We start from the raw sequence: 144179 nt of genomic DNA on the forward strand, positions 1-144179 counted from the left end.
GAGCTTCTTTAATTGTCCAAAGACAGGTATAGATTCCCAGAAAGGTAACAGAAGGTGCCTGCCTTATTTCTGATTCCTTTGCTTTTCCCTCCATAACCCCCCCTTCTGTTGGAAAATTTCAAAACTGCGAAGTGATAGAGGTTTGTAGTGGATGATTTTAAGAATTTTAGCGTACTTGTAAACCAGCAGAAGACTGAACTGGTCTCAGTTGACACCTTCATTAAAAATAAAATCGAGCACTTCCTCTAAAATTTGGCGTAGAACTTTCATTCAGAATGAACAAAATTTGGCTAGATTTAAGCAATTAAAAAGAGGTCCAGAAAACCAAACTTGATTGTAGCTGGCACATTCAGCTTTGAATATGTATTTATAGATTTCTGTATATGCATGCTAAATGCACATACAGGAAATGTATATGCATATAAATGCATATACAGGAAAAGAAAATGGGGATAATACAAAGAGTTTGCTGGATATGGACTGGCAAAAATAGGTGCTTACAGAGAGAGTTAAAATAACATGAAGAAGAGGGATAAAAGAATGGTATTCCAGCTAACAGGATTGCAAAAAAATACCTGCAAGAATGACTGTTGATGAAAGAAAAAGAATAGAGGAAGCAGCTTAGTTCTGTTCTCTTGATAGTAGAAAACAACAAATGGTATTTATTATGGAATATAGAATCATTATAATTGCAGTTAGAATCAGACTTGAGCTGAAAGAAATTGGTGAAAGGTAAGGTTAAAAAAAAGTGGAATTCATACAGAAACGAAAAAAGCAATTGAACTCGGCTGGAAATCTATGTATAAGCCAGTTAGATTTCTTTCAGAATACAGTGAAATGGAAGCAGTGCAGATCTGTAATTCTGCCTCACCTTTACATCCTGTATCTTCTTTATTGCTAATTGAGCGTGGAATAAGAAATGCTACAGAATTTGGCATTTGCTGAAGCATGAACTCCAGTGTGTTAGGAAGGTCATGAAAAAAAATTGCAGCTGTGAAAAGAGAAACAGAAAGTAAGATTTCAGCAGTTGCTCTTTCTAACATTTCTATTAAAGCAGGCAGTTGGCTCTGGGATGAAACTGAGTCCACTCCTTTGAGCCCAGGAGCAATTGCATTTTGTAAGACTCCAACTTTCTTATGAGCATTTAGAAGGGTATGTATTTTTGTTTGTTGTGTTTTTAAAATCTTTGCATCTCAGAATAGATTTTTGGTTTGCTGTGAACGTATATGTAAGGTGGCTGTTTTAATGTGGGAGATGTATATGTCTGTGTGTGTGAACTTACTTAAAAAACCAACCAAACATGCAAAATCCTAACAGCTATTTCTAATATTAACCATTAGAAATTAACGTGTAAATAGAAAAATTGTGAATAGGCTCGAGAAGTTTGCTTAAGAGAGCATCCTTGCAGGTTTATGGTCATCTACATCTTAAATGGCTGTTATGAAAGAGATGAAGGCTTATAGTCTCACGTTTTTCTTAACTGACTTTTTCCTGTTTTACCACTGTGCAAGTTTCTCTGTTGGCACTGTCAGTATTTTCAAACTTGGAAGGCATCGGAGGACTAGGCTGTGCAGTTGTGGGCTGTGTTACTGCCCAGGTCTTATGTCTAGCCCAATAAACTTTCCCAGAGCATTGTTATCATTTAAAAATATCTTGTTACAATGAGTTCTCTTTAATACAAAAGGTACCAATGGAATTTGCAGCACAGTACTGTTTCCTTTAGACTGTTCACTGTGCCTGCGTTAGGATGCTTGGAAGGGTTTGTGCCATTAACGCTTACCTGCTGCTCCAGGCGAGGGTCCTTGGGCTGTGGGAAGAATTCCCGGTCCTTGGCAGGGCGGACAGGCGTGCAGGACCTTGGCACAGGGAGCTCAGTAACAACACACAGTTGTCTGCTTGTTAGGGAGTAGTGTCTGTTTTCACCTAACCCTTTGCGAAATTGCTGAAGAGGTGAAAATTTGTTTTCTTTCTAACCGCAGTCGCTCATTATCACCAAAACAGTCACCCCGTAGCCCTCCTTGATGTACTCGGGAAGCTTAGGAAAAAAAAAAAAAAGACAGACTCTATTTTGGGGGTAATGTTGTTTTGGTTTGGTTTTTAATCCTGAAATTACTCCCTTTCGTGGCATGTATTTTGAGGTTTTTATTAAGATCAGGCAATTTGGTTTCAAATTGCGAACTGCTGTAAATATTTATGCTGGAAAATGTAAAGGAGACTTCCTAGAGCTACGCGTTTTCAAAGAGCTAGTTATACCAGTATGTATTTCCTAGACTTGTTCATTCTTTGGTATGTTGGACTCCTGTAGTAAGCATTTTAGCTCAATAATGGCTTATGAGATTATGGAGAGAGAAACTCAGGCTCTTACCCAGTTGGAGAAGTAAGATTTTCCTTGCTATGTTAAAGCAGGCGAATAAACTGGACTTTACATTTCCAAATTAGATGAGTTGGGCGAAGTGCAGGCTTTCCCTTACTTGTTTAAATGTATCATAACTCAGAATATTTACATTAAGAAGGGGGGGAGCACCCCCTACGGCAGATGTTTGGAGCCCTGGGTGATGTGTTTGTGGGGGAAGTGGGGAAGCAGAGGCAGTGCTGTTTGTTTTTATACAAAAACTTTTTAAATGTCCTGCAAGCTTCTCTCAGAAAGAGGCTGCTTGGAGAATACGCTGATTTAGCAATTCCTGTATGACCTTTGGTGGCAGGCTGAAGAAGAAGTGTCTTTGTGACGATCCACAGGTTGTGAAACGTAGAAGGAAAATTTTCGTTAAGGCAAAGCTGAAGAAGTCTGTGACCTTGAAAATTTCATCTTAAGATTTTGTTGATACTCGTATAATTGAATCCGGTTAATGCAGTACAGTGGTTTTAGCATCTTTGATAGCCAGCAAAAGCAGCGAGTGGGGAATGCATGTTCATCTGTTAAATACCCTGTGAACTTTTTTTCCCCTGAATTCCCCAGTGTTTAGAAGGTAAGTTCCCACCAAGTCCCCTTCGTAAATCCTGGGGCAGACCTCCCGGGCTGAAATGGCAGAAGGTTTGGAAGGAGCTGCGGGGAGGAAAAGTGGCGGTTCAGCAGGAGCCTGTGGTGCAGCGTCGCTACAAAACAACCCTGTGTGTGTTCCTAGTTACCTATGAAATATGTGGCTTATGCCCTGCCAGCCGTGGTAGTCATGGAATATCCAGAGCACACCGCATGATTTCCTCTGATTTTTGGCTTAATTTCGGGGAGTGGGAAGAAGGGTAAGTTAATGTTGAACCGTATTGTTTTTAACCACTGAGCTCTCCTAAGTCAGATGGGAGATTGGACACTTGTTCTTTCCCGAAAGGTTGCAATGCAGACACAATACGGAGCCAGGAAAGAGTTTAGAAATGGCATTTAAACTGTAATTTCTGTGGTGGTTTTGCTATTCTGTTTCTTATAAGGAATCTCTAGCTGCTCTGCTTTTTGAAGAGGAATGCATGTCTCTTGCACAGTAGATGTACAGATTTTTACCTTTCTCCCCACTTCAGGATTTCCTACAGAAAGAAGTATTTCTGTCCCAGATCTGTGAAGGAAACACAGTGGTGTATGTATTAATGGTGTTTGAAACATTGTACTCTAATTTTTGTTAGCAAAATACATAATGTTCAAAAACGTTCCTGTAATTCTCAGTTGTCAAGAGGCAGAGCTAAGTATGTATACTGTAATAGTTTAATGCCTTGAATCTTAAAAGGGAATTGCCTTCTTCAGTGTAAGGGCAATGCTTTTGTGGCTAAGAGGCAGTTTAGCAACTATGAAAATGCAAAACTTTATTTCAGGGATGGTTTAATAATTTTCAAACAAATCTTTGTGTAGCATACACAGAGGGCTTGCTGAATTTGTCTCAAGTATTGCATGCATTTGTTAGGGGGCTGGGATAGTACCCTTTCTCGTGATAACCCTTTGTGGAACATTTAATTATATATTCCCCTGGTGTTTTTTTCTTTCCTTTAAACAAAATATATTTCTGTGCCAGTCAAATTTTACATTTATTTTAGAACACTGTGTGGCTATATTATGTCCGGGTCAGTACGTTTCAAAATAGTGTTTTCTTTACATGCTTTTTCCTTTTTCTCTTTAAATTCTAGAATATAACCTGAAAGAGTGACGTAGCTTCTGGAGACACTGGAGGAATTGCTGCTCTGGTACAGGATGATATTACTTCTGACTCCTTAAATGCAGTTTGTCTTAAGTACCTCTTCAGGGCGGTTTGGTACGGGGGTTGCTGTAGAACCTGGCTGCTCACAGACAAGGAACCCGTTGCCGCAGTGGTAGAAGGACAGAGCCAGTTTTTGTTGTCTGGCTGCTAACCCTGGTGAAGTGGTCAATCTTCTCTCTCTCAGGCTCATTAATTAGGCTAGTCGTTAGGCTTGCTCAGAAGCCCTGCAGTCTTAACAGTTTCTGTTTTTCTGAAGCTTTCAGTTCTCTTGCATATGCAAGAGGACTGTCAAGGGAAACTCTGAAGTTCCCTGATGGAGCAGGTTGGGATACCCTGCTTGGGGCCTCTGCCGGAGGGATCCCGGATCCCAGAGTGAGTGGGCACCACAGGCAGATCGGGGCACGTTCCAGAGCTCGTGGGAAGTTCTCACAGGCATCCAGGCGGGATATGGCCCTGGCACAAAACAGGATTTAATTATTAATGTTTTTCCAGTATCTTATGGCTGGCATCTATCACACCTTTTCAAAAATAAATGAATAGCACACTCCTCTTAAAGACTATAATTTTAACTATTTTTGTTCATAACTTCCCCCCCCAGCCCCATGGTGTTTCTGTAAGTATTTTTTTTCCTCCTCTGTGCTTTTTTTCTTCTCTCATTCTTTTTTTCCAGGCTGACTGCTGGTTCTCGCTATCGGTGGCTATTGCTTCTCTACTGTTGTGCCTGCTAATGTGAATACAACCAAAAGTCTAGTGGGCATCAAGGAAACAGGCAAATCCATAGTGTTGTCTTATTCCTCCCTGATTTTTCCTCCTGTTCTTAAGCCTCACAAACCTTTCATATTGGTAACATCTTACATGCTTCAGTTTGCTCCCTGAACAAAGCTGCAGGCATAAAGACATTTCTGCTGAAGTGACCTTGAGTTTGCGTGACGAGGCCTTAAAAAATACGGTTAACAAAGTAGGTTCCTCAGGAATAACATCTTTGCGTGCTTTGAGAAAGCAGAACAAGAAATCTTCTGTAGAGAAGCATGTTGTATTAAGAATCAAGGTTCAGAGGGTTGCAAAATGTGGTATCTGTCTGTAACATGCTCAGGGACTATTGCCAAGTAATGGTTTTTCAGTATATCTGAAACCCCAATTATTTTAGGCAGTATTTCAACAAACAGTGTCTCCAAGATGAAGGAACAAGTGTGTGAGTGGTTGCATTTTTCACAGGTCTGTGTAAACACATTTAGGACTGTTTGCAAGTGTAAAAAATGAGTTAATATTGAAATATTTTTTCCAACTTTTACAGTAATTTTTTGTACTTTTTTCCTTCTTTTTTGTTTTTGGTAGACGTTCTTGATTTCCCCATCCTGTAGGCAATCCACGTTCTAGCAGCTTTTGTTTTGAATGCACAGTATCCATGCTTCAGTAAAACACTGACCAGATTTGCACAGTAGATCTCTCCTGTTTACCATCTTGGACTGTCAAAGGGGACTTCAGCAGAGAAAGGGCAGGGTGTGATGTGATAAGCAGGCTGGCGTACCCCACACACCTCGCAGCATCCTTTCCTCTGCCTCTTTGTAGCATCGAGGGTAAAAGATAGAACCTGTTGAGATCTTTTCTCATGGACCTTAGTATGTTGTCTGTGGTCAGACATTAAAAGCTTACAAATGGAGCTTGTGAATTTCTGATTTTCATTTTGGCTGGGAAATCACAAGTTGCACAGCATGGCCAGTGGCAGTCTTAGCTCACTGATGTTGGCCTTCTGTAGTTGGATGTATTAATTATAAAGAGCTATTTAAAAATACTTAGAAACAGGGAGGAATCTGAATGTTAATGTCTTATTGGTGGAAAATAATGGCCTGAAAAGGATTTAGTGGTCAGTGTTTTCCAGAGCTGAAAGTTTCTGGTTAACCATGTATTTCTGCAAGGGTGTACAGAAATTTGAAATGCCTTAAAAGGGCAGGAGGGAGGAAAAAGGGCAGAGGAGACAAAGCCTGTTTTTAAGCTAACAGAAAGGGTTAACGTATATGGACAATTATGTACTGGTTACCTGCAAGTTAATTTCAGTCCTGCATTTCTAGTAAACACTGACGTAAAACATGTCTCTTGAGCCAATGTTATAACTAATCAGCTTTTTCTCCGAGAGGCTTTAAAAACACAGTTTTGGCAACAGTAACTAAGACGGTATTTTACAGAAGAACCCACAGTAAATGGAAAGAAAACTGGTAATCAGTTTTGATTAACGGATCTGCATTCTGTTATTTAAATGTTTACATCCTGATTAGCATGTATGCTGCATTTAAATATGCAATTTTACTTTAGCAAAATTTGAAGCATGGAGAATGGAGATAATCTTTCAGATGCTAACGGCTGGGGATGGGAGGTGAAAAATGTGCAGGAGATGTGCCCACCTCCCTCGGCCTTCTAAAGCGATACCTATGTGGCTGGTATTTTTCACTTAGCTGTGGGATTGTGGAGTTTCTTAATCAGATACAAGTGAAGGAAAAGGTTTGTGTGTGGTTGGTTTTATTTTGTTTTGGTTTTTTTGCAAATTCTGCTTAGTCTACAACAGGCTTAAATTAAGTTTTAACTGAAGTGTTAAGGCTTTTGTTCATGAACTAACCGTCTCCTGTTCCTCATTTTGTTAAAGACAAGGGAAGTTGAGCATGTACAAAAGTTTTTGAGATTTTACTGGATTATTTTAAGAATTGCCAATTTCAGATAGCATGGGATCAAATGATCTGCGCTTCCATTGTGGTATTTGCTTCATGTATGTGTGCAGAATAGTTGCTATTTCATAATGTTCATAATGTGGTTTTTTTTTTCCCATGTAAAAGCAGTGATTCTGATAACAGTTGTTAGGTACCAGAATATAGTGGTTTGCTTTGCCGACTCACTTCTGCTGCAAAGTTGAGACTTCTGGCCAGAAGAGCCATGTACATCTTTCTGGGTTGCAGATCCTGGCTTTGTGAAAAACTGACTGATTCAACAGAAAGGTTGGCCTGCCACGTAAGCACACCATAAAAAATGAGCATCTGACAGCTCTGTGGCTTCAAGTGGTGGATCTGACACAGGCATATGGAAAATTCATGCAACGGGGATACTGTATCAAAACAATTTCTGTAGAGAGGCAAAACCGAATCCTTTCCCTCCCTTCCTCCCTCCGTTGCTTTCCCGTGGCTCTCGGTTTTTACATTGTTTGCTTCTCACCTTTTGCCGTTTAAATGATTCCTCTTTAGAAATCAACATCTTACACGAGGATTTCACAGTTCCTCAAAGAATTTTCAGGTAGAGCAAACAAACTTTGGAGGGGAATATTCACATGGGGATAACATCAGGAAGGTGGGGTGCTTTTGAAAAGCCCCGGCTCGTCTTCCACTTACTGTGACTGTCCTAAAAGAGAGACTATATACTGTGCTCATCTGTTGGAAAGAGGATTCCTGTGTAGAATAATTTGTCTCTCGTTCTTCCAAAGGACGCTCAATTTTCTTTCTGTGCCCTCTGATGACACAAACCTTTCCCCCCCCTCTGCCCAGTATATTTTTCTTGTATTAGTTTTGCTGTCCTCTGCAAGGTTTTGTTTTATTCTTCTACCTAGGCCTGTAGAGCAAAGACTTCTGTGTACACAGAAGGGCTTCTGTTGTTGTTGTTGTTGTTGAACTGGCAGAGGTTTTGAGAATTGTGGAGGGATGGAAAGTAAACACAGGCAAGCAACAAATAAAACAATCGCCTTTCTCTCATAGCAAACTGGTCTATAACTGCTCTCATGGATTTACTTTGTTTTGCATTCTCTTTTTTTTTTTTCCTTCCCTCCTGCTTCAAATGTTTTTAAAACTGTTAGTCATAAGCAGTACCAAACCCAAGTAATTCACAATACCCAAACTACTCGGTGCTCTGTGGTTTTGTTATTGCACTGATGTCAGGGTACCATTTGTGCAGCCTGCTTTCTTCTCTCTCTGATAGAAGAAAAATGAAGAGAATAGCTGGAGCTGACTTAGGCATTCATCCTGTCACTTTTTTCTGTCCTCCTTGACATGGTCCAAAATCAAAACAGTTCAATGGTAACATTTTTCACCAACTGTCATCGGGGCTTCCTTATTTTTTGTTGCACTTCTTTCAACAGACTTTTCAAAATAAGGTATTATGGTGCAACTACCGAAAAGTCAAGAGGCAGAGTCACAGGAGGATTAAGAGACAGCTTAGAGGAGGTGTGTAGGCACCTCTCCTCTCCACCAATGCCTGAGGAGTTCTTGTGCCCAAAGCCCTTGCTGGATCAGGCCCTGGAAAGGTTGTTGAGGGTCATGCTGCGGGATGAAGTAAGGTCTTTCCTGGCTGCCCTGGCAAGCAGTGGTCGCCACTGACCCAGAGTTTTCCAACAGAACCCTTCCCTAAAATTTTTTGAGCTGTGTGGCTGTCTTCACAAGACTCCCCCCAGCAAGTATTTGTGCCAGGAGGACACAACTCTGAATAGCATCACCAGTTCCAGGAACTGCCCAGTCTGCCCTTCCCTCTTACGAGTTTCATCTGAGGGAAGCTCTCTGTGGTGAATGAATTATTGAAATGAAGCGCCTGAAGATACAGGTAGACTTTTGTTCATCCTGAGAAGTAATTAACAGCTGGATGTCTCACCGCTGAGAATTAATTCCCTTCAGTACTGGCCAATTCCTCCACCGTGTCTCTGCAACTGCATTGGTATGTCTTTGGTTCAGCTGGGCTGTTGCGGTGGATATGGCAGATCCGTGTCTTCAGCGAGCCTGCGCAGCGGACTGGGGCTCAGAGTCTTAATTTCTGAAGCACTAGCCTAGCAGGTTCAGGAGAGCCTGGCCCCAGTTATGTACGGGCTGTGGGTTTCTGATCTGGCTGCAGCCTCTGTGAAGCAGCTGACTTCACGCCTGGGGAACCGCACTAACCTGGGAGCCGCAAAACACGAATCACAGGGATTAGAGCCTCATGGCAAGGTAAAGAGAATAGACTTCGGGCTGTCTAAAGGCTGGAAAAGTCATTCTCCATCACTGTTGCCATCTCTGTGCCTGGCAGTGCTGAGGAACTTGGCGTGACGCTGCGTGGTGGAAGTCGACGTGGGTTTATCCTTTGCGTGTGCCCGCATGAGAAAAGTGCGTTTGGTAAACAAATTCTAAAAGGCTTGGTTTGTTCCTTCTGCTTCATATGTAAATCCCAACGTGGGAACTGCATGTATGCTTACTTGGCATTTTCGAGTTGTAGAAGGCTAATGGTGCTGCAGCCTGGGTGCGTGAAGCCATTTTGTGTTGTGTGGGTGACCAGGTGTGTGCAAACCATCCAGGAGCCTGCGGACGGGTGGAGGAAGGGGCTGTCTCTCTCCTGGCGCCTTAGTCCTTCGCTCCCCTGGTAAAACTCTACCCGATACACACGCTGCTTTGCTTATTTTAGTGCTCGTATAAGCTATGCTAAATAACCATTGTAATAACGATGTGGACTTTCAAATAAAAAGTCCACTGGGAAAAAAGCTGATTTTTTTTTTTTTTCCAGAGATGAATCTAATCTCCCCACCCGTTTTCTCTCTTCAGAAACTGGAGCTCAGGAGTTGCTGCTGAGATGCTCTTCCAAGTCCCGGTGGTTTCTTCATCCCTTTCCTAGTAACTGTGCTCCGTTGGTGGTGAGGAAGTACAGCAGTGCTCCCAAGCTCGGCGTATACAAAATCCTCCATGCAGTCACAAAAAAAAAGTATTAGTTTGCAGTTAGGTGGATAAATATATTCCCCAAGGAAAACTTTGTCCGTACCTGTCTGTAACTGCTACTAATGTTGGAGCATGCAGCTGAGAGGTAGAAGGGGGGGTAAATATTCTGGCTGAGTCATCTTTCCTTCTTTCTGATTTTTCCTTTCCAGTCATACTTAATACCCATGGAAATATTTTTTCTTGCAGGTTATTTTATTTGTTTTTATTTTTCCCCTCAGAAAAATTATATACAGATTATATAAATTATATACAGAGTGCCTTACCTTAAAAACTAGATTAAAAGAACGTATTTGTGCATCTAAGACAAGAGCTGCGAATTAGCAGATTTTTGGCTTTTCATTCAATATTTATTCATTTTATGTCTATTCCTGTCCTGTATTGAGCTGAGGCCTTTGCTTTGCAGAAAAAGAGAAGCACGTACTCATGTCAAGAGCATAATTCCCGGTTATTTTCAGCAGGTGCTTAAACACATTTGTAAATTTGAGCTTATAGCTGAGCAATTCACCCTCTACTCCCTGTATGTAAATTTGTATCAGAGGACACAATGAGGGGTTTGAGTGTATAAATGATACCTTTTTTTTTTTTTTTTTCAGTGTGGAATTCCCATGGAATTCCCAGAGGACACAATGAGGGGTTTGAGTGTATAAATGATACCTTTTTTTTTTTTTTTTTCAGTGTGGAATTCCCATTGAGAGGCCAGGCCTAAAAATACCAAATGTTTCCACAAACAACTCCTGTGCGCTGTGTGTTGAGTAATGCAGCTACAACCAAGGAGAGCGCTTCTGCTCACTATTTCCCAACTGGATGCAGGAATCCAAACTGAGCTAGTTTATATATAGTTTTTATTACTGGTCATACGCTCTTACCAGAAATCCAGATGTACTTGAATCATGCAGCAGATTAATGACACAAAATGACTGTGGCTGCAGGATGAAGGTTTCTTTTGTATACCATAGAGGATACGGTAACTTCCAGTTAATGACTTCAAAATAAATTACAGAATGCAAATGAGCAAGTTAAGGCATGTAAACAAAAGTTGTCAGACTTCTTTTCAAGGTAACCGTGTGAATTACGTGCTATTGGAATGTGTGAGTTAATTTAAAGAAATAATTTTGTATCAGTGCTGTCCTTTGGCAATGGAGTATTTCAGTAAACATTAAAAAAACCCCAAAAAACCCAACCTCAAAACATTCTCAGTAAATAAAAGGGAAATTCAAAAGGGAGAGGCTGAAGGGAGTAGAGGAACTTTTCAGGGCAGGCAACAATCCTGCTAAAAGAGAAGAAAATCTTGTATAAGGGAACATGAAGTGCTTCGTTTTAGGAATGTTTCAACATAACAGAAATTTGAGTGGCTGCTAGTTTGAAATATGAAGTTCAGCATTAAATTTAGTAAGCTTATGAGTTGAGGTATTTCTCAGTGTTCATATCCAGTAGCCGTATAGGCATGTTTATACACCATCAAAAAACTTATTTTTTCTTTTTCTTCTTGCTGCCATAGTGTACTTTCCTTGGGAAAAATGCTGGTCCAGTGATTGTGGAGTTTCTTGTCAAAGTATGCACTTTCCAAATTAAATCCCTGCAGCAGCAGGCAAGCGGCGTAGGGAACCTGTTTGTCATGGCTGCGTCCACCAGCTACGCATCTTCTTGTTGCTCAGGGTGGCAGAGGCAGGTCTTTTCACTCACCCGGGCCATTTACTCGTTTGTTTGGCAAAGAAATTGATTGGAGTGATGCTGTCACTGGACTGGTTTCACCAGTGTCTTTATTTCTATCAGAATGGTTTCAAGTATGGTATATAATGGGAAGCAGCGTGGGAGAGCTCAGTAGCCCTTGTGGAGTTGCGGAGTTTTTATCTCCATTTTTGAGACAGTTGAGACCACCGCGGAAAGTGACGGAGTGACCCCTGCAGACCCATCAGCGCTGCCCAGTGGCACTCAAGGCAGTAACTGTGGCTCCGAGTCCACTCAGGTCTGATACCTCTGCTCTAACAAACCCAGTTTAAAACCAGCATCGGGCGCTACTCACACCAGCAGCTGTTGTAGCCCAACACGTGACCGTGAGTAGCCGTATTTTTCACTCTGTGTATTTACGGTCTAAGCTGTAAATAATGCTTGAACTCTTTCGAAGTGTATTTCCAGCTAATTTTTGGTGACGTCTTTAGATCATTGTCATAGACTGGGATGGGCTTGTGTGTGTTTCTGCTGTGTTGTGAAGCTTTCACACAGCGACCTATTGCTCACCTCAACTTCTGCAGAAATCCACTTCCCAGAAAAGGGTGGTGTTTGCACCAAATTCTCTGCTTCCTTTGTAAACACAGAAGAAGGGAAATGTTTTTTCCTGTTAGTGACTGGTCAAATTTGTATTTCTGCTTGCATGAGGATATATCCCAAATTTACAGAGAGGGATTTGTGTCAGGTTCCTGTTAACCTGAGAACTCTTGGTGGTTTTTTTGTTGCTGGCAGTAGAATTACATTCACTGCTTCTCCTATTTTGAATCTAATTTCTAAACATTATGGGAACTGTACCGTAATCATCTCCATGAAATGTCAGATTGCCATTTATAAGAGATGTTTTTGGGGTTTTTTTGGGTTGTTTGCTTAACCGGTGGCTCATCTAGGCTGAGGATGAGTGGGGCTGGAGGCACTGGTGGCAATGTTGGGTATGGTCAGGTACCCTTTAGCCTTTAATCATTGTGGTAATTAAAACTCTTCTCTTTAATCCTGATAAAACTTACTGGAAATGGTCAGATGTTTGTGCACACGAGCATTATATTTTTTTACAAAGGTAATAAGGATGCTGATGGGTATTTCTGTGTTCTTAAAGCAAGCGTATTATTGATACAGCAGTGTTTCCTCTTGGGACATCAGAATCAAGTTTGGTTTATGTTATTTCTGTACGCATACCAGTCCTTCTAGGCTTGTAATATTCTCTGGAATTCCCAGAGTTTTCTGCAAACAGCTTTATTATTAGATGTGTGCTTTCTGAAGTCTCCACTTAGCTTATCTTCAATATCATGATGATATTGAGGTCACACCTAGCAGCCAGACAGCCCAGGTCATGTCTACGTGGGAAAAAAGAGAGGTGGACAGGGAACAGGGGCAGAACAAGGGGTTTTGGAGGAATCGGGACTGTATAATAATTTACTTGCCTGTATGGGAAATGTCTACATCTAGTTATAAATGAAACTTTCTTAGATCTTTCTACAAACTTGATTTTTTTTTTATTTTTTTTTTCCTTGTATTTGCCTGAAATAAACATAGTGGAGAGAGATATGACATTACCAGAGACCGTGGGGCAGATTCTCATAGGAGTACAGATTATGCTGTTCCGGAAAAGATTATTTTCTAGATTACTGAAATACTTGAACAGCAGCGCTGAAAATATGTAGAAGAAAAGGTAAGAACAAGGATAGACGGTTGATGCAAAAAACACCCAACAAAATTGGATCCAGATGGAGGAAGTGGGATCTACGTTCTTGAGCTTTGGAAAGGCTCTCCCATGTTTATCCCTGTTTCCCATTATTTTCAGCACATGTGAGGAACTCTATGCTACATTTATGTATTGGAGCTGAGAGTAAGAAAGTAGTAGTGAGCCTGTTGTCGGCATGTTGTGATTTCTTTAAATTACAGCATCGTCGCTGTGCTGTGTTGCCACAGAGGACAGAATATAGTCTTTGTCCCTACTCGACGTTCGCGGAACCAAGCATGATGCATGCAGTTGGCAAAGACTTTGACAACAGAGTGCCCATTCATTGCTGCAGAGTAGTTTGTTTTAGCTGTGTTACAAAAGCCATTTGTGGTATAACTCAGGACATTGCACAGAATAATATTGGGCATGGACATCCATCTGTTGTACGAGATACCAAGAAGGGAAAAAAGATACCTTATTGCAGTGGGTTGCTGGGGTAGGCCTTCAAAAGCTGAAGTATTACGACCCACTCCCTTAGCGACATCATATGGCAAGTGCTAGAAACAGTAATAATAAAAGCTGCAAGAGATGTTCTACTTGCACAGGAATATTCAGTTTTACCCTTTATGAACCTAAAGCTAACTTAGGTCTTTTGTGAGTTATACACAATGGGCTGGTAAGAGAAAGCTTTTTCTGAAAATACTACATGAGTCACCAACCTGATGGTGTAATGGTGATGTTTTAGTGGGGCCGTAGGAACTGTAATGCAGGTAGAGATTGTTGTTATTGAGCTCTGAAAAGTTACTGCCATTAGGTATTGTGTTTCCTGAACGTAAATCCACCTGCCTTTTGTAATTAACCATCTGCCCAAGAGCATGCAAAACATTATAGAGTAGAATGTTTTTGCTTGCAACGGAAAGAAGGAAAAAGAGCAGCTGAAATACATCAGAAGTTGGCGAGACTGAAAATATTGCCTTGCCACCCTGACTGTTTCTGACGAAGAAGTGTAAAACTTTCTTCAGTTCAGATGATGGGTCTCTGCATTTTGTTCTGGAGAACTTAAAAAAAAAAAAAAAAAGTGAAAGCAGGCATTTCCCAGAGTCATGGTTTGCCTTTGCCTTTGTTTTGTCTGCCCTTTGCCAGGGCCTGCTTGGCAAAACGTCTTGCTTGTTCTTGGCATTTGATACCACTACTCCTCAGTGTGACCTTGCAAAGCGACTAGAGATGCTGGAGAAACTTCAAGCAAAAGCTGGTTCTATTTCAGCCAGGCGGTGGGATATATTCTTGATTACTGAGTTAGCACAAACAGAAAATGTAAAGCGTGACAACAAAGTACAGACTCAGAGGCTGTTGTTGTATACTCTGTTCAACCTGTTTCTCTGGGATTTTGTCCAAGGTGGTTTATAGCTACAGAAATCTGAGGATCTAGCTCTGCTCTTTGCTTTTATAGTGCTCCCTTTCTAGGGGGGAGCCTGTGCTTAGAATCAGGGGAAGTGAATTTCGGATCATGTTTCTGTTGATTTTTTTTTTTTTTTAAGCTCCTTTTTTTCTGTTTTCTTGTCTTTAGTTATGTGGCAACCAAGATGTCGGTTGTATCATATTCTTTAAACTTACTTTGGGAACCAATCTTGCTGATGAGGAACAGCCTTAAAATACCTGTATTTTACCTCTTAATAGTTCAGTTACATCATGTACTAAAAGAGTTTTATTGAATCATGTAGCACTTTGTCTTCTACAGCTATAACACTTTATTACGATTATGTATGACATTAACATGCACTGTTAGTTTTAGTTAAGAGACTAAACCTGATGTATTAAATCGATAACGGACCTGGCCTTGGGGGGTGATATTTCTAAATTGTCTTCAACTACTAGCCTGGTCTACAGTTAGTCACTTTTTGTGGCTCTGGCCCAAATTCATCATCACAGTGGTGAATTATTGAAAGCGCTTTGAGAATCTATTGTAACTATGGCTTTTGTTATTCATAAATATATATGGGTGGGAAATGCTGCTAAAAATGATAGGTCGTTTTTCATGGCTCTGGGGGCTTCATTCAATTGGCTGTAATGTTGAAAATACCCAGTTGAATCAGTTTATGAGAAGGCAGCATTCATTCCTTGTATGTATAACAAAGTCTTCTGTAGTGTCGTGGTTTGGGCCATGCAAAAAAGAAAACGGGTACTTTTTTTGCATTTGGAAACTAATTTGAATCTAAAGGAGGCAAAAGTGTAAAATTCAGGGAATGTTCTATGGACATACTTATTCTGGGACAAACAAAAAAGTGCTGTGTGTCTGTTCAGCTTTACCCATTTTTTGAAATAGAATACTTAAGCGAGAATAGCTACTGGCTGTGCGTAGTTAGGCTTTGAGTGTACGAAATTTGTGTGTGTCTTATTTGGGTTCCTAAGGAGGCATTACTCAAGTATTATTTAAGTATCAGATTTCAGGCTGAATATTTTCAGCCTGCCTGTTTTGCAAGCACCTCAAATTACTGTAACTGAGAGAAAGGAAAAAAAGTGTAGTTTGTGCTTTTGATAACAATATGTATGTAATCAACACCTCCTGGTTAATGAATTAGTTGGCTGTTTCTTTCATACGGCAAAAGGAGGGAAAACTGCTGGGATAATCAGCAAGTATTGGCAGAGGGATTCAGCAACATATATATCAGTTAATATTTCCTTTAAATAGTTTTCAAGTAGACTAGAACAAAATTTTGAGTATGTCCCCCCACGTGTCTAATTATTTTCCAGAAGCTGAGGCAAGTTAAATATTATAAACTGTATTCAATTACTTTCTTAAACATTGAGGAAGCACACTGAATGGGTTTATTTCCCTTTTACAACACAATCACAGTCTGCAGAATGAACTCTCAATTTTGATTTTAAAAAATTGAACATGTTTGAAGGCTTTTTTTACCCAAAGAGTTCTTCTGTAATGTCAATATAATATAAATATTTTTTTTTTATTAAATAGTGATAAGAATATGTTATTTCTACAGATACGTGTTGCGGTTGCAAGATAGTGAATACTTTGGGCCCAACCGTGTGTGCAGAAGTCCTGTTACAATTTAGAGTCCGTTGCTCAGAGGCCATACAGAATTTAGATATTAAGAGGTAGATGCGTCAGCAGAGAATAAATTTATCTTTGGTGATGGCTACTAAACTTGTGCCCTCAATTGACTCTGTTACGTTCCAGCACCCAGACTTGTCTTTAAACTTGAAACTGGACTGGAAAACGAGCCAAAGGGGGCACGGGGCCATTCCCTGAGCAGCAAAGAGAGGACAGCGTGTGGTTTGGCCGAGTGATGATGGCCAAAAAGTGATGGCTGCCACTTCTGCACAGCAAGAGGTGGAGCAGTTTTGGGAGGAAAAGCAGTGTACAAAAAGTTGTGATTGAAGGGAGGTTGTGCTGCTGGCCGGGGTCTGGTGGTTGACTCCTCAGCCCCACGGTGTTCTTCACCGCAAGTCTCCTTGTGCATAATACAATTATTTTTGCTTGTGTTCTGCAACACAGGAGAGGGAAAAGGGACCCAGAGAGCACCTAGGATGGGCTGGACTTTAGTACTTGGGGGGAGGGAGGGGGCAGCAGCAGCTTGCAGGGGATGTTTGATGTGAGCTTCTTGTTACCCATGTTTAAATACATGCGCTTGATGATGGCAAGGATTTAGAGGGGCTTTTCTGTTTGGTTTGAGGTTTGGTAGTTTTTTTTCCCCCAGAACCAACAGTACATTTTTGTTTAAAAAAAACCCCAAGTCTGTAAGCTTAAGCTGTGATTCTTTCATCTTGGCTGTAACAAAACCAAAGAGAAAGCCCACAAGCCAGACGGCTACGTTGGAGCGGGTGTGTTTTTCCCAATTCGGAAGCCTCATTGAGAGCATAGTGTCTTTGGAGAGTTTGCTACTTGCTGTAGGTGAACGCGAGGTACAGATTCCTGGTTCAGTGGTGGTAGCTGGCTCCGGGGAGCGGAGGCTCCCTGCCGACAGCTGGGCTTTTCCGGAGCCGGGGTGTCCCCTCGGGAGGCGATACCTGGCCGAGGAGGGAGCCTGGCTTCATCAAGTGCAGGAGGCTTTGGCGGCTGTGGCGTTTGGGAGGATCCAAGACCTCTGTGCTGTTCTGACGTGTGAAGGTAGTTTAAGTAATTTCAGGTTTACTGTGGGGTAAACCTGCCCCGCTTTCTGTTGGGTGGTAGAGACCAGTTCTTGGTGCATTCTGGTGAGTTGGTGTTACCACTTTTACTTCTCTCCTTTTTATTGGAAACCCAGTGCTAACTTATTTATTATTTTCTGTTTACCAACCATAGTTTCCTTCTGTGAGAGGTATAGTAGCAATGTAGTGAATTATATCGGTATTTTTATCAAATGTCCAGTAAAAATCATTTTCTGGAAGCACTCAGAATTGTGGGCATGTGCTTTGCAAACATCATTTTCTAGTACAATAACTCTACAGCTAGAGGAAACAATGCTATGTATTTTGTATTAAAAGTAAGGACAGTTTAAGCTACAAATAACTGTAGAAGTTGGGATCACCAATACAGAAAAAATGGCCCACACAAACTACTTAAAATTCTGAGTCTGATGGCATTTGTACTCTTCTCATGTCTGAAGGCCGCCAAATTCTAGCTGCTGTCTTTCCTGAGAACTAACCGATGCTCTCTGGCATGATTTTTGCTTCCCCTTATGTCTATATTTGAAAAAGCATATGTGTAGTCCCTAAATGAATATAGCGGTTAACAAGCTATGGATTACAACCCACAAAACATATTTGCTAAAGTAAGTTTCATAATGCCTAGTGGAAAACAAATACCAGAGCTACTAAAACAGGAATATTGCTATCCATGTACGTGTTTCATACATGAGAAAAACTGAAGGAAAAATCCCCTTCTGAGTTTTTCTTGAGCGTGTTCCTTCCTGTTGGATTTGAGTTAGTGGGACTCTGAGGACAGAACTTGATTCTTTGGCACATATTTATATTTTCCTTGGTAGGGCAGAACACTGCTGTATGGCAGGAACAGCTGTCTGTGACTGTCATTATATGAGTGGTGGTTTCATCCTTCATAGTTATATCCTGAGGAAGTAAAGCCAGTAGTGTCCCTCTAAAGCAGGACTGTTAAGAAGTCGTTCTGTAGTCAGCAGCATCTCTGCTGTTCCTAAAAAAAAATAAAAAGAGGCCATGCAAAGTTTTCGAGCCGTCTGTGTTGTGCGTTGGGCGCAAGCGACAGGACGGGACGTGATTGATGCTGGAACAGCTCGGTGAAGAACTGAAGACTGGAGCCTTTGGAGAACAACCCTGCCTTATGACTGGTGAATCACCCCCAGCTGATGGATGGTTGCAGGGAGAGCGGACCCCGGCTGGGAAGCAGTGTGCTGGGATAGAGCAAATTTTTCCCTGGTCTTCAACGGCAGATTGCCATCGGTGCATGCTGCCTAACTCAGGTAGCACTGAATTTGGGAGCTGATTCAGCTAGTAGCTGTTAGCTTGAGCACTGCACAAAATTAGAGGTTTGATTACAAACCACGAATGCTTAGTAGTGTTCGTAACCTCGGGTGCTCAGTCTTGAGCCAGAGCTCCCTGAAGTTGGCTTAAACTATTGGGCTTTTTTAAAATTAAAAAGGAACTTGAAATGTATTTACTTGCCACCTTTCATCTGGTACTTTCACATTTGCGTCTTCCACACGATTGCACTGCTGTGAAGGTTAGGAACCTAAGAAGAAAAACTGAGATTTCTGTAACCTTTTGCTTCCTCTGTCAGATCCCTTAAGAAATTACCAAACACTGCCAAAGTTTATGATGTAATTAAAGACTTACTAACACCTTTTATAACTGCCTAATGCTCTTAGTAGAAGAAGAAACTCAGTTGTCACATGTTGTGTGACCAAGCACACTGGCTCACGTCTTCAAAAACAGAATTTAAAGTCTGTTTTTTCACATTAACTTTTAGATGTCTATATAGATACACTTAGTTCTGGTAAGATCAGTGGAAATTGTTAGGTGGACACCATTTCTTCTGATCTGAACTGCACCTTTGTTTTGGTTTTTTTGGTTTTTTTTTCCTTAATTTTGGTTACTAGTTTCTCAATAGTTTGCTGATACTAGTGCACTTTGCATTTAGGAAACGGGAGGTAATTTCCGTATTATCTGCCTGGTTTTGGTAGAGCAGCTCTTGCAGAATGTCCACTCTTCTGCCAGAGTTCAGCCCACGGCGTTCTCTATTTTGTGTTTAAGAAAACAACTTTGTACATGCATGTGTATTTAAATATATTAATTTTTTTTTTTAATTCCCCTAAGAGTATTTGTTAGTTACTGCTGTGGGAACTTTCTGTGGCTTTCCGATAACCTTTACACAGACAAGGAAGAAGTGGCCTTTCTCATTTCCAAAGGAGTTGAGGCATGGCTGCTAGGTACTTTCCGAATGAGTGCAGCATGACATCTGGCACAGCTAGCCCATCCCAGCCTCTCTCAGTCCCGCTGCTGTTACCCTGCCCAGTATGTCTCATGAAGCCAGAGGCCATATCTGCCATGCATTTGCATAAGGTTTTGGGTACTCCAGAGAAAATGAGGATTGCTGTGACCAGTATAAATACAAGTATGACCACAGCTTCACTTTCTGGTTATTTTCCTTGCAGTTTAGGGCATGTGTGTGGGGAGATAGGTATACCTATAGAAACTTTCCATCAAACAAAACCCAGTATTACAACAATCGTAACGCACCTGCATGGAACAACAAAAGGAAATAAACTTTTCAGCGCAGGCACCCTCGGTCCTGGCTGTACAACAAAAAACTGGGTGTCTGCCCAGTAATGGTTCTGATAAATTGTTTGCCAAAAGCTGCAGCAGTTAAATCAACAGTTGCTTTGCATGAGATATGACTCCAAAACAAGTTGCTGAAACTTGGTTACATGTGTGCTGTGGACAAGGTTTTGCTAAGGGAAGAGTATGTTAGTAATGTAATTACTGAGGTGTTCTGCTCTGCCTGAATTGTTTTCTCGGAGAGTTTCGGTTCTTAAAACGCTGCCACTTTCTGTGTTGCCAGTAAAAGGAAAAACCAAAGGAACGTGTATGTGCAGTGGCTGAGACCTTCACCAGAACTGCCGTCCTGACAATTGTCACAAAAAAATTTAGAACAGTTTTAATGGGATCATTGACATCTCCCTGGCTTGGACCTGCCCTGGAGACCTCATGAGCTGTGCAGTGGAAGTCAGGAGGAGCGTCAGGGGGTTCCAGCCTTTAAGACAGAACGGTTCACATGCAATGGTCAGCATGAACCAGGCAGGCTGCAGGCATCCAGGTCACATCGGGGTGCCCCCCAGCAGTCCAGAGGCAGGAGAACACAAAATGTTCTTGAAGCCTCCTGTGCTGATCTCCGACAAGTTAATAGGGATAAGAATCACAGTAATTTTTCACATCCTTGCAACAGGGTGACTGCATCTGTATCATTTTCATGGGTGCTTCTGTGTTACCCACAAGACTAACCCAAATTGTGTACCTATGCATCTTCAGTCAGTCCTTCAGGCTTTCGTCTTTTTTTCCCCACCCTCTGTATGTGAAATATTTCTTGATTTAGTCAGCCTTGATATGAGAGCAAAATCTGATGTTGCCCTCAGTGTTTCAGGATTGGTCTGTGCTGTTATTGCTGATGGGTGGGTGAAGGTTGGAGACCTTTGCTTTTAAATGTTTGGAGGAGGAGGGCATCAGGAGTGTCTCCATTTTACTGGAGTTCAATGTGCTTGTCCCACTGTTTCTCTTCCACTGCCTCCCACCCTGTGACATGGTGTAGAGAAATTAGGAGTGGTAGTGGAGAAGAGCAGCTAGTGGAGAACAGAAAAGGTTGGAAGGAGGAAAGAGAGAGGAGAAGAAGGGGGGAAAGGACAGATGAAAAAAAGGTGCTGGAAAATTTAAAGAAAGCTGTGGGAGAACAGGGAAAAAAGATGACTTCTTTAGATTGAACCCAAACTTGGAGTTGTAGCTAAATCACAGTGAGGTGGGAGATGCAACTTGTTTGTTGGGATGGCTGGTGGGTGGTCAATGTTTATAATCAAGTGAGAGAGGTCCCTGTGTTTTTGAGGGATGGTGTAAGTAAAATAGTTTTTACCCCAAACTACTAGTAATCTGTGTAGATAAAATGCACATAAGAGAGGGAAAAGCCATGTACTTTATTTAGAAGCAGGGTGTGTGGAAGCAGATGTCCTCAAATAATACACATCATGTGCTGGTACAGTATGCAGAAGTGAAAGGTGGTGTTCCAGCAGATTTTTGCCCTTTCCTATTTGCAGACCTGTTAACATCTAGCTGCAAACCCCTGCTTTTATTTTCTCTGTAGCTGATTGCATGTACTTTGGCTTTTTTGTGCAGTTCAGGTGACTTGCAGTACTCCACATGGCTACGTCATTTTTTTTTATCGCTCTGCCTTAGACTTGCTGTTGAGGGCAGGCTGTACCTGACCTTGCAGGCTGTACCTGATCTTTGCCCAGGATTACTAGGGACGGCAAGACTAAAGCCTCTCTTCTTTCTATATTTTAAAACAAAGGGAATGCTCCTCTCATAGGCCTCAGTGGGTGCTCAGTGCTGGCAAAAGGGTGAGGTGGTTTGCCTGCATGTGGAATCACAGGGCTTGACCGGGTCCCTGAGGAATTATCTAACCCACTTACTCTAGGACAGGGCTGGCAAAGCCTTGGTCATTTCTGACAGCAACTAGCATCTTCATATATAGATATATGTTCTAATCCTACTAAAAAGATAATATATATATATGATGTACATGTATACATACATATATATCATATATATTCTATTCAAGCGCTTTTCTTTCTGTCAGAAAGCTTTTCTCACTATCTTAGTGTAAAGTCTTCTTGTAATTTGAAAAGAAGTTCCTTTCCTCTTTGCATCATCCTTCTGAACGGCTGAAGACTGTTACCTTGTCTCCCTTCAGTTTCCTTTTGTTTAGATTAGGTACATAATCCACCCTTTTTCCACTCTTCTCTGAGTATCTTCCGACTTGCCCACATGTTTCATGGAGTGTAGCAGTGAAACTTGACCAAAGTGCTCCTGCTGACATCCCAGTAATGGTGAGTACAGCAGAAGGCTTTCTTCACGGACCTCTGTCGCTGTCTGTCTGTTCCAGCACAATGTTTGCTTTTTTGCAAGAGCATGATACTGTTGATGCACATCTAGCTTATTGTACGCTGTGACCTCCAGCTCTCTTCCACAGAACTCCTGCTCAGCTGGGAGAGCGAAAGGTGGAAAATTGATTGTGAGGCTAGATAATGAAATAGAAGAAGGGATAACAATTACTTAGAGGAAAGCTACTAGAGTAAAGAAGCTGTAAAGATATTTCTCTGGAAAATAAAAAAAAAGGCAAAATTTGGAATGTTTTTTTCCACAGTTACTAGATCTGATGCCAGAAGGATTTTGGCAATAAATGTGCTGAAGTTTAGTTTGGGTGTCAAGGTTATAACCTGATTGAGGCTAGGAGATAGCCAAATGAATCTGGTTTTCTTCTTTATGCAAAAGAATAATACTCTTATTAATTACTCATATTAATGCAAACATTTGCTTGCTTGCATTGGTGCATGCTGAAATCTGTCACTTTGCAGCACAAGTTGCTTTTCTGTGTGACTTTTTCAAATTCTTTGTGCAAAAAAAAAAAAAAATCGGTTCAAGTAATGTTTGTATAAAGCATTAGATGAATTCAGTTGGTTTTGTTTGTATGTATTTCCTTGTAAGAACAATAATTTAGTAAGTTTCAAGAACTGGTGCTCTAAACTTTCCTGTAGTCTTTTTATCCCACATTTGGAATGGCAGGGCTACTTGTGCAGTGTCCAGCGTGGGTGCCTGTGCAGAACACCTCCTGTGATGCTTTTGGTTATTTAGGATGTGCCACACGTGCACGGCCAGTTTTTCCTTTCTGAAAAGAGGGGAAATCCTCACTCGTTGAAACAATTTGTCTTCCAGATTGGACAAAAGAACTGTGGGTCTTTGTAGTGGGCTAAAATCCTACAAAATTTCACCACTGTATTTTTTCCAGTAATCCCAAGATTGTTTATTCAGCTGCTTTTATTCAGTGTAGCACTTAATGTGAGTATTTAAAAAAAAAAAAAAGAGAGGTGGTTAAAGCATGGAACTTTTTGGTTTTTAAGTTCTTTGACGTATACTTGTTGTTTCAAGCTCCTTTCCACGTTCACATGGTTGATTTGGTGTGCGTGTAAAGGGACTTTGCTGTGTGCGTGAGCAGAGGGATGTCAGCAGCTTGTGCTCCTGAGTCAGCAGAAGGCGCTGGAAAAGGGACAGAAGCGTGGTAACGACTGTGGCGAATGCCACGGTTCGCATTGTGCTGTCTGATCCCGATTATGGGCCTTAAGCCCCTACTGACAGCCCCAATCCCCTTGTTTATGAATCTGTTCCTTAAATGCTTGCTTTCGGAGAGTCACACAGCTATGACTGCACCCAGATTCGTTTCAAGATTGCCTAATTCACCTTAAGGGAACTGTCTTACAACCTGCTACCCCACGCCGCTTCCATCGTCGGCGTGACAGGGATATGGTTTGACAGAGCTGTGCCTGGACCAGGGGCTGGGATGGATTCGGGAGCAGGAGGGAAGGGCTCTCCTCCCAGCCATACCCAGGGCGGAAAGAAAGCTGGAGGCTGAGTCTGACTTGGTCGCTAATTGACTCCTGCCTTTATGATGGGAGGAAAAATAACGAATTTTTTGTTGGTTGGAAATACATGTTGCAAATACAGGCTGTATTAGTTTGTAATATCTGACCCAGATGTACTGAATTGGTCGAGGACTGAGTTGAAATCATACAGGAATCTGGGAGCTTTTTTTCTCCATTGGTCTTTCGCTTCGGGCTATTCCAACCCAAAGCTTCAAAAATTTAATAGAAATATCTCGTGTAATTTAAAATATATTTTTTCCACTTATGCTATGGTCTGGGTTAGGGGTTTGTTTGCTTTCGGTTGGTTGGTTTTTTTTTTTTTTTTCTTTTAAGAAACGACCAGCTGAATCCACGAAGTAGTACACTTAGTAACCCTGCGATGCTTCCATCCTTGAGCAAGTGTTGAGCTAGGAAGGGACAGGCAGCTGTAGAATTGGCCTGTGCTTTGTCTTCCAAGGGCCCGCGCGTCGGTGACTAAGTTATTTGTTGTTTAGCGTGTTCTGTGATCGGTGCTAAAATTTGAGTTGCCCAGTGTGCAGAAATGCTGAGTAACTGCTGTTTCTCTTTTATTTTGTTTTAAATAATTCAAAAAGATGCTTATAGAAAGCTGTGGGCGCCCTACTGCATAATTAATACTACAACAAAACCTCAGCAGCATTAAAATAATTAGTCAAAAAAAAGCTCTGCCTGTCTGCTACTGACAAAAAAAATTCTGTCCCACCTTTTTATCGCTCTGGAAATGTAGATCCAGGTCTCTCCACAAAGGGTCTAAAATAGATAGCTTTTGCTGAAGTCCCTCTGTTGAAATTTAAGGAGGGGTAAAAAGAGCCAGGAGCAAAGGGCTGCTGTGCCCCTGGAGAGCTCAAAGGAGACCCTCCCTAAGGACCATGGATACGAGGGGAAATCAAGTCTTTGCTCCCAAGAAGATGGGATCTGTATCCGTTGGTTTTAGTAAAGGTACAGAAGGATTTGAGCCGCAGGTGGAGCGGGGTGCCATAAGGCGGGTGCTGAGGTCACCCCGGCGAGTTACACAGCCACCATCTTTTCCCAAAGTGTTTGCAGAAGAACCTGATGTGAACTTCCGATTGCGGCTGAATTGTGAACTTCTTTGGAGTCGTACACTAAATACTTTTGATACAGGAGTTGGAAGTTAACAATGATTCCTTTGTGTAGCAGTCCCTTTTGAAGTAGAGCGCGCTGTATCTACAAGAAAGCATTATGCAGAGGGATAAATTCTCCTTTTAAGTCTGTATTTTATATATAAATGTCTTATGAATCTTTTTAGCACAATATATGTTAACATGAATATTTACATGTGTAGAGGAAATAGGATTTTAAACTATTTAGTTGAATATTTAAGTGTCCAAGTCCTTGTTTGATTTTATTTTTTTCCCCCTCCAAATAATCAGCAGAGGACTTCAAAGCTGTGGGATTTCATTCCCTTCACACTGTAATTTCAGTCCTTCTTGAGTGTCGATATTTGGTTCTGTCTTAGCTATTTGATACTGAAGTTTCTCAGAAAGCTTTTACATTCATATGCACTGTCAGAAACCGGTTGGCTGCTTTTTTGAAGTCCCCATCTTAATTTCTGTCACATTTCCTAAAACATTTCACATCCTGCGATTTCGGCTAGCAAACCAGTGGTGTTCTCAGCTGTGGCTGAAAGCCCTGGTGCCATAGCTGGCAGCCCCGTGGCGAAGCTGTGACCTGGTGAGAAGCTCTTCCCCAGCCTGGTCAGAGGACATCAGTAATGGTGATGGTCACCTCTCCTGAACCCAGTTTAGCACCAAGCACAAGGGAACCACCCTGGCCCTTGGCGGGCTGCGTTGTCTCGTGTCATGCAGTGTTGTTGTTGGTTATTAAAGGCATCCTCCCATGTTGGCAGCCTACCAGCCTGTCATCTTCCAGCTGAGCCTCAAGGCTTATTCCACCAGAGTTCGAGGGAGACGTGCCTACGTTAGCTGTGTGCTGATGCTGTCAGTCAGGCAGGGGTGATGTGGAGGAACAGGCTGCTCTTATCATGTACTGTGTGCCTGACCTAAGGGCCCCAGCAGATCCTAGCTCAGGAGAGCAATGTGTACAGCAGCCGCTTGGTGATGTGGTTGAAACCTCAGCCCTGGTGAGAAGAGGTACTGTTTGCTGGTTGCCCGCAGTTGGACCCATGACAGGGATACACCAGGAACTTATAATGAATCCTACAAGTTGTGCCATTACATTTTGGCGTATCGCTTCCCTTTAACTTTGCGCTCGGAGGGAGCCCAAGCACAGCCCTGGAGGCTCCTCCCGTCTTCACCTTCCTGGGGAAAGCACCTCTGTGTGGTCTGGGCAGGCAGGACACAGTGGCTGGATGAGGGAACTTTGGTTGTGAGCACCAGCGTAGAAACCCATCCTGGAGAACCAGCATTAGTGTAGAGTGAGCGGTCGTTCTGTTGTCATCTTCCATGAAGTAAGGGGAAAGCTGTGTCATAAATACTTGTGGCTCCGATCCTCCCTGCAGAATACTCTGTGACAGACAGCCTTGCTTAGGGGTCTGTATCTTAGGGATTGTGTTGAGTCATACGGTTGATTATTTAAATGTAAATAATAATTGACACACGTTAAAATTTGAATTTCATTAGGTGGAGGTTTTTAGACTTAGGCAAATGACATTTTTTTATGTATATATATAAAACACTGTAACATGCTTACTAGCTTTGACAACGAGTTTTTCCCCCCGATACAGAGATAGCAGATAATAATAAGCAAGCAGACAAGGTTATGCAACAAGGAGATATTTTAATAATTTTTGTTTTGGAGAAGATGGACCAGTGTGAGGTACCTCTTAGAAACAATCTACTTCCCTGATACCTTGCTTCAACAGATTGACAGCATCTCGGAAGAGAAAATAAGTGTTTGCTATTCCTGTCGTAGACTTCTTTCAATCACTGCGACAGATGTTCTAAGCATGTTGTTCCTCTGTTAGGTTTCTTTAGTAGTAAAAATACTGCGGTCTAAATATAGTTTAAATTGGTTGAGATACATTATGATTTAAAGCAGGTAAAGTGCAATTTTGAATCATATTCAAACACGGTAACAGGAAAAAACCATTGGAAAGACTATTAAAGATTTTTTCAAACCCAGGTAGGGATTTTTATTCAGTCATATTTAAAGCGGTTCCAATGAAGTGCTACCTTTTTCTAACGTATCTTGCAATCTGATCTAGGATGAAAGCTAGATAGCATAGTGAACTCTTCTCCCTCCGTTCATTTGGAATTACCTTTGATAAAAGTGGAAAAAAATACTTAGTTAAATAGTTCTCTTTTTCTGCAGTGTTGTCTCTTGTGACAGCTGTATATTACACACCAGGAATACACAGATTTTGTTTTCCTTGTTTTTTCAATTGAAGTGGAGTTTAGCATTCAGGAGTAGTTGAAGTGGCTGAGATAGAGAGAGACCCAGTTCGCATACACAGTGTACCCATTTTTCCTTTGGGAAATCTGGGAGGTGAGAAGCCTGTGGCCCTTATGACCTCCCCTTCCCTCTGCCAGTGAGTTCCAGTTCGGAGCTCTTCTCTGTCATCTCTCCTGCTCACTCACTCCTGGGAGAGCTAATGAGATGGTGCAGGCTGAGTTCTGCTGAACGTGTTGATGGTAAATAGCTCCTCCTTTTTATTCTCCCTCCACCCCTTCATATCTAGGTGGTTGCTTGCTGTTCATGAGACCTGCTTTTGGAGACCACTGGGTTGGTAGCGCAGCTGCCTGGTGTGACCCAGCGTAACCCTGGCGTCGGGTCACAGTGGTGTGACAGTAACTGCAGTGGCGTCCCTTACGATTACAAGGGCGATTCCAGTCAGTGGCATTGGTCGGGGGAACACTCGTTTGGATATTGGCTGGCTGGAGGCTTTCTGCTCCCTCTCTTTGACATCTGGCATCAGGACACATAAACAGATGAAGTTGCTAAATTGCGGTGCTTGGGACGACGTGCTCTTTCCAAAAACGATGAGTAGAGCAATGCTAGGACACAGTTCAAGGTTTATTTCGTCACTTGGACTTTCACTCCAGGGGATGAGATTGGGATTTCAACTTTAGAAAATGGAGATCATCAGTTTGTAATCTATTTTTGTTTCGTTACTAGTTAATTTTTTTAATAGACTGTTAAAGTACTCCTCCAACAAGGAGGTGTAGGGAAGTACAGGTGCTGTGATTTCTAGTCACTAACAACTGAAAACAGTTAGCGTCCTTCATTTTGTGCCCCTTTTTGGGGGAGGAGAGAGAAGCTGGAGTGGTAATGGCATGCTGCCAGGTCCTTGCTGTGAATCAGGAGGCAGTAGAAAACAGTCTCTTGAAGGTCCCACTTCTGCGGAAAACTCAGTGGTAGTTGACTTGAGCATCCAACTGTGAGCCTTCACAGGAGAGAGCAGTTCACATATGCTTTGTCTTGAAGTCGTTTGGGCCCTGCTATGATCTCACGTAAGGAGAGAATTTCTTCTAGGTTTGTTTTATAAGTTTAGAGTTAGGATTGTTAGTACTGATCTTTCTTTTTCTTTGGTTTCAAGCTTCTCTGCACAGCGGTGATGATTGCAGTTATTTACTTACTCATTTCTTCATGTTGCTTGTGTTGCTTTAGTGCCCATAGGTCGTTAAGCTGTGGGAACAGTGGGAAAGACTTTGAACATATAATTTTTCCCCCTTTTTGCAGCATTGTTCTTCTTATTGAACATAAGTCCTATAGCATTCACCCCAGGAGGCACTTTATACAGTTCACAGGTAATTTTACTTTCCACGGACAGCTGAATGTACTCTCATTTTTTTGCAGCATGATTGTGGCCTTCTCTTAATTGTTTTTATGAATGATTGGGTTTTTTTGTTTATTTTGGTTATTGTGTTGGGGTTTTTTTAATGAAGGAAGATCATTAACGTACTCCTGGGTTTGCTTTCCTGTCTGAAGAGCTGAGTGGAGCACATCAGGACAGTTGTGGCATTGGAGTTTTGAAGTTCATGTCTTTTGTCCAGCTCCTATGCCAAGTTATAGGTGACACCTTTATTTCCTGAAAGTAAATTGATCTTTTGGGGACAGACAGCTTAGATTCTTCTTGGTTTCTTTACCCTTACCCATGCATAGCAACAAGGTTTCCGATGATGATGATGATGCCTTTAGCTCAGGATTTAGCAGGGCAAATTACCACAAGTGAGAAGAGGTAAAGTTTCTTGGAGGTGAATATAGTCAAGATATTCCTGCCTGCCCATAGCATTTGGATATGGCTAATGAGAATGGGAAACATCTTGACCTTACTGTAACCTTCTGCCCTGGTACTTTGCCATCTGTCTCAAGACCAGCAATAGGAGATTTGACTGCCTCCCACAAGCTCTCCTACTAAGGCTGTCTCCCAAGCAGGGGAACAGAAAAGTCAAGTAAAAATGTTTTCCTTCAAAACTTTATGTTCTAGAATTCAACCAAGATCCTGATTTTAGCTCCAGTAGAAGTCTAAAACTGTCACAGACCATTTTCCAAGGTCCATTTTTCTGTGTGTATAAAGAAAGTGAATGAACTGATAGTTTAGTATGTGGGGCAGAATATTCCTAATTGACAGCAAGGAGAAAGGTTTTTGGAAAGAGCCACTAGTTTCTTCACAAGGTTTCTTCCACCAACAGGGGATACAAGTTCTTAGTAAGAAATCATCAGCAGAGAGCTCTGAGGAGAGGCAGTAGGCTGTGAAACAGAAGCTGAAGCAGTTGCAGATGTGATACCTCCCCATTGAACATTAACAAACTGTAGCATTTATATGTAAGGTTTGTGGCTTGTTATGCATACTTAGTTTGTCAAAAGTTTCTCGGGGCATTAAGGGCAGGCAGTGTCATTTGTGCAATAAGGCAAAGCCCCCTGCCCGTGGATGGAACAGTGACCTTACTTGAACTGATGAATAGCTGTCTTATCCATGACCTTTAATAGCTGAAAATATGTTCAGCATCTACAGGGTTTTAAGGTTTTCTTCAAAAGAGGTCAGTGGATGAAGCATATGTATGTATGCATTGCTCCCTGTGATCCTTTCTGGCTGGTAACAGCACATCAAGGGAATTCCAGAGTTCAGGAGTAGCAGTGCAATCACTTTTCCATGTGCTCACTTTCTTCTTCATGAAAGGTGCTCATTGGTAGGGATGCATGGTGGTGTGCAGCCTGTTGATCTTAAAGAAAAAAAAAAAAAAAAAAACAAAACACGACAGACTGTAAAGTTGAGTTTTATCCTCTTAATGTAAAACAAGGCTCACTTTCTGTTTGCGTTCTCTGGTTTAATTTGACAGAGGCGATATTAAAATATAATGAGGGCAATTCATTTCGTTGGTTCACAGTGGCTCAGATTTAGAAGGGAAAAAAAAACCAACTCAACCCTTAATCAGCACAGTACTTAAGGGCTCCCGTGTAAGAACTTTATGCTTAACCTTCAGCAAACGCTTATGGGCTGCCCTGAATAGTAATGGGTTTAAGCACATGCTTAAGTGTTCTCCTGAAGGAAGCCCTCAGTGCCTTGGCCAGCGTTATATTGACGGCTTCCATTTCGCTTTATGGTACATCCCGGCCCCAGGGGCACACTTTTCTTTCATCTCTCGGCGGACGCACCTGGGTGCGTGGATTTTTCCACCCTGGGCTGTGACCTTCAGCCGAGCTCCACACGGGTGGTGGTGGGGGGGGGTGGTGGTCCATCTCCGCACACACCACACACACACACACCGGTCCTTTTCCCTCCCAACAGCAATTCCCGGCCTTCCCGGGGTTATTCATTGGAAGAAGTGACAAGGCGCGACAAAATCCCGGTGGGAATATTGCGTGGCGCGGGACGTCGGCCGGGCGCGCGCCTGCCTCGTTGCGTAAGAGGCGGCCCCGTCATCCCGGTGGCTGCCGTTGCCATGGCGAGGTGGCGGGGGAGGGAGGGAGGGAGGGAGGATGCTTGGGATCCATCCGTAAGCCGTTGCGGGGCGGGGAGGGAAGGGTGGGGAGGGAAAGAGAGAGAGAAAAAAGAGATATTACGTCTTAACCCGGCACTCCGCTGCGCCCAACGTGATGCGGCGGCAGCGGGGTCCCCGGGGGAGGGGGGGGTGACCCGCCGGTGGCCAGTAACTGTGAGGTGGCCAACAGCCCCCGACTGGTGCAGGCATTGGTTTAAATAAAATAAAGCTCTGCGGGGCAGGGGCGGGAGCAGTGGGGGTGTGGGAAGGAGGGGGGAGCTCTCGGGGTAAAGAGGATTAGGTGCGTCTGCATGCGGGCTAGGCTGAGAAAAATATCGCAGGAGTTGACAATATCGCAGGAGTTTGAGGGGAGGTTGGTTTGGGGTGTCATAGAATCACAGTTTAGGTTGGAAGGGACCTTAAAGAGGGAGGCAGAGGTGTTTATGAGTATTTCTTGCATCTGCTGAGAAGTGGCTGTCATGTGCTAGGAGAGGGGGTTCTTCTAGTTTTTATCTGCATCTTTTATCATCGCAGTTAGTTGTTCTCATTTTAATGGTAAGCTCTGGATATAGACACAACCTGAAAATCTCTAAGCAGTAAGCAAGCAGCAAGTCTAAATATTAGCCCTATGCTGGTATCTAGCCTAGATCAAGTCACTGACAGATGTCTTTAACATGAATGGAAGGAATGACGGAAGAAGACATCAGTGTCTGCTTTGGTAAGTTTTCTCTCCGTTATTTTTAATTCTTAGTGTTTTACTCCCCCTCTTGCTTAGTGTCAGTTGCCACTGATGGGGTCTTTTTGTGGCTTTGAGCTTTTTCCTACTCTTTGCCCGCTTGAGTTCCTAGAAGCAGGTGAGAATTTATTGAGTCCTGTCACTGTTTCTTTTGTTGCAGGCAAAAACTTTATAAATTCTGATGTTTGGTTTTAAGTTTGGAAAAGATGATTTATAGTCTAGAAGAAAGTACGAAAATTGCTGTGCTGCAAAATACAATATTGTAAACACGTTTCTTAAGAGAACAAACCCTGTCTGGGTTAATAATAATATTCATTGCCAGAAAACAAATGTGTGTAAGGGTGAAAAAAAAATCCAAGTAAATTTAACATTCTTAAACTGTTCTACAGCAGTGGGGTAAGAAATGTGTCAGGATATAAGAGAGTACACTACTAGGAAATGAGCTTGCATTACACCCACAGAGCATTTACTGTACATTAGTTATAACCCTGTTGTTTTTGTTGTCTGCAATTAATTGAGTAATTTCTTCCATGCCTGAAACTGCAGGTTAAGCATGTTTGCTTTGAAAGACAGTCTTCTGAATCCAGACGGCTTTTGCACTTACCATATTAACAAGCTCTCGCAAAGCACATTCTGTGCACTATGGTTATGAATTCCTGAAAGGTATCGGTGGGGGTTAATTCACTGTTACATAAACAGCCAATAACAGCATTTTATTGTACTGGAATTGCTCTAAAATAGTTATTAGCTTCTAGGCTCTTACCTGGAAAAAGGCTCAGTTTGGTCTAGGTGAACAAAGACACTTTGCTTTTGCAAATATTTGTATGAAAAAGACAGAAACGGACTAGAAGAACTCAAAAGCATTCAAGTAAGGACGCTCTTGTATAAATAGGCAAAGCCTAACCTTGGGCTGTAGCGTAGCCTTAGCGTTGGATTTTAAGCTGTGACAAGATCTTTATCTCCAAGTTGTACTGGAGGGGTTGGGGAGAACCCAACAAAATCACAACCAAACCAGTTTTCCAGAAGCTGATTATTTATTGTATGAAGACATTTAAGAGCATCGTTGCTTTAATTAGGAATGCATACCTGCTCCCTGGCCGTGTGTGCGCACAGATACTCTAAAAATGCAGAAGTCGGAGCTGGCAACACGTAAAGCTGAATAGTATGGCCATCCCAAAGCGTGGGAGCACGGGGAGCCAGGAGAGGGGATTTATTGCAGTAGGGTTATGCAATAGTTCAGCAAGGAAATACCCGAGAACCACTTTCTGAGTGACTGAGCACCCTGGCCGGGAAGCAGGGGTGCCTGCCTGTCACGGCAGGGTGGCAGAGACACCTGCAGCCATTTCTGATGCCTTCTGGTTCAGGAATTTGTGTGATACTTTTGTTGTTGGAGTCTTTATTTAGCAAAGCAGGCCTAGTACCTGTTGAAAGATCCTGCAAAACTGGCGCTGTCGTCTTCGGGTGTGAGCAACTGGGGTTTGCTCAGAGGACTTGGAAGTGTTTGGATATGAGAACTTCGCTCGTGTTCATCCTTCATCGCGAGGCATGCCCCCAGACTAGCTTACAGCTCTTCTTGTCGGGAACTGGAAATACTGCTTCTGCTGCATTTCTATAAGTAAAGAGTACAGTGAAGGGTTTTTTTTGGTGTATAGTTCAGCTGGTTTTTGCATATGTCTAATGTTCATTAATATTGACATTTACTTTCCAAGAGATAAAGTAGCTTTTGTTTCGGTTGTTTCAACTATAGGGATTTGACTCTTGTTTATTTTAAAATGCAGTATTGTTCTGCGTCACCAGCAGTTACTTATTGACACTTGCAAGGCAAGCACAGGACTTCAAATTATTAACCTTTCTTTCCCTCCCGTCTCCCCTGACCCCGAAATAGTTCAGCCTGAAACTTGATAAGTTAATCGCAGTTACCTTGGCAAAATTAAAAACAAATGAAGATGGATGAAGCTCGACCTTAAAATTATTTTGGATAGGCCGGGCATATGCAGCTGAAAGCATTAATTGCTGCTGGTTTGGCAGCTACCTTTGACGGCGTAGGGTTTCAGTAAAAGCTTCCTCCATGAAGCGAGACATACCCTATCATCTGCTTCACTTCTGGAGCCTTTCTGAAGCTCGCTGGATTTATGAGTAGTCTTAATCGATGTTGTGTAGATACGCCTTTTGGATAGTTTCACTTTCCTGACATGAAACTAGTGTCAGCTTGTCTCTGTATCTTTATTTTGGTATGTGTATGCTTGTCACAGGGAATTAAGTGTTCGTGCACCGTTTAAAAATGGTAGACCTTTACTACAGTCAATATGATTACAATGGAATTAATGACATTTTAAATTAAGAAGAATTTTTGCTCATTTGTCTGTTATGTACCATGATTTGATTATAAATCCCAGCAGTGTCGATGGCCCTGGAGATGATAGATGACAGGACACAGTACGTACAGGAGGATCAGCTCTTAATATTGGTTCATCCAATCCTGGCTTGTATTGTGAAAAGACATTGAGAAAGTGCCTATATCTCAACTGTAGAATTTATTTAGAAGGAGACTCCAGAAGAAAACCCAAGTGTTCCTTTTAATATATTTGGAAATCTTTTTATGATACTAAATCTGATGGTATAAGTTCATGTAGCGTATTTTGCCAGAAGTTGCTTTGGAAGTTGTCTTTCATTCAGAAAGTGGGTAGTACAGGGAGATTGAGAGGCAGGGATAAGGCTTTTGGATCTTCAGGAAGATCATTCTGCTAGCCCAGCCAGCAGGGAAGTATCAGGTAGGAGGCTGAGCTGGTTTTAAATTAACCCATGGGTTTCTTTTGGTGTGGTCTTAAGTGTCCACGTGAGACACTGTATGGGTGTACTGTACTGTTTTGGTCTTTACTGTTTGGGTTTTGTATGTTATAAAGTGTATGGTCACAAACCAGTTGGTGCTGAGCACAGTAAGATTTTATTCTGGTTGAATATCTGTGCTTTATTATAGGTCTTTATTGTCATTGCAAGATAAATATCAGGCTTTTATGACTTAATAATAATTTTTATCTTTTAAGGATCATTTTCCAAAAGATTAAAATGGGTTGTTACCTCACCTGGGAGTTATGAGTGTGATAGTCAGGAGCATTTGGAAGATGAATTAGATGAAAGCTGTTTTCATTGGCAGGAATTTTATCATCAACTTCTGTGGGAAAATTAGTTAAAACTTTTCACCAACATCATAGTGCCTTTGAAAATTCTCAAGTATATTACGAAGATTTTTGACTTTGGAATCAATTGCTACAAGTTGGAAGAGGCGGCTACTTTATAACTACCCTAATTTTGCATTGTCCATACAATAATTAGTTCACACTGTATTTAGGAGACGCATACAGGAGTTGGATATGTTTTTACAGAAGGGTTTAGGCAACTATCTTTGTGTGGGCCTGGTCTGAGACAATTTAATAGGAGGGTCTGATTTTTAGAAAGTCCCTTGCTGAAAACCAGGCTGGTTAAAGAGAACTAGGGTTGGGCGCTTTGACTTATTAACTGCTTTTGAAGTCACTGGTGTAACTATTTAGTATCACCTGTCAGAATGTGTAAGGGCAGGAGGAGTTCGTGCCCCCACCTTGGATGCAGTAGTAACAATGCGATGAAATAGCAACAAATCAAGCTGCCTTTACATTTTTGTGCGCCATTGGAAAAGGCACCAGTAAATTAGAGGATACGCTCCGGAGGGCATCTAAGGGGTTAATTCAAGAGTATGTTCTATGTAAGTTGGCAATAAACTATCTGAATATCTCTGTAGGAATTCATGTGTGCAGCAACTGTGTTCCTTAGGAACATAAATTATCTTTCCAATAAATCCTTGGTGCGTGGAAACACTGTTTTGTGGACTGGAGCTAAGGCACGCAGGAAGGTTGTGGTGGGTGCCGGTACCAAACTCGCATATTCCACAGTAAGTTTCTTAACCCCAAGACCTGACTTCCCCCCCCCACTAAGTAATTCCTTGTGGTGTTTCACCCTCACCTCTCCAGCATCGTCCCACATTTTCTCTTCTGCCCTCCCATTAACAAGCATCACAGAGTGTATGGGGTTGGAAGGGACCTTTGGAGATCATCTAGTCCAACCGCCCTGCCAAAGCAGGGTCACCTAGAGCAGGCTGGATAGGAACGCACCCAGGCAGGTTTGGAATCTCTCCAGAGAAGGAGATTCCACAGCCTCTCTGGGCAGCCCGTTCCAGTGCTCTGTCAACCTCAAAGTAAAGAAGTTTTTCTTCATGTTGAGATAGAACTTCCTGTGTTCCAGTTTGTGCCCGTTGCCCCTTGTCCTGTTGCTGGGCACCACTGAAAAGAGTCTGGACCCATCCTCTTGATACCTGCCCTTTAGATATTTCTAAGTGCTGATGAGATCCCCTCTCAGTCTTCTCCAGGCTAAAGAGACCCAGGTCTCTCAGCCTTTCCTCATCAGAGAGGTGCGCCAGTCCCCTGATGATCTTCGTAGCCCTCCGCTGGACTTTCTCTGGTAGTTCCCTGTCCTTCTTGAACTGGGGGGCCCAGAACGGGACACGGTACTCCAGATGGGGCCTCACCAGCACTCTCGCTCACCACAGACGAGGGAATTTTGTACTGCTGGTAGGCATCTTGCTACCTGCTTTTTTTTTTTTTTTTTTTTTTTTTTTTTTAATGTTGCTGTGTGCCTGGATGCTGTCCAAGGCAGCCAGTCCTCGCTTTCATCTACGCCCTGGGATTCCAGAGGAGCGACGAAGAAGCAAACCTTTGTGTGAGATTTGGCTGGTTTGTGGAGTCGCTTGCCACAGGGGAATGGAAGTCATAACAAGGGAGTTCCCACAGATAGGTGGATGTCGTGGGGCTGTGCCAGGAAGTTTTGGTTTCCTAATAAAACTGTAAGATGAAATTCTGGTTCTTTTAAAATCCTTGGGAGCTTTATAGTCAGCCTGAGCATGGTCTGAATTTCAGTGAAGTATGGGGTTTTCTGGGTTAATCTTTTATAGATATATATATATTTTGGCTTTCCACTGCTCTGGAGATGTTTAAATTCAGAGGTTGGCCTCTTTATCTGATGTCCTCTGTTGGTAGTGTATCGGTGGGGGAGTGGGATGCTCTCCTGAGTTTGGAGCATGGGGTTGCGGAAGGGATTTCAGCTTCCTTTAATTTATCCCGTGCAACAGAGACACATTAATCTGTGTGTGTCTGCGTACCATTGTAAGACAGGTGTAGATATAACGAAGAAAAAGACCAGCACTTCGTGATCCTTGGTCAAGTTTGTAGCTTCACAATGGATGTAGAGTTGTGTGTGGAAAAAGCAAAATGTGTCGCTATTGAAATTACTTAAAGTAAAATACTTTCAGAATGAATCCTCTGAACATTAGTAAATTCATTCATTGATTTGAGTGAACAATAGATGTTAAATCCACATTTAACAAGCACATGCCAAGCCATTCCTTGTGGGTATGTCAGATGATCTTCAGAGTAGATTTGTACTCTGCTCGAACATCCATAATTAAAGCTCATTGAAATTAGATTCATAGGTCATTGTTGACATTATTTTTAGAAGTTTGCCTTTGTTTTCCTTTGTAACTTGTATTTAATGTGAAAAAGCATAAAAACTGTCAGAAAACTCAAAACTTGTCACATTTCTGTATACTTTTTTAATGAAAATGTGTATTGAATCAATTTCACTGTTACAAATTTTAAATACATTTGAATTTGACTTTTCAAAGTCTGTTTGGCTTTTACTTCAGTGCAAATTAATCAAAAATTTGAAACAAAGCTTTGGATAGAATAGTTTTTGTTTTGGGGTTTTGGTGGTTTTTTTTTTTCAGAAAGATGAAACTGACCATTCTAGAAAATATATCATAATGCAAAACTTGCTGAAACTCATCCTTTCCTCAAACATCTTAGATTTTGGTAATGAATTTTCTGACTGCAAAAGTTTTTTGGCAGATTCCCCCTAGCAGCATCCTCCTGTGGGCACAGGAGCTTACAATTTTCCCGGGGAAGCTAAGCGTCAGCCTAACTCAGGCCATTTTAAGCTGTAGAAAATGAATCAACTATTGCAGCCAAACAATGCTAGCTATGCCCTTTGGTAATATTAGAATGGGAGAAATGGCTAGTAGATCATTAAATAAAAATTAATTTAGGGTTTCAAAATACCAGAATATTTTAATGAGAGTCCCAGCATTGACTCCATTGTTAATCAGGCTCTGTGTACCTTCACAGTGCATTTCCCAACCATAATGTGTTTCAATTTATTTTGCTCTGATTTTATAGATATGTGTTACTTGCTTTGGAGATAATTGTGAAGATAACGTGCCATATAATGCAATTTACTCTCCAGTACTAACACGTAATGTCAACTTGATTTCTTAAAACCTGTTTTTTATATAGGGAATTTTAAAGGACAGTGTATGGTTTGATATGCTTCATCCAGTTCGTTACACAGGATTTGCAGTATAATGCTTACAGCCCTTTTGATAATAACAGCACAGAGATTCTTATTGGCCTGTGCAAGGTATTTCCAAAATTTGTTTACTGGTGCGGTTTACTGCAGCCTTCTGGTTTTCCTTGGCATTATGCCTTAAGGAAGCTTTACTGTTGCACTGTTTGGTTTCAAGTTTTACTTATTAAATGTAAATTAGACATGATATATTTATAAAGCAAACATTTGTAAAATTAATATGGCCAGCCATCTCAAATCTGAACTAGAAATGAAATACTACAATTAAAATTCTGGTTTGTTTTGCCTAAGTCTTGTGGAATTGTATGAGAAGGGATGTATCATTGCCCATTGCATATCTTCAGCAATCAACAGTGTATCAACAGTCTGATCAGTTACTTACTTTTTATTTTCTCCCCTATACATCTTATGTCAACAGCATTCAAGAGGAGTGTAGCATGGTTATTTTTAATGTATCTTTCTTGGTTGCATAGATCAAAACATAAGTGGTTTTATGGAGGTTGCGTTTTTGCATCCTGGCAACTTCATATTTATTGTTGTTCCTATTAAAACGTTTAATTTCCCTTCAGACAACTTAAGCTTTTTCTTCCACTTGAAATAATGAGAAAGACAAATAATATTTGTCAACATCCCTTCAACCTTATGGTTTCTCTGCTCCTTCAGTATCTTGGAGGTATGGAAAAGCGTTTCTGCCCCTTCCCGCAGTGGAGGGGATGGCCAGAGGTGGGAATGCCTCTCTCTGCCTTCATCTCTGCTGCAGCCCTGGTGGTGATAAGCAACTGCCTGGGTATCATAGAATCGTAGAATGGTTTTGGTTGGAAAGGACCTTAAAGATCATTGAGTTCCAACCCCCCTGCCATGGGCAGGAACACCTTCCACTAGACCAGGTTGCTCAAAGCCCCATACAACCTGACCTTGAACATCCCTGCCTGTGGATAGGGCATCCACAACTTCTCTGGGCAACCTGTTCCAGTGTCTCACCACCCTCACAGTAAAGAATTTCTTCCTAATATTGAATCTAAATCTACCCTCTTTCAGTTTAAAACCATTACCTCTCATCCTATCACTACGCTCCCTGATAAAGAGTGCCTCCCCATCTCTCCTGGAGGCCTCATTTAAATAGTGGAAGGGGCTATAAGGTCTCCCATCAGGTCAGAGAGCTAGGAGAGCTTGCCTTACCCACCCTTGAAAGCCCTGGGTGGGGGACTGTGGCCAAGAGCAGGCTTCGGGTCAGTTACGTATTGCGTCTGCCTTTTTCCTGACATGACACTGTGTTGTCCCAGACCCATCAGCTGTGACGGCGTGTAACATAGTGATGAAGCGAGGAACTTTTACAGTACTTCCAAATTACAGTATGGTTGTGAAGTTCCTCTGAATGATGAATGATGATCATGAATGATGAAAATTAGTGTTTTGAGTGAATGGTACCTGAACAGCTGCAATGGCTTTGTCAGGGTGTTTAGGACCTTAACAGAGGTATGGATTTTGGGAATCTGTAATGCTTGTGAAAGAGAAGTAGTATTTTTTAGCAATATATTTAAGTTAAACTTCTTGGGAGAAAGGGACTAACTTTTCCCCCTACCTTTTATATATGTCTAGCGCACTGCTCAGTAAATAGGGTCCTGATCCGTCACTAGCAGACTGTGATACGAACACCAGTGATTTCCCAGTGTCACCTTCAGACTTGTGTGGTTATAATCCTACATTGTCACCATGGGGGTGACTGGCATCCCTTCATGTTTTCAGCTACTGAAGTTGCCGGTTAAAAAGGCCCATTTCTACTTAGAAGTGATCAAAGATCTCTGTCGCACTCTGCCTGGCACAGACCTACTGATGATGTGACTGGTACCTTCACAGCATGTTCGTGCTGTGTCTTTTCCTGAGCGTGTGCCCAAAGGGAAGGTTTCCACGGTTTTCGAATGACCTTTAGCCTAAGACCTGTTCAGGAGGGAGAAGGCATTTTAAGGAAACTGGCGAGTACAAATCCTTGTAATAAGGCTCTTGTGGCCTGTGTATGTGCTGCCTGACAGGTCTGTATTGGACTTCACTGATGGCTATTCAAATGCAGAGTTCAACTTTCTAGATCTGGCTGCAGTTGAGTGCGCCTTGATTGCAGGTGTCTCCCTGCACAATGTCCCATTGCCTTTTCATGCGCAAATACTCCCTTAATTGTTTGTATCCTGCTCTTTGCCACTGTCTTTCTCTTGTAAAATGAGTTAAAGTGTTGCATTTAGGAAGAATACAGTCAAATATTGAGTACTGTGAAAAAGCAGAAAGGGCATTTGTTTCTGGTGGTGGGGCTTGCGGGCGTAGGTAGCTGTCTTGCCTGGCTTTGGGAGGAATGCTCAGGGGAAACTTGACGACCTGATGTAGGAGGAGAAAGGTGCACGAGTGAAAATGGAGGAGGTTCTTGTGAACGCCGAGGTCTCTTGCAAGTCTGGAGCTCAGCCTACGTTCCCGTACATAGAGAGAGAGAGATGCGCTGCCAAGAAATTAATGTCAGCTTTACGGGGATACTGAGGGTCTTGGTGCACCATGTTCAGAGCCCTTCTGTGGCTTTGCTTACAGACCTAAGTTTGAGGAAAAAAAAAAATTGTTCCAGCTGGAAAGAAAGTAATTTTTCTTTAATTAAAAAAAAAAAAAAAAAAAAGCCTTGGAGTGCCTTGGGTGTGTTGAGTAATTGTGTACTCAAGAAATGAAGTTACATAAGTGAAGACACTCCTGTAACCCCAGCCTGCTGGGGAGACGGGTGCTGCAGAAAAGCGCTCGTCGCAGAACAGCCCCGGTGGGTGCAAAAGGGGAGAAGCTTTCTTCTTTGTGCTGTATTTATTCACAAAGAGAAGTTGTCTTTGGCACGTCTGTTTGGCACCAGAGGAGTCCCGGTTTTCATCCTGTGGAGCTGCTTTTTCTTCTCAGTGTTGTGGATGGAAGTTTCCTCTTCCACCGTGGAAGGGGTGAGGTCTGGGTATTTTCCATGGTTCATCACGAGGCTTCGCCACCGGTGGTTGAAAGAGTCCAGGTAAGCGCCTTCTGGAGACAGGGTGGGAGTCGGAAGCCAAATCCTGGGCCAGCAGCTCTGGTGGCTCCCATCCCAGTGCTGTCTGGAGAGAGAGAGGAAGGAACTGGAGGGAAGTAGAGGTGACATGTCGCAGAACCACAGCGTGTAGGACGCCAGTCTGGGTTCCCCACTTCAGTAAGAAAGACTCACACTAATCCTAAATAGCGGGCATCTGCTTTTCATGCTTACCGGGTGTCTGTTTAGGGGAGTTTTAAAAGAAGGAAGCTTTCTGGGCAAAACTGGGCTATACTGCATTTACTAAGTAGGTACACTTTCAGTTAATATAGTTTATGCAATGTATGAGGAGGCCCTACTGTTGGCTCACGTTGCTTGGGGTACACATGTCAAAATTAAATGCATGTGAAACTTTTTATTTTCTGTATTTGTTTCAAATGTAATTTGATTTTACTGTGCAAACGTTTCACGAGTTAAGTTTGGGATGTGCAGCAGAACGACAAAGATATTTAATACTTTGCTTAATTTAGAAAAATGACCTTTCAGAGAAAAACACTGCTTGTCAAAAATACACTGATGAATTAATTTCTTATGATGCCAACGTATTAGTTGACTTTTGAGAGCAACCTTATAGATAATGAGTTTTATTTTTATCTTAGATCTGTCTGATTGTAGTGCTTCTCGCAAATCAAGTGACTTTACTGGCTTTATGGTTATAAATACATAGAAAAATTTGCAAATGAAAAAAAACAAACCAAACAACAGAAAACAAGGAAAAAACCAAACCAAAACAACCCAAAGCTGTCTGACCAGTGTGGATACCTGGAATTTTAAACAATATTGCAGTTGTAAGATCAGTACCCTCTTTTGCCCCCCCTCTCCCCACTCCAACCCTCCCCCAAACCATCCTTGAAACACCCTTGCACCTTGCAATATCTGGAAATAGTGTGCTCTCATTCTGATTTTAAATGGCCCTGATAGAAACTACGTTGCATGTGACAGCAATGTTGTCCTGCATTAGAAAAGACTTTGTTTCCACAGACTAAGTCAATGCCTTTCAATTTGTAAAAATCTGCAAGGAATTTGAAAGCAACTTCAGTACTTTTTGTAGGTTTCTGGCTGCTTAAATTGATTTGTGTTTAGAAGCTAATCTTGCTCGCTTTGACAAAGCTGGCAACTTCAGTGGGTTTATTTGCGCAGATAGAGTGAGAAAGATTCAGCTTTTGATATAAATACTTTAGCTTTCTGGTTTCTGAGAACTATTTTCTTGCAGTTAATTATGCATCCTTAAAAATGTGTACATTCATACGCATATGTGGAGGGAGAGATGGCAGTCTAGTTTGCAAACTATTGAGCTTCGCTTTGCCTATCAGTGTTTTTAATTTTAGTTTGAGTCAGAACTATCTCCAAAATGTTAAGACAGACTCAGATCAAGAGAGTTACAAGTCAGGTCACAGATATTGTCCCATGTAGCATCATACACCTACTGTCTATAGGTGGCTATTACCAGAACAACAGTATATTCCAATATGTTGCTTTAAGAGTTACTGCTGGGTTGGTTCAAAACGCTCCTTTGAGTGTTGCTCACTTGGGCAGGGACAGATGTCAAGTAGGAGGTTTGTGTTCTTGTGAGCTGTTGGGACTTGGGGACGATAACGGGGAGAAGAACAACTGCGGGAGATGTGGATTGGGCTTGGGAACTGGTTTGTGGAAGCTAAAATATGACTAAAAAAACACCCCCTTTCTGTGCTTGACTTCTAATAATTAAGATGGTTTTAGGTGGAGGGGGTGCCAACTTCAAAGCAAGCAGCTTTTACAGGTTTCAAAGTCTGTGTTGTTTAAATGGAAGTACTGAAGGGTCTGCGGTCAGGTACGCTGGTGACTAGGACTGAAGCGTCTGTCTCAGCAGACAAAGTGAGTCCGAGTTCAGCGGTTTAAAAGGTTGCAATTTGAGTGAAGTGCAACCGTGAAGCTAAAATGCATAATAAAACCATGTAAGGTTTTAGCTTAATCATTACATTTCGGTAGTATTTACGTTCTTCTATTAAAAATGTCATATCAATGATTTGAGCATTACAGTTGCTGAAAATACAGTTGGCTTCAAATTCCTGTTGAAAATAGAAAAGCCGGTAATGCTATTTTGATTGCTGTGTTTTTGCTGGAGTCGGTGGGCAGCGAGTTACTGGCCTATTTTGGTGGTTACCGTCAGGTCACTCCGAAGTAGGCTTGGCTGAGCATTTTTGGTAATATTGCAAATATACTCCACTTTACAACAGCAAACTTACTGTAAATCTGTGGTGATCTCTTTTTGGGTGGTAGTTTCTTAGAATAGCTTTAGTTATTGTTGGAAGAGTGGCAAGTTTAAAGGGTATTGCATGCCTGTAATGGTATTTCATCTCAACCAAAACAAAGGATGTCAGTTTCTAAAGCAACCAGAATTATTTTTAACTCTTTCCTCATTTCTTTAAAACAAGCCCAGAGTGATTCATCAGTATCCTGTCTCAAAGTGGCCCTTGCAAAATGTTTCAGAGGGAGAATAACAAGTGGTTCAGTGGGCAATTTTGCAAGAACTGGCTGGGGACCGTGGTGTTTTGTGTTGTGGGTTTTTTTAACCTTTCTTGCAGTGCAATTAGTAGCTGGGTGGTGTTCTGAAAATCACATTTGATCTCCATCGAGAATGTTATCTGTTTGCCCTTACCAGGGTGTGTTCTTCATAATAAAGTGAGTGTTGAGATTCCCCAGTACACAGCTTCAGTATTTCATGACAAAAGCCCAGGAGCTAATATCTCGTTGTGTTTAGGAGGGTTTCTCTGTAGTGTTTTCAAACAGAATTGATCAATAAATTCATTTGCAGTGGGAAAGCTAAATCTCAAACACATGTATTTGAAATATCTGCCTGAAAGCAGGGAGGAAATGAGAGCTGAGATAAATTGTTAAGAGAAAACCAGTGAGAAGTTCAGGTCCTACGACCTACATCTTGATATTAGAAGTAAGAGTTATGAAGTTTCAATTTGGTCTTTTTTTCCAGTAGTGCTCACTTTGACCTTCCCTATAACATTTATTATTTTATATACCCGTATTATGTCAAATATTTTCCACCTCTCTGTAAATTAAACTGCTGTAATCTTTTAGACTCTTCTCACATGGAATCATCTGCAGGCTCCTAAGTATTTGTATTGCTCTTTGAACTCTATTTCTGAAATAGTTGCATTATTATTGTCTGTATTTTTCCTGAAGCAAGCCAACTTTTTATCTGCAGATACTGCCCCCTCCCACAAAGAACTAAAAAAATAAATCAGCAAAGTGCCCAGGAATGAACCTGATGCACTGTGTGGATATTTTCAGAGAATCATCGAGACCTGCAGGTCAGTTCCTCAGTGCCGCACACTAACAGGTTATAAATTGAATGTGTGAGTAGTTTAAACAACTACAGGGATTCGACTTCCTTATTTCTTTCTGTATTTCAGCACTTTGATGGTGGCTTTTTGCCTTAGCAGGCTTGTTGTAACACAGCATTCCAGGTACAAACACTTTTCCATAGTCTGCAATTTGGGCTGCTAATGTCCTGGTTGGGTTGCATTGCTTTAGCTGTCCTACAAGGAGGTGAGTCCTCAGGTGTCATATCATAGACTGCAGTTAAACTGTGAATTAAGCCAGGAACTTAAACTATTTGCATGTTCAGAACTATACCCTGGTAATAATTTTAAAATGGTATCTGTTTTTCCATATTTCAATCCCAATTTTACAAGGGTTTTTTAATGAGCGCTATTGGGTTTGTCCCTGCTTTTGTGCTAAATTTGCAATAACAATTTCCAAACCTTCTGTTTACTGTAGCATGTGAGGTAATGAAATTGTCGTCACCAAAATCTACAAAATTATCTGCTAGGAGAGTGAAAGTAAATTTTATCCAGTTGATAATTGGTAATTAAGGTCAGATTCTGTTATTAAATTCTGGCCTGAGTTGCTAATGAATACTTGTTGAGTATTCAATTCAAATAAAGCTTAATTTCTGTAAGTTCTTAAAACTAAAATTGTCACAGTTTAATACAGTTGGAAGTAATTACTAAATCAGTTAAAACAAGTGAGAACTAAGGTATTTAAACACCGAAACCATAAACTTGACATGAACAGGGGTTGGTGTTGGCATTTGGGTGTTTGGTTTTTTTAAATTTTTTTAAAGTATTATATGCTTAAAAATTATTTTGAAGCATGCAGCCAAAAGCCAAATACCTGACTACCTGTAAGAAATTGGTTTATCTTGCCTCAGGATTAACCTGAGGTAATTTTGGTTTGTAATTATGAATCATAGGTACAGAAAATGAGAAGCTGGACAGAAAGACTGCCAAAGATATGAAAGCATCAGGTCGTCTGCTGTAACAGTAGATATTTTTATTAAATTTAGTCAACAATAAAATATTGTCCAATGTTTATTTACAAGGGAAAAGAAATGGGAAATCATGTGTTTAGTGTTTTCCTACTTGCTGTGATTTCTCCTAAGTAGACTCCTCAAAGTATGAACTGATCTGTCATCATCTCAGGAAAGAGAAAGCAAAAGAAGAAGATGTTTCAGTCCATGATTTCTATAGTGTAGACACTATTTGTTGGCTTTGTATTGTACTTCATTTTCTTCAGGTTTTTTCTCCCTGTACTCTATTTTATCCTGCCTTTGTTCTCCTCTCTCCTTTCCTTCTCCCTCACCCATTTCAACATGGAGCAAACTATTTGCCTCTTATTTTTGAGAACCACAAAGAAAGAGAGAGAAATGCTCTCTGAGCTCTGTGCACAACCTGAGGTCTTCCTCAGCTTGGAGGCATCAGAAGCTTTTGACCTACCGTGGATCACATGGGAAGTACCAGATATGTGCATTTGGTGGTTGCCCACCTTGTCCTACCACTCACAGCCTTAAATATCAGCAGCGGGTGAATCTGGCGACAGTTGAGCCGAGTGGGAAGGTCTTACTTACATGATTCTTGGCATAGGAGGGGTCAGCAAGGGTGGAAACCTGAGAGAGGCTGAGGAGCATCGAGCCCAGCCTTGTTCCTGATTTTTCTGCGCTGGAAAATCTAGTTGTTCCAGCAGTTTTGTGTGATGGTTTATAACAACGAACAAAGTGAGTTTGGAGAAGATAATAAGCATTAGGGAGAAGAATAAGTATTTGGAGAAGAGTGATACTAGGGAGGTAGTACTTGTTTCTTGGCAAGTGTTCACTAATGTTTTGTCAAGGAAGTCCAAGGAAAGAGCTCCCAAAGTGCAGAGGCAGAAGGTGTCCACCACCACTGAGATCTGCCGCCGGCTGCCGTCCTGCTCCCCCTGGTACCTGACTGCAGGCCTGGCTCAGCTGTGTGCATCAGTGAAAAGTGGTGCATCTCTTCTCTTCCATCACAGGATGGCCATCTTGTGAAAATACCAGATTGAAAGCTGTGGACTGTTCTTTCCTCTTCCCCCAACACCTTTTCTCTTTCCTTGGGTAATGCCCCTTCAGTGTGTATTAGGTTTGGTTGAAGTGCTCCTGGTGTTTAGCAGGGCTTTCATAAGCTTCAGCGAGAAGTTGGTGGAGCCTTTTCCTTCGACACAATTCCAGGTGCCTAGGTCAGGGAGACTCGGGGGTTGGCTAGCCACTGTGAGCCTCCTCGGAGAAGAGAAATTAAAGAGCGAGTGAGGTTGTCCAGTTGGCCTCGTTCTCGCCTCCTTCCCTTCTTTGTGCGTGCAAAGTTTCCGATGTTATTTTTCTTGCTATTAGCCATGCACAATTTTTCTCTCAGTTACCCTTTCTTTGGCTGGAAATGTGGAAACTTTGAGCAGAAATGTATTTTAGCTGAGTTGTTGAAAACAAAAAATTGAGAAAAATACTTCTGTAAATAGGTAAGATACATTTAAAGCTGAAATAAACAGATTAGGGTATATATGGGGGGAATACCATTTAAAATCCTCATAGTTTTGGGGAAATTTTGGGCTGATTCTTAAGCCATTAATTTTAGTGCTATGAAGAAAATGTCCAAACGGGCATGTTAAAAACAAAACTGAAAAGCAGTTCCAGGACATTATACTGGGTTTGCATTTTCATTGTTTTAGTCAAGTAGCACATTCTAATAATTTCTTCTCCCACTCACCATATTTTCCAGAAGTCATTGTTCCTGCAAAACAAGCCAAAAAAATAATCTTACTGTAAATGAGTTAATAAAGTTGGGGGCAAGTCTTTCTACTCGGTTGTGACACAGGGTTGATTTGTGTGAAATCTTTTTGTTAAAAGCCAAAAAAATAAAATCTGCTTGAGGACTTGAAGTCCCTGGATGCTCACTTTAGCTCATCACTATTGAAGTGAGTGAGCTCCAGGCTTAATTGTTCACTTCCAAATGCAGGGTGGGATGGTGTGTGTGGCAGCTTGCTGTGGCTTTCTCCCCCACGTTCCTCACCGCCCCCTCGTCTTCAATCAGACGATGCAAAATTGAGCGTGAATTCTAAATAAAAAAGGAAAAAACACCCGGGTGATGTTCAGATTGCAGAGTGCTATCATATTGTAGGTGTATAAGAAGCAGCTAGTTAATTATCTTCCTAAGCTTGCAAGTAGAGAAAGAAAATTCCACCAATGAACCCAGAAAAAGGAGGGAAGAGGGCTAGGTTCTGCTTTTGCTTTAGATTTTGCTTGGTTTTTTTCGTTTTGTTTTGTTCTTAAAGAAATCATAATGATTTGCTGTTCCACAGCAATAGGAACTGTACTTCTTGTGGGATGAGGGGAATGTGAGTGGATCGATATAATTTCGCTTCATTTTTCAAAACATTGTTTAGCATATTAATAATACACTTAACTATATGCTACCGTGTTTGTTTCCTATTCTTTATTTACTGAACGAAACCTTCTCGGCTTCTTATAATAACTAGTTTTTTGTATAAAAATTAACTAAATTTGCAGTGTCAACATTCCAGGATTTTTTTTTTCAAGAGATTATTTGTTGTCTAAGGGTCTCAGAGATAATCAAAAAAGGCTTGCCAGGAGGATACCTCAGCCTACTTTCTTTTATGTCTTGGGGAGAGAGAGAGAGCATTTCATTATTTTTTTTTTTCTTCATATTTGATGCTGATTACAATCCAGAGCACACAGCAAGTATTTCAACAACAACTCCAACCCCCACAAAAAGAAAAAGAAACAAAATCGGTTTCGGTCAGGACTCGACTTTGGAGGAGTCATTAAAGATTTTCACCGGTTTATTCCCTTTCTCTGTAAATCCAGCCCCAGAAAAGACCTTCTGGTGCTCCGTTGCAACACATTTTTGTTTGTCAACGCTGCTTATAAATCATGCTGGTTTCTTCCTCTCTGCGCCCTTTTACCAGGCTTGATTGACCTGAGCAATTTAGGCTTTTTGCAGCGGTCGGGGATGGGGCAGTGCTGTCCTTGGCGGGTGAGCTGGGGTGGGCAAGGTGCCTGCGGGTGGCAGCGGCAGCAGGGTGCCAGCATCATCGGTGTCCCCTGGGGCCAGCCTCCGCTCCCCGGGCCAGCCGGAGCAGGCACGGAGGAGGAGGAGGAGGAGAGAAGGCAGGATGGGAGTCAGCTGCGCCGGAGACAGGTTTTAACAAGTGCCTTGGGACCAGCACAGCCCTGCTCCCAGCGGAAATTTTCATTTTATGGGACTTGGGGAAGAGGAGCTTGAAAATGGCTCCTGTGGTTTGCAAGGTACCCAGGTAGGTGCTTAAAGCTGAGCGCAGCCTTAGCAGGCTGATGTGTGGCTGTGACCAGAAAATAATCCCCTCCTAATAACGTGGGCGTTTGTCCCTTGGCTTCCTGTAAGAGAAAACTTTGAGTCCTCTCTTTTTCCTGAAGAAGCGCGTACCTGTTCAGATGAGAGGTTACCAGATGGAAGGACACGGGCTGAATCTGGCCTCCAGGATGTTTTCATAGAATCATAAGAGTGGTTTAGGTTGGAAGGGACCTTAAAGATCACCTAGTTCCACACCCCCCTGCCATGGGCAGGGACACCTCCCACTGGCCCAGGTTGCTCAAAGGTTTTCCTACACTCTATCCCCTCTCTCTGAAATAAAAAGCAATTGTTTTGCATAGCCTCGCCTTACAAGGCTTATCTGCCATTCAGCCCCCGAATGAGCAACCCAAATAATGAGACACTTAGGTTTTTACGGCGCCGGAGGGTTATGGTGTAGGACCTGTTGCTGTTTGCTGCGGGGCAGTCTGCGAGGTCAGCTTGCAATTTCTACCTCAGTTAATGGTTAGCGACTTAGTAACTCCTGTATAATAGCTCTTTAAAAGTGGTAAAATAATAAAGCTGCAGCATTGCTTTGCTCATTTCAGCTCATCCTGGTTTGCTGGGAGCGTATAGGTGAATTGTTATACGATTTTATTTCCCTTTGGTACGGAACATCTCCCTTATGTGCCTTATCTCCTCTCTGCGTGCCTGCCGAATGGCCCCCTCCTTCCCAAAGTAGTACTTCGGGAAGTGTCTGGCAAATCCAGATGATTTAGGGTCATCGACCCACCACTTCCCTGCCTAACTCTGTGTAGGGTGTGCCCAGTTTCTGGAGAGGTGGTTTTTCCTTGCTTCCCCCGCCTTGGATGGGAACGGCCCAGGGACTGGAGAACACCACAAGCTCAGTGGGGTACTCGATACCTGGTTTTCTTCTCAGGTCTTGGAGGAGGATGGGAGCAGGTAGAGGAGAACAGTAAAATAAATTACTGATGTAATGTATTGGCTGAATACGTATGTTTTCCATCCCCAATTTGTGTTTGCCCTGAGAAGAGAACATGAACTGCCTAGGGCTGTTTTGTTTGTAAGCCTCTTAGAGTGGCTAAGCCCCAGTTCGTGGCTGGAGCATGCTATTAACAAGAAAATATCCGATCTTTTTGCCTTCCCTTAAGTTTTGTGTTTCAGGTTACACCTAGTCCTACATCAGCTTGTGTTGACTAGTTTTTCAAAGGAGTTTTTCTTTTCATCAGTCCAATTTCTGTTACTGTTCTTCACTTTAAAACTGCAGCTCGTAACATTTCATTCAGCATATTGAAAAAACAGGGCAAAAATAGAAGATGACTACGGAAAGATAAACTTGCAAAGTCCACAAGCAAGGTTTACCGTAACAAGTTAATTGTGGATTTTGAGTTTTTAGCACTAAGACCCTCTGATTCCTTTGTGAATGTTCATATGTTGGACTGTATTCACACACTTTGGCTTGTAATAGTAAGTTCTTGGAAAAACAAGCAAGCAGAAAATGAGATACCTTAGTTAAATTAATGAAAAGCTTTAACTTAGCATTTAATGTTCAGGGATACTAAAGAAGGATTTTGAATTTGAAGGAGAGTGTGTTTTTGCAGCCCTGTTCAAAAAGTGGATTTACCAGATAGCATAAAATGGCAGCTGGCTTTTGGTCTGGAAGAAGTCCTGACCTGTGTGTTGTAAGGAGGGTACACGGAGATGCTCCAGCGGTGACAGGAGCTGGTGAGAAAGGATGGGCAGGGTGGCTGGAGGTAGTGGCTGGAGGTGATGACCCAGAGGCACGTTCTTTGAGCTGCATGGTGAAGGGATGATGGGTGTTTGGGGAGACTGGATTTTAAAGACAGGCTGGAAATAAGGATGGGTTTTTAAAGAAGAATGACAGAGTATCGAGTGAAATCCCCTGGCACACCCCAGAAGGAAAATCTCTTGTGTGTAAGTTTATCGAGAGGCTGATATTTACACATTTTTGCAGTCGATACCTGTTCCGTAGCAGACAAACACTGCCTGCCGTTTTACAGTTAATAAAAATGTGCCTCTGTCAATTCCCATTCTTTTGAGTGATCCGGGAAAGAGCATGCATAGCGAAGTGGCAGCGCCGCTGATTTGATGGAGTCATCCACGGTGGTAAAGATGAAGATGCAAATGAAAATGCAAAGGATTGCAAAATGACATTAGGTTGCTGTGCAACCATATTATAAAATGACAAATGAAATTCAGAGCGGATAAATGGAAAGTGATGTCCACAGGACAAATATTCTAACTTTTCATTTAAATTGAGTTGCTTGTTAACACTTGGGCATGAGATCTGGGGGTCATATATTTGCGTGGAGAAGTCAACTGTATACTCGCTAGCTCTCAAAAAGCAAATAAAACATTAGGAATGTTTATGGCAGAAGTAGAGAAAAACATATCTGTCATCGTACGTGTCTGTGCTGTGCCTTCATCTTGAAGAGTGGGATCAATTCTGGTGTCTTCCTCCTAACTGTCTCTCCCTTCCTCACTTCCACCTCCAAAGAGGATAAAATAGTACTTGCAGAAGCTGCAGAGGTTGTAAGGCTGCTGAATAGCTTTTGTATAAGGAATGGCTAAGTAGATGAGGCCCTGCAGTTTGAAGGAGATGTGAAAAGCTCACACGTATTCAAAGCACAGTTGGAGAAACTAATGTAGGAGTAATTAGTGAGACCCGTGAGGTTCAAATACAGCTTCTGGGGCATGCTTCAGAGTTGCGTGGTTTTAGAGTCCAGGACTTACTGCATGTGCTCTTCTGCTTTTCCTCAACTGCTCTTGGCTGCTGCTGGAGGCAAGATGTTGGGCTGGACTTTTTGGCTTGACTTGTAGGCTTTTTCTTTGCTTCATTTTCTATTAGTGTCATCAAAAAAAATAATCTTTTTTCTTAGCGAGCTGTATTATTTATTGTCCATCTTAATATCTGGAATTATAAGACCTTCAGTATCTAAAGTCCTACTAAAGATCTAATAATTCAAACCATTTCCATCACGATTACAGGATCTCAGTAGAGAGGTATTTTTTAAGGTATGCTAAGCTTAAGAGAATGAAGCTGGTTTTCAGCAGGGTTGTTGGTACTTTAGATTCCTCAGTGCTGAATTTATCTAATTACATGATTTCTGCCTTGTAAACTTGGTAGCATTTAAGGAACTCCAGAAATAGAAGAAGAAATTATAGAACTGTTTGACCCCTCAGAGAACTTGAAGAAAGCGTCTGCCCTGTTGTCTCAGGTGATGAAACATCAGCTCTTGATGTCGTTCTACCTGTTGAACCAGTTTTGTGCCTTTCTGCAGTTGGACAAGCCCTCCCTCAGCAGCCTTGCAGTTGAGGACGAGCGCTTTCGGAGTACCAGAAAGATGGATGGAGAGTTTTTCCCCTGTTTGGCTGGGGAGTGGCTGGCTCGACTGCGTGCTGCTTTGATGTAGGATCTGTATTTGAGAAAATACAGAAATTAAAGATATCTTTTGGGCCCCACGTGTTGTTATTTTTACATACGTTTCTGGTGAGTGGAAAAGTTTGTTGGGTTTTTGTTTTTTTTTTTTTTAAATGCTTGCAGGAGTTTGGCTGGCATTTATTCCCTGTGTGTCAGGCTTTAAAAAAATGAATACATGACAAACACACTTTTTTCCAGGCTTGGGACATAAGATCTCAAAGGCCAATAAACCTACCAGGGGGAGGGAATCTGTCTCAGTGCAGAAGGGATGAGGGTGCTTGTAGGAGCAGCTTGGAGAAGGTGGTGAGCTAGCACGACTCATGGTGGGCTTTAACATTTTGTTTTAGCTTTTAACCCTGATACGGGTTTAAATATAGGGGAAAAAAAAAAAGCCAGAAAGCCAAAATTAAGCCTGGAACAGTGAATGCCCTAGAGGCTGTTAAATAATTATTAAGCAGATTTTAGTGATAGTAATCACCCTGTCCTAGGTACACGCAGCTGGAATTTGGCAGTCGGGTCAGAACAATGCTCCAGCATCAGCATAGCAATGGTGTAATTACTGTGCTAGGTGGCTGGCTAGGTGGCTGATTAGGAGCTATGCAAATGGAACTGCAATCAGTACCTGTGTTTGTGCTTTGTTGCAGGAGTGAGACAATGTGTAAATGAATTATCTCTGGTGGCACAGCTCCTGGCTCTCAGAAAAACACATAAGGTCTAGGGCCACCTGGCTTTGTGGAGTAGGTAGAAAAGGGGCTACCTGTGGGAAGTGTCACCCTTGCAGGGTGGCTTACACCGGGTGAAAAGGTGGCCAGCAGATGATTCTGAAGATGTTTCACCTGCACTTCTGAATTTTTGTGTTTGGCGGCTCCTGTGCCTGTCCCCACAGGTGCATCCCTGTCCCCTGTATCCTTCTGCCACCAGCGCTGCAAGGGGACAGCCATCCCAAAATCCTCTTCCCCCCCCCACCACCTCCTGTGCTCAGTTTTTAAGGAGTTTAAAGGCCTCATAATAAAAAATTCAAGTAATGTAAACAACAACAACAAAAAAGTCGAAAGCTCCCCAGTGGTAAATTGATGACATGGTGACACAGGGACTGAGTTTGGGTTCATATGCAAAGCACTTCTGTAATTTATGTACAAACACCTTGTCAGCCTCATCAGGAGCCCTTGCCATGCTTAAGTAATATATGTGATGGCAAAGATAAAGCTATTATATATTTAATTTATATACAACCTCTTCATTGACTGTTTTATTGTATATACAGTATAGCTGTTCATTGCTGATACTAATTTAACCTGCAGATTACAGATTGTATTTTCAAATATGCAAGCCTTTTCTTTTCTTAAAACGAAGAAGAATAAGAGGAGGATTTTTATCTTCTATTTTCAACGGGGTTATGTAAAGTATCTGTCATGGGTTTTTCATTTTTAAATGCAAATAATTATATATGGCAGGGAGTATGATGAGCATTCAAAGTTGACATTAAAATGAAAATGCATAAAATTTTCCTGAAAAACTGATCAAACAGGTCATTAGTCAAGTATATAATGACTAGTAGAACATTTTAAGATGTTTTAAATCTCATTTAAGATGTTTAAAAAAGTAGTTGATAGTTTTTTTAAAATGACAGCTGCTCCTGCATCATCCTACTAGTTGCTAAGAGTTTTGAATTCACATAATATTTCAGAGTTTTTCTCCCCCCCCCCCTCCCCCCCCCCCCCCGCCTTACAGCTGTATGAGCGATCTTCAAAACAGGTAGCATCTGACAAACTGAGATTTAATCTGTTTTACCTTGCATTTATGGTAGGCTGGGGACATCCGTGCTATCAACTATCAGGCCCCGTGGTTGGCAACCCACTAAGCTGTGGTGCTGTGACTCTCTGAGCCCCAAACTGGAAAGGAGAAACCACAAAACAAACCGTACGCCAAAAGGTGTCAAGTTCCCACACTGTAAAATTGCAGAGGAGACATAGGGATGGTTTTTCCCTCATCTGATCTTTTCCTTTTAATCTTGAGTGCTCCTCAGTAAATTAGAAAAGGGAAATATATGGGGACAGAAGAGTGGTTTCTAATTAAAAGTAGATTTAAATTTGAGTGAGAAAAGTGCCTCGTCTTATGGGTTTTGTGAACTGCCTTTTGCTGCTGCTTGCCAGCTCTGTAGGCGTTCATTTTGTGGCAGGAAGGCAGTGGTGGGACCTCCGGGCCATCAAATGCCTTCTCAGGTGCCTGGCTCTGCCAGCTCCTGCACCTCCTGGCCACCGGCTCTCCTCCTTCTGCAGCGAGGGTGGCCAGTACTGCCTTCCTGCTGCAAGCCCGGGGTGCATCGGGACCTGCTCCCCCAGCTCTGCTCCTTGGGTTTTGGCTTTGGAGGATCTCCCGACGTGCCGGGAAAGCCTGCGTGCAGGGGCCTGCCAAGCCTCCGCTCTTCCCGAGGGACGGGCAGGAGGCAGCATCCACCCCACTGCCCCACCAGCTGCGCCACGCTCTCAATTAACCTAATGGGCTCCTTGTACAGACGAGACACTTGCTTTTTTTTTTTTTTTTGGCTTTTTTTTTTTTTTTAATTAGCTGGTTGAAGGAAATGTTGGGATTCATCTCAGTTAACCAAAACGCATTAGGACTACAGCGTTCTTGTTTTAGCAAGTTGTAAAGAGCCTTTCCTCCTCCTAGTGAAAGAGAGAGAAGCCAAGCATCCCAGCCTGCTTGCAGTGGGACGTGGGCGCTTCTGCATCCTCCCCAGCCCCTGGTGGGTACCGCAGGTGGGCTGTCTCAGGATTAAATGCTGCCTCTGCTGCTGCCATGGTTCCAGCTGGGATGGAGTTAACTTTCTTGCTAGCAGCTGGTGTGGTGCTGTGTTTTGGATTAAGGATGAGAGTAGTGTTGATAGCATGCTGGTGGTTTTGGTTGTTGCTGAGCAGTCGAGGCCTTTTCTGCTCCTCACACTGCCCTGCCAGTGAGTAGGTACACAAAAAGTTGGGAGGAGACACGGCTGGGACAGCTGACTCCAACTGACCAAAGGGATATTCCATATCGTATGAGACCATGCTCAGGATATAAAGCTGGGGAAGAAGAAGGAAGGGGAGGATGTTTGGAGTGGTGGCATTTTGTCTTCCCAAGTAATCGTTAGGTGTAATGAAGCCTTGCTTTCCTGGAGGTGGCTGAACACCTGCCTGCCGATGGGAAGTAGTGAAGGAATTCCTTGTTTTGTTTTGCTTGGGCGTGTAGCTTTTGCTTTACTTATTAAGCTATATCTCAGCCCAAGAGTTTTCTTACTTTTACTCTTCTGATTCTCTTCCCCATCCCAACCAGGGGTGGTGATCAAGCGGCTGTGTTGTCCTACTTGCCAGCTGGGGCTACACCACAACAGATGCCGAAGGATCCTGCCACCCGGGGAAGCACTCCAAGCTTGCTTCAGCTTGGTGTGGTGCATCAGCTTGGTGCGGCTGCCCTTCCCTCCCGCCCCACTGCCTGGACATGGGTGCTGGAAGCATGAGGCTTCCCTCTGGAAGAGATATGACATTGTTCCAGTAGGACGTTGCGGTGGGCTTGAGTCCCTCCCATGTCAAATCTGAGGTCTTCCTCATGTGCTGTGCTGCTCTGCACCACCCATCTAGTCCTCAGGGCATTTTTCTTAGTATTTATTTACTTATTTATACGTGGTGGTCTTCTAATCCTTTCAGGAACACTTCTCATCGAGTGAAATGCAAAGCACTTTGTTTCCGGGTGGGTTTCGATAGTCAGAAGATGGAGACTTCCACATGAGAGTCTCGGCCTCGTTTCACTTGCTCTCCGAATGTGAGCAGTGATGGGAAATGCAGAGTTCTGAACTTTCGTCGGTGTTTTTCTCAAGCTGTGCCTCCCCCTCAAAAAAAGAAATCCCACTGATGATGCTGTTTTCGGTAATAGTTCCCGATGCATATGGTGTGATTGCGTTAATGCACTTCTGCTGAAGAGTATTTTGTCACTGCAGTTCTCTTCTCTGCTAGTGATCTAGATGATGAACGCAAGAAAATATAATTGAAGCGATATCTTTCTTTGTGCCCACTGAAAAACATGCAAAGTGACTTTTTAAATTACTTTTCAGATGTCTTCTGATGGAGTAAGGTAAGAGAGAGTGAGTTTTTTGAGAAAGGAATAAGAAATAACTTACCGTCTGAAGCTGTTTGGCTGGAGGTATTTTTGGGATGAGTCAGCTGTAAGGCCCGAGAGTTGTTCTTGCCTTTAACTGAAGGGGAAAAAAAAATGCTGACATTTTCCTTCCAGCTGTTTTATTAGATATTTGAATATAAAACCCTAGCCCTTAAGGCAAGATACGAACTCATATTTTTTTAAGTTTTGATGAAGTAGCCTGTTCCTAGCATCCAGTATGGTGTAAACCTGCTAATTTTCCACTTATCCATAAACAAAGTACATGAGATTAAAAAAATAAAAAAAAAGCCCTTTTTATTGTTTTAGAGCAGCAGTTTTGTATCTTCATCAAGAAGCCAAAAAACCCAAACTTTTTACAGTGATACAGATACATGCAAATATGGACAATGAAAAATATTTGTGTTTGGGTGTTTTGCTTATGTTTAATGAATGTTTCCTACCCACCACCCCTGTGTGAGCTTTCCTGGTGGCTTAGAAGTAGTGTTCCTCAGTGACTGCTACTCCATTCCTCTGTGTGTTGTCACTGTACAGGGCGACTGGTTCAGCAGGATTAACTCATTACTCTGGCATGGGGACTCTTTTTTGTGGACAAAAAAGAGAGAAGTTTTCTTCCATGCTTTTTTTTTAAAAAAAAACAAACAAAAAACAACACAACCAAAAATCCAAAAAACAAACCTCACAACTGGAAGATTTATTTTACTCCAGCTTAAATTACTGTCAGGAGTTACTGGTTTCATATTTTGCAGACCTTACACTTTTCACTATTTCTGCTTTCCTTGCTGAAATTCCTAAACCTTTATTTCTCTTCCTTAACTGTCCATCTAAATAAGGCCTTTAAATGTTTTGTTGAAAATTCCCTGCAAGCGTGTTCAAGTTTGTATGTGTTGATATGCTGATGTCTTTAAAAAGAAGATCTTTATAAACTACATTTCGTTTGTTGGTCTTCTCTCAGTGAAGATAAAAAAAATAGAGAGTATAAAGCTGGTGAAAAATCTGGCTTATTTTTTCATTTAAAAACCTACCACAGCACCACCGTATCTAACTCAGACTGTTGGTATCCATTTAATGATCTATCACAGCAGGAGGCGTGTAAAACAAGAAGCCTATTTTACTGCGTGCCAGTCTCTTTCCTTGCATTCCTAAAAAGCGCAGTTACATTATATATTTAAAACCCCAAGGAATTTGATGATATTTTCACACAGCACATACCTGCTGCGAGAGCAGTGTTGGACAATGACGTGAAAAGGCTTAATACTGGAGTAAGAAAAGCCATTGCACCATATTGTTTCATTTTATTTTACACAAATACACATATATAGATGTGTGTGTATATATATATAACTGTTATATGATGTTACCTGTACTTTTCTTTTTTGTGGTATGCCCCTGGCTGGGATAACCAAGAGCTGGCTCCGTGGCTTGTGACACTGCTACCACTTGGCATCTCCTCTCTATACAGCAGCACATATGAAGATTTCCTCTTCTACTGTTGTTCTGCTTTTCCCCCCTTTAGTAAGCACTTAGTGACAAGCATCCTGTCTCAAATCAGAGTGTCTGTCACCATCATTTGCTTCTAGATGTGTGCTGCTCCAGAAGGTTGGGGACATTAGGATAAGTCTTATAATTAATCTAGTTGTCAAGATATGTACTATTCTGTCATTTTATGGGAAACAAAGAGAGTGCCATGCCTGCCACGTATTAGAAATTTCCATTAGTTAAATTACTTTCTCTTACCCCAGTAGAAATAAATAATACTCCAGTGATAAAGAAATATTTCCTTTGTAAAATTTTCAGATTAGACAATATCTTCAGTATCACAGGTTTAAATCCAAAATAATACTTAATCAAGTGAGTATTGGATCAGATAATATTATTGGCAATTAATAGTGGACTTTGCAGTTTTCAATTCCTCCTGGGTTTTGCAGATTATTTTTGTGTAATGTGTTTTTTCTTATGAAGAGTTCCCAAAGGTGTGTACCATTAGTGAATCTATAATGTAGTTATGACAGAATATGGTACATTGTCTGAAATAATTTGCCTCAAAATGTTTTGTGTAAGGCCAATTTAATAACTGGATAACAGAAATTTGATGTTAGTTAGCAAGTTATTGTTGGGAGATGTCAGAGGAGCCGGGGGGGCTGCGTTTGGGTGTCACTGGGGTGAGAGGTTGGCTGCCTGCTCTTCCCACCTCCTCCGTGGCAGTTCGGGATCACCCTGTTCTTCCCTCCAGCCCGAAACGCAGCGGGTTGTAAAGTAGTCGCCCATATAGGATCTGTAGTTGTGAAATGCAGCAGGCTGGGAAGCAGCTGCCACCAATTTTGGTCAAGGGTGTTAAACCTCCCTTGGTGCAATAAGAAGAGCAGGTAGCTGTGAGGTACAGGTGGTTCCCAGGATGTAGTCTTCAATCGGATGTTTAGCTGGCAGTCCCGTGTAAATACCCATGCCTCATTTACAGCCAAAATCAATGTCTCTGTGGTTTCCAGAACCAACACAGATTTTTTTTTCAGTGTTCGTGATGCTCGAAAGTGTTCTGTATGCACCTCTCCAGGAAGGAAGACGTGGGTGCAACAAATGTAATTCATCGGGGAAAGTCGTTCAGGAGATGCAGGAAGTGCAGGGGGCTTTCTGGATGTGCACCAAGCATATGTTTACCTAGTTATTATTTCTCTTATCTGTGTTTCTTTGTTTGAGCTTACAGTCTGACAAAGAAGCGGTTGGGAATTTCTGATAGGAACTCAATTTTTTTATTTTTTTTTAAATAAGAGAGAGAATTCAGCTAGGGTGACTAAAGCATTTAATCTTTCTGGCAATCTAATGCAGCATGCTTCCAAAATACTTAAGTAATTTTTCTCTATAAAATAGGATGATCATGAATTTAAATGCATACGTTTATTGTAGCATTTATGTGAAATATGAAGGTAGTACTTTTAAATAATGAAACTGCAGTTGTCTGTGTACCTAAGTATAAATTTTGGTGACAAATCTCTTTACATCCTCTCAAGAGGTAAACACCGTCTCTTGTGTGTTAGGTATATCTCTAAAAAGAGTGGAAATGAGTTTTCTAGCCAATCTGTGGTTTTGATTGCTTTTTGGTAAATCTTGCAGCTCCATTTATGGGGTTAATTTGTTGATATTTATTTTTTCACTTGTGTGTTCATGTATTTAATCAAATGTCACGCAACTTTGTAAGTTGCTCATTGTGTCACCTTTCTGTAAAGCAATAATCTGTGGGAAAACAGTGTAAGATTGTTAGATACGCTTTTCTCTAATAGCATTAGTGGCACATGTACATAAAAGATGCTTTGTTTATGTTTCCTCTTATTCTTGTTAGAAATAGTTATTTACAGCACTTTCTATACAAAAAAATGTATAGATAACATGCAGTATTTCAGCTGAAGCTGAAATCCAGGAAGATGTTAAATATCAAATCTTCATTGTTTAAAATAAGGCTGCGTAACTGGGATGGTAAGGACCTAGCAAAGGGTTCTTCTCCTTGAGTTGCTTGTCTGTGTCTTCAGCAGCCAGTGAGTCAGTACAAAAGAGACTGGGTATAAAAACTTCTCTTTAAATATGTACGTATGTCTCGCTAACCTCAGAGGAAAGAGGGAGAAGTTGGGCTTTGAAAATTGCGGTGGTGGTCTTTGTCATTAGCCATTTGCTCCGGCTCTGGGAGTCTGCCCGGTCAGCATCCCTGTCAGATGTTTGGTGCGTTCTCTGGGACAGTGTACAGGAGATAAATGATTGAGCTTTAGCGAGGAAGGGAACCTGGTACTAGTTTTGGAAGGCAGAAACGTAGATCTGGAGCGAGCTGCTGAATAAAACTCGGTCTTAGAACCGATTTGTTTCAGTTATAATGTTTCGGTCCTACTGAGAAAATAATTGGAAAACAATTTCAGACTTCGACTGTGAACAAATGGTTTCAACGTACTTGAGTGGTTCAGCTTATAAATATTAGAGAAGTCATTTAAACCCACTGATTTAAAAGTCTGTCGAAGAAAGGATCATTTTCTAGAAACTTTGTGTTTCTAGACATAAAAGTCAGACCAAGTAGTGGCCTCCATGCTTGTGAAGAATGAGGTGAGGACTTCGGAGAGCTTTTCTCCTCCTTATACGCTGAGAAGTCTGTTATTTCCAGAGTTGTACCAGCACAGGCAGAGGGGTTTAGGGTGAATCCGGTTATGTTCTAAATTGCGCTGTGCGGGATTTTGGGGTAGTTTCACAGAGGGATAAGCACAGGGCTACTGCTCACCCCCCGCTACTCCCGTGTGAGAGTATCAGCTCTGCTGCTTCATGTAGCAAATCCTGTTTGCTCTTTGTATCCCCGTGTTTCACGCCGCATTGTCTTGTTCTAACAGCATTTTTTCAAAACCGTATTAAAATACTCTGTAATGCACCATAATACCTATTCCAAAGAGTCCCCTGACTGTATAAATTATTACAGATGGTATGCAACTGCGGCGGGATTAGCTGTTGACTGCAGATCCAGTGCCAGTGCTTTTCTTTCTGCAGTTCCGTGTAATTTAACATGTCAATAGCCTTGCTGGTAAAACACGATAAAATTTTATATGACCGTATTACTCATAATGTACTGCATATTTACGTGTGAATGGTATCACTCCTAAACATAAACAGATAGCTCAAGACAGATTTCAGTAAATGACTTTCTAAAATCTTGGGGGGTTTTATATATGTATTTTAATAATGATGTCTCTTTCTTGCAGATAAAATTGAAGAAGCACAAAAACAACTTAATGGAACAGAAGACCAACAGAGAGGTAATAAACAAACCCAAAAAATGAAATGGGAAAAAAAAAATGCATTGCGATTCTAGAGGCTGATCCGAAGCCTTCCTGCATGAATGGAAAGGCTCCACTGGGCCGGGTGCTGGATGAGGGCCCGGGCATGTCTGTCTGCGGATCAGGGGCTGTGATCTGTAACACCCCAGTTTTGCTGAGACACAGAGGCTTTGTGTTAACCACTTGAGTAGCTGCGTTGACCTTGATGAGACGGCTGAAGCTGTAGCGTTAGGGATGTGCACAAGTTACTGACTACAGCCTGTGCGAACCGTTTGGTTCGTTATATGATTTGCCTAATTGTTAATAACCGTGTTTGGTTGATGGCGAGCAATATGTGATGATTTCTAACAGATGCTGAAGGGGGATTGATCATCACAGGTTATTTTAAGAAACAGACGACCTGTGACAGATTCAATCTGTGTGTTAGAGCTTGGAAAGCTGGTGGAAAGTCATTGCATTTCAAGGCTGGCTGACTGCGGTGCTACCTGTTTGCTTGTGTGATAAAGCTCATCTGCACACCCGCAGAGGAGCCCAGAGAGACATTGGTGGGGGGAGCCCAAACAACATCTTGATGGGCTATTCCTGGGCCCATCATGGGAGACCCATGAAAGGTCCATGTCCACAAGCCCAGAGGAGCACAGGGGCAGGTGGAAACACAAATTAAGGACGCAAAAAAAGAGAGACCCTGTCCAGTCCTCTCCCAGGGCTGTCCCAGCAGTGTCCAGGCGTGAAGCCCATCACTACAACCCATCGGGAGCAGCTCTCTGTGTTGCTTTTTGGACTAAAGGCATTGCTACTTGGGGGTGTGGGACATGTCAGGGGATGCAGGGGAAGGGCCTTATGGGACTGCACAGTGCTTGTTATGGGATGCCTAGGGGAGGAACCAAAGGTGGAAAAAGGGGAGGGATTTAGGTGATGTGGGCAGGAACAAATGTGGGAAGTAGAGGGATAACAGAATAAAAGGGTCTGTTTGCATATTAGCAGGTGCTGGCCAGGATGCTTATGTGGTGATGCCCTGCTCCTGACCAGCACCATCTCCCTGTCTCCTCATTACACTCCACCTTCAACTGTTTTCCAGTGAGGGGATCTTTACTCTCTGTGTGTGTATGGGGGTCTGTGGTGCAGCAACTGGAGCAAGTGTGTGGGAGTGTGGGTGAGCATGTGATTGTTAGCAAGGATCAAGCTGGACAAGACAGCAAGTAGGTGAAGTGGGTTGAGGGCCAGGGTGGGTTTGGTGGTCTCTAAAGGTCAGCTCTGGGTGTGAGAGCAGCTTTGTGTCTGTAGGCGTGAGAACACAGGGCCACCAGCCTGCCTGCAGCCTCGAGGGCTCATATGTCCAGGTGGCAGCAACTGGGGAGACTTGAAGCTACTGGAGAATGGCTAGGGATGGCTACTGGGCAGACTGAGTGTCTGAGCCCAGCTGCTGGAGGGGTCCACCTTGGATATATTCCCATTAATGAACTTCTGTTCTGCTCAGCTGGAGTGGGAAGCAGAATGATGCTGTGAGTGTTGGTGTGAGTGCTCTGTCTGTCTGGGATCTGTATGTCCAGCCACATATATACGTATGTATGTGGTGTATATGTGTGCTTTGTGTATGTGTGCCTGCTGGAAAAGCACGTTCAGCCTTGCTACTGGTTGGACCTGGGGACGCGGAGCAGCAGCAGCAGCCTCGCCTCTCTCGGGCTGCCACATTCAGCTTGAGATACTTTCCTCTAAGCATACCCTGTGTCAGTGCTTTCTCTTGTTCTGGGTCAGCATTCACCTCTGGTAGCAGGGAGATGTCGTTCTGGCCTGTGGCACATCTGTGAACACCGTTGTAAATTGTTGGTGCTCTGTCCTGGAATCAAAGTTTATTATCTTTTGAAACAATTAACTTTTTGAAGCTTAGAGAGCATAAGAAATACCCGAGCGGATCTCAGCAGCGTCCATCTGGCCCAGCATTCTGCCTTCAACGGAGGCAATAGGACGTACTGTTCAAGGACAGCACATAAGCCTGGCCACATTCTGCAGTCCGTTCCCCTCATGCTGTCCACAGACATTGGATTAGGGATGTTTGCCTCGTCCCTTTAGTAGCTAGATGTTTTTGGAGCTGTTATCCATTAATCCTTTTGATTAAATGCTGTCTGCTTCCAGCATAGTCTGGCAGCATACTGCAGAAGTTCACTACCAATCTCGTAAAAAAGTACATTATTATACCTTTTTTTCTCAATTTCTGACTAGTTTCAACAGGTGTCCCCAGGTTCAAACATTGTGCCATTTGTTAAATAGCAGTTCTACATTCACCTTATCTACTGCCTTTGTGATTTCATGAATCTCGTCCGTGTCCCGCTCGACATTCTTTTCTCCAAACTCATGACTGGTTTAGTTTTTTAAGGGATGGTTTGATACAAACTGTCTTGTACGGGCACCAGGACTGTGATGTTGCTCTATGTATTTGTAAAAGGTGGAAGAGAAAAAAAAAAGTGTCTAGGTGATAATAGCAGTCCTTCAAACACTTATAAAGACTTTTCAACAAACTAGACCTTCTACTAAATAGTTTGGACATGGTTTTGTTCAGTGAAGCATAGATAAGTGGAACTGTCATCCAAGCATAAAAAACTTGTGTGAGGTATTGCTGTCTACTCTTGCTGCTGTTGGTCTTGCAGAAGTAATATTGGTCTGGAATATTCTTTTGTGATGGACATGTTCAAACTAAAGATGAGCTAACCTCTGCTTTCAGGCGCTTGTTCTCACATGTGGCCCGGTAACACCTTTGCACAAAGGAAGACAACTTCTCTACTGTAAACTTAATGGTGTACTCTGAAAAAGACGGGATTGCAAAGATTTATGTGATGGTAGCACTCGCTTTCAACAACTTGGAAGTCAAAGAGATCATCACTTAATTTTTGACTCCTAATCTAAATTCATATGGCTGACAATTGAAAAATAAATTTCTACATAGAAAATTGATACAGAAATAACTGAGATAATAAGGCTACTCTTTTAAAACGAAAAATGTTCTCTGCCATTTTTTTTTTATTTCTTAAAGGTCTGCATAGATAGATTTCTTGGTAATATGAAGTAAAGGAAATTATTTATTTGAAGCTTTAGAGTCTTAAGGCCTCTGAAAAAAAGAAAATATATGTTTTGAGCTAAACAAGTAAACAAAAATCTGTGCATATTCACATAAGTTATTTTAAATCGCAATCCAGTGTATACAGATTCATGTGAAGTACGGTTGTATATTTTTCTGCTTTGTTCATGTATTTTGTCTTTTAGTTCATCTAGATCATTTTAGATTTGTTTATTCCCTATCTAAAATGAACAGGGAATGTAATTTTGTGGGATCTATCATATTAACTACTGCTCTATCAGTACCAGAGCTGTCAGTGGCACAGCATATTTGCAAGGAGGAATTTTTCATAAGTTTAATCATCTGTGTTTCTGCTGACTAGCATTGTGCACTGATCAGTCATAACTTTATACATATGTTAATAAGTTAAATTTAATTGACTGCTAAAAGATATGTATTTAACACCTCATGTTGCCATTAGCTGTACTAATCCAATTAAGTGCAAGTTGGAATAGGTCTCTATAAAGCACAGAGGAGACAGTAAATGAGCAGACATAGTTTTCAAGTTTGCAGACTTTGGTTATTTAGTATATAGTTGCAACTGGAAGACATACTTTTTTTTTTTTTTTTTTTTTTTTGGAGTGATAGTCCACAAATACATTCAGGTTATGGATATTCACATGGCCTGCCACTTGAGGCCAGAAACATGTTCGTCAGGGGCCATCCTTACCTTCCTGCTCAGTGAGTATGTAAGGTGGATAATTCTTGTGTCTTCATTTTCTCTCAGCTTCCCAATTGCTGCTATGAATTTTCAGTAGGAGAAGCTGTGCTTCTCTTGAGCTTTTCATGATATCTGCCATGGCTGCTTTACACTCCGGGTGTACCCCTGCTTTGGGGTTGAATTTCATCTTCTGACACACGTGCAGGGTTTCATTAGTGTGATGGAGAAGGTCTTGCTCCCAACGAGTGCTCCGCATGGCATTCTTTAAAACCTGATGGTGAGCTTGAACTACAGAAAATTTCTCCTTGAGAAGGCAGTGAAGGCTTTCTCTGATACGGGACCCAGTGGGTGTCATGGGTTGGAAGGCATTCAGCTGAATCTGACTGCTTTGTCTTTGATCTACCGCTGGCCATCCTCCTGAGAAAGCCATCCCAAGAAAGTCTCTCTGTCTTCTCCCTTCCAGACTGGTAAAGTCAAGTCCTCTCAGATCCTTGTGATTGCCACAGAGGCTTCTGATTTGGTCATCCCCAGAACCAGTTCAGCCACTGAAGGCCAATATGAAGCGCTGTAAGCATTTGTTTTCTTCTTTATCTGTTGCAGCAGTTCTCTGCCTGTCACAGCAGCCTGGGTCCTAGGTACATCAGCTCCACCAACACTGTCATTGCATCAGTTAGGACTAGTGGAATTAACTCGGTTACCTCTGTACTTGGCACCAGCGATGCTAAACCTGCCACCTACATCTCTATCTTGGCTTCTGAAACTGTTCAGGGAACTAAAGTTGGTGACAAACTCCAGCAACACCAAGATTCACCATAAAGCGGATGACAGATCCCCAAAAGGGCCATCTCGTCGCCTGGTGTATACTCTGCATTGCCCACTGATCCTGGGGTCTCTCTGGCTGTTATGAGTACTATTTTGGACTGAACTACATCATTTCAAATAACTGCTTCTTGCCGTGTCACAGCTGAAAGGATCAGTGATGAATGGCTAGATCAGATGGAAGATGAATTTCCTCATTCTGCTTCTCAGTCATGGCGATTGCTGCGTCCTCAGAGTATAAGGTGGTCAGGGATGATCTGGGGACACACCTGTGTTCCTCAGCCTCATTGCAGTGTAGACTCACAGACTGTCATAGCTGTTTGTCACATATTAATTCATCCCTCTGAATAAGGGAAGATTTGCTTGGGTTACACCACCTTTCCTTCAAGGTCTACGCTCTGTAGCACAGACCAGGGTCAATGTTCTGGTGGCTTTCTCTGTTACAGGGGTCCTGGTCTTGCTGCCAGAAAAGACGATGTCGTAAATCACAGAAAGGGATAAGTTGTCAGTTAAGTTTCAGATCAGTGTGTTACGCTGGTCCACTCCAACTCTGATACAATGAGTACTCATTTTGGAGTACCTACTTGAGCTGAAGGGATGAGGTATGTCCTTAAACTGTATTAGGGTCTATTTAGTACCTATTTGAGTCTGTCATTTGCCTATCAACCAAGATGCTATACTTTCTCACTCCATCATTTTCACATTCTTTACAGAGCATTTTCAGTTTCTTGCCTGCTGCTGGAGATGCTGCATGTGGAATTTGAAGACTATGCTATGTATTCTCCTGCATCCTTTGTTTCAGATCCTCAGCATAGCTGTTCAGTTCTTGGCCTATGAAGGTGATTTTCTAGGTTGCTCTCACCACTTCCAGAAGATCTATCTTGATGATGCAGTTCCCTTCCAGAGGTACCACAAATTTCTCCCTAGGAGAGTATCAGAATTTCATCCAGATCAGTTCTCTTTCCATAGCCTCATGCTTCGATATTAGTAGTGCCCTCTTTACATGCATTCTTAGATACAGAAACGTTGTTGTCAGGTCCAAGAGTTTTATCTGACTCGGTCAGTGGATGTTTAAATGGCAGCAGGCTCTGTCAGTATTTGCTGAGAACCACCAAAACAAAACCATTCAAAGCCCTGGTTTGGACTCCAGCGAGGTCCAAGCAACTTCTGGAGTGCTGTTGAAAAATACCTGTATTTCTGTCTGCGCTTTCAGCGGGTTCTAATCTGTCTCTGAAGCCTTAGGGTTGACACGGCTTTTGGTGGAGCGGCTCTGTAGTCACTGTTTGCGTGCAGGACTGAATGGACACAGATGTCCATTCGCTGGCTTATGTCCACGTATAACTGTGCGGAACCACCCAGCATGTGGATATGCATTTTGAGCTATTGTGGAAAGAAAGCATCAAGAAAGGAGAGATTACGTTCCAGCAGCAAATATTCTCCGAGATGCACAATCCACATGCACATATGTTCCCCTCCCACACTCGCAGTCCCTTCAAAGTAGTGTGTTGGCATGGAGGAGAGGCAGCTGAAATTAAATGCCCTTTACCTTGTTTGCCCATCTGCTGTTTTTTTCAACCGGAATATTATTTTTCTAGTAAATTGAACAGCACTGAGATTTAGGTGAGGAAGTTTGTAGTTCTAAATGGAAGCATGCAACATGAGTTCAAAAATGTAGATTCTGCTGCAGATTCGTGGAAGACAGATTTTGCCTCTTCTGAGTTCTTCTGAACCCTCCCTACTTTATCATCCCTCCTGTTAAATGAGTGCACGTTATTGACAAAATTATAGAGGGAGTTTTGAATACATTATTATAAATATACCAGCATTCTCCCTAGATAAACAAGACATTGCGTATGTCTTACCTTAAAGATTGATGCCCTCTTTATGTTGCCACGTCCTAGCTTACAGCCGACTCTCATCGACCCACCATCTGGCTTCAAAGGAGCAGCCAGATCCCTTCCCTCCTCTCCCCTCCCCGCAGGCGCTCCCGATCCCGCTTCCTGCCACCGCACCTCTCCCTGCCAAAAAGCAGGTGAGAGCACTGCGTGGTGGTGATGTACCCCGCTCCCCAGGTCTCGGCTGGGGTCAATACTGTATTCTTTCGTTCAAGGGAAATGGGAAACTGAATGAGAAGTGGAGAGATCAAACAAAAAAGTCTGGAAACGTGGTACAAAACAATTTAAGCATTTTAATTTACCAGCTTCAGAGTGACCTCATCCTCCACAGATGTTTCCCTAATTTTTTCCTGTAGGTTTGCAAGCACGTGAGCTTTCTGGATTCTTTGCTGCTGTGGTACCCATGTACTGTCATTAGTCCAAAACGTATTCTTTCCATTTTGTATTTGTAGGAAACTGTGCCTTACTTTTTGGGCAAGACATGGAACTGAGATCCAAAGTTTCGTTTGATTCTTTTCATCTTTCTGTCCTTATCTTCAGCAACCATATGGGCTAGAAATACAGTTGCTCTAAATGGAAGTATATAATCTTCAAAAGTTGCAAGTTACAGTAGTGTCCTGTTTGCTACTTAATGCTGGTGAGAGGATTATCTTGCCTTTTTATATTTCTGTTGACCTACACCAGAGCTACCTACCTTTTACTTTCCAAATGTTCAAAAATACAAGCTAGCAGTGATATCTCATGCAATTCAGTTTTATGCATTTTCTTGATGTCTGATTTCATAAAGTGTTTGCATCTACATTAAAATATGTCAATGCATGTGTCTGAGAGGTAATTTATTTAAATTGTTCTGTGTATGTCAAACTATAAGGCTTTAAATCAAGACTGAATTATCTTCCTAAAATATTTACAGCAGCTAAGACAGTCGTGATTGGCTTAATGCAGAAACTGTTTGTGTCTGTAGCTCATGTCATGCAAGATCTCGCATTTTTCCAAGTCCCGTCTAGTCTTAAAATCTCTGGTGTTTTCACGTTGAGGGAGCGTCACACGCTGTTAATAATAACAATGATGACTTGAAAGGCTCTTTCTGTCTTCAGGCACATTCAGTGCAGGGGTTTGTGCCCACCAAGGACAGTGAGAAAACTCTCCTGACTTCTGTGGGAGCAGGAATAGTCTCTGCTATCATTTAACCTCATTTTTCATTGCTTTCGTCTTCAATAGTTAAGTACATTTTAATGTCCTCATTTTACCAGTGGGGCAAACTGATAAAAATTGAGATGTTTACATGTTCTTTGCTCTGAGGAACAATGTTAGAACATGGGAAGTTTGCTGGCTCCTGTAAACCTCCTGGGTTGTGAGTCAATGTCTCTATCTGTTATTTCTATTTTAATTTTCTTTGGTTAGTACATTTAGTTTAGACTACTAGCAGCTGAAATCTGCTTGGTAAATCTACTGCTGGTGCTAGACACAGCAAGAACTGGTATTGTTTTGACAGGCAGACAAACAGATCTACAGTTTTTAAATTGAACATTTCATCCTTTGGAGCTATTACGAGAACTTGGTTAAAGCATTAATGGGCTATTAAAGCAATAGTATTTTGACGTTTTCTGACAAGTATAGCAAGTTTTTTGAGTGACAGTTCAACAAGAGAGATTCCAACCTGCAAATATCATTTTCAAAGGGACATTATACAAATTAACTTTGTAAAACAATTGTCGAAAAAGCCTCTTCCTGAGAGCAAGTGGAAAGTGGCTATTCCAAATCATGGTACAGTGTGTTGTGAAATCAGTGGCTATGTTTTCAGATGCAGTAACGTTTTGAGCTTGACCGTGCTTTAATGAATAGAAGGATTTCTTGCAAGTTTCTAAAATGTGAGGCCAGAACAAGCTTGTTTTTGTGCTGGGAGGATGCTGAGCTAACGAATTAGCTAATTCAAGAGGCATACCTACGCGCATGTAGTAAATGCAATAGGTTGCTAATTTTAGTTGATGTGAGCTGGGAGCAAGCCAGTTGTGGAAATGCAAGATTTTTCACTTGTTCACTTCCTTGTAGTCTGCCTTGCTTATGAGTAATGAGTGTTTTTTTTAATGCTTTCCAGATACTCCTTTAGCTCATTTGGCCTTCTTCTGAAGGGAAACCATAATATATAAATGGATGGTGAGTTAGGTACAGTGTACCACTCCCTGGTAGTTACATGCTACTGGCTGACCCGGATGGAACCTCCTAAAAAGGTGGCACGTGTGTATGTGTGGGAGGGAGAAAAGAGAGACTGTGCGCATCTCTGGAAAAGGACAAGCGGCTCCGGGGAAAGCAAGGAGCTCTGAGGAGCTCAGGGGTCTCGGCACTGAGGACCTCCCACTGATGCCAAAGCAAACTTCCCCTGGGGGGAGATGCCCATTCCCACCTCTGGCACACCAGACCGAGCTTCCATGATTAGGACATTCCTCATGTCTAGATTTCCATTAAATTGCCTTCTCCTGCTTTTCTCATGTCCACAGCACCATTTAGTCCTCGGAGAAAGGCCTGCTGTGTAAGACTTTTCCTACTCGCTTTGCCAGAGCTCCTATTCCTTTATCTGTTTTTAAATAGTATGGTTGTTAGGTCTGAGCTCTTTGCTGCTCTTCATTTCTCTTCAGTTGCTACAGGCAGTATGGAAATTGCTCCATTTGATCCCTGCTTTTCAAATGGAAGATTATATTAAAGAAATGCAGAGAATATGACTAAGGAGCTTGTTCTGTGTGAACATCATTATGTGCAAAGAGAGTTTGGTTAGCATCTTGTTCCTTTCATTTCTGTTTTTTCCCCTCAGACTCATGTTTGCGGATTTTATATTCAGTATCTCATCCGACCAGATAGCAGTTGCTCGTCGCTGATAACCCTTAAACTGGTTGCTGTTTCATGAGCCATTCCATAACTCTGTTTTAATGGCCTTTCTTTTTCTGTGTGTAAGGGATAGAAGTTGTTCTAATGATTTATTAGCCGAATCCTAACTTCCCAGTAATAAGTGATAATCCTTAATTTGGAAACAGATAATTTAGTTATGAAACTGTTCACAACATTGCCTGACATTCTAGGAAGATTTCCAGATGTCCCTGAGGTATTTTAGTTAATTTCTGCCAACATACTTTCTCTAGCTGGTTATATTTAAACAGCTTTATTCTTACATGGATAACTGGGTGGAACTGGTTTCTTATTAGGCTGTTACTGGGAGATCGTTAATTTGGCTTTCAGGAGGCATCCTGCCTTTTTTCGTGTGTTTAGAGTGCCCAGCAAGGAAGAAATTCTCAGCCTAGGATTGCTGGTGATGTTAGCTATCATAACGTTCTCTTACACTCTTATAAAGAAGATCTTTCTTGATCTCGTTAGCGTAAGGTAGTTACGTCCTTACACCCCATCAGAAGTCTCCCCACCAAGGTTATCTTGATGTGAGTAGCCATGACTTGGAAAGAAGCCGTGAGAAAGACAGCCCCAGAGTGCAATGTGTCATTTACTCTTTACCTGTCCCAAGGCCAAACAAGAGTTGGCAGGCTCTCGCGTCTGGGATGAAACTGTATCACAGGGGAGCTCCCTGATAACTCCAAGTTGTGTGCCTCGGGGCGAAGGCGTCTCGTTCACCTTATGCTAAAGAGTTATTGCACAATTTATAAAGCTAACCCGCTCTGCCCTCGCTAATGGTGCCACGGTATTTCATGAAGTGCGTGAGGAGTAGCCCACAACGTGCCTTTCTCGGTGGCTGCACCTTTAAACCTATCGTGTCCTTTATTTCACTTACTAGGTTGTATATATTCTTGATTCTCGGGGAAGAAACTTTTATGTTTCGAATTAATGAGTGCAATATTTCTGTATCTTTATCCTAGCTTCGGTCAGTCCAGAAAGTTATTCTGCCCTTTCAGCCTTAGTGGCTCTTTGCAACTCAGACACTGGTGAGAGAGATGCCGAGGCGTGGGGTCTGAGTAGCCTCTTCCAAACTCCCATCCCAGCTCTTGACTCTCTGAAGCTACTTTGAAATATAGGCAGGCCTATTATTTCAGGAAAATGTTACTTAAAGACAAGAAATACTTCTTCCTTTTCCCAGTGTTACCTTCAAAGTGACAATTCACTCCTGGTAATATAGAATTTGTGGAAATAGTAGATTGTATAGTTTAAACATTACAGTTGATTAAACGATTTTTGCCTGTTCTTAATTATTACTTGCTTTTGGTAGCCAACAATATGGGTATTCCTTGGAACGTATTTATTTGAAAACCTATAAGTTGCATACGAATAGCCCTAGGTATAAAGCCGTGCCAGCCACATCTGTAGTTACGCTAAACCATCAGGTGGAACAAACTGAACGTTTTTAGATTGCATTGCTTTTGTTGAGATGCCTGTTATTTTTGCCATCACTGAGATGAAGTGTGCGCAGAATTTACTGATGTGATTTGTTTGGTGGTGGAAGTTGGGAATGGGAAAAGGAATTAAGCAACAAAAAAACTGAAAAGCAGGATTCCTGGGGGATGCTATTCCCCATGTAGCCAGAGAGTGTATCATCGGTATGTGTTCTGATCCAGATGACTTATTCAGATGAAGCATGTAAACAGTATATTGGGTATAAAAGTGAGCAAAAGTACTTTGCAGACCTTCAGCTTTATGTATTCCAATCTCATAACAATGGAAATTGATGACAACTGTGATAAAATGACTATGATAAAAAGGCTTCTGTTATAAGCCCCAGACTAGATCTGGGGACAAGGGGAGAGCAGTGAATGTCATTTTTTACCTTGACTTTAACAAGGCTTCTGACACTATCTCTCACTATATTCTTGTGTCCAAGTTAGGGCGTTAAGGTCTGGATAGGTGGACAACCAGAGGAGTAATAAGCCTGGTTTCAACAGGTACAAATGCAAATCCCTGCACCTGGACGGGAGGAGCCCCTGCAGTGAGACCGGCTGGGGATTGACTGACCAGGGAACAGCTCTGTCGAATGACCCATGGTGGTGCAGTGGGCAGTGGGCTGGGCATGAGCCAGCAGCACAGCTGGCAGCAAGAGAGGGCTGTATGAATGAAAGTATAACCAGGAGATCAAGGGAAGGGATTATCTTCCCCTACTCAGCAATCCTTAGACAATGTTTTAGATAGTGTGTCCAGTGTTGGGCCCTCTAGTGCAGAAGGAACATCAGAACCTGGAGTGAGTTCAGCATTGGGACAGCACAACCATCAGAGTTGGAACACTTTGCCTGTGAGAAGTTGAGGACCAGGACTCATTCAGCCTTGAGAAGAGGTGTTTTTTGGGGGGAGGGCGGGGCATTATCATGAAGATGGAGTCAGGCTCTTCACAAGGGAGCATGGTGGGAAGATGAGAGGCAATAGGAATAAGTTGAAACAAGAGAGGCATGGACTGGCTTGTTCTCCATGAGGACAGTCAAGCAGTGGAAGATGTTGCTCACAGAGGCTGTGTAGACTTTCTCCTTGGAGGTTTCCAAGACCCTACTGGACAAAGCCCTGGGACCCTGGTCTGATCCCATAGCTGGCACCAATTTGAGCAGGAGGTTGGACTATAGATTTGCTGAGGTGTCTTCCCACCTGAATTATCTTGTGATGGATGTTATGAAATACTAATTTTTAAATTTGGGAAACTTAGTGGTAGAGGTACTGGGTATGATTTCTTAGTGTATATATCAATATACATTTTCTCTACAATTGCCTTTAATAGATGAACTTGAGATACTCTGGTTTTATGGGCTCACCAGGGTGTGATGGTAGAGAGCATTAAAATTTAATTTGACTTTACAAAAATGTATACTGTCATTGAGGTTAATGGCACTACTCGAATGAGGGCTGGTACCACATATTAACACAGGTGCACCTTTCCTGGAGGTTGTGTTAGTAGAACTTTTGCTATTTTGGTTATTAATGAGAAATTTTGCTAATACAGTAGTCTTTCCAGTACAAAAACCTGGTGTGAAATGACCCTTAAAAGAGAATCGGGGAATGTCTCTCTTGCTGACAGCCCGTACAATGCCTATATCAACATATATCACATATCAACCCAGAGCTTAGTGATGTCTGTTAGAAACACCAAGAAAAATAATCATATGTTTACAGGCAGTATGAAATCATGGAACTATACTTTCTTTATCAGTGCTTTATGGAATGGTCCCGTATTTGCTGATAAGAACAAAAGATGAATGCTTGATCCAATTCCTATCAGACTGCTTCAGCCTTTGAATGTCAAAGCTCCCCCCTCACCCTTCTTCCGTTAATTAATGACACGTTGTGATTTATGTACAGATCAAGTGGTTTTTAAGGACACATTTGGACTGGTGTTTTCAGCAATTAAAGTTCTTAAGTGTAGATTAAGCCTACTGACAGAGGTTTTCAAATATCGCTGCTGACTTGGAGTGCCCCGAATTCTTAGACTTGCCTCCTGACCTCTGAAACAGCCAGTGACCGCCGTGTGGCCAACTCAAGAAGTCTGAAGTTAGGCACCTGAAATAAAACCATTAAAATTGTTGGAGACTGACTTTCAAATCTTCTCTATTTGTGCTTAAAATTAGGCATGGCACTTGGGTTAATCTTGTTGAAATCTTTTCTGTTGACTTGTTGACTATGAACATTTTCATAGTTGTATATGTGGTTTATGTAATCGGGGGGGTTGTTTGGGTTTTTTTTTCCTTTTATATATGGATGTACTTAGCATGTAGAAGGAAGTATGCAGCCAAAGAGCTAATTTAATAACAAATGAAAGTTTAATTATTCCCTGCTGCATTTAATGTAAGTTCTGGTGGCCTTTTATTTGCTGGCAAGACTTCTTTCTTTATCTCATAATCGTGTTCTTTACTTATTCATGGAAACGGACCCAGTGGGATGATTCATGAGGACTTTGGATAGTTTCGGTCAAATCAAAATTACATAAGTATCAGATGTAAAGAATAAGAATATTTTAAATATCTAAAGACAATGCGAAGCTTAGCTTTAATCAGATTTAGATCCTTAATAATGGTCTCTCTGTTTTGAAAAGTCTTCCACCTTTGAATCCCTACCATTGTTAGGTGTCAAAGTAACATTTCAGCTTTATGTTTAAGACATCAATTTGTATTTGAACGCTTTCAGAAGAGGCTTGATCTTACTTGCAGTGTCCTGGGAGCAAAGTACAAATTCAGGAGCTAAAGTTTAGGCACTTGGATTTGAAAATCTGGTCTCTGTGTGTATGCCTACAGTGATTGGGTTTTTTTGTTTTAAATTCTGCAACATCAAGTGAGGACACGAGATTAAAATTATGCTGCTTTTTGGACTGTAGGGGCAGGTATTGGTTGCTTGCTCCATGTTTCACAGGGTAGCACTGGGAAGGGTGCTTGGCGCCTTGCTTCGGTTCCCTCTTATTCTCTTCCTTCTTTTTAAGTACAAGCACGTAGCTCTGTTAGAAGGGAGAGAAAGAGAGTGGGTGTTATAATAACACGTAGGCTTTGAGACAGGCAGTTCTGAAAGTTACTTAAACAAAACCATTGAGATCATTTTGTCAAGACACTGTCTAGTTCACCAGTGAATGCTACAGAAGAAAAAATCAGATTGCTTATACTTTTCCTTTATTTGCTGCATGAGTTACTCTCCCCGATTGCTCTCTACACCATCACACTTGTGTTCTTTTGCTCTATTTCCTGTGCAAAGTGCAGCAGAGAAATTATAGGTGAACACAGTCATGTTTAAAACACGACAAGAAAAACTGACGTTTCTGAGTGCAGAATTCATACTGAAGCAAAAGAATTAAACAGAGAGTCCTGATGGCAAAGCAGAACAAAGCCAAGCAGGCAAAGCGTGAAGGAGATGCCCGGTGTCTCTGGGATGTGAAAAGTGAGGTGCTGAGCACAATGGCGGAGTTACCTCCCCTCTGGCTGGGTAACTTAATCCTATTTGATGTAATACAGCTTATGAAAAAGATACTTTTCAGCCATCTGATAGAGGTGACAGCACTTCTCAACACCACCACTTCACCACCTGAGAAAAAGGGGAATTAACCGCTGAAGGATGAGAAGGGCTTTGTGACTGCCGAGGGAGGCGAGCGGAGCGCGTGGAGTGGCAGGGAGAGAACGAAAAGCAGATCAGCTTCATATTTTCTCTCACATGAGGATGTTTTTATGTTCTCCTTGTTCAGTGTCGGCTTGTTGATGTGGCTACAGGGCTCTGACAAGTCATCATGCTCCTGAAAGTTTGTCTCCTCTGAAAGGCAGAGGAGTGTTTAGCATTCTGGGACTGATGCTTTCCGCCAGTTTTGTTGTTGCCTCTGGAAATATTGATGCAGTTGATCTTTGTGCAAGCACGTAGCTGCAGATTAACAAACGTGAAATGGAATATCTTCAGCATAAGCTGGGAATACATAAAGAAGACTTATACAAAAGGAAGAAAAAGCTAAAAATAAGTGAAAGGAAGTTGTCAGGGATTCCTTTTTTCCCCAAATATGCTAGAAATTTGGTTGTTAGCAAATATGAGGTGAATATTTCCATTAATGATAAGGATTTCTAAATTATCCAGGAGTAAAGTAGAGTACAGGACATAAACTGTTGTTAAGGCTTGTAAAGCCATTTACAAGAAAGTACATTTTAAAACATGTTCAAAAAGTAAAGCAGTAAATAGATCATGGAAAATTCTGATCTTGAATTCATAATGAATTTATATTTTTAATTGCTTGATCGGTAGATTAGAGATACATTTTTACTTTCTTTAAGCTGCATTACATCTTTCCGCTGTATTGGGTTCCAGTTCTAGCATGGTGCAGGTTCAGTATGCTTGTTCCTCTGAACCGGTTGAAAGCCAGGAATATTAGTTGTTTAATATTCTGAGGCATCAGGAAGCAGCACATCGTTTGATTGTTCAATTACTGCAGTATAAAACACCCTAGTCTCTTTGCGTACATTTGTCTGCTTGGATGTTCACAATTCCTGGTGCTCTTATCTTCTTCTAGCTCTGTGTAATCTGCCCAGCTTTCCCCGTCGCGCTCCGGTACAAACACCAGCAGTATGATCGGTGTGGAGGCGTGATTATGATGGGATAAAAGCTACAGCGTGTGCATAAAAGGAACCAAATTACTTACGCTCAATTAACATGGCCATGCTTCAGAGAGACCATGGCTAAAAGCACCCTTTCATATAATTACCTTGTTATTTTCTCTTTGATTTGCCTAAAATTGTTTTTTGTTGTTATTGAAGTAAAAACAGTTGCACTCAACTATGAATTGTAAAGAAATCACCATATTGACGATAAACGAGTGGCTTACACTAATAAGTTAATTGTGAAGCAATAGGAAGGACAAAACATTGTGATGGAAGACTGCTCAGCTTTGAATATGTTAAATCCAGTCTAATATGAATAGATTTTGGTGATAAAGCAATAAAATTACCGCAGAAATTTCTTTCTGGATGTACAAGAGGAGCACAAAGTCCCCATAACCGGAGCCAGTAGTTCTGGCAAGGGATTCTAGTGTCTCCTTTATGGGACTGCAGAAAGTAATGAAAGGGTCTCTTAGTCTTCACAGTTAAATTTCCTCTAGTTGGGCTGTGAGAGGAATAGGTCAGGTTCTGCAGAACTTCCACATTTGCAATATGTTATATGTGATGTGTAGTCTTTAATCTTTCAGTTTCCAAGGAAATCTCCTGAATATCCATTCACCCTAAATGAGTATACGTGTACATTAAGTTGGCATCAAGTTGGAAACGGGATTTTGAACTTCCAAATGTCTGGCACTAGCACGCATCCCAGTTGGGTTATGCTTTGGCAGGGAGAAAACGTAACGTCTTTCTTTTCCTACTGGTCACTTGCATTTTCTTCTGCTAGACAAGCTTTAGGCATTGCCTGGATTTCCTGTACATGGAGCAGGAATTGCACCCTGGATTCATCAGCTCCAGTATCTCTTGTCAGATGCACTCTATGCGTTGGCTTTCCTCCCAGCACAGTATAGAAGCCAGATGGTGTTTCTGCAAGAGGACAGTCCTCATGCCACTCGAAGGGGGCCGTAGGCTTGATGGGTACTGGGAAATCTGCGCTTTCTCCACTTAGCTTCTTGTGAAGTTGACTGTGAGAATTTTGTCCCTTTATGCATTGTCTTAAGGTGGTTCTTTACCTAGAAGTGCACGTAAGCCTCTGTTCCTGAGTACCTGTATGTGCAGGTAAACATACCGCGTGGAGTTACTCAGTAATGCTTCCCAAAAGGTGTGGGCAGCTGCACCTTTTCAGAGGCATCAGTCCTCTAGTCACGTTGGATTCTTCCTTCGCTTTGAATATTGGCAATCAGACAAATATGGTTTTGGCTAACAGACTAATGAATGAATTGTAAAAGCTTAAGAAAATGGATTTACATCCATTTAATATTTGGCTTCCTCTGCACTATCGGTGATGGTAGCTGAGGCAGTGGCTATGTCTGAGTGGATGTTAGGAAAGAAGTAAAAAAAAAATTAAATAATTAACTATCAGAGTAATTATCTCACTGTTGAGGTAAACAAAGGTGAGTAACATCAGGTATCTATTTAAAAAATAAGCTTGTAAGTATCAATGCTGAAATTCAGTCTATATGTATTTTTTGTTATAAAAATGGGACTCTGTACAAATGTAAGTACTTGCTACAAAATTATTCTGCTGAATAATATTCCAGTTCATTTGCTTTTCATCACACCCCTGAAGCTCTGCGTGCGTACCTGCTTAAAATCAGCAACAAGTGTAGCTAGTAATGAAATAATTCAAATTTAGTTTATTTTGTTTCATGATGCACAAATAGAAAATCATTTAAGTGTGACTGATTTTATTCATCCACAGTAGTTGCTCATCTGAAATGCTATTGAAGTTCAGTAATTGGAGTCTGAAATACAGTATTTGACAGATGGTGTGGGTGGTTGTGCCATTTCCATGATAAATCTACTTACAAATATAACCATGAGGAAGTTGTCTTCATTCCTTGACTACTGCAACATATAGATGGAAAAAGTGACAAACACGACTTGAAAACAGATTTGTGTCTTGGTTCTTCATTTTCCTGCTACAATGATTTGAATTTTTAAACAAGTGCAAGAGAGAGGTTTCTTTTTACTTTATCTGAAAAGGAGTTGCTGTAAATGCTAAAATATTCTTTCAGTAGGTTTTCTTTTCTTACATTTTCTTTGAAGCTTTTCCTATGGTGAATTACTTTTGTAATGTCTTACAGCATCAGTTAGAAAGCATTGCTCTTTTAGATGAAAACTAAATAGATCTTCACTAAGATACAATAACTGTTAAAAAAATATTGGAGGTTGGAGAAATGGACAGTCTTGTTGCCCCAGGACTTGCTCTTGAAACTTAGAGATGATAACATGGTATAAATAAAAATATACTGCATTATCCAGTTTTAATATTCTTTTTAATTCTCTTTGTGTTTTAACAGAAATCACTGATGCTGGTACTAGAGGAACCCAAGATACAATTAAGGGTGTGAAAAGAAAAAAGATTGTGACTGAAAACCATCTAAAAAAAATACCAAAATCGCCTTTGAGAAGCCCTGCCGAAACCAAGGTTAAGCAAAATGTAGACCCTTCGCTGCTGAAAGCTCTGCCAGATCCCTCCGAACGCGCCACGGCACAGGATCACTTACCCGTGCAAAATGGAAATCAGTGTACCAAACAAAACGGGGGAGCGCTTAGTAGCGAGTTAAGTGCTGAAACAACCAAATCTGAGACACCAATGCAGACAAAGCTTTCATTGACGCATCAGTCCTTAGATTTGGGTAAACAGGCAGTGGAGGATACTGATGCAAACCAACTGAACTCACCAGAGAAGAAGTCTCTATCAAACTCCTCATCAAGTAAAACAAAGACTGACAGTAATGAATGTATTAATTTTGTTGATTGCAGTACGTCATCCCCATGTACACGTACTGCGTTTGATGTCTTATTAAAAGCTATGGAGCCTGAACTGAACACCTTAGCACAAGAGTGCCCCCCTTACAGGATGCAGATAGAGAAACTGAGACCAAATAAAACTGTAAGCACCTCTTCTAGTCTCACGTCCAATACAATGAGTGTCCAAAATCAGTCCACTTTGTCACAGCATGAGTTTGCAGCTGGACCTCACTACTACCCGTGTGCGTTAAACAATGTGCATGTAGCAACAACAACCAAAACTGGACAAGCACAAGGCCAATCAGTTTCTCACTCACAAGACCTTATTACAAAAACCAGTCAGCAAAATCACCAGGTTGTTATGTGTCCAAGTTTCACGCGATCGCTGGTGCAACAGCAGAGTCAAGAAAGCCCCAAGGTCCAGCAGATATACAGCATAGCAGTAACTTCGTCTGTCGTTCACACCTCATCTTCCACTGTAACTCAGGTTTTTCCGCAAAGCCAGTTAGTAGCTAGTTCGTCTTCGCCTTTGTCAATTAGCACATCGAGTTCAACACACTTGTCTATAGGTCCCATGTATAATTCAGCGCAGATAGCATCAGTTGTAAACCATGGTGTAGAACAAATATGTAACCTCTTGAAAGACCAGAAGCCTAAAAAGCTAGGGAAATATGTCTGTGAGTATTGCAATCGGGCCTGTGCCAAGCCCAGTGTTCTCCAAAAGCACATCCGATCCCATACTGGAGAGCGACCGTATCCTTGTGTGACGTGTGGGTTTTCGTTTAAAACCAAAAGCAATCTGTACAAGCACAAAAAATCTCATGCACATGCTATCAAACTTGGACTTGTCCTACAACCAGATTCAAGTGGCCTCTTCTTAACTCATGACTCGGACAAAGCACTTAGCATTCATTCAGATGCGGAAGAAAGTGGTGAAAGTGAAGATGAAGGCACTGCTGATGAAAGACAAGATGACCAAGAACTGGAACCTGCGCAAATAGTGAAAGTCATTTCAAGTGCAGAAACGTTGCGGAAAGGAAGCCCTATTCCATTAAGCAACCCAGACTGCATACCAGGTGATTCTTCGTTACATGATACAGAACCTCAAGTAAGGGCAGCTTTACCAAAAGTAGTGGTTCATCCTGTAAATGTTTCTCCATTAAGGGCCGATAGCCCGAAAGTAACAGAACCGGCACCTGAGCTTGCTGCAGCACAGAGGAAAGGAGATTTTAAAGTGACAACTCTTCAGTCAAATTTAACACATACAGCCTCATACAAGGAGAATGACATAAAGCAGCATCAGAAAGTAGAAATGGGCCTATTGGAGGAGCAGCTGGGATCTGCAGTCGGAGCAGCGCATGCTCAGCTCCAGAGACAACAGGCAACCGATGGTTCCCAAGATCAGCAAGGAAAATGTCTTTTGAGCCCTAGAAGTTTAGGTAGTACTGATTCTGGTTATTTCTCTCGTTCTGAAAGTGCCGATCAAACAATGAGCCCACCAGCTCCTTTCGTAAGGGGATTGTTGACCTCTGAGAAAGATCCAAATAAAAACCAGCCCTGTGTGCCTCGAGCAAGTGGCATTGTAGCATCAGTGGTACAAACTGTTTGTGCTGAAAAAAATATGATTCTTTCTGGCCAAATGCGACCTCCCATGGCAACAAAAACCCTTGAGGAGCGTATCTCAAAGTTAATTTCTGATAATGAAGCTGTTGTGGATGACAAACAATTAGATAGTGTGAAACCAAGAAGAACATCTCTTTCGAGAAGAGGCAGCATAGATTCACCAAAATCCTACATATTTAAGGATTCTTTCCAGTTTGATTTAAAGCCCATGGGAAGAAGAACTAGCTCAAGCTCTGATATACCAAAGTCTCCATTCACGCCTACTGAGAAATCAAAGCAAGTTTTTCTTCTTTCTGTACCATCCCTTGACTGTTTACCTATAACACGAAGCAATTCCATGCCTACTACCAGTTACTCAGCAGTACCTCCAAATGTGATACCTTCCTCTCATCCCCTTCGAGGAAGTCAGTCGTTTGATGATAAAATTGGCTCTTTATATGATGATGTTTTTGTATCAGGACCTGCTACTCCACTGAACCAAGGTGGACATCCTCGGACCCTTGTTAGACAGGCAGCAATCGAAGATTCTTCTACTGGTGAAAGCCAAGTTCTTGGACCAGCACGATCTGTAGAAGAAAGTTATCTGGGGTGTAATGTGTCAAATGAATCTTTGTTGCAAAGGAGCAAGTCCCTGGCACAGGCATCAAATTTAGAAAAAACAAAGAAGTCCCCTCAGGTGCGAGGAACAATGTTTGAGTGTGAAACCTGCAGAAACCGATATAGAAAACTGGAAAATTTTGAAAACCACAAGAAATTTTATTGTTCCGAGTTGCATGGACCTAAAACTAAAGCAGCAATCCGAGAGCCTGAGCATAAAACTGTTCCGAACAGTACACAGCCTCAAATTCTACACTACAGAGTCACTACTTCAACTGGTGTCTGGGAGCAGACACCTCAGATAAGAAAAAGAAGAAAAATGAAAAGTGTTGGTGATGATGATGACCCGCAGCAAAATGATACGAGCGTACCATCAAAAAATGCAGAAGGCCAAAGCAAGCCAGTAAATTCTTCCAGTCTGTCAAAACACAGTGCGACAACAGTGGTAGGATCACAACAGCCAAGCAACATTCTACTTCAAAGTTCCCAAATTCAGCTTGTGGCTCGAGGCGCAGATCAGATTCCCGAGCCAAAGATGGCTCCGCTCATTGAAAAGCAGGCAATTTCAGCTGTGCAAGAAAAGGTGGAGTTGAAAAGACAAGGGACTGGCATTTCAGTAATACAGCACACCAATTCACTGAGCAGAAATAGCTCATTTGAGAAATCGGAGTCGTTTGAAAGAGTATCACCAGTTTCTTCTCAAGAGTCCAACAAGGTTGCAAAGCACCACACTGTGAATGCAGTTGTCATCCAAGAGGATAGACATTCTCATGTGAATACTCCCCAGCATCATCAACCCCTGTCGTCTGAAGCACTTAGAGGGGAAGTTCAGGGAAGCCAAATAGTTTCCAACGAGAGAAGCGCACCGCTTCAGCCGTCGAGGCTTGTTCGCCAGCATAACATCCAGGTTCCTGAAATACTGGTCACAGAAGAACCCGACAGGGACCAGGAAAACCAATGCAGCGATCAGGAAAAGACGGAGAGGTTTAATTGGCCACAGCGCAGCGAAACTCTGTCAAAATTGCCAACAGAAAAGCTTCCACCGAAGAAGAAAAGAATTCGCTTGGCTGAAATGGAGCATTCGTCTGCCGAATCAAGTGTTGACTCCACGCTTTCCAGAAGCCTCAGTCGGGAGAGTAGCTTGTCTCATGCCTCCAGTTTCTCGGCTTCACTCGATAAAGATGAAACTTCGAAGGCTGAGAACCCTCCCAAATCAGAGCTCGTTAGTAAGTCATCAGAGTTCCTCATGATTCCCGCTGGCTCGCACGCACTGGCTGTGCCTGGGCCTCATTACCGGGAAATGAGACGTGCCGCCTCGGAGCAAATCAGCTGCACGCAGCCATCGATGGAGGTTGTGGACTACAGGAGTAAGTCTTTTGACTGTGGAAGCATGTCTCCGTCAAAACCTGCCTCGCTTGTAGAGATAGCTGCTCCGAAAGTGTCGTCTGCAAATGGAATTACTGGACATGTGCCTCTGCTAGAAAGGAGGAGGGGGCCATTTGTAAGACAGATATCTTTAAACATTGCTCCAGAAAGTCATCAGCCTCAAGTTAAATCGACTTCCTCATTTCAGACAGCTCATGCTACAGACGTGCCCACAGTGCCATCGCACAGGCTGCAGACCTCTGGCAATTCTTCAGTGGAGTTTCCAGCAAGTACTCAGCATTCACAGTCTCACTCCAGGCCCCACTTGGCAATTCAGAATTGTAATCCTGTTAGCCTGTCTTCAGTTCAGCAGCCTCTAGATCACGTGTTGAATAATCAAGGACAGCCATCCTCGACACATCAGCCTTCCCAGACATCTACTAAAACGTCAGCCCATGGGACACAAGTGAGCACATATGCGCTTTCCGGTCATCCCGATGAAAAGAAGGATTGTTTTGCTCCGAAGTATCAACTTCAAGTTAAAACATTACATATAGGTCAACCATACTCTTCTAAACTGCTAAAAAATACTTTATCAACTCAGACTGTTCCAGGTCAATCTGGGGTGGAGCAGAATGCATCCTCCTTTGAATTGCAGACTAAACTGTCTGACATGTCTAATCCATACTCTGTGCCTCCTCTGAAGCAGATTGTCCCTAATAACTGCAGCAGTCAAATACATCCGATTCCTCCTTTTGTGGTTCCCGTCCGTATTCACAGCAGTATGCCATCCTATGGCTTTGCAACTGTTACACCCCTCCCTCACATTCTCGTGACCCAGGATCAGGTAAACCAATCTGTTTGCAAAACAAATGTTGTGACAGTGCCAACACTTGAAGGCAAAACTCAGCTGCCAAAATCTCACAAAGATCATCAGAGGACTTTGCCAAATTCATTTGAATTTGAGAATTCACTACCAGAAAGCGGAACCAGAAATTCACCTTTGTCAAGCTCTTTGAATATTATTCAGAAAGTGCCAGTTAGTGGACTCTTCCCTCAACAAGAAGCTACAGCTTCAAGTAAACGAATGCTTTCCCCAGCCAACAGTTTGGATATTGCCATGGAAAAACAGCAAAAACGTGTTAAAGATGAGAGTGGAGCTGCCTGCATGACAGATGCTAGACCACTGCATGCACTGAACGTTAGATCTAATGACCCTACTAGTAAGCAAAAGAAACCAGTTTTGGTAAGACAGGTTTGCACCACAGAGCCCCTTGAAAATCACCTCTTAGATCCTGATGGTGTTACACAGCATGAAAAAAGCAGCAAAGCTGGTACTTCAGACCTGCTGTTGCCTGACCGTCATTCCTCTGACACTGGGGTTTCAGAAACCCTAAAGGAGTCACCAGAATCTGAAGACCTTAAGTCTTCAGCATCGCCAGTGTTTGTAGTTAGAAAACCGTCTGAATTGTCTCCCGTGAATAATCAGAGTTCTCTTCTCAAGGCTGTAAGTAGCAGCCAAGAAAGAAGGTCCCCAAGTAACAGTAATGAGAGCAAACACATCAGTAGCCAGGGCCAAGCAAAGCCTGTAACTACATTGGCTGCGATGAATGCAGGAGAAATGCAGAGGTTGTCGTTCCCAAGCCTCAAGACCTCAACGAGTTTTACCTGGTGTTATCTCTTGAAGAGAAAACCATTGCATCTTCTGCAAAACGATCAGAAAATCTCAGCCTATTCTACCTGGACCATTAGTCCCAACAATCCCAACCCACTTGGTTTGTCGACAAAGGTAGCTCTCTCCCTCCTCAATTCAAAACAAAAAGTTGAAAAACCACTGTACACTCAAGCCAGAACTACTCACCCCAGATCCGATGTATTGGTCTATTCAAGCAAGTGGAAGAACAGCTTAACCAAGGTACTTAAGCTATGCTCGATGTATGCTGATCATTCACAGAGCGTTTGCTTTGCAAATCATGCTTGTTCATATTTTAGAGAATGTAAAATGCCTGACATGTATAGTGTATGTGCTTATTTATTTTAGTTATGCTGGATCAAACTGCTAAAAAGATCTTAAGTAATTCCATTAAGAAACCTGCTCATAAGGATTTATCGCTTTTCATGGAAATTAGTTCCTGGGTTTAAATCTGTTTATGAAGTGTTTATCGTGGCGGGAATGTGTTTGGCTATTTTTTAAATGCAAAGGGTAGAATAAAAATAGTTTTGATATAAATATTTTTTTAAACACTTTTAACTTAAAAGAGGTTAATTTAAGATCATAATTGCATATTTTGCCTTAAAAATCGGCTGGTATTTTCTGTTATAAAAGAGTGCTCAGCCTGAACAGGTGTCCATGGATACGCCATGGAAGTATTTCTCGCCATCGCTGATCATCTAACTGTGAGCAGTGAACCGCTTCCCTTTCTCCCACCTAGGTTAATCGGTGGTGTGAAATAATGATAAAAATAGCCAAGTTTAAAACAAAATTACAGCTGCCAGAAAAACACTGACAACTTCTTGGATCGATTTGGCTCCAAAGATGACGTTAAATCTTGCGCAGTGGAATATACTCCGGGCGATGTTTGTGACCCACATAAAACACTACGTCATTGCAGAGTCAGGCGTTGAAGAGCAACGCAGTCACTTGTTATTTCCTTAGCTGTTTCGGGGCTGCACACATGTGATCAGGATTTCACTCACTGGACGGTTTTGTTGCGTACGGGACCAAAGCTGGGCTGGTTTGCACTGGATTTGGCCTTCCTTAGTAACTGAACCGCCTCTGTGAATGGGTACAGGATCTGCTCTATAGTATGGCAAGAGGTGGCCGTGTCTATTTAATGGATCTGGTACTAGCTTTTATTGTTCCACCTAGTGAAGCTGTAAAGCTTTCTGAAGAGATCCTCGGTGTACAGCATATGGTTTTGCACATTCTTCTTTCCTCTTTTCTGTGTATGCCCTGTGTGTGATGCGGAACTTCTTCGGAGCTGGCAAAAAGCGGGGCATTAGCCATGGACCTCCCTTTCTCCAGTCCTTCAGGACTCAGAAATCATTTTGGGGGGGGGGAGGTTAATGCAGTTATAACTTGTCCTAATCCTGCAGCCTGCCATCAGCAAAACTTTCTGGGTGTTGAGCTGGGAATTGGGGTCTGTAGGGTCGGCAGTCGCTCTAGAGGAGGCAGACCACAGCCTTGGGAAAAGAGGTGTATTTCTGTGGATGTCGAGTGACAGAGGCTGTTGCTGTCAGCAGTCACCCTGGGATGTTTCTGTGTTTGTTAAATGTTTTGCTAAGATACAGGGTTGTCAGTGGGGAAAAGAGCAATAGGATGAAAAACTCTGTGTAAGAAGAAGAAGTAGTTTCAGAATTACAGGGGGAGTTGAGAAGATGTGCTGAAACCCCTCAGGCCAAAAGAGCGTTAGAGTTAAACCTGGTCCTCCTGAAATCAGTGGGAGACTTTGCTATCATTTATATTGGGGGGTCAAAACTTTATCTGCAGAAAATACATACAGGCTGCTGGCTTTGTGTTAGTGTTAGAACTGAATTGAGTTCTTGGTTCCATATTAGTGTGACACCTTTTGTTTAAACTCATACTACCTTTTTCAGCCTGCTCCCTTATACACTTAATGAGATGTTGTACTTAAATAGTGCTAAATTTAAAAAAAACCAAAAACAAAACAACAAAAACCAACAGGATTCAAAGATTTAGTTTTTTTAATTCTACATAGTTGAGCGATTCTTTATAAGGCAAGTCTCACATCAGTTGTGTCGTTGACTCATGTTTGTTTTATTTTTAAAGAACAGTGTATCAGGAGAAATTCTGTGATAACAAAGCTGCTGTGTGCCTCTTGAAGAGCAAATTTTGTCTACAAACAAATTCTGTTTAGAATATAAATAATGGGTAATAATATTTTGAAAAATATTTTGACAGCACCCTTTTAAACACTCTAGGAGCACTTAAATGCTGTAATAGGCAGCTGTCAGGTACATTTACAGTGCTTCTGCCACAAAAGAACCACAGTTACTAATCTTTCTTCAGTCTTTCTTGCTGACGTTTTGAATGAAGCACACGAGCATGGGGAAAATGAAGAGTTCTTAAGCTCTGCTTGCGGCTGATTTACAGGTTTTACTCCAAGCCATTATGAAGGAAGAAAGTGCAGCTCGAAAGCACCAATTAAAGTTTAATTGGCTTCTCAGATTGTATGAGCAAGGTATAGGATGGCAGAAATTAAAAATTTCAAAGACCTGGTATGACCTAACACCTCCAGAGTTTGTCTGCTTTCCCTTTTGATGACTCAGGCAGCAGGATTTCAGCCACTTTCCAGGATGATGATGATGCTGCTGTTACAATGTATCTTTGTATTACCAGTCTCCAGCTAGACCTGGTGTTGGAATAACCAGTGCCAGCTTGGAAACTTCCTCAGAGAAGCCATGTTTAAAGAAAGCAAAATCTGACATTCCTCATTTGGTTCATGCCCGGTGATTCTGTTTTTTCTGCTTGAGACTGAGGATGGAGAATATTGGAGGTCCTTTTGGATAGTAATATCCCATTGAAAAAATAAAATAAAATAAAAAACCCAAACAGAAAAGCCAACAAACAGATTGGCAAATAATTCTCAAAAAAAAAAAAATTGGTTTATTTCCCTCTTAGAAGTGTGGCAGATTCCTGAGTTCCCTTGGGAGCCACAGTTCAGGCTGCAAGTCTCTGGGGGTTGTTTTTGCTCAAGTGGTTTGCACATTTTCACCCTGACCTGACGGAGAGCTTTAAGTGCTACTGTAATCCAATTTATAAATAATAACAAAAATGCAGCACTCTTACGCCTCACCTCCTCTCTTTGTCGTAGCCCTTTCCAGAGTGCTTTGGCGTATTCTGCTCATGGGGCTTTAACTGCTGATCTCACCATGATAAAGCGACTTCCTGAACTGTTCCTGGGTTTGCCCCCAGAACTAAGTCATGTTTACAGAGACCTCATGCTGCTGCATAACCGCTACTAATCACTGCCACAAAACAAGGCGGTTCTTTCAACAATAGACGCCATGGGAAATGAAGAGACATGTGAACAAAATGCAAACAATAAGGGACCCCGGGACTTTGTTTGCTCTTCACAATTCGCTGCTCAGAGGCAATAGGTGAAGTTGCCACGTTCCAGTGATTCAGAGAACAAACCACAAAATCTTACGGTGAAAGAAGCTCCTGGAATGAGTATAGCACGTTAAAATGTAACAGGAGGTTCACCTGTATGGAAAAGGCTTATTTTATCCCCTGGGTTTTTTTATTTTATTGTTTTGTTTTATTTTATTTATTATTATTTTTCACCAGTTTTCCTCACCTGAAATCACTGATGGTGTATCAGGAGCCCTTTCTTAAGCCCCCACATTGATCTTGGCTTCCCTCTCTGAAGCGAATCAGTAATGTGTGCAGTATTCCAGGGTGAAGATTTTCAGGCAAGAATAGGCTGAAGAATGGAAAGTTTCTCCTAACTGGAAAGCTTTCCTTTCTTGGATGATGTGCCACAACAGTCCAGCTCACCACTGGAAAGTAGTTAAATGCAGAAGATTTTTATGTGTAAACTAGTAAAAGTTTAAAGATATTAAAAACATTTTCCTCAAGTGGCTACGTGCCAATGGGAAAAATGTTTAATGAATATTAAAATCTGAAATTTATAACTTTGATGATTCAGGCTGCAAGCATGTTTTTTTTTCAAGGGATGTTGTAAAGTACCAGAAGTATCTATTGAACTCTGGTCTCTGGGCAGCCCTAAGAGCAGGGTTTTTTCCAGTTTCATACCAGTAATTGAAGACAGTGGAGTTAAATTGGAGCAAAACGAGTAAAGTAGAAATGAATCATGATCCTTGTCTCTATGAGAAAAGAGAGAGAAGACTATGTTAGAAACGGAAGGCATAAGTAATCATGGAGAGGAACATTTTAAAGCACTGCCATTTTTCTACCCTTTTCACCAGTGTGTGTGAGGTTTGGGGGGGATTTTAGGTGAGATACATGAAAGGATTTCCACACAAGAAACCCGTGCTCCTTAGAGACTGGCTGCTCTTTAAAATTTACAGAGGACCCAGCTTTGTCTCAGGAGCAATTTGGAATTTTTCATAAAAACTAGAAAGGCTGCTTTGTTCATTATCAGTGAGCTTTTTTTCTGTAGATTTCTGTGACAGAAACTCGGTGTTTCTATTAGAGCATCTCTCCGAGAGCAGCATTTTGCATGTTTAAGACACTGAAACAACTGCTAAAGTAGCATATAACCAGTAAATTAAAGTACATCAGTGGGAGGCAGATAGTAATTTGAACACCTATGTTAGACTATCTTATCTTTCACTGAATTTCACTGAATTTTTAGAGTTGGAAGGGACCATAAAGATCATCTAGTCCAACTTCCCTGCTGAAGCAGGATTGCCCAGAGCATCTTTGTACATAAACATTTGTGTTAAAAAAAGCGGGGGTGTAGGATCCAGAGGTATTTGGTCTTGTGTTAGTTTTTGCACTCTGGGAGCTCTTGTGAATATACAATATATTATAATGCAGTTTCAGCGTAGCTTGGATAACAACATGAGCCAAATACTTCTGGGATCTTTTTCCTTTGTCTTTTCATTCTTGAAAATTAAATCTGGAAAGAATACTTAGTATTTAAGACTGAAAGATCAGGCAGTTAAAGATTGCATTATTCCAGCTGTTGGGAATATTTATGTGTTTTTGGACTTAATACACATATTCTGTATTTTCCACTACTCTTTTCATTGTTAAATTATAAAAGTCACCTTGTGACTCCTTGTTTGCGGTGGAAATAAAAGCAATTCGCGTGCCAAGTAGTGTGTAGGCACTACAGCATGGTTGGGTTGCAATTACTAGAGTAGGCCCCACATCTGATGATTCTCATCCAGAACATCTTTCACCTTGTGTGAACGCCGCTAAAACATGCAGGGTGAAATTTTGTTCTTCCTACACACAGGCAGAGCTGTCACGTATGCTTTGGTAGAACTGCTCAGCTATTTGAAAATCCAGCCCAAATCAATCAGAGGGCTGCGTGAAAGCGCAGGGACTGGGGTGGTGCTTGCAGCCCGTGTGGATTCCTGGGGCTTTGAGTCAAACAGGAAGATGCTTTTCCTCTGATCTCTGTTAATTCCTCATCAGCCACGTGGAGGACTATGGGCAAGGACCGGGTGCCAGAATGATGTCACCCTTCGATAGACGTGACGACCAGTGTAATTTATCAGTCATTTTAAGTCAGCCAGTGAAGTCATTCCTCTTGCCATGAATTCACAAGCTTACAGCATTAGATTTTATAATGAGTAGAAAACACAAGGCCAGACTTTTTTTCTCTCATCATTTTATTCGCTTATCAGTATGAGCAAATGCGGTAAGTGTGCCAGCTACGTGGGTAGAAGAGTTTATAAATACGGCAGCAATAATTGCAGGCTAATTGGATCATTCCTTCATTGTTGCCCATTTTATAAATATCCTAGACTTGGAAGGAGTAGATTTTAATTGGCAAATGTTGGGGGAACTCATCCTTCTTTTTAAAAAAAAAAAGTTCCTTAGTTAATAATCAGGGGAAATGGAAAAGTGTATTTTTGTTCTCCTAGACAACTGGTATGCTTTTTCTTGTAATTTGGCCTGGCAGTGGGAATTAAGTGTGGAGTCCTGCCTTGGAAGGGTTCTGGAATACCCTGTTAAAAACTTCACCAAATTGGGAACAATCAATTCCCACACCTGCAGCCGTGGGATGAAGAGCAGTCAGAGAAGCCCTTCTCTCCCCTGCCCCTGCCCTGCTGTGATAGGCACCGGGCAGTTGGAGCTGGGTGTGTGCTACTGAAACATCAGGAGTTAAGCAGTGGGGGAAAAAGCACAAATAACTGATTGTGCACTAAAGTTTCCCTCATTTTGTCAAATGCGGGGTGGGAAGTGCATCTTGCAGCTGCAGAGCCCTGTCTGTATGGTCCAAATGTTGTGTTGAGGGCAGAGGAGGGAAGCTGTAGCTGTTCAGGAAGCAATTGGGTTTCATTGTAAGCATCTTCTCTCTGTAGAAGGGCTACCTGTGAGCTAAGACATGTCACCTTCACCTTCCCTGAAGAAGGAAGAGGCATCTCCTACTGTAGATTCAAAGCACTCCTGGTTTCCCACAGTGCCATAATCTCCATCTCGATTTGCCAGCCCACAAATATTCAATGCATAGCAGAGAAGAAGTTTGGCAAAAGATATTTCATTTCGTTTCATGTATCTTAACATTTTTTAAAAATCAGTTATTATAATTGTGGCTTTTATGCTGATTTTATTCATCATAACTTACAGGTTTGAATGGCATATGAAAGATACTAATTTTAATGATATGCATATCTCATTTTCTTTCAGCGAGCGTTAAATAGAAAAAAATTGACTGCAACTGAATTCAGCAATAAGGAAAACTCTGAATCAAGCACTGAGCATGATAAAGAAAACTCCTTTGTCAAAACTGAACCGAGAAGAGTTAAAATATTTGATGGAGGGCAAGTATTGTACTTTGTATACTAGATATTGTTGTGAAGATATTTTTTCCTTGATTCTGGACTTTGCAGAGATGTTGCTTCCTGTTTGATTTATTTTAAACAACAGTTCCCTTACTGTGGTCTGTGGATGTTGGTTTATGTTTCCAAGAAAAATGGAAAGTCGTCAGAAGCACGGAGCCATGAGAGTTACATGAGGGGGTAGTGAAATAAAGAACAGTAGGCAGTGCAATTCATTATTTTTTTTTTCCAAAGGACTAGCATCAATCAGCAGTAAAGGCAGCTAGATACAGCCATAGATGTAAATTCTTTCCCTATATTTCTCTTAAGTGATAAATAATACCTGTTCTGCAATAAGGTTGTATGACTGGAGCCAGAGAGGATATAGTCCAGGGGCTAAGCAGCAGGCTGCGGTACAGTCTCTGGCAGTTCTCTGTGGCATAGATAGACTGGAGAACTCCTGATTTGAGAAGTGCCATGGAAATATTTACTGAGAGTCCTCATCCACGCACTGTAATACTTTAAATTGGTTGCCTGATATGAATAACAGTTGCTTTAGCCACAGTGTTGTGCCATGTACAACATCTTATAAAACAGTTGGGTTTTTTTAGTAGAAAAGTGCCAGTGACACTTCTAAAAATTTTGAGCACAAATGGTGCGTATTTTATTATTCCCGTAATTGGTGCCGGGCTCTAGGGCTTTCCATTTATTGTTTCCCAGTTTGAATCCAGTCTAGGCCAGCACTTAAGCCATTACCAGCTGCCCAGGTAAAACTGCTACGTGTCTCTGCTCCAATCCAAACATTGCAGGGACCAGGTCAGAAAAGCTAAAACACAACCTTTTTTACCCTTGAGCAGAGATACGAAGGGCAGAATTGAATCTGAACGACTTTTTCCACCTAGAGACAGTCCCAGCAGGCTGAGTCCAGAGCACATTGACGGGGAATTTTAAAGACTTTCCCATTGTCGTAACTAATGTTGTTCCTTTTCTGCATCCAACGCAGAGCCTCAAAGGTGCTCTTTTAAAGCTTCTTCACGGTGCCCAAACACGCTTCCAAGAACTGACGCTTTTAAAAAAGTATGTTCCTGTGTTGCAAAGAGGAAAGTTGAAATCTTGAAATGTCTAGTGTCAAACGGTATCTTTATTAAAAAAGATGTGCCGTTATTCCTAAACAGGTCCATGATTACCTCGTGAAAAATCTAGATGTCAGTTGAACAAACAAATGCCTAAGTTGAGCAGAAAAAAAGCATGATTAGTTTCGTCAGTCATTCATTTTTGTATGTAATTTTTAAAATTTTGGCAGGTTATGGTTTCTAACTAGAATAATTTTCCCTTTACAACTAATTGCCTTACTCTTCTGGTACTGTCACCAGGTACAAATCAAATGAAGACTATGTGTATGTTCGGGGGAGAGGGAGAGGGAAGTACATCTGTGAAGAATGTGGAATACGTTGCAAGAAACCCAGCATGCTGAAGAAGCATATTCGCACACATACTGATGTCCGTCCTTACCATTGCAATTACTGCAACTTTTCCTTCAAAACTAAAGGTAGAGGCACTTTTCAGTGTGCATTTTTTCCCCCTCTTTCTTCTCACATTTGGCTGTTCATAAGCTAAAGAAGTTGCTTCTTGTGGAGTTTTATTGTCTAATGCTTCAAATATTTGTAGTTTCTGACTTCCTTCTTTTCCTTTGCTTTCTGTATGTTTATTCAGATAATCACATCTTTATATGAATGAACTATGTGGCATGCCACAGCTGGTGAGAAAAGAGAGTGGAAGAGGGAAATTATATGGGAATAAAATGAAAGTTAGGTGAAGTGACCTGGTTGGCTGCTTATCCAAGGTTGGGGTGGGGACACAGAATTTTAAGTCCCTAGCAGTGATCTTTTGGAGGTATGACATTGGCATATGTTGTACTCCTGTTGGCACTCAACTGGTGTCTCACGGAAAGAAGTTGGCCTTCATTAAACTACTATATTAAAATGTTTTATATAACCTTGAAGGACAAGGTGCACTTTCCACTTGACCTTCTAAGACCCAAGGAGGGACCCCTACTTTTCAAAACCTGTTACACCAGATACTTTAATGCATCCTAGCTTAAGCAGGTGGTATATTAAACAGTAGTGGGTCCAGGACTCAAAGTAAGTGAAACAGACAGGAGAAGTTCACAGCCAAAATAGTTTCAGCGAAAAGATTCTAAGCAGTAAAATTTTTCTTGGCTTTGAACATCATTTAGCAATAATCCTCCCCAGCTGTAACCTCAGAAACATTTGTATTTTTAGTGGATTTGAGACTACACATCACAAAAAATAACCCGGTGCTGCAGGAAGTGGGTTGGATAGTCTTTAGATGTGTCAAAACCTATCACTGCATCCTGACACGCTGGGTCATCATGTTGCCTTTAAGATGAAATGCCAGAGTGCAAACCCAATAAATTCCAATTATGATTTTTGCAGAGCAGGCATGCTGGCCAAGCTCAAGGAATGAAGTTCTGCCCATTTGAAGTTCTCCCTGTGTTCAGTTGTAGCAGATACAGTTCTCTTCTGCAGTTGCTGTGCCCAGCTGTTGCCATTACAGCTGGCAGAGTCAGTCACGCAGTTGGGTGTTAGATATTTGGTAAACCACCCTTCATGAAAGGGCAGCGTGGCCAGTAACTTCATGTAGCATGTAAAGCAGGGAAATACTCTATTTGTGAGTCAATATAGTTATATAGCTTCATAACAATTATTTGAAAATTTGGGGTGAACTCCTAGCTTCATTTCAAAGGAGGAATAAAGCATTCCATAACTATGGAAGGGTCACCATTTCACCCACTGTAATTTCTTCCGTTTGAATGCCTCAAAGAAAAAGGTTTTTGAGAGACAATAGGAAATTTAAATAAACGAGCAGTTACTTGTAATAATATACATTTCACAAATATCATCATTTACAGACCTCTGATCTACTCTTAACCTTTTCTTGCTGATATTTGCCATAATTTTTTTTTTCAAAGGAGAAGGGGAGAGCAGCCTGTGGGATCTCTCAGCAGCTTTGCATTCACTTTTGAGATTTGGATAGAATATGTTCATGCTCTGATTTTGAATAAAATTAATCTGTTTGTTTAGGTCGGCAGTGAAAATGATTACACTAAAAATAGAATCCATTAAATACTAATAGAGCTGAAAGATAACTACTGCGTGAAACTAAAGTTCATTTCTTTCAACATGACTTTGAAGACTGAATCATCCCTTTTTATACTTTGCCATAAACAAACGAGGGATCTTTTACACCAATGCAAAATACATCATTATCTAGGATTTCAATCCTATTCTGTTTTATCTCAATAAAGAACTTCATGAAATGTAGCCAGAGACTTAGTAGCATTCAGGATGGCAAATCTGCCGCAGCCCTTGGCAGCTTGCATTGAGGGTCAAGGTTCTATCAAGTGTGAAATCAAATTATACAGGTGGTTATGAATGTAGCTGAACAAGAGATAGGCATGTTGAGTGTATATTTGTATAGTCACAGAGCACTTAATTTTTTTCATTTTTTCTTAAGGAAATTTAACAAAACATATGAAGTCAAAGGCACATAGCAAGAAATGCATGGATTTGGGAGTCTCAGTAGGCTTAATAGATGACCAGGATGGAGAAGAAGAATTTGGTAAGAAATTAAAATCTTCTTTCTTTACTGCATTTTTGTATTTATTTTGTCATCCCAGTTTCTTACCTTTTCTTTTCCAAAGCTTTTAAATTCTTGTACAGGGAATAGATACAGAGATAAAAATCTTAGAATCTAGTCCAAGGCAGTAAGAAATACTGGGAAAACCTTCACTAAAAGAAATGGCAAGCATATGCTAAAGATAAATTGCTGCTGAATTCTTCAGAAAGCGTTATGCAGTTTAACTTTATCAGTTTCACAGATAAGTATGACAAGACTGAAAATACCAGAAAAACAGCTGTTCGCCTAGAAAAAAAATAGTCAACTGTAGTGTTTCTTTGAAAATAGTTGTGCATGAAATTGTCAAAGTTTTGAGATACACATTTCATAGAAATTATACCACTAACATGCCACCCGAATCATAAATACGTTGCTGAGTGCTTTGCAGAGAGGCTAATCATCTTCCAGTGTAGAGTTCTGTCCTCCTTCACAAATAATTGGGTATAAATCAGCAGATAGAGATAATTTAGAAATTATGAACATTTTTCAGCTTGACCTGTTCTACTTCTCCATTAGTGATGAGAGTGTTCTCAAAATGAATGTATTTGCTAATAATTGGAATTCAGCACTTCCTTCATCCTCAGATGGCTCTGATGAAGAGGATATGAGATCAAGGACAGCCGAAGAGGACCAAATTGAGGTCATGCGGGTTTGGCTTGGCATGATAAGAAAGATGTAGCTGCACCAGACCCAGTGGGATGGAGAACAGGGTTGTGCATTTGGACTCTGTTTCGGATCTCAACATGTCTCAGAGCAGTGGTGGCATTTTCTCCTTCCTCCCATTTCTCAGCAGGGACATGAGTCCTGTTGCCTTGCCTTGTTGTATTTTTCTTCCTTCAGTGGAATAGTTTATTAGATTGTGGATGAGGTTTTGAGACAAGAAAGCAGTGGGGATCTTTATTTAAACAGTAAAGGGCAAGAAAGATGAGTGCACTTGCTCCCATATGACAACCGCGAGCAGAATAAGCGAATCAGCTTGAACCTAATTCTAAATAATGCTGGGAATATGACTCAGCTGGTATGATTCAGTAGTGCGCTAGGTACAAAGAAACCTGCATTTTCCCTTTTTTGGCATTCTTCGATAGATTCCTTTTTGGTAAGCTAAAAACATGTTCCCCTTTCCAATTTGAGGTACCAAATAAATAACACAGCAGATAAGTGGCAGTACAAATTACTGTCCTTTTCTCACAGAGGAACAGTCTTCATTAACATTTTCAGCCTTCACATGACAGAAAAATCGTTGCAACTTTTTAAAGCAGTGTTCTGTAGCTTTTGACATTTTATTTAGTTTTATAAACTACAGCTGAACAGGTATTTCCATTTACTGGGAACTGAAAACACTTTATTGATCGATAAATCGATATTCCCAATTGCATACATTAAAATCTGCATTTGTGGTTATATGTAATGGGAAGTGTTTCAAATGTTAACAGAATTATCAGTAACACCCAGTAGAAGTAAGCCATTTCAAACATTTGTTGAAAGATAGCTTTTCTTTGGCTCTAAGACTATTTAATTGAGAGAGAGAGAGACTCTCGTTTTACATAACACGTATGGGTGTGTGTAACCATAGTATAAATAAATTATATATTCCCTGAAATAGGTTCTTTGTTTCAGCACAGTAATTACTTAACAAAATAAATACTCTGTTTTGGAAAAAAAGGCAAGATAAACATTCAACAGGATTTGACACATAATCCATTAAACTCTTCCAGAAATTTAATTATAAGACTGCAATGGGTTTTTGTCTGGGTTGGTTGTTTTGTTTGTTTGTTTGTTTGTTTTCAAAATAGAGCAGGTAACACTTCTTTCTTTAACTAAGAACCCCTAAACAAAAAACAACTTGGTGATAAAATCCCTGTCTTCTCTAAACCACCTAGCTCAGGTACCCATAGCAAAACCAGCACAGCAGCACAAAGCTCAGCACAGAAGTTCCATCCAAGAAGCAGAGTAATTAAGCCCATCATAAACACACATTTGCTGCAGCCAGACCAGTCCAGCCTCTCCAGTTGCTGCCTAACACAGTGCATTTACAATTATGTAGGTAAATTCAATGAGTAACTGTACACTTTAAAAATGCGGTTTCATCTCTCAGCTCACCTAGCCACACTTGAAAACATTTCTTGTGATAATACAGAAAATTGCTTGTTGGCCCATTTTTAAGGCAGAGTCAGAAGGGGGGGGGAAGTGTGAAGTATTTGCATACATGATTTTTCAAATGTAGGTGGTTCTGCTGCCCTCTCTGAAATCCTGTACATGCAAATTTTTTGGCTACATTTGAATGTGATTGAATTTTTTTTTTTTTTTTGAGGTGTCCAGGCAGCCTCATTTAACAAAGCAGCTTCAACTACCTGTTTGGCTGCCTTCTCCCCAAGGGCAGTGCAGCAGAGCTGGCATTTGGGGTAGCACCCTCGTGCCAGGTCTGGGCTCTAGGGACAGCCCTGCCAGCAGTGTGTCACCCACGAAGGAAAACGTGAGGGGCCTTGGGTATTGAGCCGCACTCCTGGCGTTACATCTTCGGCCCTTTCACCCCTCCTCTCTCTGCCATGTGGTCGTGGTGGGTTTTTTGTCAGGTATCCTCTTGGTGATTTAAAAACCTATGTCTTTAAACACGTACATTTTTTACTTCAGGAGTTGCTGTTAAAAATGATCTCCTTCTTAAGAGAGTGGTCTGCTCAGTCCCATCTTTTTCCTCAGCTGGAAGACAGTGTGGGATGATGTAGAGGAAGGTGCGGAAAATCTGATAAGAAATAATTATGACCTCAGAAAAAAATTTTCTTCTTCCCGTAGGCCGTGTGAGATTGGCCTGTTTCCTGATCCAGAGAATGTCTGTCTGTCAGTCCCTAATTTGTTATCCGAACACTTGGAATACTGATTATTCTTATGGCAATAAAAACATCTACACCTTTGCTTAAAGTAACTAGGCTGTACGTCTTCCACCACACTTCAAATCAGAGAATTAGCCAGAAACTTAACAGCCACCAATCTTTCATTTACTAAGGAATTTGCTGGTTCTGGTTTTATGTTGTTTTTTTTTAAAGCACAGGCAACCACAATTATTTGAATATATCATTTTTTAGATTTATACGAGAAGTCAGCGCTGACCTGATAGCAGTACAGATTAACAGTGCACGCGGATTGAATGAGGAGTGCAAAATTGTGCGCAGTCCTGAAGGCAGGCCCACACACTCCGCAGGCACACACACACACCCCGAGCCTGGTTTTCAGTAATCTGAGAAGCTGAGATTTTGTTGTGCTGTAGCATCTAGGGAAAAAAGAAAGAGATGCTCTCTAGCTGTCTGAGACTATATGTGATCAGAGCTTTTAACATAGCATTCTTTGTATTTGGACTTGTCATCATTTGGGTATTAGTAAATACTTTCTGGCCTGGCTTTTTGTATTCAAAACCATTCCCTCATCCATTTATCTTTCATCTTCTGCTCTGTGGAATGTTCTTGTCACCAAAATACAGGGTTACAATGTAAGGAATGTTAATATCTGAATTAAATTGTCAGACGAGGTGAACTGTTTAGTGTGACAGACTGCAACTGGGGATATCCTCTTTGACCATGTTGACCCAGCATTTTGCTATGCAATCTTAAAAACATCAATTATTTGTCTTCAAATTAAAACAGTTATGAACTTTAAACCTGTAATATTTCATATGTAAGCTAATGAATGAATGGTATGGTAAGCCTGAGTAAACTTGCACAAGATAGTTATTTAATAATTAAATCAGTAGATGGACAGGACTTGTTTAAATGGTCTCTGCAGAGAAATTTTATCCCCAAATTTTCATTACCAGTGAAAAGACCTAATTGTAAGTTTCAGATATGTATTTATATATATATGCACACACACATATATATAAAAAAACCCACTTTCATTTTCTGCAGTATTAAATAAACCCTTCTAAAGATACAATGGTTCTAAGTTAATTAGCTATACATTACTTATAGTAGATCTTAAGTGAGCTTCCATGGCTCTTCATTAGTTTAATCATGACTCACTCTGTGTGTGTTTTCACTGCACCTACATTTTAGGAATGAAAATAAATGAAAATCCTTGCAATAATATCCTCCATTTGCAAATAGAATGGAAGACTGGTTCTGTATAACTTATGCAAAATATTTTTAAATTCTTTTCTTCTGTTTTTACTGCCAGTGTCTGGTCTTCAACTAGATGTATACTAAGCATGCTGGAGCCCTACACCTACAGCCTAGGAATAGAATTGCTAATGCTGGGGTTGATTTACAATGTACAGGTTACCCAGGAAGGCTTAGGTGTAAAAAATCTCTTCAGAGAAGCAGAAGCCACCCTTGCTTTTTTTTGGTTAGTTTTATTTTGTCACTTTCCATACTCTCAGGAATGAAAGCCAAAAGCCCACGGTTCTTTTTTCTCATTTCTGAGGAGCACTGGCTATTACCAGTCTGAATTTAACCCAGTAGATGTCACTGTGAGTCCTGTTTGATGATGATAAGCAGTGGACAGTAGCTGAACCATGACTGAAATCAGTCAAGTAAAGCCTATGAACAGACTTAGAAAGACAAGGAGACAGCAAGTTTGGGTATAGATGCTAGTGTTGTTTCACAGTACTATATTTACCCTTCGTTTTTAAAATTTGTTTAAATGGTTGTGGAACAGTCTATTGCAAGACATACAACAGGTGAAAAAGGCAAGTCTAAGTTTGTTATTGTTGAGAAAAATAGATAGTACGTTGATGACTTGATTACTTTCAAGTTTATGATAATACGATGACAGACTAAAAAATATTTCTGCCTTTATTGCTGTAGTATGTTTTTTTTCCTTGAGTTTGATGGAGAATAAATAATATTCTTTATTATTAAATGCTTTTATGTAGATACTAATCCATAACTGAAGATAATTCCACAGTTTGAGGTGATAAACACTGCTTTGAATTACTCACATGCTAAAAGCCAATAAATTTAGTAAATTAAAATGTAGGTGGGGATAGTGAACAGACCAACAGATACTTAGTAAGCTATGTCTTAAATCTGTGTAAGAGCTAATAGTGATACCCATAGTTACCTATGTAACTGTCCATTTGCTTAGGAACACATAAAACTTCAGCAGTCTGGACTTAAATTTTCAGGTCTTTCTTGTCTTCCTGCCAATGAAAGAATGAAAATTAACATTTTGCTCTTTATGTGAAAATCTACCTAAATATGATTCAGTTATAAGAAAACATGATTTAAGTTATAAGCCATTGAACTTGATCACTGGATGTGGTGCAGAAGTTGCTAAGTCTGTATCTGATAAGTCAGGTCATGTGATGGACTAATTGGTGATAATATCACAATTAAAAGCTGTAAGTTGAGGTTCTGAAGAACCTTGCTAATATTAGGGTTGATTTACAATATACAGGTTACCCAGGAAGGCTTAGGTATAAATAATCTTTTCAAAGAAGCAGAAGCTACTCTTACTTTTTTTGGTTAGTTTTATTTTATTACTTTCCATACCCTTAGGAATGAAAGTCAAAAGCCTATGTAGGAATGAAAGTCAAAAGCCAAAAGTGCTTTGCACCATGATGATAATTAGATAACCATTGTTAAAACCATGTACGGTAAGGATTCCTGCTTTGGAAATAAAGTACATGGAGAGACCTATTTCAGTTACCTAAATCATAGCATCACATCCGGAAAAAGCAGTTCATGGACTTACTAGCCCCAGGCGCTTCACTAATGGACATATTAGGATGCCAATAAGTCCAGCTAATGTTATTGTGCTAAAGAACTTGAAGCTTTTTCTTTCCCCGCTTTAAGGTAAAATGCCCGTGTAACAGAGCCTTAGCCAACAAGCTCATCAACACCGCAGACACAATATGGAGCTGATTAGCTAACTGAGGACTGACAACAAAATAAATGAAGGACTAAGGTGATTTTTGCCCGTGATATGTATACACTTACTTCAATACCTAGGACTAAAAACTCAGTTTTTTAAAATACAATTATAGCTGGCATGTGAGCAAAATCTCCAATCAAAAGTTGTGTCCACATTTCTATTATACCTTTATTTCCAGCTGTTCCTAGTTTTTGCAGAGTTTGTAGCCAAAAGTTCCACTTTCTCCTGTGAAGTCCAGCAAGAAGAAAGAGTCTTGCTAAGGGTTTAAAAGAAAAGATTGCAACAGTTGATAGGAGATGAGAAACGTTCCCTACTCTTCCAAAAACACTCTTTATAAAAAAAAATGAGGCAGTCTTGAACAGTCTCTCTGTTAAAATGGTCAGAGTTACAAATTTGGAAGAGAAGTAGCTTTCATAAAGCAGAACAGCCTTCACTTAATAGTGTGAAACTTTTTTCCTGTTTTTTTTTTTTTTAAAAAAGAAAACCAAAAAAAAAAAAAAACCCAATAAAACTCTGAACTTTCATGCCAAAAGCCATTTCCCTATATGCTAGTGGCCTTTAAATTTATGACACATCCTTCATTCTAAAATATCCCACACTGCTTTACAACCTCACACAAAGTTAAACACAGAAGTCATTTTATTCCCTTTGGAAATTGAGTCAGTTGTAGTTATATTTATCAGCTACATAAGCATATGGTTATAATTGTGCATAGTTTAAGATAGGAAGTGAAGAATTAATTTTTCCCCAATTAAAACTGCAAGGGAACTTTAGTAGGCAGCATACCATTACTAAAATGGATTGGGGCCAATACTACTTGGTTAACAAGACAGTGCTTGGAATAGAGTCTTTTCACCACAAGGAGTGGCCACAACCTCAGCTCGATGCCTCATTTGGAGAAGACCCCTAATCCAGAAGCCTGGATCTTTCCACCGCTTAAAATTCCGGCATCTGGTCCTCTTTCAACTCCACTGATTTACAGTGGTGCTTAAGGGGATCAGTAATTACAAAAGCTTGGGCACCTCTTGTTTCAGCAAACGTGCACACAGGTGAAAAAGCCAGAGCAGAGCATTCTTTTGTGCATTTCCAGAGCAAGCGAGTCAGGAATGGTTTTTTTTTTTTAATCTGACGTTTCAAAGCGGTGTGGGAGTAAGGGAACCACATTCATCGCTGTCACCTCGCCTACACTGCAGGCTCTGGCTCCAGGTAACCACACAGAAATAGAAGCTGGCAAATACACAAAGGGTGGAGGTAAACAGGGAAACAATAGAGGGAAATGATACCCCACGGAGTCCTGCATGTAAGGAATCTGTGTCCCACACACGGTTCCCTTTCCCTTTCTATGGTTTTATTCTAGAAAGTTGAGACGTATGCAGAAGATTTCTACACAAGCAGCATTTGCTAGTAAATCCTGTAGAGTTTTAAAATGTTGATTTGAAAAAAGATAGTTTCTTATTCTAAATCAGGGCATTGTTTGAGCATATGTTTTCCTTGCTTTACAAATGTGACAAGTCAGACTAATCACTTCAGGTAGTTTCTCTTGCCAGTTGGAGACAGTCATTGGTGATTGACATCGACTTACACAGAAAATGTGATTCATGTGGAGAGAGGGAGAAAAAAGAAAAGAAACAGTAGGATTTCCCAAAGAATAGTTATGTGATGTTGGTAAAGAGACTGAAGTTAAGAGGGAGTCCAGACTGAAATCCAAGATTTTGCAATGCCCCATACGTTATTTAAAGAGTTGCGGGAAATGCATGGGTCACCCTTTACATATAATGCGTGAAGTCTTTGAGAACTGTTAAAGAGGCATTGAAGGGAAATCATTTCCATTCAGAAATTAAACATATGTAGAGGTTCTAACATTTTAGATGTGTTTGCTTTGCAAATTAATGATGAAGAAACACTGTGTGTGAAGAAGAGAAATGACAGAAGTATAGGCAAAACAATGTTGAATAACTCCATGTGGTTTTGTTAATAATATTTTCAACAATCCTACTTGCCATATTTTTGGAATGGACCTTACTGAATTAATTTTTCCACTAAAATGTATTTTCTTTTTTGAACAGCTTTGTCTGTAGATGAGTATTATAAATGAAGACTATTAAAAATTCTAAAAAATATTTTTTTTAGCATCGTTCCAATGACCTGGAGGATTTGGGGTACTTTTAATAACATTTCAGTTTCAGGCCTGCTGTAGTAAATGTAGAAAAATCTATAGTTTCCATATTTAGTTAATGTACAAATTACTGTCTAGGCAAAGAGGGGCAAAGTCATTATAGAGGGATTTTTTCAAAGAAGCTATTAGTCTCGTTCCTAATTGCATTGCTCATTTGAAACCATAAAGGCTTATAATGGTGAGTAACTTATTGAGAGGTAGCTCAATTAAACCCATTTACTTCACCTGGAGTTCAAGATGCTTATTTTGGTTTTGGTAACATAGCTGCCTAAAGTATTGGTAGTACATTCAAATTCTTTTAAGGATCTGATTTTTTTCAGAACGGTTCATTTTGATGGTAAGCTGCTGTGTAGATTTCTCTAGAACAGGATCTCCGAGATTTTAACTAACCAGCCATTATTGCTTTCGCAGAGCCAAATGATTTTTATGCTGATATTTTTTTTGGACAGCTCAGCAGACAGACCTTTAATCAAATATAAAATATTAGTGCATTCAAAGCATTTTGTCTTTTATAAAATATGATCCCAGACAGTCTGGCTTGGAATCAGATACAGCAGATGGGATTCTCTGTGTCTTTAGTAAAGATGATTCTTTCTTTCCAAGTTATGATATAAAAGAAGGTGAAAAGCTGCAGTAGAGCTGTATTTTGTAGAGAAATTTACCACTAGGCAGCAGTTTGGCTTTAAAGCTTGAAGTCAGGAGGGCTTCTCCATGTGAGCAAAGTTTCATGCATAGGTAAGTTTTGATAGGATTAGGGCTTTCTTGCCTCCTAGGACACCTTTCAAAACATTAGCCAAGTGAAGAGATCTCTAAGGTCTAATTTTTGTCTCTCTTGCCTGTTAACAAGACAGATTCCTGACTAACAGCCTCCAGTCTTTCTGTTTGCATCCTTCAAAAACCTTTGCAGCAGTGATTCATATTAGGTACAAGGACACCCACTTATGAGTCAGAACCAGCTAGAGAATATCCCACCGCTCAGGTTGGCAGACCAGCTTCGTATGTCGTCACCAGGAACTTAATGAACCAGGAATCTGCTAGCTTCTCCCCAAGCGAAAGAGTGAAGGGTGACTTTGAGCAAATGGTTATAAATGGTTTAAAAGGAAACAGTCAAATCCAGAAGGTTAAAAACAACATGGAAGCAGAAGGTGAAAGACTATGTAGCTGTATAATTAATATGTACCCTAGAAAATAAAAAAAAAATAAATAGAATCTGCCCTGTTCCTTTGATCCAATGGAATCTGAAAAATGCACATGACATGGAGTTTTGGTGTTTCTAATTACTCCCTCCCACTCCCTCTCCCAATCAGTCCAGGACCTCCATTGGCTTACCTTCTAATCTCCACTTCTGCAGGTGAGAAGCAAAGATTTGGCTATGACCGGTCAGGATACGATGTGGAGGAGTCTGATGGTGCGGATGAAGATGACAATGACAATGAAGATGATGATGAAGACAGTCAGGCTGAGTCAGTCCTGTCCACAACTCCCTCGGTGACAGCCAGCCCCCAGCATCACCCCTCTCGACACAGCCTGCAGGACACCCCCAGCGCTGATGAAGACATCAGACTTCCAGACTGTTTTGCTGGGGTTCACACGGACTCTATGGATGGTCTGCCAAAAGCGCTGCTGACGAAGATGACCGTACTTAGCGCAGTGCAGTCAGTTAGCAGGACCTCCAGGTCACCAGCAGAATTCACCCACCAGGAAGCACACGAGGGTAAAGCCCAGGAGAGGGGCGCAGGTCCCCACAGTGCTAGTGCAGCACTGGCAGACGTCGCTCCTACATCTCCAGGTCGCCAGATGTCTGTGGATTACCCTGATCCAGAAGCAGCCTTGGGCCACTCCTTACTATCAACTGCAGCCCTTACAAAGGTAGGAGTGTCTGACTCTGGGGGAGAGAGCGGGATTTTAAATCCGCCTTTGAAAGGTCTTTTTGGAGATTTTTTCAAAGATCAAAATGTTTGCCCTTCCCTTCATTCTTAGAGTTGTTGGCTGATGAGTCTTTAAGGGAGATGAAAGGAATCGAAGCACAGACGTGTAGGACCCTAGCAACAGCGATGATGCAGGAACACTGCTTTTCAAATTCTTAGCTTTGATTGTATTCTGCCTGAAAGGATTAATTGTAGTATGGTCACCTCAGCTGAAGTTTGGAGCTGATAGATTGTATTTCAAGTAAGAAGGGATATAATAGATATGTAGAATGAACATACGGTGGTGGTTATGAAGTTTTCAGAGGAAAGTGATAGGATTCAGAAGCCATTTTACTGTGAAATACGATGATAGGATCATTGGTAATTCCCAAGGGAAATTAATCTAGTCCCAAAGGTTTTTTCCTTATCACTATAGCAAAATTGTGCAATTGCTTATCTCTCCTCCAAATAAGCTTAGTAGTAGAATTAGAAAGAGCACCAGATGTTCAAGGAAAGTATGAGATTGCCCTTGCAAGATAACAAAAGGAGAGATGAGCGCAGAACTGAGACCCGAGTTCCCAATGCTCTTTGTTTTTCTCCAACCTGAAAGAACATTTTAATCAGAAAAGGATCAGCTTTGTCCGTGCTCTCTTCAGAGCATGCAGAAAGATGAAGTCAATCTGTGTGGAAGGCTGCAGGAGCGTTCAGTAATTTTGACAACTGTTGTCTTTAAAACTCTGCTGAGGAAATCACAGAGGGGAACTGGCAGGTGTTAAGCCTTTTACAATTCAGCAATATTTTAATGGACTGTAATGGAGACGATACAAGTCACATACATGATTGGCCCTAAGGATATATCTTGAAGGTTTTGAATTCTTACTGCAGACCATAAAGGCATTAGAGCTTTCCAGAATAATGTTCAGAAAAATGTGATGCAAGATATAGTTTTAATAAAGGAGTAATTACTGCCTTCTCTGTGATGAATGCAATATTTACAAATAGTATATGCATTCAGTTATAGAAAAATAAGCAGCAGGAAATTTTCAAAAGCATAAACAGTAAGTAAAAAATTCACTCTTATTTAAGTACTTATTGGCTTGTTTTTTCTTTGAAAATCTGTTTTACTGGATTTTTTGTTCACAAAATTTGATAGTGAACTGTTGACAAGGAGAAACAGTAAAAATTATTGCTGCATTTCATTGTTTGACACAGGTTCATTCCTGCTTGTAAGAACTGTGAGTCTGTATGGTAAATGTAAATTGGTGAGATTTTGTAGTATGACACAGAACAAAATGTAGTGGTCTCTGAGCACTGTATATACCTGCCACAAAAGGGGTAGGATCTTAATATTTGGATTTCAGGTTTCAGTTGTTGCCAGTAGATGCCAGAAAGACATTTGACTGAGTTTACTCTCTCATCAAACAGAACCACTGAAGCCTCAAGAAAATGTTCACGCACCTATAATTGTTGAAACATCTTCATTAATATAGCTCCCAATAATTGTCTACGTTAATATTTTTTTTTTTAAAAAAAAAGCATGTAAGTAATACATGGCAGTAATTCCTTTCCAGACTACCTCGTCCTTTCCCAGATCAAAAGAAGTGGCAACCGAGTGCCTCATGGTTAATCTACAGTCTGTTCTGAATGGTTGTGGATCCCCTTTCTTGCAATCAAGACAAGGGGTTGAGACAGCTCAGGAAGGCTGTATGTTCCTTCGAAAGCATCCATACCACTTTATCAGGATTTCTTGTGAGGTGTCAGACAGGACTTAATTCTGAGAAAGATGCTGGCTTCCTTCTCACGCTCATCTTCCCATTTAGACTGGTCAGCACTGCATAATCAGTAAATCATAGTCTCTTTTAAGCAATACATTTCCTACCAGCAATTTTCAAAAGCATTTCTGTTCGGGTTTCAGTTTTGTGCCTGCTCTAGAGATTTCTTGAGAGTTTGGTCAAAACCACAGAATTACTGTTTAGGACTATGTAAACTAAATAAGGCTGCAGCACTCTTTATCTGTATGTGTTATGAATATGCCTAAAACTAAAAGATACCACGAGACTGAAATTGCAGTTTAAGACTTCTCAGTTTAGGAGTTTTTAGGAAAGGAGTTGCCAGCCTTGGTTGGTAACACAGGCTATATGAGAAGAAAAGGGAGCATATAAATACGATCATCGGTCCAGGTTTGATCACTAAATCACAGGGAGCTGAGGCAGCAGTGGGGTGTGGGTGCCACGTCTCACTCCCGTCACTTCCGCTTCCGTGGGTGCTGTAGTTGTCATCCATCTCTTGTAATTGCTTATAGCCCATCTTCCGCATTAGAAGCACCTACAGACAAAGGTGCCGTGATGCTGCCTCTGCCTGCCAGAGGCTGTAGCAGCTGCAGGAGAGGAACTCGGTGCATCAAAAATGCCATCTTATGCTTATTTAACCTTCTTGCCTGAGGTGATCTCCACAGAAAACAGTTCTCCAAAGCCTTCTCGCTCCTTAGAAAACACATACAAAGGATATTCAGCAATGTTTTCAAGTAGTAGTGTTCAACAGAAATTAGCCTGGGTAATTAGGAGAAGAAAATTCAATTAGTGGGCGAGGAAGGAGTTGGAAAAAGAAAGGAAGGAAATTAGTTCATTGTTCAAGCTGGGCAGTATATACTGTGAACCAGTTCAATGTTGTTTTTATTCTTAAAAGGCAGTGTGGGAAGCACTCCCAGCTATCTTGCGTTTTCATTTCACTCGAGGATAGCCATGGCCGCCGCATTAACACTCCTGTGTTGTTCTCTCCCAGAGCATGCCCTCCGTCAGCTCTCCCTCCTCGCCGGTGGACAGCAGCATGCCGACGACAGCGCCGTCCCCCTACGCTGAAATCCCAGAGGAGAGGCTGGCCGGGTGCCCGCAGCAGGCCGCCGAGCTGAGGGCTCCCCAGACTCACCTCTTCAGCCACCTCCCCCTCCACTCGCAGCGGCAAGCCAAGGCACCCTACGGCTCGGTGGCACCGCTCGGGGGGATTCAGGTGGTCCCCGCCGGCCTGGCCACCTACTCCACCTTCGTTCCCATCCAGGCGGGGCCAGTGCAGCTCACTATCCCTGCCGTCAGCGTGATTCACAGAACTACCAGCGCCCTCGGCGAGACGGCTGGCGCGGCTGCCGGCACTGCCACCGCCAATCCCATGGGAATGGCCGAGGTGAACAGCGTGGTGCCCTGCATTCCCATCGGCCAGGTGAGCGTACCGGGCATCCAAGGCCTTGGCGCGCCTGGCCTGCAGCCTCTGCCACCGCTGGGCATGGAGACGGTGAACATCTTGGGCCTGGCAAACACGAACATCGCCCCGCAGATGCGGCCTCCGGGAATTACCCTCAATGCCGTGGGCCTGCAGGTTTTGACCGCCGGCGCGGCCCCGCAAGGCAGCCCCAGCCCGCAGGCCCACATTCCCGGCTTGCAGATACTGAACATCGCCCTGCCCACCCTCATCCCCTCCGTCAGCCCCCTGGGCGCCGAGGGGCAAGGAGCCTCCGAGGTGCCCACCTCAGGCAGCGAGGCCCAGCCAGAGCCGGCTGCTGTCAGCTTCCCTGCCACCGAGGTCGGCCAGGCCAGCAGGGCCACTTCTCCTCCTCCTCCTCCTCCTCAGCGGTACGGTGGGAAGAGCCATCCCGAGCCTGCCCCACCACTGACTGACGGCCCGGGGAAAGCGGATCCCGAAAAGACTGACCTCGCGAACCCCACCAAGCCAAAGCGCGACGTCCCTTCCCTCCCGGTGAAGAGGGCTGCCCTGGCCGAGCCCCGCTCCAAGGCGAATCCCGAGGCATTAACCAAATCCTCCCCGGTCCACCGAACTGTCTCCCCGGACAGACAGGTACACAGGCCAGCCGCCTTGCCCCGGCGGCAAAACACGGTGCAGTTTAGCGATGGCAGCAGTGACGATGAGGATAGACTTGTAATAGCAACCTAGTTTTTGTTTTTCATTGTGTTTTTATTTTTTGGGTTGTTTTTTTCTTTTTTTTTTTTTTTAATAACACTTACAGGTTTCTTTGCAAACCTCCCTTTCCTTAAAGCACATTTTTCTGACACAAACCCATTACTAATCTTCGTGCAATCATGAACTCTTGACCAATAATTGTTGTTTCTTGTCAGCTCCAGCCATTTTTGTACATGTTGTATAGACGATTGTGCCTTTTTGGAGTTTTATGTTTAGAAACCTGTACAGATTGTTGAATATATATATATAAAATATATATATATAAAATATGTATATTAAAACCAGGTAGTTGCTTGTGTTTAGTAAGTAAACATCCTATGTCAGATAAATAAAGGATTAAATTATATGTTGCACTGTTAAATGTAAATTTTTATGGCTGTGGGACAAAGTTTCTGTGTACAGATCTAGTATGTAAAACTCCATATTTATTGTATCCATATTAGTCTTGGAAAAGGGTCTGTCCATCTTTCTTGTGTAAGACGGTAGCTTTACACTTAAAAGAGAAATACAGTATCTGTGTTATGAAATATTACAGTAAAATTTTGTTTACTGACTTTACCATTGCTTACGTTGTGCCTTCTTGATGCAGCCCCGGTAGTCGGAGAGGCGCTTCGCTCGTTCCTTTTAGTACCCTTCCAGCTGCGTTCAGTTTGAAAGGATCCGGTGGTGGTGTAGGCCCCCGTGGTTTCACCTGCCACGAGAGAAAGCGGACACTCTTCAGTCTCACTTGGAGCAAAACCTTCCATTTCAAAACATCCAGCGATGGCAAAGTGGGGAGGGAGTCCTTCAGCTTTCTGTAGAGCGAGCATCCATCCACCTCGTGTTTTTAACACTTCCTAACTAACGTTTGAAGACTTCCCTGAGGGAAAATAGCAAAAGGGTCAAGATGAAATATTTTTTTATTTGTAATCTTGAACTATAAAACCACTTTTTATTGACATTAAAATGTTGTTACGCAAGAAAGGAATAATTCTTTGTGTGTTCTTAATAACAAAATCTGCCATACAGTTGGTGAAAATGCCACTGCTGTAAATGAGGATTTGGCATTACCAATTACCATCAACTTCTTATGAGGCTGCATTTCACGTGATCTTTGTTTACAGGTAGACAAAGCCAATTTCTCCCTAAATACAGCTTTGTCTTATTCATGCAGGGGGAAAAAAGGGACTAGAAGTCTTACACATAAAATCAATGTGCCCTTATATCAAAAAACTCATCATTATGGGCATACAAGACCTGGACGGATCCCAGAATAATGAAATTTAATAAAGTTCTGTGTGCACATAGTGAAAACAGTTTAAAGTTACCAATAAATTTTTAAGGTCTTCAACTACTGCAGGAGATAAGTCTCACATGTTGCAGGGCTACACATTCCTAAAAGTTTCAAATTGGCCTGGGATTCATGCTGTAATTTCTAAATAGCGTTAGTTTCCTGCTGTGTCCTTACATCACACTCTTACAGAAGTTTATAAAACCATTTTAACAACCAAATTCCAGTAGAAAACTGGAAGATGTAACTTAAAGTCATGATCACCTTTATGGAAATAACGAGGTTGAGCACATATAAAACAACCGGAAGAAAAGGGCAGGAATTAAATCTTGAAAGAAACCAAACAGGAGTGAACCTGAATGTGAGCTGGGCTGCGTTGTTCACAGATTAGCTCCTGTACCCAGCTCAACGAAGTAATTCATACCTTGTACTGCTCGTATTCAAGAGCAGCACTATCCTAGATCCATTTTTAACTTTACATCGGCTTTTGTACTATACTCACATTGTACTCATTACATTATTCCATTACGGTGTGTTGTAAAACTGTAGGCGATGTTGAGTGAGCTTTATTAACTTTCAGAAAGAGCACTTCAGTACCAGAAAATCATTTATATTACTGTGATTATCAGCCAATTGTACTAATCCAGCAATTAGAAATGCACATACTAGAAAGGAGAAATTACTCCCGGCTCAGGCATGAATGTTGGTATAATTCCTTACCATGCAGAGCCTCACTGGGGGCCCGAGCACCTGAACCACGAAGCACTCTCAACTCACATTGAACTTAATGAGAGTTAAGAGTACTCAGCACCCCACAGCGTCGGACTTCAAATTTGTGAGTGTCTTACGTGCAACCACTGTGTAAAATGTCACTGTGCGTGTGTATGTTCTTTTTATAAACATGTAGTGATGTCAACCTGTCTTATATCATTATCATTTATACCAAACGTGAAATTACCTGAACCAGCCAAAGTTAAAAAAAAAATCACCAAACCATTGCTGTACTACATATGCTTTGAGAGCCCGAAAATTTTGGTAGTAGAGTCAGGTGAAAGTTTGTAGTTAATGAACTCGAGAAATTTTGCATCAGTTTTAGTGTTTTTAAAGTGGACACTTAAACTTACCAGTAAACTAGAACTATGCTAATTAATTTGAGCATATTTGTCTACAGCATGGCAAAAAAAAAAGATGACTGGATCAAATAGGTTTACAGCAAAGTAAAACTATCTCCAAAATCTTGAATGCCATCACAAGTATTACCATTTCTCTGAGCTTTATGAGGAAGCAGGGAATAAGAAATTGCTGTTCCACATGCCCTGGAACCATGATTTTACTAACCATTTAGAAACTCCAGAGATTTACTGTATACACATCTTAAATATTTACTTGACTAGCAATTTGTAGTGTGCTCATGTTCTAAAGATTAATTCCAGGAAGTCACTAATTTAACAGAAAATTCAGCCTGGTGAATTGGACGATCTACATGTGTCTCTTTTCTATTCTAGGTGTTTTGAAGACATCAGGGTCAAGAGATGGAAGTGGTGTCTTGGAGAATAAGAATGACAAAACAACAGATATGTCATAAAGAGGAATGTTAAGACATACGCCACTTGGTAAGTTCATAGGACAGTAGAAAGAAAAGACCAAGAGAATGGGTACTGACTGGTAGTGAGCACTCATCACACTTAGCCAGGCAAAGCAGATGAACCATATTTGAAGCAGGGTCTCCACTAACAATGAAAATATTAGCAGATAGTTGCAGATATATCTAACCTTGTTCAAGTGGAGTTGGGAGGAAACCACACTTTTCTAGAAGATACATGTTTGTGGTCCTGAACATTATACTGTTTCCCTCCCCTCTAGCCTGTTTCCAAATGGATATTCCTTGAGGTGCCTCTACAACTTGTGCAGGAAAAAAAACCAAACTAGGAGTGTGACCAGACCCGAGAGAAGGTTAAACTCCATGCCTCTCCTCTGTTAGTGTCTAGCAGTTTCATTTCAATCATGCGTGTAACCAACATCTATACTACGTGTCAGGATACATGGGTATCCTGCATCGGCACAAGACTGTGACCACTATGTTAGCGATTATGTTTTTATGTTGTCTCTTTATGGTCTTGTCTTGAGTCATTAGTAGAGGAAATTGCACTCCCCTTGCCAAAGAATCCTTCTCTTCAAGTCAACAGCAAACATCTCAGAGATTTGCCAGTGCAGGATTAGGCTGCTCTTCAGATGGTGTAAATTATCACGGCTGAATTGGAGTAAATATCACTGGGCCTGTTTACTCAGGGATCAATTTTTAACAACTCTGTCAGACACCCTCTGGCAAATCCAGCACAGCTGTTGAAACATTAAAAGGCCAGGGCAAGTGTTGCTCCTCAGTGCACCCAGGCACAGTCTGGCATCTTCACACAACCTATTCTCATCAAGAGGGTGCAAGCAGGTGCTAGCTAAAGGCTGGGTACAAATACAGCTACAGTAAGGACATGGCACGGTCAACTTCTGTGAGACCCACACAGATGCTTCCCTGTTATCTGCCAAAAGCCCTCACTAGAAAAAGAATCGACAAGTAGCCTGTAGCTCTTCTCTTTCAACTCAGACCTCGATTGATTTCTCACTGCGATACATGATGTTTGCTGGTGATGTGAGTATCTGATTTTGAAGGCAGCATGTTCCCCTGCTGTCTACGTAACAATATAGGTTTTGGAATGTGAACTCTATTAAATGTCTGCGTTCCCTGTTTGGGCTTTAATAAGCTACAACATGACCTACCTGTCACTTCTTAGGACAAGACCTAAACCAGAGATGCTACTTTTGCTGCAACTGGTCTCAGATTTCTTGATCTGTAGCATCTCATCCCCAGCCAAAACTCCCAGCTTCTAGGCCATAGCTGAAATAAAACAAACTTACTAGGTTCAGGGATGCCCTGCTATGCATTGATTTACTGCTGCTGTTCACACTTTTGCCCCTTTCACTTCTCAAGTAACTTGCTGTAGCTTCAGGTTGCTGTAAATTATGCCCTGAGGCTAGAGCAGCCCACAGCTGGTCCATATCAGCCAGTCCCCTGCCAGAAAGTCTGACCGCAGTGTTTTGCATACAAGCAAATTTGAATGCACATCACATGCGTTTCATCTCAGACAACGTACTTAGCCTGAACACAGTCTGGCCCACCCCAAAACCAAAGAAATACCATAAAATGAAGACATATCATGCTTTAAATTTAGCTAAACATTCTGCATGGGTTCTTAATAAACAGATTTATCTTGCCTTGAGTATACTGACATGTATGTTAAACAGAATATAAAATTAGTTTGTCACTACCCAGCTTGTTCCAGAAGTCCTCATTTTTTGCAAGATAATCCTCACTAAGGTTTTATAAACACTTTAGTTTAAACCTGTAAACTGCTTTTCAAACATATGTTTAACACGGGGATGGTTTCATCAAAACAGAATAAAAAATGCTTAGTTTTAGTGTGAGTGACTTGCCAAAAGCTAGGGAAACCAAACAATCTACAAGCGTGCTTACTCAAGGTAGAGCCTTCAGCTGATTTATCTGACAGGCCACTGCTTCTGATGCTTTTGAAAGATCCTCTGAGACCAGTTACATCTCATAGCAGGGAATCCTTACCTTGCTTTCATGGTTTATAATACAAACAATCGGTGTTCATCCTTCTTAAGTGATGGTCAGTTTTGTGGTCAGTCTCTAGTTGTGAAAGTTAAATTATTAATGTCTTAAAAAAATATGCCTAGAATTGTCTTTCCATGTCTTAAGGAATTTTCCTTTGCTTGTAAGGGGTCATTTTTATGGATAGCCATTTTTAATGATACATAAAATACCAGAGACTTACACCATGTAGAAACCATTTATGGCTTACATCATTGAGAATGAGACCACTATCTTAGGTCTAGACACTAGATTGCTAACTCTATCACTGGCTTTGGATAAAAACAAGCTACTTTAAAATATTTCAAATTTATTTTCAGGTCATTTTATGTGGAATGTCTGTGGGTGGATGAGCAAACAGCAACAAGGATGTAACAGCATGTAATTAGTTGATTTGATGTTCATGTTTTGTTCCAGAAATGCTGAATCAAAAAAAAGAACAAAACCACCTTCTGGTAAAGATGTTGGTGGTGTTCTGTTTGTCTCTCCTCCACTTCTCCTCTCTATACTGGCCAGACTAGTCAAAATGTTTGGAGGTGGATGGTGATTTTCAGCTATTCCATGTGAGATCTAAGGAAACCACGCTGGCTGAATGATGGCAAGGCTTTACATTCCTACAGTTCAGTCATGGAAACAAAAATTGTCCTAAGATGAGTCAATTAGCTAGGCATGCTTAGTTTTCTTTGGTAATAGTAGGCTTGTTTTCCCCAATAAGGTCAAATGTTAAGGCCTGTTTGGTTTTGCGGCTGTACTCTTTCGTGTATTTGAAATCCATTACCATGCGTGAGGCATTTGTGCTTGAAACAGGCCAACTGCAGGCTGTTTGTAAAGCCAAATACCCCTAGCATTTCCTCTTTTTGTTAAGTTATGTGGTTAGAACATCCCTCTTGGGCTTTACAAGTTCCATCAAAACCAGTTGCAGGTCACTCACATCTCAGGTGCTGTCGTGGTTTTGACCAGATTGACCAATCAGAAGGACAGATGGCCCCTCCCTCCCCCCTCCAAGGAAAAGAGAGGAGAGGAAGAGATAAAAGAGATTTATGAGCTTAGAAAAAACTAAACTACTTTAATGAAAATATTAATAAATAATGAAATAATAAATAATAAGAAAAGAAAAAAAGGAAAAAAATTATACAGTATATACAAAACCATATCAAGCTCCTAGGATGATGATCACGTCACCAGCAGGCACAGGGGAAAGTCCCAGGCTGGACTCAGTGATGGACAGGAGCTGGATTCCAGATCTGGAGTAAGGAATGCTTGGATCGGGATCAAAGGCAGACGAACAGACGGGGTACTTCTCGGACATCGGCCATTGAAGGAAGAGGGCTGACCCTCTGATCCCTCAGCTTTTATACTGAGCATGATGCAGATGGAATGGAATATCCTGTTGGTCAGTTTTGGGTCACCTGTCCTGTCCGCTCCTCCCCACAGGTGTGACCCCTCTATGCTTTTCTGCTTCCAACCCTCCAACGGGGCAAATAACAAATTTACCTGACCTTGGCTGTTATAGCAATCAGTATAAGCAAGGGCCTCCCTGCATACCATTCCTTGGTATAATCAGGTCTTATCACTGTAAGAGTGAACAGTTTCTGAACAATATGCTGTTAATTTCAGAGTTTAGTTAGTTAGAAGAGGCCCAGCTCAAAAAGTAAAATTACTGAACAGAAAATTAGTTCTGTTTTACCTCAAACCAGGACAGGTGCTTTGGTGTTGGTACCTAAATAAGATTCCTCCTTCTGAGAAACAAAACATTATTTGATATACGTGACAGTTGCATCTTATATACAGCAGTTCTCTAATAAAATTGTTGGCCGTTAAGAGTCGCTCCCCACCAAGTCAGCTTGCTACTCCATATGTAGCCTTGGAAGTGAGTTCGCAACCCCCTCATTAGCACAGGGCTTGTCCCCATCGCAGCAGCAGCCTGCTTTCATGAGTGGTTTTCCCCGGGACGCCCATGGGAGGCAGGAGTGATGGCTGGACATGCCCATGCCGTGAGGCACCTGCACGGAGGCAGCATCACCGCAAACCTCCACCCACATGCCAGGAGCACAGGGCCACGGCACCCCAGCAGCGATTGTGCTCAGCACTGGGCCTTGTGCAGGTGCAGATTTTGAAAAGGAGTTGGGCACCATCGACAGGCCCTACCCAGAATTTACGTGGAAAGCCACCACCTTGAGACTTCCCCCCCCCTTCCCATCCCTTATGACCAAGGCGTGTCAAGTCAAAATTGAAGTCAAAATGAAGGATTAAAAGGCACCTTTTGACAGAAAATTTTGACAAATTAATTTTTTAATAAAAAATCCCCACAGATCTGTTCCTGGTAACATTGAAAAACTCTCCAGCCTGAGCTGCTTCCCTTCTGGCACTCGGCTGTCCACCACAGGATCCAGCAACAAGGCAGCTTGCTTCTGCAAGGCGCTCCGTGCCTCCAGCAGACTTTGCACGCAGAGAGACCGTGTCCTTTATACAGTGCAATCACAAGGGCTTTGTTCTGAAAATGTGAGCGTAACGCAAAGGAGGTGGCGATGTCCACTTCTTATACACTGCACCACTGATACTGCACTGGTGGCAGCCTCTGCAGCTCAGCCCGAGGGGCGCAAGGAAGGGGACGGTCACCATCCTCTCCTGGGAGGCTCAAGCGCACTAGTGCTGTACCAGGTCTCTATCAGCCAGGGACTAAGTAGCAAGGGAGGTGATTCCCTGCAGCTTCCCTGGTAAGCGGGCACCTTCGTTAATTATGCTGCTTGCCCAGGAGGCTGCTCAAAGCTCCAGTGCTGTAGCCCAGCCCAGCTGCAGGCATTCACTGAAGAAACAAGGCCGCAACACAAAAAAGAGTGAGAGAGAACCCAGGCTGCAAGACAGAGCAAGCCAGGGAGAGCACCATGTTGTAACCAGGCTCTTAGGTTGTCCGGGCACAGGAAGGCAGCCTCCTGTATATCAGCCCTGGTACCCAGCGTTAGGTGTGTCCCTGGTTTGCAGAAACAACCCAGGAGCCAGAACAGAAGCAAATGTTGAAACAGTGCCTCTTCGCAAAACAGAAGTCATGTTTTCATCTGGACACCAGAGTTTTGTTCCACCAACAAATCAAGTGGGTGGTTCAGAAACCATTTTTGACACTTAGAGGTTTAAATCGTGTTTCTCTCTTTCTTTGTTTATTCCCATACCTATAATCATCTGTGACTCTTTCTTATTTACAGTGTTTCAGAGCAAGAGCTCACACACCTAATGCTGATTAATTCTGCTGGACTGAGTAACTACCTCCCCGGTGGATACCCTGTTGCCCTGTGAATCATCATTCCTCCTTGAGACATCCTCCAACTCAGATCAAAGATCCAGAATGTATTAGATATGAAGACATCAGACAGCTCAAACAGATTAGAAAAGACATACACAAAGAAGAGCATCCCAGTTTCTCCCTCCTGTCCTGCTGAAAATTGGCATGGTGAACACAATCCTAAGCAATAAAAGAAACAGTAGGCAGAAAAAAGAGAGGAAAAAAGAGAGGCTCTGGAAGTTGCTTAGTTTATCCAGAGTCTTCTACAAATTATCCTTTCAAAGTATTTGCACTTTTGTACTTACTTAGTTCTCCCTTGCAGTTGGAAACTCTTCAGGATAGATCCTCATCTGATGGAAGATGGCACCCATAAGCTTCAGCAGAGCTGCACTAACTGTGCAGCGGAGGACTTGGTACTATCCATTTAACTATTGAGCCTTGCCTAAAAACACACAAATTAAAGGAACGTGAAAACACACGCTCTGTTTTTTTCAAGTTTATGCAGTCTGTTGCGGTCTTGATGGTTTTATTCGATTTTTCCATTTAGATATTTGAAAAACTGAAAAGATTCTGTACCAGTGAAATGCCAAAACCTAAGGTCAAGAGGTCAAACTAGATTATCTTAATAGTCTCTTCTCCCCTTACAATCTTTGAACGCAGGTTTTATCTGATAAAGCAGTTAAAGCTGAAACCATGACAAGTCTTCATTTCAGCGGCGTTTGATCTTGAAGATTGCACAAATAATTAGTCTTTTAAGATTCTGAACTTTTTTTAAAAATAGATTTTTAAACTCTCCTTTTAATGGGTGTCTTTTAATCCTTATGTTTAAGCATAAGAGCCGTGTTTGATCCAAGACAACGGACAATGTGTTTGGATAGCTGGAGAGACCATTTTTATGGGAGTGTTTGAACAACATACTGTGTTTTTTCAAGAAGTTGTTCCTCCAGTCAGTGGAAATAGCTGAATGAAGGACCACAGGACTGTCCTTTTTCTGTCATTAAGCTCATATAAAAGGAAGATAAAATGTGCTGCTCTTACAGCTTAGAGTGGATTGTATCTGGCTTTTAGTCCTAGACTTCAAACTCTTCTATTAGCCTTTTGTGCTTGGAAGGGAAAAGAAACACTTTTAACCCTACCCACTGTGAATGGCCACTGGAAGGCACCGGAGGAAAGAATACCCAGCAGGAATACGCTCTGCAAATGCTCAGCAAAATCATTAGATCTGAATATTCTTAATCAATGAGGTTTTGGCAGAATTAAGAGTGTTCTTTTTATCTAGACTATAGTTTGTCCAAGTCCCTAGGTGGGGTTCAGCTGTTTATGTTTTCTTTGAGGAAGAATGTCAGCAAGGTCTAATCCCGACTTTTTCTCTGCTTCCAAAAAAACCCCAATGTAGGAGTATCAGCATGTGGCACAGTTGTGAGAGGCACGTGTTGGCCCTCGCTGCAACATCCCCAGCTGAGGCAGCCATCAGGGCCACCGCAACTGTCCAAGCGAGGTGGGACTGGGTTTGAAGGAATAAGGGCCAAATACTGTGAAAAAGATCTGCCTTCTGCATAGAGACAGAAACCCCACTGTCTAGTCCTGAGGAGAAATGGAGAATCTTTTCATTTTTCATAATCCATGGTATTCCTGTTGTTTTCGTGATTTTATGCCTTTAGTTGGACCCATGTATGCAATGCACATGTAATTAGCGATGCACCACAAACGACTGGTAACACTGTTTTCCAACACTTGAGAGAAAGACGAGGGGGAATCGTTGGTCTATCCAATCTGGAAAGCAGTTTTGAGGTGCCAGGTAGGCATACCAGAACACATGCTTGAAACTTCACTGGGCAGGTAGGGTATTGTACCCCATCCTTAGCCTCATCTGATGCTGTCACTTCATCCAGGGCAGTGGTGAGGGAGCTGAGGACTGATGGCTTTTTAACCAGGTGCTACCTAGTGTCTTGAGTGAGTTCAAACTCTCACTTCATCCTATTAGGGACCGTTTATTGAGCATGTTTTGGGGGGGGGGGGATAATGAAATTTTGTCGGCCCCATGCTGGAGTACTGAGCAGACTGTAAGATGTCTGCATCATGGTGGTGCCAAATGGGGGGAAATCTAGCTAAAGCTAGGTTTGTGCATGTCCCTCTAGGAATGATCTTGTGAGTTTCTGGCATCGGCATAAAAAAGGGAGCCGTCTGGAAAGGGGTTGGACTTTGGTGCTTTGGAGGGTGAGGGAGAATACTTTTAAAATAATGGTTTGGGCCAGAAAACGAAGACAAAGGCTGGCCTCGGTGTTGTCAGGAGCAGTCTCCTACTGCCTTCAGGAGGGCCAGGATTTCACTCACGGATTTTTAAGGCTGGAGCATGGGGGGCATCTTACAACAGAGCATGGATATTTCTGGCACAATTGGGCTTGCTGTTAATGACACCAAAAAGTGATTATTTTTTTTTTAAGCTTTTTTTTTTTTTTTTAACCTGGCATTGCTCCTTCAAGCAAATTAAAGTCTGATACATTTGCATTTCTATGTGTCATTAACCCAGACACCTACTGCAGGGCCTAAAGCTTGTGTCTGCTGGCAAGACTAAATCCTACTAATGCGCTTTTCCTAATGCACTGAGGGAATCTGGAGTCTCTCCTTTAGAAGCTGACTTGCTATTTTGACTAATTGCTTCTGGTAACAGTTAATAGCATTTTGCAAAGGCACTTCATCTGCTGACAGCAGATTGATGTAAGGAAGGGACACAGTTCACATTTCCAAAGGGAGCATCGGGAAACCCATTACCAGCTTCATTAATCTGTTAATAATAAAATTAAAGTACAAATAAAATGTGACAAATTGGGTTCTGTTGTGAAAGTCACTTTAACAGGAGGCTCTGAATAAAGGTCAAAACAGACTCTGATTTCTGCTGTGTTTTAATAGTAGAATCAGAGGAGAGCATTGTAGAAACACTGTAATTAATCTGGCGATACTATAATTGTCCCCAAACGATACAGAAAGAGTTTGACAAGTGATTTTTTTTTTCCTTGAGAACATTTACAAAACCTGGAACATAAAGCTTTGTCACACAACATTTAACTGCTAATCCAATTTCACAGGAAGCTCTCAACAACATAGGTAGAGTAGATAGGCTTACTGTCCCTCTCTGCGTACTTGCAGCTGCTACCTCAGTCGAAACTCAAGTTTACCCAGCACAGGGGCAAATGAGAGAAGAAAAGCCCTGCAGGTGCAGATCTAGCAGCAGTCACAGAAATGAGCCTGACATTGAAAACAGGCTTCATCGAAGAGTCAATAAGCCAGATCAGACATCTCCTTTCTGGTAAGGGCAGGGTTGGCTTGCCAAGGAGACCTTGTTTAAAATGAAAACTTTCTAAAATTAGCTTACCATCCACCCCTTTTTATTGGGGTATCCCCCAAATCTATCAGTGCCCCCTGTGTCTTTAACATCAGCCTTCCTAGCCATGTCCTAGATTAGCAGGGTATCTTAGTCTAGCCTCTACACTTAAAAAATCCTCCTGCTGGGATCTCAGCTAATACTGCAGAAACAAAACTTATGAGACCAAGGTGAGGCACCATGTTAATGGCTTCTGGAGCAAAACATCTGATTTGTCTAAGTTCCTGCTTATAGCAGTTGAGCAATTGCCCCAAAAGCAATCAGTCGCAGAACATAATTTGGGGACGCAGCTGCAACGAATGGAGCGCTTCCTGCAGCCTGTCAGAGCAGCGGTCTGCTGGGAGCACCTGAACCAAAGGCACGCTTAGTAAAGAACCCAGTCAGGCAAACAAATATATAAGCATGTTAATGTGAAGTACTTGAAGAGAACGGCTCATTAAGTCAGGCAGGATGACTATGTGGAAAACTGATAGCCCTATTTTAAAAATCAGCAGGAGGAAAAGGAGAAGGCTGTCCTTTCAGTTTATGCAAACCAAAAGGAGTCTTTACAGCCTTCCTCTCCTCCAGTCAGTTTAGGGATAATCTCAGACTCCAAAGACACCAGATTTGCAGTTTGAGAAGCACCACATGGAGTTACTTGTCAGGAAAGAAGCAAGGGGAAGGGGGAGGATAAAGAGCAGGGGAAGGAGGACATGTTTGTCACCTGGTCTGGGAGAGGAGTTTGCAGTTATTTGTAGGAGGTGTGAACAGTGTGGTGAGGAATTGCCCCAATGTTGATGGGCTGGGGGGCCTGGGAAAGGCAAGAAGCCTGGAGCAGATGCCCACCAGTGGGAAAACACTGGAAATTGGATATAAGCTGGGCTTAAAGGCCAGGAGCTGTGTGGGTTGTGAGATGAGCTGTTAAGCAGAAAGGCAGAGTATGGGAGGGAGAGAGGGGAGCAAGAAGGCAGCATGCTCTGGATGGAGTAAACTTTCATAAGTGCAGGGCTCTCTCAGAAGAAGGGGGAGGACAGAGGCTAACACAGACAAGCAGATTTTTTGCCACAACACATAGTCTTTCTCATGCTCAGCCTGACTTTAGCTGCTTGCTTTATGCTCAGTTTCATATTTAAGATCTATGGCTTATTAACGTCAAGTCAGATCTCCAATTCTTATTCTAGCTTTGATTTGAGCTCTACAAAAGCAGCTATCAATCCAGTTCAGTTTGGGTTCATGGAGAGCTAGGTTGTCCACGCCTGGGGGAAGATTTCGGGCAAAGCGATGACAGGCAAGCCTCGGATTGCAGATGCCTTGGGAGCTGGCGGTTGCTTGATTTGAATGTTTTTAGTTGAGGACTCTCTGCTGCCTGTCGTCTGTTCAGCCAGAGCTCACAGACCACTGCTCCTGCTAATGGAGTGCTATTTCCTACCTGCTTGTTCCCATTTCCTATCACTATCCCTTTTCCTGTCCTTCTGAAATTGATGTCTCTCATGCAGTGTTTTTACAAGGAGGGCTGAGTAAGAGAGGCAGCCTCCACTTGGTTTCTCTCTTTCCTCCTGCTTGTATCTCTTCTGTCTAGCAGAAATTCATGCCTATTTGGCACAGTGTGAGTCTGAGGAAGACAGTCAGAACAATTGTAAAAGACCATCGCCGGTGGTGTTTGATACCTACCAGGTTGCTGAGTCTTCCCTGAAGTCTTTGCTAGCCACATGTGCTGCATCACAAGGAGGGGAGCTTCATACTGCTATTGCCTACATATAGGATCCTACAGCTGCCTGTTGTAAAGGCAATCACGCCCCAGGCTTTTCTTCTATTCCTTTTTATATAATACATGCCCCGTTCATAATTACTTTCTATTTCTCAAAGAGTTCTGCCTTGTAAAGTATTAGAGGGAACAATCCTATGCAGAGAATTAATACCGAATAGGGATGACTTCAGGCCTGAATGCCCAAACACGGCTCCTGTAGTCCAGTCAGTACAGAATAACTCTGAGATCAGCATTTGCTCTAAGTAATTCCAGCTCGGTATTTTTCTGCTTCAAAAACAACAATTACAAAAGCAAAATCCTGGCCTTGATTTTTGGGGTGCTTCTACTCTTTTGAACAGATCTGTCAATGTCAAGAACACATAGAATGAGCAATAACCAGCCCAAGAGTTATTGCTATAACTGTTTTATTGCGACCTTCTTTCTCTTCCTCTTTGGACTGTAAATGTTGACTAGAAGGCATTTTTAATCAAGGTTTATGTATCCCAAAACCCTGTAAAGTACATTTCTCCATAAAGGTAAAAGAAGATGCCAGGGAAAAACTCTGCCCTTGTGTTCAAATCCTCGTTGCTCATGACAGCACTGAACTTCATTTTTTGTTGTCTCTTCAGACAGTGAGTAACAGAGCACATGTACCATTCTGCACGGAGGATTGGAATTAGGATAAACAAAGCAAAGAAACATTTATTCCACATTGAAAAATTAGGGATCAAAGTGTCTATTTAGAGAGTTAATTGCTTTTTTTGTTTTTTCTTTGTTTTTTAGTGGTGGCAATGTCTCAGCACTGTGACAACAATGCACAGTGGGCACAGAAAACTTATTGAGAGTTTCTCGCTGTTCCTCCATACATACTCTCTACATAAAACTAGATGCCTCCTGCTCTACAGATTTTTCTTACAGCAAGGGACCGCAAAGCAAGCATGAGATCAGGGCCAGTGGGGTTGGGGCTCCACGGATGAGCAAGAGGTGCAGTCCCGAGCCCTGAGCAGGGAGACAGCCCAGAGTCCAGATCTCTGGGCAAGTCCACAGCAGACAGACAGGTCCGAGTTCAAACCAAGACATCAGCCCACGGGTTGGGGTCAAGGTTGAAATGGTTCATGGCCAGGCAGGAGCGGGGCCAAGCAACCAGTGCAGGTGGGGCCAAGCACCAGAGCCTCAGGTGAAGTCCAGTGTTCAAGCTAAGCATCTACATGTATACGTATAGGAACAACCTATATCACAAAACTTCCCATACAGTCTAACCGGCTACTGTCTCTCCTTCAAGATGCTCTTTTTTAGCTTGCCAGGGCTTCTCACAGTAAAACAAAACAGCAGGAAATAAAAAACAAATAAACTTTTTGCAACAAAATAGTAGCCTGCCCAAAGGAGAGTAGAGAGAAGTGTAGCTCTTGGTAGTTTGGAAAATGAAATTATTATAGGAAGAGCCCAATAAGAGATTTGTGGAGGGGTGGGGAGAGAGAAAATGGCTTATTCAATCTGCCAAAGAACAAAGAAGCAGCAAAAAGCAAAAGCTGGAAGCTTAAGTGAGACATGTGATGTTACAAAGATAGAAGGCAAATGAGGATACATAGTCAATATGAGAACAGTTTAATACGGGCTGTTCCCAATTCCTTTCAGTCTTATGTCAATATTTGGATAACTTTCTCCATGGCTGAATCAGAACTTCTGAGCTTGATGCAGAATTTGTTGAATGAGACTCTTTGGCCTGTATTAAACAAAAGATAGCGTAGAGAGTCCTAATGCTCCCTGTGGCTGTAAAATTTATGAGCATATGAATTTATGGGACTGAAGTTTACTTTTAAGATCTCAGTCTCTGGCTGGTTGCCTAGCGTGGAGCGGGGGGAAGGACATATCACCTGAAGGCATATGTGTTGGACACCGAGCCATTACTGCTCTCAAGGCACTCAATCTGTCACCAGTAACCTCAGCTGAGAGCTGGACGCAATGGAGTATTTTCGACACATTTTCTAAGGGAGAGTTTCTATCTTAAAGTCCAAGCCTGAAACCTGCCATGATTTATGTGTTTGCCACACTACAAGTACTGCCACTGAGAGGCTTGTGGAATGGTCACCAACTCAATCGCAAACCATAAAATCAGGTGTATATCAAGTCAAAGGGACAACTCATTGCTGCTAAGCAAAATTCAGCAACATGAGTGAGTCTTTGAAGCTTCATTGAAGGATCAGAACAAGTATAGACAAGAAAATACTGTTGAGCCCTGTTTTGCAGTCACGGGCACTATGGTCTCTTAATCAGTTTGAAAACATAGATTACACCTTGATGCTAGAGGCCTAAGGGAAGATCCATTGTGAGAAAAGATACTAATAACTGCTGGATGGGGTTTCCTCTTCACCAGTGGAAGGTAGCATCTCCCAGGCTTGGCAGGACCCCGAGTCAAGTTCCACCAGGCAGCAACACAAGGCTATCGGCTGGGGCATGGGGACAGGCCTGCAAGCAGAGGACCACTAGTGGGAGGCTGAGGCCTGAAATGCCGGTGTCCTTATGCCTGGAAGAAGAAAGGTGTCATCAGAGCCAGGAGCATGGCCAGAGGATGGAAAGAAAGGTGGGACTGCTAAGGTCAAGAGCTCGGGGGTCAGCAAGCCTGGACATTTCAGAGCAAAGGAAATAAAGCCGTGGTGTGGTACAGGGAAGCAGGACTTTATAACCCGTCTCCTCTCTGTAAGCAAGGTCACAGCAGAGACATATGTGTATTTATATATACAGGTCACTGGCTCCCTCTAAGGAGGAAGAAAGGCAGTCAAGCCCCCAGATTAGCAAGTGCTTTGGCAGCCCAACACCTGCGAGAAACATACAGCTGGGATCCAACTATTAAGTCTTTGTCAGGACCATGAGACCATCCCTAATGGGATTCTCTTCCCCCCTCCCTCCCTTCTCCTCTTACACTTGCCAGTCTTAATTTCATTTTAGCTATAAGAGTCTCTTTGCTCCTGACATTTCCTCATGTCTTCCCTAAGTAAACCTATGTTTATGACATTAAATATATTCACTGGTATTGGTATCAAGCAATTGCTTTTAAAAGATAATCTTCTCCTTTCCATTATTACCCATTTATTGCCTCTGCAATTTTTCTTGGTGAGTTATATGGGGAAGAAATTACTGCTATTTTGTCTCGAGGTTTCCCTGAGGAACCTTGTCAAAGTGAAGTCCTTTTACTAAGCTTTCCTGTACAGATTGAGCAGAAATAAAACAAAATAATTAAATGGCTCCTGAAAGAATTTAGTGCCTAAAACCCTGGGGAAAAATAATGGTTCCATCTATGCCATTGTGAAAGCCTTTATTGTAGTGCAGCATTTATGTTCTGCATAGGGTCTCACAGTGTCATCACCATCACCATCAGATCTGAGTGCTTTCCAGGTGTGCAGTTAAGTGATGTGACTAACAAGTGTCGTCTGTTTGTTCTTGCAGCCTCTCCCCACTGGGAGAAACCTGTGTGGTTGAGAGCCTTGTTTTGGAAGTATATTGCTTTTGTTTGAGGCATATTTTTATTCTGGGTTTTAGTATACTTGTTATCATCTGTTTCTGTTAAAGAAGTTCAGTGGCACACAGGGAACGAGCATGCGTCCTAGCTGCCTGTTCTCCTGAGTGCTTTATTCTTCAATAGGAGATTGAGAAAAAAATGAGTATTTGCAAAGTTCTTCTCAAGTTAGAAATAAGACACTGAATTTCACACTAGTGATACACATAGGCTGTGCCTACAAACCAGCATGATGAATAATGTCTTGGCTCGCTCTGCTGTGCAAAAATATCCTGCATCCATGCAAAGTTATGGTTACCACAGCCCCAAGTACAGTTGCAGCATGGAAACCCTGAACACTCTTCTTCTTTTTCTTTTTTTTTCTTACAAAGTGCGTGAGGGTTCCTCAATTTTGGAATTTGCCCTTCTCATCGGATTGAACAGTCTGAAGCTGTTTAGTTTTCTGGCTTGTCTGTTCCCCCCCCCACACTCCTCAAAAACCGAGAATTAATGGGCTTGGTCCTGCAAGACACTGATCTTTCTGGCACGGGTTCAACAAACCACTTACAGAAGTGTTTAAATTTTAACCACGTATAGGAGCTGAGTCGCTGAGGTTAATGTGACTGTAGCGGGGACTGTGGTGGGATCATCTTCCCTGACCCTGTGGCCTGACCTGCTGACATCCCTCTGACTCCCACGCTGCCATAACTTGGGGGTGACCTCAGCACATGTTTGTTTATGCTGGAGTTAAAACAAGTATATGGGGACTTTGCTGGATCTTCCTTAGACTGCCTGGCCCTGAAGTTCAGATCTCCGCAGAGCAGTCACCATGGAAAAGCAGATGGGTGGAACTGGCTCCATGATTTTGTCCGATGGCAGCCAAGTACCTTGGCCATGAACCCCTCCAGGGATCTATGACATGGGCAGCCCTCTGGGACAGTGGGTCTTTCTTACTGACCCACTACATTTTCTGAGGGATTTTTGCCTTCTGAAGGGGTTGCGTGGTGCAGGGAGGCGAGGCTGGCACCATGGTTTCAGTGCTTGAGCTTATGGGGATCCGGACCTCAGCAGTTTCCTCCAGTGTCATGTCGTAATGGAAAAAGAAGAGGCCACTAACCTGAGCAACGACTGCGGCATGAACAGGAGCTCTCACAAGTTCTTTGTTCTGTATAGAAACAACAGCAAAATTCATCTCAGGCATGATCACTCACAAAACTTATAAACCTTCCGAGGCAGCCAAAATTGACCCATCCTTTTTCTTGAGGGGGGTGGGGGAAACAAGCTCCACTGGTCCCAATTACTCTGTTCACTAGAAAAAATATTTTCGTCTAATGACCTCAGTAGGGAGTGAGTGGCTCCTTTTGTGTATTAAATTAAAATCTCAGGGGGAACATTAGGCCCTGTAATTTGTATTTCTCAGATGCAATTTAAGTCTTTCATCAAAAAAACTCATAATAACTGAGCTCTGTGATACCCAGTAGATTCATTTTCATGTGAAGGATGAAAATAGCCAGCAACATGTTAACAAATTCCACAGGGAGACCAATTGTAATGATAAAAATAATCTGACGTGGGCATGAATTTGCAAATACAGTGCTTTATGGATCGCTGAAAAGGAAAAGGCTGTCTTAAACATTTTCTTTATATTAAGATAGAGATAGGGAAAAACTCCCTAGCCTCCTCATTAAGAATGGAGTACATGAGCAGTTTCCAAAGAACAGAGGCCCAAAATGATGCATCTCTGTATCTTATTTGAAAAACAATCCCATGTACCAGGAAGACTGCTTGTGTAAGTTGTCATCACTTCTACTGCGTTAAATTGACTGAGAAAAGGTGAGGTCTGCATGAGTAACAACTTTCATGTACTGGTAACTGCAGAGAAGAATGTAGTTTCCTGTGCAAATAACTGATGCTGGATCAAACCTCATGTTTTGAGGAGCACATGTATAATTTCCAAGGTTTTGGGGCTTTTCCAAGAAGTGCCTGTGAGTGTAGGAGAGACCCCAGCCTCAAGATGCTTCCTCCACCTGTGTCCTGGGAGAGCGCTGGTATGTTAGAAAATGTCAGCAGAAATAGACCTTAGACACAACTTAGCCCCTGGAGTGAGTAGGCACTTTCTGGTGGGAAAAGCAGCATTCCTTCCTCTCCAGCTGGAAACCTTATCTAACACCATTGCTTATTAAAACACACTGATGGATGCATGCCCCTGCAGCGGCTCACTGCCTAAGGAGAAGCAGAGCTTTTGGTAGGATTCTCAGCAACACCACTCAGAGCTGGGGGTGTTTCTGCGCAGCCACAGTCTGAATGTAAAGCTACAAGCTGATAGCCCAGGTCAAGGAGAGGGAGCATATGGCTGGGTGTAAAGAGGGAGGTGGGAGAATAGAAGTAAATACAACAAATTGTTTATCAAAATGACAGATACAGTCTTTGCACTACGTTGCGGTTCAAGTGACAGTAAAACACCTGGCAGTCTCAGAGAAGGAATAGTGGCTTTGCCAGTATATTAGCGGCTTTGCCAGTATATTATCAGCTTTGCCTAAAATCATTTTAATTATGATTCTAAGCATAAAAACTGTTTTAGCAGGATTCATTATCTGCTGTTGAAACATTTTCCACTGAAACCCTTAGTTCCTGAAATCCCTAGATATTTACTGCTATTAAAGGAACAGATGAAATGAAGCTTACCAGTCCCATCCAAAACATATTTTGTTGCATACAAACGCTTTAGTCTATTTTTGTATTTAATCATCTATAACTAAGCAAACTAAGACCCAGTCCCATAGTACGCATGCAAACCATGTACACATCAGGTATTCATTTTCAGCACACACTTGGTTTGTCAAAAAAAATGAGCAGAATAAACTTCCTAAGCCCTGGTTAGTAGGAAATTGGACTGAGGTAGAGCACACTTACAGTGGCCTATGAAAAGCAGAACAGGAGATCAGGCCTATGTTATATATTTTTCCTGATGAAGTTGTGAAGGATAGACTTTGCAAGGAGATGTGGCTGGTGAATGATGCAGCTACACTAGAAAAATTAACCTGGAGTAGACATAGCTCTAGACCATGGGCCTACACATACACGTTATTCTGCTGAGATAAATTATACTGGCAAAAAAAATAATTGTGCCTCTACTAAAAGTCTTTTCCAGAGGTAGTACAGACTGAGAAAGCCTAACACAAACAGACATGGCCCAAGTTATGTGGTTAACCCTTTAAAGAGAGACCATGACTCACTATTGTTCGCTCCTAAATTTCTTATCTTTTGTTTTACCAAATTCTGTCAAATCACTTTATCCCCAGAAAGCTATCTGGAAAACCATGTAGGAAGTGTAACAGGCATGTGTGCCCACAGGCAAGGGAGAAGCCAGCTCCCGTTTTTTTCAGGCAGAGCCAGCTGAAGCCACCAGAGAAAGAAGGGGCAGATTGTTGTCATATCTAGTACTGATCACATGCTCTTATTTTCATCATTGCAAGGGATATTAGCCATTTCCTTCTGCTTTTTTCCTCTCTCTAACTGTGGATACCTTAATGTTGAGTTTACAAAGCTCCATTTATGCAGAGCTGATCAACAGGGTGTTCCTGCTGTAATTCCCCCCACCGGCTTGCACTGGGAGAGCACCAAAAAAACAAGCCCAAAGACCAAGAAGGAGGTGAACTGGCAGAAAAAAAGGCCATTGTGTTATATAGGAATTCCTTTGTAAGCAAGAATATTAAAAGGATGAAAATCGATTCATAATAAATTCAGGAGGCGCTCTCTACATATTTTAACTGCTTGGTATTATCTCACTGAAGAGTCACTCCAGGCTCACTAATGTACGCTGTTACACAAGCAAAGCACTCCAGCATTGATTTTTCTCTTGCAGAGGATTATGAATCAACATGATTTAAGTAACTCTATGGCGGAGAGTAATGACCAGCCCCTGAAAGTTTAGCCAAGCACAGGAACTTTCTGGACAGAAGCAGTTCTGTACAAGTACTTTTAATTACATTTGAAGACATGTATTGCCCATTAATATTTGACCTCTAATTATGTTTTTAGAGGCACCTCTATTGAAAAACAGTTATATCATGAAGATGTGTGCAGAAGCTTAAACCAAAGCAATTTGGTTTTTTTATCTCTGCAGCCCTTCCAGGAACCTTTGCTTGAATGAGCAGATCTGCTTTTACAGAAGCAGAGGCCAGAGGGGCTAAGGCACGCACCATCACTCAGGTCCCGGCAGCTTGTGAACCTCATGGGGATGTTGTAGGTACATGTGCTGCAAGGGTCTAAGCTAAAAAGCAAGTAGCTTTGCTTGCACCTGGAGGCACCGAAAGGACGCAACTGCAAAGTGATAGCCGCGAGGTGCAACAGCCGCAGCAGGCTCCACTCCGCCTGCACGCTGCATCCCATGGTTTTCCTATCAGCAGGACGGAGCACAAGCTGCTCCAAGGCATCCAGCACCTGCCTGTTGTGCAATACTTCTTACTTAGGCAAGAGGGGGAACAAACCCTCCCTCCACAGATCCCCGAGAGCATAAATACAAACCGTAGCTATGGAGTAAGCATTTAATGCTGGAATCATGAATGAGTTTGCTTGGCCTTTGCGCTTCCCACTGTGGCAATCAGCAGTTATTTGCTGTCTGAGATGGCTGCCAAATTCAGTGACCTTTTGGACAGCAGAGAGCCAGGCAGGGTCCTCCTGGGGCTGGCAGAGTTTGTAGTTCTCTCTCTAGGATCCCACTACTTGCCCTAAGCTGAGAAAACCCCGAGTTTCTTCTCTGTTTGTCTCCTCTTTCCTCAAAACTCCCCAGTTCCTGAGCTGTCCAGATGTGCTGATATCATCCAGCAGACCTTGCATAACTTCCCTCTTTAAAAAAAAAGAAAAAAAAGAAAAAAGTGCTGCAGTAGCAGTTCCTATGGAAATTTATTATTTTAATAAGATCCTCTGAAGCACTCAAAACCAAACTAACAGCTGTTCAGAGACCAGTTGTTTCCCCTGAATTCATTGAATTTCTGGGTGAGCATGGACATTTGGGATATAAATTTGAACATTTCTAAAACTGAAGCTCAGAAAATACCCAAACCAGAAACAATATCTTGATGAAGTTGAAAACTGGGTTTAGCATTCAGGTCCCTGTTTTCTTTTCCCTCTGGACAGGGGAGAAAAAAAAAAAAATCAGCAGTTTATTGCTCTGTTGCTAATGGCACCAAATAGATTTCGGTGTAACATAGGGAAATCTCTTGTGTTAGATTTAGGGCCAAATTGCAGGTGTACGCCAGAACTTGCATTAAGAAACTGCACAGCCATATTCTTTTCAGTGCTTCCTGTACAGCCTCTGTAGACTTCACCGTGTTGCTTCTGACTTAGACCAGCACGGAAGAAAGGGAAGCCAGTCCCAGTGTGGCAGGGATGACTGCAGGTCTATGACAGGAGCCTATAAAGCCCTGCGTGGCAGGAAGGAGGTGCATAATGGTTCTCTATGACAGCAACTAAGGATCATAAAGCAATGACCAGGCAGCAGATTTGAAATGAACCAAAGCATATATTTTCTTCACACCAAATACAAATGAGCCATAGAAATCGGTCATGAGATGTTGTGAACACTAAAGCTCATCTGTTTTCAGAAAACTAGGTAACTCGGTGGAATAGGGATCCATGGAGGGTCGCCATACTCAAAAGCACCACCTCAGGCTCAGGAAGCCTTCAAGTCACAGACTCATGGGGGTGTCTCAAGCTATTACTTTCCCTATTTTTATACCGTTGCCTAGGAATCTGCCTTGGGCAGATGCTGGAGGCTTTTGGTCTGATGCACTGTCCCTGCCACACACAGGGAGTGTGGCAGCATGACGCCCTTCCCCTTACAAAAAATCCAGGCCAGAACAGGATGCACAAGGGACTTGAATGGATGCACAAGAGATTTGAAGGGGATGCAGTGTAGCACCTGGGCCCTAGGAGAGGGTGAGCAAGGTGAGACAACCCTTTGGGGCAGGACTCGAACCAAAATCTCATATGCCTTTTTGGTTTCCTGACTGCTGGTTGACACAAACTCTCCAGGATCCCAGTGAGGACCCCCATGGAGTTTTGACTTTAATGTACAGGCTTCAAAGACTTGCCAAAATTTCAGGTTTGTTTTTCGTTTTGTGTTTTTTTTTTTTTTTAAATACAAACAGTAGTCAGGATGATATTTACCACACTTAATTTAACTGTATTTGGTGCAGAGACTGCAGGTTTTTTTCATATGCAGGCATCCTTAAGAATTAATCAAGCTATTTCCCCTACTGCCTGGAAAGAGCAAAAAGCATCCTGTCTTAGGACCTTTTTGTGAAGGTTTTTCCATGTTGTACTTCATTTTGTTTTACAATTAGACAAGTCACTGGACAGCATGACAGATGTGAAAAAGCCGTTTCCTTTACATTGTACATTCAGATGAAATTTACTTCCCCATGCATCCCATGTGATTAAGCCCAAAACCTTGGTCTTACAGCAGGTCTGCAGTGTAACTGCCACAGATCTGTGCCATGTTCCTTCACAGGTATGCAAAGGGGTGTGAGAACTGGCTACTGCCTTTGCTCACATAGAAAGCGACTGTGTGAGAGTGTAATCTGTTCAGAAACTGTGACCCTGGCAAGTTTTATTTGTAGTAGGAAAGTGGACAAACTTTCTGGGCTGTGTAGGAAAATAACCATGCCCTTGCCAGTCCGGCAGTGGTGTCCTTGAGCAGGGGTGTGGGATGAGCCACTGAGATAACTCTGCTCCTCCCTGTCCCCTTGGGTGGATGTCCCTGTTTTGGGTTGGATTGGGCACTGCCTTCCTCCTCCTCCACATTTAGTTCTTGCGCCATCACACACTGAAAACAAAGCTGTGCAGCTGCTGTCCTCAGCTTTCCAACCTCCTTTCTGTGCATTCCCTCTCCAACAAACTTTCCCTAGAGGAGAACAGGAGAAAGCTGACAGTCCCCAAAATGCTGCCAGAGTGCCACCCTTTCCTTATCTAGAGCCAAGGAAAAAAACTCAGTATATTTTGCCATCTAGAGGTCAGCCTACCATGAAGTCACTCATTTTTGTATATAGCAATTGTTAGAGATGGGGAAAAAAAGGACTTTTCCAATTCAAATATGCTTAAACCATCTTTCTTGAGAGAAAAATTGAGTATATACTTAAATTTAAAGGCAACGTTAATTCCCAAGGACCTCAGTTAACTATAAGCCTTTTGTGAATTTAAGCAAGGCATCACACAATTCTCTGCATTTCCTCCACACAAAAGTTTGAAGATGAACTGCAGAAAGAAGCATACTGATCTGTCTTCATAAAGACCTATCCTCAGAAGAATATGTATGGACTAATTATTCCTCTACTGCACCAGCATGAAATGCTTTTAAAGAGCCTCTTATTTCAGCCACCAGTGGCAGAGGAAGCCAAGGAGACAGCAGGTTGCCCATCTTTGGGAAAAAAACACAGCATGTGCTCACCCTCCAGCTGAAGCTGACTGAACCTCCCTATGGATGTGCCATTAGTTGGGTTGCTTCCTTCAGGACCTCAAAATCATGCGAGCTGAATCAAGGCCTATAAAAGGCATCCCATGCAGCTTTTAATGACCATACTTGCAGTGGTCTGAGGAGGTTCTGCATCTCCTCCATACTCCAGGTCCTTAAAGTATTTCATCTCTGTTATGTGACCACCTCCACAGCCATCTCCTCCCCAAGGCCCTCTCCAGCTTTCTCCTTTTCCTTTCTCTCCCATCCACACCATAGCTATATCTAGCTTCAGTTACCAGCTGTAATTTTCTTTTTTTCAGGTTTCTTTTCTTCCTCTTTTAGGACTGCATCACCCTTTGGGTCTGCCAGCTGCGGTGGGTGATGAAGAACTTAAAATAAGGGAACAGAAGTTAGGCATATTCCTTATTATTTATCATAAAGCCTAAGTTTGGATTTATCCCTGAAAAACTTTAAAATTGCAAGTCTAACACCCTCATCAAGTAGCACCCTGAAATAAGCATAGCCCCAGGTACAGCCCACTGGGAGGAAGGAGCCAGAACTGCCAGCTAATTGCCCAGTCCACCAGAAAAGCTGCTGCAAGCTCTCAAAACACGTCTGAGGAGAAAAAACAACAAAAGGCAATCTGGTGGGATTGGGAGTTTGGGGGGAGTGGGAAGGAATAGGTTGTTTCAAAAGGATTAAAAGGTCAAAGGACTCAATGTGGAGAAGTCAGCCCAAATCTACCCAAAGCTGTTAGCATGGGATCATCGGAAAAACAAATCCAAGGGCTAATCCTTTATCCTGTTCAGGAGAGCAGTGCATGTCAGAGATCTTCCCCCTCCTCCCGCTGGGCATATCCTGCTTCAGGAATGAACTCTCCTGATGAATCTTCTTCCACGTGTGACACCACCTCCTCCTTTGTCCCAGGTTTGCTCCCTCCTTAAATGTAAGTACATGGAAACCTGTAGGGGCAAGGAGGAAGCCCAAGGGTAAATTCTTCCTCGCAGTACCAAATACAGGGCACTGTCATTCCTCTCAAGAGGAGGGTATAGCAAGCCTCCCAAGACTGATCCCATCTTCCCAAGGAGTCAGTGACTTGTGTTATTCCGGTGTGAGGAGGACATATATGAACGCACTGTGATAGGTGGGAATTGGGGTGTCTCAGCTGTTTCAGGGCTGATTTGGACTTTGCATGGCTCCGTGTATTAAATAGTTTGCTTCAAAATAGAGGGTGTGTTCTGCTTCCTCGTTGCATAGTGGAAAAGGAGAAGACACAATGAAGAACATGTGCTATGATCATCCCAAGGCTATGAACCTCCCTGGTGGATGTCCCTCACCTCAAATATATAAAGAGAAACACCAAGAACCTCTTTCTCCACACATAACAAACTCAGGGTATCTTTCCAATTCCAATCCCTAATATTGCCCTTCCTCACAGTCGAGGACAGGGAACAGCTCTGTACCATCTACAGGCATCCTTTCCTCCACAGGTGTTTCCAAGAATTGTTCCTGCCCCACACACAGACTTTTCACACAGCCCCGGTTAGCAAAATAGGCTGCAGAGCAGGAAAGAAATAGGCACTGACTCCTACTGATGATCCACAAGCCTGCCCATTTCATTTTTCTCTTCTAACACTTTAGTTTGAAGGGTATAAACTTGGTTACATCTCCCTAGAGACAGCAGTTCTCTAGATGACAGGGCTTTTCAGCAGCCTCAAAGCAAAGAAACTGATGGTTTTCTTTGGGATTAGGGGCCTGACCCACAGCGGCTTTAAATGAAGGTGTCTCAGTTAGCTCTGGGTGAAGTCTGTATGTGGGGTCCGGATGAGCTGCAGAAGCGTCTGTTGCTGGGGGGGGGATCCCTCTAGTTCTAGCTGTGGCTCCTTTGCCTAAAGCAAATACACTTTTTTAGCAATACTTCGGCGAAAAGGGCTCAGCAGGACTGCGTGCTTTGCTCCCTCTGCCACCCCGGGAAGGGCACGATGGGTGATGCGAGTGCTGGCACCACTTGCTGGCCAAAACCCAGCCGGAGGCTGCTGCTCCCCAGCTCCTGGCATCAAACTGTAGAGCGAGGCACCACCTAGAGGCATGCGGGCTGTAGTAAGGCTGGAGGAGATAAGCGCGGCCGGGCTCCAGCTCTTTTCGGCGACAATAACAATGTCGTACCATGCCTATCAGAAACTAAAAACCTCAGCGTTCCCGTTTTCCTGTTCCGCGTTTTATCAAAACAAGTTGATTAGTTTGAACAATAAATGCAAACCTGGAAGCCCTCTGAGAGAGCCAAGCTGCGGTCAGAGGGGCTGGGAGGGGAAATTCAGCCAACAGCAAAAAGCGCCCGGTGGGACTCTTTAATTAGGGTATCTCTATAATCCAGGCAAGATGTGCTCAGTTTACTAGTAACTTGTTTTAAGCTTTTTCTTGTGAAAGTCCCAGCTTCAATTTTTAGCTATTAAACAAATGCAGATTTTTGCAATTGCATGTTGTCATCATCCACAACATCACAGCTTTTTAGTCTGGAGTAGCTGAGCAGCCTCTCTGGGACAGAACAGACGAGGATTTCCCACTACTAAGGGAAAGAGCTATTTCTCTTTTCTCCTCATGCAAGTAATTTCCTTTGGGACCCGGATGGTGAGCTGAGGTATCGATTCCCTTCTCTGAACCCTCTGAGCTCCTATTCTTGTATTCAGATCCACTCTCCAGAACCTGGTGAACAAGTTTCTTCAGAAAGCAAATCCATATGCTTTAAGTATTCTACTGCCTCATTTTCTTCTCTCCAGGTTAGCCTTTTCCTTTCTGCAACCTCTTTTTCCACTATAAACCTGTTGCTAGGCTCTCCCAAATGAGAACTTAAAAAATAATTGCTAGGTCTATGAAGGCGGATAGGGTATGTGTCACGAAGTTGCATCACTGAAGTCTCTTATTATGAAGAAGTAGCTCTCCATAATAGTAACTGTATCATAACTGGAGACTAGTCCCGGATCCATCTGGGCCTCCCAGTTGGTATTTTCCTACACTTTGTCTTCCCCTCCAGGGAGAAACTTTCAAAGAAACGCCAAAGGCCACTTTTAAGATCCAGAATAGCAGCCTGTGTAATATTTGTAATATCCCCAGACATGTGGAGAACATCACTAAATCTTTGTGGTGAGAGAACCACACCTCTGACAGAGCTGAATGGGGGAAAAAATATTCCCTGAAGCCCCTTGGACTAAGATTAAGCCTTCTAAAAAAAGATAAATGCCTTCTGCTGAATCAAGCTCCTGAGCTTTGGATTTTATATGCCAGGGGCACACTCCACAAGAGGCAGCTGACCCGAACAGGGTGACCATATGCACCTGTGAGCCCAGAAACATGAATTTTCTTAGTATTCACAAGAATGCAGTAACTCTAGAGATGTTTGAAATACTTCTGTAGCCTGTGCTCTGCCATGTACTGGCACCCCACAGAAAGGGACACCTCCGACCCTCACTCTCCAAGCACTTGAGCATGTGCTTAAAGATATTTTTGAAGTCAGTGGAACTGGTCACACAGTTAACACCACTGAGCACAGGTTACATGTTCACATGAGCCCAGCAGCAGGGATCTCACAATTTCAGTAGTTGCATGGATCTTCTGTTGAAACTGTCTCTCTTGAATGGCCCCCAAAAATTCGTATTTCTTCTTTGTGCCCTGCTTTAGGTTTGACTCCTATGAGATTTTCAATTTTCATGCCTTTTTCATGGTTTGTGATGCTCCAGGACTAAGTTAAATGTCAATGTTACATTGCATAGAGGATGCAGCATTTTGTAGTTCCTTCATTGCTTAGCTGTATTTCTCATGCAGTGGGCCAACGCGACTGCTTCAGGACTCCGGGCTCTCAAATCACCTTTGAGAAAATCATGCCCTTGGCGATAAGACCAAAGAAAAGGGGCAGGAGGGGGACAAGGGGGGGGAGCGCGGAAAGAGGCATTTTATTTTAAGAACAGCAATTTAGATTGCAGGCAACTAATCAGCACCTTCTTTTGCTACAGTGTACTTTGCTACAAGGAAAGGGACGGCAGGTTCCCGATCTGGAAGCTGCAGCTTACCGTAACTGTTCTGCGGGAGGAGTACGGGAGAGGCAGCGCTGGCTCCCAGGGCTCTGCTCACTGCCCTGCACCGCTCTCCTTTTTTGGGGAGGCCTTGCACCGTGGCCCTTCACGGGAAGGGGGTTCTCTGCCGTCCCAGCAGCAGCTTTGGAGATGGGCAATGCTGGCCCCGGTTGCTTATTTCCCAGAATTTCTCATAGCACAGTGTTAGTTGCAAGGTCCAAAAGCCAGCCAATTTACTCCAACTGAGTTTCCACCAGTTTATTTTCCATAGACCCCAGGTGCCCACGGTGGCACACACAAACAGAGCAAGCTCTCAACTGAAGATGATTGTTTCCAGTAAAAACATCTCTTTCCTACCAGTGTTGGAAATCCCACCTTCTCATTGTACAGAATATCCTAGACAACCCCAGACAAACTGCAAGGAAAACAGGATGCTATTTTCATTCAAGTATCATAACTGATATTTATGGGGAGAGAAGTGACAGAATGGAAAAACTGTGCGTAGTAACCGCAGCAAAAGGTAGGTGCCCTTTGGTGCCCTGCCTCCTCCTTTTCTTATAACAAGGGCAGTGGGAGAAAATGAAACAGGCATATTCTAATTAACGGACAGGGTAATTTCTCTAGAAAAAGGAAGTGGGGATTTCTAGTTTGCCTAATCCGGAACCGGTTTCCTGTGAAGATAAGTGGTCTTTGAGAGGGTCACTTTGCCTGGTTGCTTCTGACTTCCACTTTGCCAGGGAAGCAAGCAAGCTGCAAATAAACAGACAAAGCTTTGAGCAAGTATCAGCAAAGGAAGCAAGGCGTTTTACTTCTTTTTTCCAATATGCAAAATGAAACATTTTCAAATTTAGTGCCAGCTCTTCTTCTGGGAAAAGTTACAATTCTGGTCACCAGTAGCTGGGGAAAGGTTAAAAAATTTGGTGTCAGGAGAAACGCCTGTTGAAAAATGAGGCCTTTGAATCATGCTTCTTGTGTTTGGCTTTGACATTCTCTTAATTAAGTTTTGTTGTTCTATAGAAAAGTGTGATTTTAAAGCCATTTTAAAAAATAGGAACAAAACTACATGGATAACTCACTGCTGAAATGTTCTGAAAACAAAGTGCTAAACTTTGTTTCAGTCAGGTTTGAAGCCTCCTTACTATTCTGCCCTCCTAAACTAAAATCAAACTGGTTCTGCTTGGTTTCAGTTGCTGTGAAACTAGCTTAGTTTTTCAGAAAGAGTCTTTTCACTGAAAAAAAGAAATATATTTGCAAGAATTTGAGGAAAGCTGGTCTGCTCTGTCAGCTGATGGCTAGAACTCTACGGTGTGATATATGCAGTTCTTATTTTCTCAAGACTCATCCTAAACCCAGCCTAAGAAACAGCTGTTCCTGGCTGTGTCTGTTGAAATTGAAACCAATGCTACAGTTTTACAGCATAATCCTGTTAGGAAAGGTGGAATATGTTTGTCTTTAAATAAGAAGAAGATGTCATTAAAAACTGTGAAGCGACCACAAATGTTGGGGAGAATGACACTAGGGAGCAATTCTTAAGAAAATAGCTGCTCACTTACAGTTACACCAATAGTAACAGGCTAACTACAACTCAGAGCCAGATCATCTGAACAGGATTAGTCAAAGGACAAATGGTTTCTCGCATGTACAGTACTGGTAGAAAAGGTGGAAAAAGTCTTCATCATCCATGAACTATTGTTGTCAAAGCACAGCCCTGCGTTTGCTCTGTACTGTGCTATACCAGCCCATCAGAGCAAAGGTCCCATGTGATGATGCCTTTCCTACTAAGGCTTCTACCACTTCACCTAACGCCTATAACTACAATGCTGAACACATACAGAAACGTAAGGAATATGCGTTGCCTTTTCTTTTTCCCTAGCAAGTAAATCTGCTTGGAATAGCAAGAACAGAAAGGTCTGGCTGCAGGCATTAAGCCTGCAGATGGGTTCCCAGTGGCACCAACTCAGGTTCTGCCGAGTAGCCAAAATGGAAACGGCTGGTGAAAAATTCCTAACACAGACATGCCTCAAGGATGCTTACTGAAAGCAGACAGAAAAGCTGGCCTCATTCCTATATGCTGTATGTCATATATGGTAAATGTCAACATACAGCCCTGCTAGGCATAGGAACCTGGAGTCATATATAGCCCCTCCCCTTCCAGAGGCTTCTCACCCCCTTGTATTTCCCAGGCTCGTTTTTGCAACTGAAGGACGTAAGGTGATCTTAGCTCAGTGCCAGGGCATCGGTTCTCAAGTTGCTGTTCCTCTTTTCGTGGCCCTGGCAGGTAATGAAATCTCCTTCCTGTCAGTGTCACTGGTGAGTAATTGCCATAACAACCCTGGATCTGTGTGGTCCATATTTTACCTCAGACACAGAGTAGATACTTTAATGCATATATGTCGCTTGAAAAATAAGAGGGTGTCTCTCTTATTGTTCCTCTAAAAATAAGGAGAGCTTCAGCATTTTATTTCATTCTTGCATATTGTAGTTTATCTACAGCTTCTATCCTCTAACAGCTTTTGGTGTAACTTGTTCAAGCTGAGACTGGGTGCAAGAAACAGCTGGAGCATGTTTAATGCAATGTTTCTCAGAAAGCTGCCTTCCGGGAGAAACAAGGACAGATAAAGACTAGGCACTTCAGCTAGAGAGAAGCTGTCAGCATCTTTTTTACAGGCAAAATATGGCCCGATCAAAAAAAACCAGACAGACACAAGCTTCTGCCCAAATGGGCAATTGGTAGATCTTCAGTACTAGGAGCACTGGTTTATACGAGGCTACTTTCCTATCCACCTTCCAGGCAGTGACGCACGGAAGCTTAGTGCTAATGGATCTGGGAGCAAAGCAAGTAGCTGGAACAAGTAATCAAAGAAAAACAAACCCATACCTATGGCTCAGGCCGCATCTAAATCCATGCTGTTTCCTAGCACATACTCATTTCTCTCACAAAGAAAACAGTGGAACCAGCAAACCCACTCATCTACCCCAGGCTCAAAATGGAGGTGGCAAAGCAGTCACAGAGAGGGCTATACCTGGTAGTGAAAGGGCCGTGCCCTAAAGAAAGTTCAACACCATTCTTGGAACAATGAGTTTGCTAATTACCTTCATTTCAGCAAGGCTTTTATGCACTCAGGAAAGGGTAGAGCCAGTTAACTCTTAGAAATCTACTAACTTGAGTCTTTGGAGACAGACTTGTTCAAAGTTGGAGCAAGCCACGTGATAGGTGAAAAAAACAAGCAAGGTAAGTCAATTAAATTCATTAATTCAAAGAAGCGTCTCTGAGCAAGCTGCATGAAATGAAGATCTCCCAAGTACCTTTTCTGAGAAAAGCAACATCAAATACAAGAGATGGACAAATCGAAACAGCTAAAATGTCAGTTTTGGTAAGCAAAACCGTGTATTGGAGAGGGCTGTGATAGTGTGGCGGGTGCAGGATGCAGGTTTGAGGAACTCAGCTCATTTCTCCACTCCCCCAGTAATTTCTCATGAGACCCTGGGCAAGCCACTGACTTGGATTCATCCCCAGCTAACTCTAGACATTAAGAGGAGGAAAATGCCTAAATTTAGGACTATCAGCACCTTAGGCCCCTGCCCATAGTCTAGAGGGCAATTCGGACACCAGGTGAGATAAGATGTTCATCTCATTTAGAAACCGTAGCAGAGTATCTACTATTAGACAGGACGAGTACTGGCCTCCTTGCTTCAATTCCCAACTCTGGGCATGGTAGTGGAAACACTGATTCTTTGTCAAGACTATAGGAAAGTGCCATTTATTAATGAACATGAACACGCTGTCAATAAGAGCAAGATGATCAGTCAGAGAGCTGTGCACTGCTTGCTCTTTGTTATTTGTTTCAGAAGATTTTCTAATTGAATGCTTTGGGTTTGACTTCCTCGCAAGCCAGACTTGCCAAGAAATAAGTAAACAAACCTCATAAAGCACATTTTCCACTAACTGTTATTTGCAAAATAAGTATTCTGTCATATGCTGCTGTATTTGTAGAAGAGGTTGTACATGGAACCAGATCTGGTTGTCTACAAGTGACAGTTTCTATTCTGTATTTTGCTTTTCTTCACTAAATCCTTCTGTCACAGTGTTTGCACTAATCTCTTGTATTTATTGATGACAATCCTTCTTATAGTTAAACTCTTGCTTGTGTAACCCATTCTCAAGAGGCTGATTATTGACACATGCAACCTTTTACCATCTTTTCATACTTCTAGAAGATGTAATTCATACTGCTAGCATTTTGAAGTTGACTGATGGAATGGAGCTGAAGACCATGCAGAAATGCATATTTTTTTCCAAACTAACTTAGAGTCCAAGCATAGCTATGAGAATACATCCCAGTCCCATGGGATCAGACTAGCATTTTGTGTCTGACATGGCTTGATAGTGGTTGTGTCTGCAAGAGCACAGGGATAAGATCCAGAATATTTCCCCAGGCTTCAGCAATTTGAGATTTTTCTGGGCCAGAAGCAAGGTCTTTGTCTTATAGCTTCTACTAGTATTATCAATGACATGAGAAAAATCTCATGTGAATTAAAAAATTAAATCCAAGTTAAGCACCACAGCAGAAATGGTTTATAATGCCAAAGGGCTAGGGGATTGAAATCCTTCAGGGCCTCTGCATGTGGGATCCTGAGCTACAACAGCAGAAATAACCACCCGCCTGAGCCTGCAGGTGAGGGTGTCACCGTGGCACCACGCAGGGCATGTCCTCAGCAGTATGGGTTACCCCTGCTGTCACCCTGCCACCCACGCAAGGCCTGGGAGAGAGGGCTCCAGTCACCTGCCCTGCGTTACACCCGCAGAGCTTAACCTTTTGCCTTGCTCCTGACACTCAGCTTGCTGCTCCTGCCCAAGAGCAAATGCAGACTAAAAGATGGAAACAGGAGGGACTGCTACAGCTTGCTGGGAGGGGGGATGGCCAAGCGCCCCCAGCACCTATGTGACTCGCTTCAATGGGAAGTAGACACCCTTTCTTCCATGACATCCAGAGACAGGTGGTAAAAGTAGGGGGGAAATTCCTGTTAACTGTCACCTAAGAGTTACATGGATTCTTTATCCCCAGATTATTTAAACCTTTTCCCACCTGATGTTTCCCCTCATCTAAAAATTGGCTTGGCTTCCAGTGAAACATTTCCCTGACACTTCCAGTTCTTTGTTGTGGAAAGTACAAGTGGGAGGAAGGTTTCATAACGGTACCTCTGAAACCTGAATCTTTGTAAATTGTCCTTCTTGTGTTTCTGGTAACAACAATTTTAGCCTTGGGAGAAACTGTGACCTTTGCTCAGTAAAGTTGATTTTCTCCTCCGTTTGAGCTCTAAGCTGCTTTTGATTTCTGGATTTTAAGTGGTATCTACTCATCGCCACCTGGTGCCAAGAGATGCATGGTCTGGAAGAGCTTTCTTTTCTCATCTGATGACGGCTCTTCTGTGCCAAGCGTCATATAGCTGCCACCTTCCTCCCCAGGTTATATAGAGTTTTGTATGTGGAGTGAATTCTGGAAGGAAAATGACCATCGATGGGACTGAGGTAGGGAGAGGATCCACCCACATGCTACAAACAGGTGGGGCTGAGGTTGCTGGATTAGTAGTTGACCCTCCTCCTCTCTTCAGCACTTTAAGAGGTCACAAGTGTAATTTGAGAGAGGCACCCATGTCTTTTCATAAACCTCACTGACTGGAGATGGGGAGAAATGAAGAAAGTTTATTCTCCAGAAATTAGGCTTCTGCCCAGTGACCCTGACATCCCTAAGGGGAACTAGCTACATTGTAGGCTGGGTAGTGAGAGATGAGAAAAAAAGTCACTTCCAAGAACCATAAATTCATTAGGTCTTTAATTTGCATGTTATGTAAGCCAAGACAGGGAATCTACTCCCTCCTCTTGTGTAAGAAGGGGGACCCTAAGAGGAAAGTGAGATGTAAGAGGGCAGCAAGTGAGGTGAAGGGACCAGTTATGCAACTTTCACTTAATTGAGAATTGTGTTTCAAATCTGCAGAAAACAGCATGTTGCTCCCCTTGTTCCCTGGACAGAAAGGCACAGTTTTACAATCTCCTTTTATTGTTTTGCTGATAAGCAGGCATTTCACATTTCTGACACTATACAAAATGTCCTTTAGAAAAGTCAGTTGGTGCCATGGCCTTTTCCAGCTGGAACATTAAAACCAGAGCCTGGCTGGCCCGCTAAGTTTTCACCCGGTAACACAGTATCTCAGCTATGGCCGGCAAAGGTAGCCCAGCTAGAAAGGGGAAAAGCCTGCTGCAGGGGCAGTCAGCTTCAACCCCTGCTGCCACCCTCATCCAAACGGGTGGCAGTGGGAACACAGTGCAAACTCCCTGGCCCTTGGAGCAAGCTGGCTCGGCGGGCACCGGGACGACTTGTTGAGTACATGACTTTGTACAATCGCACATGACTTTGTATTTCCATTCTGCACACACCGACTGCCAGCCAAAGTTTAGTCCTGGTCTGCTTGTTTTGTAAGACCCCTACTGTGACCTATACTGTTACAAGCTCCTACTATAAACAGTTATAGAGTGAGCGACTCTTTCTTCTTTGGCAAAACTCCCAAAGGGTATTTCTGTGTGGCACAGACCTGCCCCGTGCCTCCCTGTGTCTAAAGAAGGATCAGGGGGTTAGCCCTTCCTAGGGAAACCCACCTCCTGGCTCGGCAACCCCTGCAGCCTGAAATG

General features: G+C 42.1%; 1 protein-coding gene across 1 annotated transcript; it reads left to right on the forward strand.

Moving 5' to 3' along the window:
- The first annotated feature begins 40736 nt into the window (after positions 1-40736).
- Positions 40737-109129, forward strand: HIVEP1 (HIVEP zinc finger 1). The gene is given in 9 exon segments (XM_074146297.1): positions 40737-40803; positions 40806-41000; positions 61079-61132; positions 79024-84977; positions 91413-91546; positions 92917-93092; positions 95081-95185; positions 104632-105149; positions 107969-109129. Coding segments are annotated over 9 exon segments (8364 nt in total).
- Positions 109130-144179: the final 35050 nt, after the last annotated feature.

Source organism: Numenius arquata, chromosome 4, assembly GCF_964106895.1.
Source record: "Numenius arquata chromosome 4, bNumArq3.hap1.1, whole genome shotgun sequence".
Lineage (NCBI taxonomy): Eukaryota > Metazoa > Chordata > Aves > Charadriiformes > Scolopacidae > Numenius > Numenius arquata.